The 144,179-nt window shown below is 35.9% G+C and overlaps 3 protein-coding genes and 1 non-coding gene across 6 annotated transcripts; 1 reads left to right on the forward strand and 3 right to left on the reverse strand.

The window, feature by feature from the left end:
• Positions 1-15,540: 15,540 nt before the first annotated feature.
• LOC149550832 (uncharacterized) lies at positions 15,541-76,237 on the reverse strand. 3 transcript variants are annotated; one of them, XM_089786401.1, is made up of 8 exons: positions 75,810-76,109; positions 66,134-66,236; positions 65,629-65,936; positions 39,073-39,214; positions 18,102-18,363; positions 17,063-17,262; positions 16,660-16,847; positions 15,541-16,285 (listed from the first exon to the last, which is right to left on the reverse strand). In XM_089786401.1, the coding sequence occupies exons 4-8, from the start codon at positions 39,186-39,188 to the stop codon at positions 15,972-15,974; spliced, it is 1,080 nt and encodes a 359-aa protein (XP_089642527.1). In that variant the 5' UTR covers positions 39,189-39,214; positions 65,629-65,936; positions 66,134-66,236; positions 75,810-76,109; the 3' UTR covers positions 15,541-15,971. The 3 variants fall into 3 exon arrangements, with proteins under 3 accessions (XP_089642527.1, XP_089642526.1, XP_089642525.1); XM_089786400.1 differs by lacking the exon at positions 65,629-65,936; XM_089786399.1 differs by lacking the exons at positions 65,629-65,936; positions 66,134-66,236 and having other exon boundaries at positions 75,810-76,237.
• A 48,125-nt stretch (positions 76,238-124,362) lies between these two features.
• LOC149550833 (U6 spliceosomal RNA) lies at positions 124,363-124,460 on the reverse strand. Its single transcript, XR_016353517.1, has one exon. It is a non-coding gene; the product is annotated as a U6 spliceosomal RNA (small nuclear RNA).
• Positions 124,461-125,139: 679 nt separating this feature from the next.
• Positions 125,140-127,572, reverse strand: LOC149550834 (uncharacterized). Its single transcript, XM_089790009.1, has 3 exons — positions 127,055-127,572; positions 126,379-126,904; positions 125,140-126,294 (listed from the first exon to the last, which is right to left on the reverse strand). Exons 1-3 carry the CDS (start codon positions 127,570-127,572, stop codon positions 125,140-125,142), a joined length of 2,199 nt encoding a protein of 732 aa, XP_089646135.1.
• A 277-nt stretch (positions 127,573-127,849) lies between these two features.
• Positions 127,850-129,739, forward strand: LOC149550835 (uncharacterized). The gene is made up of 2 exons (XM_089786402.1): positions 127,850-128,629; positions 129,231-129,739. The coding sequence occupies exons 1-2, from the start codon at positions 128,087-128,089 to the stop codon at positions 129,594-129,596; spliced, it is 909 nt and encodes a 302-aa protein (XP_089642528.1). The 5' UTR covers positions 127,850-128,086; the 3' UTR covers positions 129,597-129,739.
• The last annotated feature ends 14,440 nt before the right edge of the window (positions 129,740-144,179 follow it).

The raw sequence follows: 144,179 nt of genomic DNA on the forward strand, positions 1-144,179 counted from the left end.
CTTCACTGTTTTTAGCATTGGGAAAAAGATATTCCGTGCAATAGTGTGCTTGTCATACCTGCTGATCCATTTGGCTGTCTTTTTATATGGAACAAGAAACCAGTTGATAAGGAAGGGCAGCTATTTTAGCAAACCAGTCAATGGGCTGGTTTGACCCCTCTCTTTGTAAATATTTGTACATATTAGAGTAGTTTTTCTTTCTGTTGGTTTCCTATTTTCCAAGAAGTGCACGATCACAGGGTTGTCTCTCTGTGAGACAGCAAGTTTTGAAATTTTTTTAAGATTACAAAGATGTTTGATTTCTAGTTCCAGTTGTAGAAGCAAAGTTTCTTCAATATTTTGTTGTTGCCGCAGAGGTAGGGTTAGGGTTTCACAGTGCTCAAGATTTGCATATTTTACGACTATGTAGCCCAATGGATGCTTCAGGCCACTGGTCATATGCGTAGCAGGCTCGTATCCCCTGTGAGTCGCCAGAAATGTTGCTCATTTTTACGCTCCCGCCAATATTTGAATTTTAAATACTGCCCTGCCAACGGTCACTCCCCCAGTTTAATATTATTTTTAATGTCCTAGGGATATCAAAAAAATTAAATGATCAAACCTTATGATGTGTTTCTGCGGCCCGCAAGTTCTCCATTGTCAGATCTAAGGATATCGACGAATGGCGCTATGTCGTCATTGAGAGTTGCACGTTGTTTTGCGTTGGCGACACAGTGCCCTTTTTTTGCGTGTCAGGTGGGCCCTTCCTTTTCCTCGTTACTTCTCTGACGTAGGGTTTTGTTCCACCCGGTGGGCGCTATGGCGCTATCAAAAAATCCATGCTTCTTGCTATTAGCGACATAGCGCCTAGTCGAAAATAATACTGCGGCTACATCAGGCAGGTGTGGGTCCTACTTCCCTCGGCGGACCATAAACGAGGATTTGTCAGACAGTTGGCACGTGGCCAGTTCTTATTGGTTGATACACTGACATGACAGACCCATCTTGCTCATCGCCAGATCAAGGAACATCTACGATAGGCGTTATCGCGTTATTGAGAGTTGTACGATATATACCCATAGTGACATAATGCCTCGATGACGCGTGGCACAATTGACACCATGGGCCCACTTTCTCAGAAGGTATCAACAGGTGGCTTGTCTGTCAGGCAGGTCAGAGTACGAAGGTGGATCTGATTGGCCCATCCAATTGACCAGGTATGCAGTCCTACACAGATTTTGATCACCGTCTGATGCAGGCAAATCTAGGGCTGGCGCTTCCCTGCATTATCAAGATGCGAGGATATTAAATATTGTGGGAAAGCGAGTAGCCACCACGTGTCGTTGCGGGATCAATTTCTCTGTGAATCGCCAGTTAGACGCCATGTGTTGCCAAGTGTGGTACGGATTGCTGAGGTGGCGCTAGGTGTGGTGGGCCCGAGGGCAAGAACAAGCACAGATCTTCCATGATCGTTGATCTCGTGGAAATCAACGGTGGGTGCTATCTCACTATGGAAAGCTGCAAGAATTTTAACCATAGCGACATAGTGCCTCAGTGATACGTAGCAGGGTGGGGCCAAGTATTATGAACCGCAGGGATGGTACCAGTTTGGGCTGAGTCAGACGCCAGGTTGTGCTAGGTTGTGCTAGGTGTACTGAGTTGTTTGATGGGCCCAGAAGTCTTAAGGGAAAAGCGCAGTATACGACGAGTCTTCGCGATTGTCAGATTCGAGAAGATCCACGGAGGGCGCTATCTCGCTATGGGAAAGTGCCCAGAGGATACCTATAGCGACATAGCGCCTAAAGGACACATGTCCTGTTGAGTCTAGTGCAGGCAGTAATAGTTAGCGGCTGGCAGTTAATGTGACCATCATGGTCAGGGGTTACAAAGTGGCACAGTTAGTAATTAAAAAAAACATGGTCAACTCAGGGAAACTTTGCAGGGTGGCGAAAAAATAAAAAGATGTTGGACCACGTGGCTCCTATTGGTGCCAGGGTTTAGTTGACTTGCTAATTTCGCTAATTCAGGTACTCAGGAATGAAGAAAGTCCAGTTATCTTGTGGATTTAATCTCTGCAATCGATTCCAACCACCCCAAAATGAATGCCAGACAAGGAAGAGCACTCCACCGCCCCAATTGATCTATCTACTCGGTCAGAGCATAGTTATGGTGTCGTTTCTGTCTTCTCAAGGCATTATTTGACACAGACAATCAGATTTCATGGTACCTAGAGCTATACTTAGATCAGATTTCCTCAGATCCCCTTGATTGTTCCTGACAAAGCCTTAATGGCAGTGGTTGTAGAGTAATTTCAATCAGGAAAATATCTCAATTATGCCTGAACTATAAAGGAAAATTTTGTAGATTTTGTTCAAGGTCGACCTTTCTCTGACTTTTCTCTACTGTTGCTCTGTAATTCCAGTGCAAATTCCCTTGTACCTCTGAACTGTATGATTCTCTACTTATCTCGTTTAGCCATTGGTGTGAAAGTGCAAGAATCCTTGCCTCTCATTGATGTTTTGTGGATATCTGTAACCTGCATGACTGTATCTCTGCTGGCCTGTGACTAATATATAAGTGAATATCTCTTTCTTTGTGTCATTCATCTTGGTTTTCTGATCTGCATGTGGTTATTTGATTAAAGCAAGTCTGAATGTGTATATCCTTAGTTTCATTCTAGTTCAATAGTGCATATATGGGTAGAGATTAGTCTGAACACTCTATTTTGGTGCATCACCTCTTTAGATGATTAGGTGGATTTGCTTTCATGCTCTTCTTCTCCCTTTTCCTCTCCAAGAGTAGTTAGGTGCACCCTGATAGTAAGAGGAAGTCGACCTTCTCCAGAGACTCAACCTCGTAGTTCAAGTCCCACAGCTTGGAGGTTGTTTCCATATTTCACTAGGTTGTCCTCATGCATAGGCTTTGGACAAGGGTGCAAACCTAAGTGACAACAATGTTATTTAATATGTATTAAATATTAAATTTGTAATTAATATTAATTTTATTAAATATTAACTTTATAATTATAATTAATTTTATTAAATAATATTTATAAATGTTAAATATTAATTTTTAATTATTATTAATTATATTAAATATTTTTTAAAGAATTTAATAGATAATTAAATATTAAATTTATTAATTATTAATAGTTTTATTAATAATTGTAAATTTAATAAATAATTGATAAATGTTTATGTATAGTTTTATTGATAATTATTAATTGATTTAATTAAATATTATTTAATTAAGTTAATTGATAATGAAGGTAAATTGATAGAATTGTAAATCTTAATTGATTATTATTAATAATTATGATCTTAATAGAATTGTAGATTATTCTATCAATAAGAATTATTATTTTTATGAATTAAATAAATAGATTGCCCTTGGATTATTTTAGAAAATTGACTCTAACTAATAGTGGTAATTATGTTTTCTCTTCAAATATTAAAATGGGTTAATTGTAGGGTAAACACAGAAATTTTTCATCTATCTGGAATATGCATTGGAACGAAAACTGAAAACCTTAAATCAAACCTAATTATGAAACCTACACTTTGTTTACCTGTATGTTGTCAATGTTTTGGGTTTGGGTTGTTCTAGCCTTGACCAGTTTGAGGATATTACCAGAGGCTCAGGGGTTACGTGATTGTGATGTTTGATCTTGATCTTTTATACTCAACCATGGTAATGTGTCTGGTATGCTCTATGAGATGTTTTGATGCATTGATTGTTATTGCTCTCCAGTGGTCTCTTGTGAAACTAAGGTGAAATATATGACATTCTTGACTTAACCTTTATTGAGTCCTTGATCAATTATATTTGAATTGCTTTCCAATCACTTTGATAAGACTGAGGTGTTTGTTTTCTTTGTTCTTGGTGATGTCATGTTGTGACATGTTTGACTTAACCATTACGAGTCTTTGATCAATATTATCTTGGGATGCTTTCTAGTTGCTCGTAGAGAACTGATACGATTATTGTAAGTTATCTTTTGATGCTTTCTAGTCACTTTTATAGGACTGAGGTGATTTTATATGATTATTGATTTGTGCTTTTATGAGCCTAGGGTAGGTTATCTACATGTAGTGTCGGGAAGTGGCTTGCAATGGGGGCTAGGGCCCTAAGTGGTTCCCAAGGTAACCCATTGTAAGTTGTTTAATGAGTGAAAACATTACAAATGAACCTAATAAGAGTCTTTGTATGTTTTCGCCCATGCCTCGAGTGCTAGTACAGACTAGGATGAGAGTAGAGAAAATCCTTGGTTGCGACTTTGCATCCGTAGTATGCATTGTCAGTACGAGAGGATACTAGTGGCCGCATAGGGATCACTAGGGGGTCGGGGTTTTGAGAGACTACCAAAGTAACTTTAACGTGATTCGTGTGATGACACTTGCCCACTTACATAGTAGGTTTCCTACGTGTCTTGTGTGCCTTTGGGTATAGATGTTGATCTATCTTAGAACCTTTGAGTTAGAATACTTTTAAGATTTCCTAGACTTAGAGAGTACTTTTGATATTTGGTTTGATATCCTATTTGGGACTTGAAACTATCTCCTCAGCGTGGTGAGAGTGGGCCATTTAGGTTCCATGTGGTTGAGTGGTAGTGCTTTTTACTCTTACCATTGAGATCCGTTCGTAGTCACCATGGCTGGAGCATTCTTTGTCTGCATTTCCTTTCATTCTTTCTATATATCATTATGATGGATGGTTATATTTCATGTTGGATGTATATATCTTTTATGATGTATGGATTTATCATGTATGGTGGATGGTTTCATTTATCTTATTATACTTCGTATCATGGATCCGATGAGGATGATGTATTTCAATTTCTACATGTATATGTATATTCTTTTAGCCTTTCATACCATGTGACATGTGTTGTGGATGATAGAGCATTCTGAATTTCATTTGCCAGGTGGCATTCAGAAAAAATGTATATTATTTAAATGGACATTGGATTTTTTAAATTATTCTTTCATGCAAATGTGGTATTTATTAGACTTAGTATTAATTAAATTTAAATGTGACTCAACGTCTTGGGATCCTTAAGGAATGTAACCTATTATGTATGCTTATAGATGATTGTATGTTATTGCTTCCGCTATTATGTGTTTGATGTGTATGATTTATCTTTCTTGTTTAAAAAAAAATGTTTGGCAAACTTAGTAAAACTTTAAGTTAATTCTTTTGGATCCCTTGGTGGGGTGTTACATTTTGTTAATGTCTAAATATATTATTTTTAATCAATTTTTTCAGTAATATATAAGTTTAAAATTTATATATGCAAAAAAATTAAAATTATATATATTATAAACAATTTAAATGTTAATCTTATGAAAAAATAATTCATATTTTTTCTAGCAAAATGAAGTTTCATTTAATATAAATGAAAATAAATATAAAAGGCAAAGTAATTTAAAAACCAAGGAAACTTATCTAAATAAAGATAGGTCTTACTTCACATTTACAAATTTATGAAAAAAAATGAAGAGCTCCCTCTTTCTCAAGTAAGGGGGAGTTTGTAGGAAAAATAAAAGGAAAATGGAGATAATTAAACTAGGCATGAAGGGATAGGACCGTAAGGGAGGTAAGAATTAGGTGGAAGCTTAGGAAAGAGATGGAGTGAGATTTTGAAGGATTGCTCTAGGAGAAGAAGATAGAGTGTGTCAATTCAGGTGAACATTTGAAAGACAACCAATTAATCATCAGATGAGTATAAAATGATGCGGAGACTAGATTCATATTTAAAGAAATTATAAGTTTTCAAAAATCTTAAATGATCATATAAACAATATGATGCCACAAATAATATTAGAGTATTAAGGAGAATAGTTGAATGTGCAGCTTTGGTAACAATTGAATGTTATAAGCATAGTTTGTTTTGATCGTAATTTATGAGCTTTTTTTTCAATATCAAATTAGAGTTTTATGTATAATGCCACTTTGAGTTGAAGATTTAAACTTCTATCCAACCTATAGATCCATTTGTATTCTCCATTACATGGCTAGCATCAGAAACTAAGACACTATGAATCCTAATACCCTTCTTTGCTTGACATATCTTCAATACACATATTATAACAATTTTCTAAAACATGCATGTTACACTATCAAAATTGGGCAAACTAGAACAAAGACATCAACAATTCAAAACCAAAAAAATAGAACAAGGACTTCTCATGGTACCTAGATACCCACTTGTGAAAGGATATTCTTTAAACATAGAAAATACAATATTTTAATTTTTTTACTATCCAATAATTGTCACAGCCAATGGCCAAAGTGTAAGATTACATGGATCCGTTGAGAAGATACTATCGACATGTGTCAAACTCCTAAGAAGGATTAAATCTTAGGAAGTAGCCAAATGATTTATCAAATATATTAGGCCTTACATCAAAAGTATTCACTAAAACATTTAAAATTAAACTATTATAAAACTTAAATAAAACATTTTTTGTTGATGCAAGATTGCTCTCACATCCCAAGATGTAACTGCATCAAACACTCACAATAGGAAAAAACTTTTGAATATGGATTCACAAAATAGATTTAAGTGATAATAACATCCTTTAGAATTGCAAGCAATTCCCTACAAACTCCATTGTTGAAATTGGTACCCCTAATACTTATTTCTCTTCTAACATCTTATCGAAACAAGTGTTGTTCTCTATCAATTGTGTTCTACACTCAACCTCCTCAATGTTGAATCAACTTAACCGTAAACTAATCACCTCCTCCAAGTGCAACCCTCATTCTTCTCCAACCTTATGGGATTCAACCAGAAATAGTTTGTTCACCCCCACTAGAATCTATCTATATTAAACTTTGCAATATTATAGAAAACCTTCTTTTCATGCCATAAAACACTAAAAAATATATCTTGAACTAACTCACGCAAATCATCATCATTCTCAAATGTAGTAAAATACGATTCACTATTCTCTTTTGCTACAATCTCTTTATACTTGCATCCTTCTTTAGGATCATTTTTAGAAGAATTAAATTTTACCTTTATTGCATTCTTTATTGCAATTTAATTTTTTCCTCCAACATGTTATGCCACTATTTATATGCATTTTGAAATACATAATTGTTACAAATCGATCTTCCACATTCAAAACAATGTTATAACTCTAGCTCCAAGTGGTGCAACCCCCTCTAGCCATGTAAACCTTTATTTGCCTTGCCCTCTTGCTCTATTCCAAACTTCCACTGACAATGTAATTCTTACTCAGCACCCCGGTCGTTGTGGTGATAGAATCCAAATGGAGTTTCATAATCAATTGTTTCTCCTTATGCTAAACAAATAGCTCCTCAAACTCACATTCCTCTCCACATAGGCAAGTAAGCTTCCCTTCCACTCTTGGGGAGAGTTAACAGCCTTAATGTCACTGTGTCATTTATTTATTGTAATTATTTATTTGTGTTGTTAAAAGTTTGTGATGGCTTCTACTTGTAACAACTAGGACCCTTGTTTTTGTTTTGTTCTATTTGACTCCTTCAAGTTGTGGTTGTATAACGACCAACCCCTCTATTAGACTATTGGCTTTAATCAAAAACATTAGAACAATAATATTGAGGTTCATGATCAACATTCTCTAGATAACAAATGATCAATCTCCCTAACTAGGGAATTTCATCTTCATTACTTTTAAACAAAAAATCATTGGAAATCCCCTTGACCTTCACATTTTGTTCCTCAATTTCAACCTTCCATAAATTATTTATTGCTTCAACAACTCTCTTAGTTTCTACATTTTTATTGTCATCAAAGAAAACATATGAAAATCAATTTTACCTTGATAAATTTTGCGACAACTTCTACCCCACCTATGATCAGCTAATTTCATTCTTCTTCAATCTAAACTAGTAAATCATCATTCTCAACTTTAGTTGCATCCTCTAAATAGCTCTCTTTTGTTGCTGCAATTTATGTAACAGCATTCTCCATATTTTCTAATAGGCATTCCTCAACTTCAAGTTCATCATTTTCTTTGTATTCATCCTCTCTCTTCTTTTGTGCCACATCCATGACACTCTATTGCATCTTATTTCTTTCCTTCATTTAAAATATCATTAAAAAGATGAATAAAATTACTCACCTCTTTTCTAATGAGGCTGTTTTTGTTTTCCAATTGTACTTTGCAAAATTTTACTTGTTTCATCTCTCTCTCTCTCTCTCTCTCTCTCTCTCTCACACACACACACACATCCTCATATCCATACTTTTAGATATTTTTTGCAAACTGCCTCACATTCTGCTATTGTTTAGAAACAAAGGAACCTATTCTCAATAAATTGTCTTGGTAGCTCCTCTAGCAAGTTGCACATACATATAACGCTTACCTCTTTTCTACTAAAATTGTATTCAATCCTTTATTGGCACACACTTAAGAACATTAGCTTGGATACCATCAATGCAAAAAGGGAGTTATCATTGGTATCACATTTCACAAATTGAAGACAAGACGTGAAGGACTCAGTCTTGATAGCATGTGCGCGATGAATGCCTTGTAATTTTCACTTGCTTATTATCTTATTTATATTAGATTGGAGATGTTTATTTGAGGACCATGTGGTGATGTGATGATTTACAATAGTATATAATTGTGAAGATAGATTGTAGCAAAAACTTGAGGGAAAGGAGATTTTTTTTCTCGATTGTTCTTATTTGCATGTGGGTTAACTTTTACATGAAATTTGTTTGTTGGTTTAAGTCGAACCCTTTTTTGATTTGCATATGTGATTTGTGTGGATTTTCACAACCATAGAAAGGCGAGAGTCTCATGTTGATCAATCACATGTAATTTATTGATATATTTGTGCAAGCTTTCCTAATATAATCAAACTTCCATGTAAGATAAAACCTTAGACTTCACCAAAAAATTCATCTAATATATTAGACCTTACTACATTAAATTTATTCATTAAAATTTTTTAAATTAGAATATTAAAAAAATCATTTCAAACATTTGTCATTGATAAGCAATTGCTCTCACATCCCAAAATCCTTCGTCATCATACTTTTATTGAGATTTTAAATTCACACAACATGACATTCTCATCATATTCCGACTTAACTATTTCAGATTGTTGTATGCTTCCTTGTATATGCAAGGCAATATTCCAAAACTTATAGAACAATATAAGCTCTAACCTTCAAGAAAACACAGATTAATATCAATTTGAGATTTTGTATAAGAAAATAGCTATGTTAAAAATTGGTGAAATTAGTTAATTTTTATGACCTTTGTATTTATCAAACAAGGTATTGTGCTAGTGTAAATTTGTGCAATTTTTACCACTATATTGCAAGGAAAAAATCATAACACCATGTTTCCCTTGTGCCTCCAAGGTGATAAGTTCATTGATATAGAATTTATGACAATCTTACTATTTTCTTAATAGCACCCTTCTAATAAAGCTTGATGTTCACTAATTTCTTTGACACCCTCCACTGAATAAAGTTGGACATGATAATTCATTTCATTTCCATGCTCCATGCAATTCCTAGTAACTTTTGCACCATTCACTCAAGGTGAGGCCACAATGGGTCTCAATGCTAGCACTAAATAGCAAAAATAAAAAATTAGACAACCATGAGTATATGCAAGGTTTGCCCATGTCTTAAGGTTTCCTACATGTTATTCAATTAATTAATCTTAACCCTTTATTGAGTGTCTTAATAAATGTGGAAATCACATTTGGTAATGTAACATTTAAATGTTTTCATCCATATAGTGATTTTAACACTAACTCGTATACAAGACCATTTTAAAAAATAATCATTTGTGAGAATGATCTCCTTGACATAAGCTTTGCTTATTTCTAGTCAAACACCTATCCCATCCAAGTTGTCTTCCTTTTCTTTTATGAGTCATGTTTATGTATGAAATATTGAGGTCATATTTAATTATTTCACTAAAAATAAGATCTTGAGTTTTTTATTAGTGAAAGACTAGGACATCATTTGTGTAGTGCCAGAATCATATCGTGTAGATCTATGTGTTGCTATTATCAAACTAATCTAATTTAATTTTTATATTATTTTGAAAAAGGCATGTAAAGCCTATGAGTTTTACTATCAATTTTTTTGCAAAAAATACATTTGCTTTTCCACCTCAATGTTTTGATTAAGTAAAAACTAGTTTTTGAAGGACCTGAAACCTTTTACAAAGGACAAGAAAGATATAACAATAAGGATCTTAAAACAATTGTGAAAAACCACGTGACAAACTAGAGGGACACACCAGAGTTCCCAAGAAGAGGGCAAACAACCCAAGAAGCCACAAACCATCAAGATTTATATTTTGGTCTAGTCTTTTGTGAACATAAAGACATCAAATGAAGGTTTGAAGGATTTTCCTTTTTTCTTTTAACTGATGTTTAACCATCCTTCACCTTCTTAGTAACCTTCTGCCAATCTGCACTAACCCCCAAAACCCCTGCAGCAGGAGAAGCACTAGCAATAGTGTTATGGACAAAGTTAGCAACAAAAAAAGGGATAGCATCAACATTTTGACTCAAAGCTGCCAAAGGGACAACAATCGAATCAATAGAAATAGCAACATGTGACAGGTCAGAAATAACATTTTGATTCAAATCTGTTGTAGGGACAACATTCAAACCATCGGAAACAGCAACAAAATCCTCAGCCACAGTGTTAGTATGAGAAGAGAAATTTGAACCGTATAGTGATCATCTGAAACCCACAACCACCAAGAAGGTGATTTCTTCAATCCAACCTTGTCAGAGGAGCATCGCACAGCAAGATAGCTAATCTCATGACATTTCTTACATCTAAAAAGAATACCCTCATAATCAAGAAGCTGAATCCAAGAACCATTTGGAGAAGCCAACTTCAACAAAGTTGGGAGCCCCTTGGAGACATCCATCTCCACAAGGATGCGAGCATGCGTTGTCCTATAGACATTGGAAGAAACCACATCAACTAATATGAAATCCCCAATGGCATCCCCCATAGCCTCCAAGACAAAATCTTGCCAAAAGTAAAGGGGAAGATTCGACAACCGCACCCAAACAGGCATCTTATTTTTAGATGTCGATGTTTTCATATTTTTTTGTGTAGAGTACAAAGAGAAGATTCTTCAAATGTTAAAAAGATAGAAACTTTAGCTCACAATCAAAGAGCTTTAAATATTTTTCAAATGCATATTTTCAATCTTCATTTGTGGCTAACAGTTATGAAGATTTATCATTTCCAGCCAGTTTAAAAAGAAATTGTTTCCACTTTTAAAACAACCATCTTAGTATTGGAAAGGAACAAGAGAATGTAATGTCCCCACTCCTTAGGACAAATTTACCTATAGAAATTATGAAAAATATAAATTATTAAATTCAATTCTAGTGATTGATAACTAGGGACTTAATTTAGCTTCCTATCCCTTTGGGAGGATCCCCTGTGTTCATGAGGAACGGCCTTCAATTATTTGGCCTTATTGCCTGAAACTACCTTTCAAGTCAGGCTTCATAAACCTCTGGGAAGACCCTCTGGGTTCCTTAGAATGATCCTCGATTAGTTAGCCATTATTCTTGAAAGACCTACGAGATTATCTTAACACATCTACTGCATATCTCTTCAATAGTTTCATATTAAATGTTTAATGTAAATCAATACTCTTCCTAAAATCATTTACATTTATTATTATTTCTATTCACCCCTATTGTGAATCCTAGTCATAATTCAATTGATCTTAAGAATCCTCATATTTAAATGGTGTAAAATAGATTAATAATAATACTATTACTATACACTAATAATGATACTATTATAAAATAACTAAATATACCTTACATCTAAATTATATAATCCAATTTGATAATGATACTATTATTATGTGTTATGTGTTAACAATGATACCATAAACAAATGCCTAAATACAATATTATATCCATGTATGTAACTAATAAACATTTCTTCCCATAACTAGTATTCCTAACATAGCTTTATACATAGTTACCTTGACCGACGGTGATAGAAGTGTTTGTGCTCTAACGTGGAAAATATCTTTTAATTGACTCTTGTGTACTATGATTGGTATGTCGCAAGGTTGGAATTCACGCATGATTAGTTGAATGGGAACCTTTGTATACTGGGCAACGTCTATACAGCGACGAAAATGCACTTTCTTACGAAGGAAAATTTTTTTCAGAAGTTACAAAAAACAATGTAAAAGGAGTGCATTTTCGTGGCTGTATAGCCACGGGCTTGTATACTGTCCCTACAGCCCAAACTTGTGAGCTCTGCGTATGATGTGTCCATACCTCTGTCCTCTTCGCCAACTTTGTTTTCCCGCCAACGTGGATGATTTTGCGTATGCTTTCAGAGTATGTGGATTGGTACAGGCAAAGAATCTCTTGTCCTTGATGTCCTTCGCTATGTGACGTGGATTACTTGGTTTGCAATTGCTCTTTTTCTCCGTGGCTAGTCATACCTCTCCTTACTCCCTTACACTTATATGTGTCGCGTTGAATGGCTCATGCCTCTTTATTGAGTCATGATGTATGGTGTAGGGTCCCATGTTGGGAATTATTTAATTATTCATTTTCATATATTAATATTCAATATTAATTGAGATAATATATATGTATTTCTTAAAATAATTCATTTGTAGATTGATTATATTTAAACTACTAATGTTAATATTACTATTTGGTATTGATTCCATTATTATTTCACATTAATCATAAATAAGATTGCATTATTTTATGGTGTATTTATCTTTAAATAAGTAATCTATACAATAGCCATGTTTGATTACAATCGATTTGGGCTCATGACAGAGAACTAGTATTGGAACTCCTAACATACTTTCACTCTGCAAAAAATAGGCTTACAACCATAACACAACGCAATCAGCTCTCAAATTGAAGTCTTAAAAACAAATTCTATTGATAACAATTAATTAACATGTTCAATATCCTTGTGGAGATGGATGTCTCCAAGGGGCTCCTAGTATTGTTGAAGTTGGCTTCTCCAAATAGTTCTTGGATTCAGCTTTTTGATTATGAGGGTATTCCTTTCAGATGTAGGAAATGTCATAAGACCGGCCATCTCGTTGTGTGATGCTCCTCTGACAAGGCTAGATCGAAGAAATCACCTTCTTGGTGGTTGGGGGTTTCGAATGATCACTATACGATTCAGAAAGTATCCACGGATGTGGATGAGTCGGGTAGCTCTTCTCATACTGACACTTTGGCTGAGGATTTTGTTGTTTTGATGATTTGAATATTGTCCCTACAATAGATTTTTATCAAAATGTTGTTTCTGACCCATCGCCTGTTGTTTCTATTGATTTGATTGTTGTCCCTTTGGCAGCTTTGAGTCAAAATGTTGATGCTATCCCTTTTCTGCTGCTAACTCTGTCTAGGACACTGTTGCTGGTGCTTCTCCGGCTATGGGGGTTTTGGGGGTAAGTGGAGAATGGTAGAAGGTTGCTAGGAAGGTGGAGGATGGTTAGACATCAGTTAAAGGGAAGAGGAAAAAAGACAAATCCTCCAAACCGTCATTTGATATGTCTTTACGTTCACAGAAGACTTGACCAAAATGTAAATCTTGATGGTTTGTGGTTTCTTGGGTTGTTTGCCCTCTTGTTGGAAACTTTGGTGTGTCCCTCTAGTTCGTCGAGTGGTTTTCCATAGTTGTTTTAAGATCCTTATTGTTATATCTTCCATGTCCTTTGTTAAAGGTTTCAGGTCCTTTCAAAACCTGTTTTTACTTAATCAAGACATGTTCAATATTTCATATGCTTGTGTTAGTGAAAATAGTGTATAAACTAGGAATGCAATAAACTAATAAAACAAAACTACCCAAACAAACATCTAGATTAGAAAGTAGAAAGCATATAAACCAAAGGGATGTAAATCATAGAAGCAACCAAAATGCTTCCTTGATGTGCAAATTTGTCCAATCTAATGGATGTGTACTCAATGATGGTGCTCAAGCTCCAATGGTGCAAAAGAAACTTGATATTATGACGATAAGATTTGTGGCTTTGATGTTCAAATTAGCATTATAACTTTGCATGGAAGGTGGGTGATTTCTGAGGAATAAAGGGTTGAATTTATAAGCAAGAGGGAGGCAAAATCAAGAGCCAGGATTGAAATCTTGTAAAGGGATAGGATTCATTTGAAGGGAAGCATGTGGATTGTGCTTCTTCAAACTCAGTCTTGTGTCACAAGCAGCAAGGTTGAGAAGATTGAGAAGATACAAGGGGTTGAGAAGATACGCTATAAAAACAGAACTTTTGTCAAATCCCAAAGGTCAAGCTTCGTTTGTCTTTTATCAAATCCCAAAGGTCAAGCTTCGAAGATTGTGACCATTTTGAGAAGTGAGAATAGGTGTCAAATATGTAAGAGATATAAGAAGCACTTAAGGAAGACTTAAATGCAAGGTGTTGGGATCAGAGTTGGAAGAGACATGAGGTTAACTTTGATTTAGCTTAGGATTGTGTAAATGTTTATAGGAGTATTAGGCTAGGATTAGAGGGCAACTAAAGAATTAGGAAGAAGTGATGGGAGGAGAGAGAATGGGTGGAGGGTTAGTTAACTAGGTAAGTGTAATTAATTAGTTAAGAGGAGATTAGTATGTGTGAATGGGTTGGGTTGAATTAGATTTGGGATTTAGTTTGTAAAGGTTAAAGTTAGGACTCATGTTCAAATTGAATTAAATAAGATTTAATTAATTCACAAAATGGAGGAAAATAATTAGTGAAATAATTAAACCAAATAAGGGCATTTGTTTTAATTACTAGAGGAAGGGAGATTAACTAATTGAATGTCAAGGGTTTGCATGTTCAACTAATTGGAGTGCAATTAATTTATTGAAACAATTAATTAGAAGGATGACATAAGATGAATTAAAAAATAACATTTATTTAGTAACACCTTAGGAGATGACTAAATTTGACTACAAAATCGGTTACTAGACTTGGAATCTAAAATGCCATAATAACATTAAAAAGTAATTGGATGTCAAGAATCAGGTTTTTAGAACAGTAAATAATAAGAAAACCATTTGCAAACTTCTCAAACTCCATAATCAGCCTAATGGAGGGAAGATGGGGATGCAAAAGAAATGAGGTCAGATAAAGCAGTGCAAACAAGCAACCCAAGTGCTAAATAGTTATGTTATATCTCACGTGGAATAAATTTGGAAATGACTAAATAGGTACCGGGAAGCTAAAAACTACTAAAAACTATCTTATAAACCATAACCAAAACTACCTGAGGCGCGTCTGATTTCTTGATAAAGACCCCGAACACAATGAGTACTGGTATTATACTAGCTCAAATATTTTGAGCGCATCTATTTAAAATATACAAGCGTGACATGGGTTAGATATGCATCTTGAGAATCGTGCCTCTCAATGTCTTACGTAGATCTATTTAAGATAGATATCTGTTCTAGCATATATTGGATTATCTGACAGTATTTTATGTATCCATACTACTACATGGTCCTATAATACGCTCTCCTGTCATGGAAACCAAGAGTACCCTAACAAAAAAATTAATCAAATACAACCATTCGAACAAAACATGTCGGCTTCATACAATCTTTTACCTGCACAGAAGGGTAATTATCAATATGACACTGAAATCCTACAAAATGTAGGAAAGTCACAAACAATGCAATTGTTGACATTCTGCCAGACTCCGATATTCTCATATGTGCTTCAAATCATTCCCAAGAAAAATCAACTTTCCTAACCTTACACAAATACAACTAAATACAAGAGCAAACTTCACAAATATCTTGCATATAGCGAGAAAAAGAAATGGAGAAAAGCATGAATTGTCTCCATGTGATGCCTTGTAATCAAGTGCTGACTGAATCAACTTCCTCTGTAAGGAAGGAAAAAGGTGAGAATACAAAAATTACTATGTACGGAATAGCTCTCCTAATAGTGTGTGAAAGAGAGAACCTCTTCACTGCAGACTATCATAAGCAAATGATGCTATTGTACTTTCATAGATTCATTCTTGTCTTTGGATTTACCAATAAGCTTTGAAGTTCTGAAAACTGCATCATCCTTGATAAAACTCCACCATATGTATGTCAAGGGAACAGTGGTAGCATGCCATGCAGCATGAGCGTCAACATATCCCCATACTGGGGGGAAATCATAAATCTCAAAAAGCATAGCCAGTCCTCCCACAATGACTACTGTCAAAACCTTGTACCGTGCCCGGTGGGAAGAAACACATGCCCAGACTGCCCATATTAGAAGTTGCAGCACCCCCATTATGATGCAGACTTTCATGTTCAAACCTGCAAATCGCAAAACGGAAAGTAAATGAGCTTAATTTCTGAACAAAATTATAATAAGAAACATGAAGTGATATGGGAAATTTTGACAATTCACAACATAGATTCTAATTTCAGCTATTCAAATATAATCTTCTCCCCGTAAATTATGTATCCAACAGTTCAGTTTCTGGATTTTTTATCCAAAATTCAGCTGCAAGTCTCTAAATATTAGCAGTTTCCACATTTGGTCCATAACATATTTTGTACCAAAAAACTACTTTTTGAAAATGTATGACGACATAATTAAAAATGTCAAGAAAATGAGAATGAAAGATCTAGAGACTTAATGAGAAAAAAGGAGTATGGTAGATCTAAACTGGAGGAAGTAAATTCACCATAATCAAGTTCATAAAAGTTAAGGTATAAGATGTGCGTGGTGACAAAAGCTATCAATGGAGCAGCCACCATAACTCGAGCAGCCTCATCCTTCACATCAAAAGTTCGAACAATTGCAACAATAAGCGAAAATCCCACTAGTGCCACAGCTGATGAGTAGTCAAGTTTTTCTGTCAACTCCACATCCCTGGTTCAAATGAAATATAGTGTGTATCAGGGTTATATCTTCAGCAGAAAAGTTCAAAGAAAAACCAGTTAAAAAAATTATATAACACACTCTACCAATGAAGCTCAGAGAATATCTTTAAAGGAATGTTTGTAGTGCAGACAAAAAACTAGCCTTCGTGCTTTATCTGCTTTAAGAGTGATGTCAACACAAACAAAATAAACTTTTTGATTTACCTGCTGTGAAAAACAGCACTCCAAAACCATGCATTCATAGATAAAATGCCATATATATTCCACAGTCCTGTAAACTCGTAGTATGTGCTTTTGTTATGAGGCCTCAAAGGTAGTTTATAATACACTAGGATCACAAATGAAAGCCATCCATGAAATTGCATTGCAAGATTAAGAGCAGAAAATGCCACTGACAAAGGTTCCTGCACAGATTAAAGTCGTTTACACACAACTACAATGTATTAGTAGTTCATATAAATGTATTAGTTAGTTCATATGATAAAACATGAGTAAGATATTCTGAAGAGTAACCGCACCCCAGAAACCAATTCGTGCAGTGATAAAATACAGTGAGCAATATATAACGATCACAAAAAGAACATCCATGAAACAGAATTACAAGATTAAGAGCAGAAAATGCCACTGACACAGGTTCCTGCACAAATTGAAGTGGATTGTACACAACTAAAATCAATCAACTTATGATTATAAATATATAAGTTAGTTCAAATGATAACTCGTTTGAGTGGGATATTCTTAAGAATAATACCACCACAGACACCAATTTATACATATAGATAAAATACTATCTATATCCAATCAGTTAATAGGGATAACAAATGTGTATCTTCTCATAGAATACAGTATTCTATCTAAATGTTTCATTTCATATATCTTCACTAAAATCACATGTACATTTCATAGGCCAATGAACTCATACTGCCTACTTGTCTAGGGCTCCAAAGGTGGTTTCTACTATACAAGGATCAAGAATGAAAATGAACAATGAAAATGAATTGTGCGAATAAATGAAGAAATTGCCTACAGAAAAATAAGTTTACATCCAACTAGATTTAGTTTATTTATTTATAATAACTCAGAGGAATCACATTTTTCTGAAAGCCCATTTAGAAAGCAAAATTTATCCACAAATGAATCAAAGTCCACATTTGATCAGCTAATAGTGAAAATGTATCCATAACTTTGCTAAGAGAACAATATTCTATCTACAAGTCTCAAATCACATTTGCATTACACATACCTGAAAGACAAATACTCGCTTGAAAGGCCACTTTCCATGATATTTTACAGGTTTCTGTCCAAGAATCTCCCTTTCTGACTCCCTTTTAACCATGCAATGGTAGCGACACTCAATTCTACAGTCCCATTCTTTCAAACGCAAGTAAAGGGGTTCTTGCTTAAACCAGGAACCTTCTGCCAATGCACCATTCACAGGAAGCTTGCATGATGAAAAGCAAATTTCTTCAACACAGCCATGTTTTTCACAGTTCTCAACACATGTGCTGCAGTTTGCAAACAAAGATTGCAGTGAAGAAATGGGAAAAGCATGTTAACTTTAAAATTCAAAAGGAGAGCACAGCATAGATAAAACTTGAAGGTGGGAAATTTTAACCCTCAGCAACATAGGTCAACAAATACTACTTAAATGCTTGATGTTAATGTAAATAAGCATATTAGTGCCTAGTATCAATTCATGCTAAAATAAAAGGTGCAATAAAACTTAATTTAAGAAGGGCACTTTGAAGACCTAGTAAAAATAATCAGATTCAGAAAATCCAAAATGGAAAGCTAAAACCACTATATGCATCAACCCTACAATCCATCGTTCATATAAAAACTTCCAGCTGCATGTCTCTTCTGGCACATATGTTTGTTTCCCTGCTGTCAGCATCCATGTTTAAGTTATCACCATCATATTTACACTAAGATTTCCAAAAATAATCATTTTGATGTAAATATCGGGAGTCAACAGTACTTAACTATCCTTTTTCCAATGTTTTTGAGTCTACCTTCCAAAACACTCAAGGAATTAGAACTAGGGATGGCCATGTGATTTGCTCTTATTTTAGTGTTGAAATGTTGTAAATAGGAGTCTTAGCTTAGAAATGTAAACTAAGAACTTAGGTGATCATTATTTACACTTGTTTTTTTTTTTAAAAGGGATAATCAGTAAGATTCAACTTTTCTCCTTTAAAGGAGAGCTGGTTGCTATAAGTGATTATTGTCCTTTTGTGTTATGTTTGATTGCTTGAATGTAAGAACCAGGTAGAGTGCTCAAGAATTGACTAGAATCAGCATAAACAGAAAGTTACCAAGCAGTAATGCAAATTCTGGGACCAGATCTGGAAATGGGATGTAGCAAGGAACCTACATCTGAAATTTGGGCATGAAAATGCCGGTCTTGGGAGTGAGGTGTCCTTGAAGTATCTTCATCCACTAAGACCTGTGGACTCCAGATCAGGATGCCATGTAGATGTAGCAAGGAACCTACATCTGAAATTTGGGCATGAAAATGCCAGTCTTGCGAGTGAGGTGTCCTTGAAGTATCTTCATCCACTGAGACCTGTGTACTCCAGATCAGGATGCTGTGTAGAACATCTTCTCGAAATTTTTGGGAAAACGCATTGATCACTGAAGTGGTTCTCCCTTGACTAGGATTTTTTGCATGTTTAAATCTCGAACTGTATGTCTCAGTCTGCTCTCTGTGAATTTGCAAGTCTATCTAGATCTAGAATCTACACACGTAAAAGAGAAGAAAAATGTAGTCTTGTATAGGGATATCCCTATGTCAAACCCTGAGTAGGTATCAACCTCCACTACAGCAATAATGATCAGAAAAGTGAACTTACCCTTGGTACAGCAAAGACTAAATCTGATGCAAAATTAATATTATCAGACTTGCACGATCCATTTGAAATGTGAGAATTTTATTTCTGGATTTGATTGTGTAAGTTTTTTTTAGCATCAACGTTTCCGATCACACTCTGTGATTCATCATCAGGATGAGAGAATGCAAGAATAAAAATTATGTAGACCAAGCCTCACTAAGGAAACATAAAAGGAGGGAGAAGGGGGCACACAGAACGAAAAAGTCAAAATTAAAAACTCCTAGATAATGACTTGTTGTAGTTGTTTATTTTGGCATTTTCATTCTCTGTGCCCCCTTATCCCTCCTTTTATGGCTCCTTAGTGAGGCTTGGTCTGAATAATTTTTATTCTTGCATTTGCTCATCCTAATGATGGATCACAGAGTGCGATCCGAAACATTGATGCTAAAAAAACTTAACAATCGAATCTAGAAATATAATCAACACATTTCTGATGCAAAGTGCTAGATCGAAATGATATTATTTTAAGATTGATAATGGTGGTAATGCAATACTCTTTGGATAAGACCTTCAAGGGTTGACGCATTAACATGACAAGACAAGTCAATCATGAAAAGACACTAGCATGAAGATTGTTGTAAATTGCTGCTCCATAATGCTGAGATCTAAGAAATTTGCTCATGGTGATTGCTCTAGTATAATACTTGATGTGGATGAGTGAGATTTGTGGTGTGAATTAAAATGACCTCCTCATTAGGGTTCTCAAGCAAATTCATAAATTAGGCTGACTTCCCGTGGTCATATTTAAATTTCAAGAATGGATCACAAACGGCGGGGAGAGATACTCAAACACACTTGAATCTGGGCTATGAACTGAATTTTTCACTTTGCTGAATTTTGCCGAGAATTTTTTGCCACGTCCAGCTTTACCAAGTCTGAGCCTGGGAACTTTGGTCCAAATAGGAGTGCAAGGGTTCAGTTAATGACACTAAACTTATATACTGATAACATGGATGTTCTTATAATATAGGATGCCAAATCAGCCAACCTATAATAATAATTTTCTATCCGCCTTATTTTGATTACGTTTTTGTAGGATAGGTCTATAAATCAACCATCATCCTTCCTGATATTAATCTTATCCTCTTTAATTTCAATTGGCTCTCTTATTTTATGTTTCCTAAAGTGATCCTCCTTTGCCAATATCTTGGCCTTGTTATTATTAATTCCATATCACAAGTGAATGTGCTAATAAAGCTGATGTGTCAAACTATAATGTCTAAGACCACCAGGTTGTTTCTTGATCCTAATATGGATAGATTTTCAGTTTCCCAGTTTCACCAATGTATGATATTCCACTTGAGAATTCCACCGTGTAAAGACCATTGTTTTACTTAGGATCTAAAGGCTCTTTTACTAATCAATGTTTCTTCTTCAAGACATTAGCGGGAAGGAAGGAATCTTTGTTTGCCATACAAGGTAAACAGATACGTATCGAGGCTAGAATGTAACACAAAACAGAGACTTTATTCATATAAGTAGAGATGTAATTCCAATTACAATGATGATCCATAAATCCATTTAGACGATGTACATATACTTCCCAAAGGGGTGACTCAACCGTCATGCAACCTTTCAGATACTAACTCAACCGGTCGGCTACAATATAGTTTTTACCGACAACATCATCCCCCTCCAAAAGAAAAGTCGTCTCCAGATGACAAAATAGAGACAACTTATATTACTTAGTACATCAAGATTCAAAATAAACTAAGAAGTAGAGGGTAGCGTCCCTAGTACAGCTGGTGTGGTAGACGTCCTCTGTGCCCGAAGCTCGTTCAACTATGCCCGCAACTCATGTACCTACTGCATCCGAGCGTCCAAATTCAGTCTGGCCTGCATCTGGAGCTCTAGTGCCCTCTTCATCATGTTGGTTATCTTTCGGAGCTCCACTTCCATTATATCTAAATCTTTCTTCGCATCCCCCAACTGAGATACAACTGTTGCCTTCTCAGCAATGAGTGTTGTGCACTCCATTTCCCAAGCCGCCTACTAGGTGGCTAAACTCGCTTCTATTGAGGCTAGTCTGGTAGCTGTCTCCTCCCAAGCCCTTACTACTACTACCTAATATGCCTCACTCCTGCCCAGAGCATAGTATGCCTCCCAATACACCTGTACTATCCCTCACGTGAGCCGCTCAATTCTACTCTCCACCACAGGCTCCTGAGTATTCCACTCATGTCGCATCTCTGGGGTCTCTATGTTCATCCATCCTCTCGCCTCAAAACATACAAAGAAGGCCACTAGACAACCAACCCACATAATTGCCAAGACTTGCTCTAATTCTCGTAAAACTGACTCCAAGGCACATCTCTATGCCGAGACTACTACTCGTCTACCTCGAGTCAATACATCTGCTAAGTATGTCTCGATATCCTCCTCCTCCATAGCTGTCGAGGAGTCAAATGGCGTGGTGTGCTCTATGGCTATTATTGTTGAATAGGATAAAAAGGAAGCTTTAAGAATGCCTCTAGCATTCACCACTATTCATTTGTATTTAGAGTTGAAATGGAATAATGTAAATCTGGAAATGCTTGAAATTAGACAAGATACATACCTCATGATGGAGTTAATCTAGAAATACCTATTTTCGGATGCCTGTGTAACTGGATCCGGGACTAGAAAACTACAACGAAGAAAACCCAAAAAAAATTTGTCTCTCTAGAAGCAAGTCCACTTTGACCCAGATAGCGAGACACAATCTTACCCCGAGGCACAATTGTACCCCTCACAAAAGGTTGTCCTTCACCGAAAAGTCGACCTTGGCCTACACTGCTCCGACGGAAATTTTGTTCGCATGTCCTAAAGCTCGCCAAAAAGGGTACTCAAATCTGTACTTCAATTCTTGAAACAACTGTATATATCTGAAAAATGGTGTTTTGGGAGGGCTATATAGGGTTTTGACTTAGCCAAACCCCTATTTTGGTGATCTCTACCTCCACGAATAGCTGGTTGTAATAGAATATGTGTGTGAATTGAATGTGTAATGCCAAGATCTAATCCTCTAGATTGAAACCCTAGCATGAATATATATGAGAAAGCAATGCATAGATTTGAATAAGATAAGAAAGTATACCAAGCCCTGAAGGCTAAAGTATTCCTACAAAACTCATAATCCGTAATTGCTACCCCATGGCTGTATCTTTGAATGCTTGAATATTGATAACGGTGGATCAAGGAAGACGAAATCTCTCTTGCTCCAAATAGATGTTCACAATGGTGTGTTCACAAAAATGCTTAATATCAACAATGGCTTGATCTTCTATATCATCCTCTTGCAATCTTGCATCTTCATTTGACCATCGTTTGCGTGCTTCTTATGACCTCTTGTTGTAAATGAATGCAAAATGAGAGTCTTTATATAGAGGTTTCAAGATGAGGCTCCTAGAGTAATGAGGACCCATAATTCAAATTTCACCTTGAATTATGGTCCAATCACAATAACCAAGGAGGGAGAAGAATTAAATAAATTTTAAATTAAAACCCTTCTCATTCAGATCCGAAAGCCCAACATTGATTTTGGGGCCCTCCGGGACCAAAATTTGAAAAGGACAATCAAATCCCAAAGAAGGTCAAGGACGACCTCGACCTTGACTTGGGTGTTGATGCTAGTTGGGCTGATGGTCGGGGTGCTGGCCGCACTACTAGTCTAGCTGCTACGATGACTAGAGTCATAACCACAAGCTGCCTAAACTGTCCAAATCCCAAAATGTGCACGCTTGCTGGGACTAAATGAGAGTGAAATATAGCTGCTAGGGACCTCAGAAATAATGGTGGTGGCACTATGATGACCTCGATGTCCTTGTCCTCCACCACCTCTGAGTCATCAGTGCCTTCAGAGGATGTGTCTTGTCTCCTACTATCAGTGTCCCCGTGCTTTGAGCTCTCTACTTCCTACCGCAGCCTCTTCTGTCTGATGGCCTTCTGCCCTCCAAGTATCAAGGTGCTTCCACTGCATAATCAGAGGCTCCCCTGGTTCTATCGGAGCCGGCTTGATCTCCAATCTGTCAGCAAGTATCATTTGTGTTGTGGCATCGAGAAATAGACTGATGGCATAGTGTGGTATATAGAATGTTTTGTGTTGCAATGTCATGAACTCATTCATGCGATCAACCAATAAAGATGCCCAGTCATATACTCTGCCAATCATGATGTCATTCATCATGCTCACCTATAAAAATGAGATATCCGATGCCCTACTCAATCCAATGAGTCTACTTTTCACCAGGTCCATAAGGCAACGCCAATGTCCTCCCTGTATATCGGATTTCTTCAATCCACTTCCCTTCGAATTATCCATTAGGGCTTCATTTTCTACCTAAGTTCGTTTGCCACACACCAGTTCTACCCGTTGTGCCTTCACTTCTCAACTTAGTTTCTTTGGCTTGTTAATTTTTCTCCCTCCTTGCGCATGACCTGGTATGCCAAATACCCCTATGAAATCTATTGCTCTAAAAGATATCACAAGGTTCTCTCCTAGATAGGGAAATGAACTTGTTTCCAAAAATCGGTCGTAGGTTTCTAGCATGGTGCGGAGAAAACCCTCGAAGTCGCGAATGCAGAACACTGGCATCCGTAGTGCCCACTCCACCTACACCCTCCATATGTTTTCCTTAGCAAAATGGTCATTCAAGGTCTCCTGCCACCACTTCCTACACTCCAACCTGTTCAAACCCTTAAATGTCACATTTTGAAGTGTGAGGTGCGCAGTTGCAATCGGTTGTGCTTGTGTCCCTAACTTCTTTTTGCCTGTACTTCCTGCAACACGCACTCCCAATGGTAAAGCTTGTACATTCCTGTTCATTGTGCTATTGACTGAATCTTCTTCTAATTTTTTCTTCCGAGCCCTCTTCCCTACACTCTCCATGACCGTTCTTCCTTTTGTTTGCGCAAAACGGGAGAGGTTGAAATAGTTTCACAACTATCGTACCTAGGTCTACCAATCTTTCGTTTGAGTACACTCTTCCTAACGCCAGTCAATTCTAGTCGTATAGTAGTCAAACGATGTACAGGATACACAATGGCTCTTTGATTTTAGCGTGAGCCTCTCCAAGTCCATACGATGTCTGTACGATGGTGATCCCTTCTCCTTCTATGCTTTGTATGGTGCTTTCCCCCTCTACTTTCTGCTCTCTACAATGTCTTTTACTTGTATTTTGTACAACCTTTGTAAATTATTTCAGTTGAATGGTGTGTTGCTTTGCGTGACTCTAAATGGCTTCTTGACAAAACCGTACGACGTTCTTTATAACAACCTTCCACGAAACATTTTAATTAACTTTGGCCATACAATAGTCAGTGTCGTATGGTAGTTTATGTTTCCTCATGGTCGTATAGTAGTCAGAACTGTACGGTAGCTTGTATTCAATCCATATTTTGTTTTCCCATGATCCTACGACCGTACAGTAATTTATATTATTTTCCTTTGCAGGCTACTGATTATGGTCGTGTTGGATCTAACTGATGTCCGTACGGGTCGTACGGGAGTCAAGTTTCAGTTTCTTTCTTTCCTAAATCAATCGTACGGGTATGTTTTCCTTCCTTACTCTTTCTTTCATTGGTCATATGGTATTTATTCATTCATTATTCCTTTCACTGGTCATATGGTATGTGCATTCACAATTTATCTCCTTCTGGGGGTCGTATGGTGTACGGTAAGATGGTCTCTTCAAGCCTAGTGGTCTTCTCCTAGTCCTGCTACTATACTCTTTCCTCTTGTTCGTTTTTGTACATACTTATTATAATTAACTATTTTTATTAATTTAGTATTCTTATTTATATTACTACTTATTACTATGTTTTTATACTATCTTTGAGTTATTTGTTCGGAGGAGTCTCCTTTTCTCCTAGGACCTTTTTTCTTTCATGATAAATCTTTAATTTCAACCCATTTACTGCATCCATCACCTCCTTTCCGTCCAGTGTCCATAGTTTAATTGCTCCATTATCGCCCACTTCTCGAATTTTATATGGACCCACTTCACTTTAAATTTTGCCCTGTTTGATTTCGTTGCACCCATTATATTTTAAAACAAATTGGCCTGGCTAAAACCTATTTAGTTTCAAGTGCTTGTTGTGCCATAACTTGTGTTTGCATTGTGAAACTTTGGTAGCCCATTGTGCTTGTAGTCGTCGTTCGTCAAGTTTATTTAGGTTGTGCAATCTTTCCCTGAGACTTACCATTTCTCCCAACTTGTTTTTTATCGCTATTCGCAAATTTTGTACCATGAACTCTGTTGGTACTACGGCTTACTGGCCATACATCAACTGGAACAAAGTGTGTCTTGTAGTGACTTTGTACGAGGTACAGTATGCCCATAATGTCGATGGCAGCTTTTCCTCCCAATCCTCACCTTAAACTGCGCCAAACTTGTAGATTACTACAATCAAGATTTTGTTTGTGGCTTCTACTTGTCCATTTGCTCTAGGATAGTATGGGCTCAATAGAGAATGGTATATTTTGAACTTCATGGTCAATAGCCGAATGACATGATTAACAAAATGTCCTTTGTGGTCACTTGTCAACTGTATCGGAATCCTATACCTTGTGATGATCTACTTGTAGATGAATCTCGTCGTGCTCACTACAAAGTTGTCTAGTAGAGCCCACGCCTCTACCCATTTGGTAAGGTACTCCGTTGCTACAACAATGTACCTACATCTTCGAGTTTTGCTCACCTTGAGGGGTCCAACAAAGTCCAGTCCCCAACGTTCAAATAGTTCCTGCGCATGTGAAGGGTTCAAAGGCATGAAATCCCTATTCAGTGGCTCCCGACCCTCTAACATGTATCACATGCAACGACCCACTCCCTGGCGTCGTTGTGCACGGTTGGCCACCATAATCCTACCAAAAGTATCTTCCATGCAGTTGTATTTGGCCCCATATGTCCTCCTGCAGGTCCTTCGTGTGCTTCCTTTAATACCCTCGAGATTTCTTCCTCTAGAACACATTATTGTAAAATTTGGTCGAGTCCCGTCTTATACAGAAACCCATTAATCAATTGGAACGTTTGAATTCTCAGCACCAGTTTCCTCCTCTCGCTTGGCAGCATTTCCCTAGTAAATTGCCCTGTCGAAAGATATTCCACAATACTTGCATACTAGGATGGTAGTACAGCAATCTGGAATAGTTGTGCATCAGGGAAGTCATTGTTGACTCCCTCCGACAGTTCTCCTAATTTGATCCTCAATCAATGATCTGCATTTACATGGCTTTTCCCAGGCTATACCACAATTTTAAATGTAGACTCCTACAACAATAGTAGCCATCTACTTATTTGTCCTTGGATGATCGGCTTGTTTACGAGATATAGCAAGGCTTGATGATCTACATAAAATACGAATGGAGTTTCCAGTAGATAGTATCTAAACTTCTGCACGACGTACACCATTCTGAGAGCCTCCCGCTCTGTTGTACTATAATTATTTTCTGCTTTAGACAATAGTCTACTTGCAAAGTACACTGGATGGTCCAATCTATGATCACCTATCGGTGCCAACGTTGCTCCAATTGCGTAGTTTGATGCATCGACATGTACATGGAACTTCTTGTCCCAATTTGGATAAGCCAGGATAGGTGTTGTGGCTAATCGTGTTTTCAGTCCCTCAAAGGATTCATTCTACTCTGTTTCCCATTTGTATGGTTCTCCCTTGCAGGTTAGTTTGTCAAGCGAGTAAGATATTTTGGCAAAGTTCTTAATGAACCCTCGGTAATATCCTGTGTCCTAGGAATGATTTTACCTCAGTCAAATCCGTTGAAGGTGGAATTTCCAGGATTACCCAGACTTTGTCAAGATTTGTCTTTAATCCTGCTTTACATACAATGTGTCCCAATAGTTTCCCCGGTGATACCATAAATCTACACTTCTTTGAGATTAGTGCTAGTCTTGCTCATCTACATCTTTCTGTGCATTCTCTGAGTGCGGTCAGATGCTTGTCCTCCACACTAAAAAGTAAAAACTGACCAATCGTCCAAAAATGCCTTGAAGTTTCCAACTGACATCTTGTCAAAGATTTGCAGGATAAGTCTTTGAAACATTGTTAGGGCATTGCACAGACTAAACGGCATTCTGTTTTAGGCATATACCTCGTCTTCTACTATGAAGGTTGTTTTGAGCCTATCTTCTTCTGCGATGGATATCTAGTTGTACCCAGAGAACCCATCCATGAATGAATAAATTTTGTGCCTCGCCACTTCTTCCAAAATACTGTCAGTAAACGGTATCAGAAACGGATCCTTAATCATTATAGCATTCCAACATCGAAAGTCTATGCATATCCTTACCTGAGTGGTCTTTTTTCAGAGATATCACAAATGGGGATACCCACTCACTCATTCGTACCCTAAAAATAATGCCTGCTTCAAGCATTTGATTAATCTCATCTGTAACTCTTGCAACATAATTTTTGTTCATCCGATATGGTTGCTTCCGTACAGGTACTGCTCCTATTAGTGGGATTCAGTGGATGCATAATTCAGGCAATACCCTTTCAGGTCTTTATACGTCCATGCAAAAACATCCTTATATTCCATAAATATTTTAAATGTTGCTGCTTTCAGAACTGGACTCCAGTCATCTCCCACAAATATATTTTTTGAATTAGCTTTGTCCCCTAAGTTCATCGTTTTCACTATGGATTCTTCGTATTTAATAGGTTTTTCCTCACTAAATGTATGTGCAGGTGTTTCGTCTATCTATGCCTCTCCTTTCACCTCTCTGTATTCCTTCGGGAATATATTTTCCTCTCCTTTATTACCTTCCTCAACCCCTAACATGTGACAGCTCGGGAAGAGCTCATAGTCCTCCATTTGCCAATGGAGTAGGTCGTTCACTAAATCCAGGTCGTCATCGTTGGATCCTCCTTCCAGTCTAAGGATTCCTTCGTTGGGGTCCATTCGTTTCTTCCCTTCATCGTCTCCTTCGCCTTCGGAATCTGATGATGTTGCCTCCTCTCCTACCATCTATATATGTAGATCAATTACAAATCTATGACCTCCTCCTCCTATGGATAGGGTGTTCTTTTCCGAGTCATGTTTTACTTTTGCCTAAATTAGCTAGCCCCTTCCGAGGATGGCGTTGTACCCTTTTCTTTTCAATGGTATAACCACAAAGTCCAGTAAGAATGGTTGTCCTGATCGTTACCGGTTGTGCCATCAGGGTCCCTAAGGGTTTGACTTCATGTTGATCAGCGGTGAGCAGTTGAAATGTAGGTGGCCATAACGTAGGTTGCCCCAACTTCTTTCATGTTTCTTATGGCAACACATTCACTCCTAACCCTCCATCTACAATGGTGTCCGTAAGGATGGTTCCAAGAATACCCATCTCTACTACTGTAGGGTGTCTTCCTGTGGTGAGCGCCAAGTAGCAATGGGTCCGCCGCGATCATTTTACTTCCACCTTATGTGTTTTCTTGGCTCTTCCATCACCTTTGAGGACAGTGTCATGTTCAAGATTGCAGTTCGTAACTGAGGCATTGCAAGGTCATTCAGCTTCATGGGAACCTCAACTTGCATTACCTATCGTGTGATATTTTCTTCTAACTAGTTCCTCCTTGATGTGTCGGCAATGTCCTTTTTCTGCAATTTTTCAGCGTCCATTTCTTTTTCTAATTTTCGCACTTGCTGCAACCTCTTCTTTTCCTCTTCTGGATCTAGGTACATTGTCTTATTTGCTTGCGCGCGAGTGATGGCTAATGTCTCCTCATCACATGTTTCTATACTTAACAAGTTCACCCCGGGTTTAGGGCATTTTGAATCCTCATGGTCTCCAGGACCATACCATCTGTACAACAGTTGTTGTGTTCCCTTTGTCGTACAATCTTTGGCGAAGTGGCCCCAGAGGTTGAAAGCATGGCATTGTATCATCGATCGTCTACTCAAATTGTACTGTATTCGGCTGCAACCCTCGTTATTGTTGTTGCCGCCTCGTCCACATCAATTGTTGTTTCGGAACCCCTCTTGAGGTTGCTGCGTCATTGTTCATATTCGTTCCTGCTCCAGAAGTGGACACTTCCTATGTTGGTAATACTTGTCGGTGTCCCTTCGTTTTCATATTGAAGGGGCATTCCTTGGTGGAATGTCCTACAATTTGGCAGATATCACAAAATTGTTTCTTAGGGTAGGAGCCCTTTGTGTGGTCCTCCTCTTTGCAATCTGTACACCATAGTTCCCCTTCTCTCACTTGGTCAGCATTCTTTTTATGTTTATGAGCTCTTTCATCATACGTAACATGTCCTTCTGTAGTGCACGAACCTTTTTACTTGATTCCTCGTTGCTATTGCTTCTAGAGGATGAATCTTCTAAACCAGACGATCTGTTTTTCTTCTTTTTGCTCGTTCTCTATTCACTCTCCAAGTCCATTACGCGGTTATATGCATCAATGTATGATGTTGGAGGTAAAACTTTCATCTTTTTCCTCAATGCTGGTCATAGCCCTTCAAAGAGCCACCTTTTCTTCAACCCGTCCCGTGGTTGGCTTTCCATTTTTCCTACCAGATCCTTCAACGTCCTCACATATACACAGATTGTTTCATTCTTTCCTTGTTTGCTACTAGAGATTTCTGCTACTATCTCGCTATCATTCCTGAGTAGTCTGAACTCTGCTATAAATTCTTTCTTGACATCCAGCCATGAAGTTAACTTCTGCAAATCGAAGTCCGAAAACCAATCAATCGCTACACCCCGTAGAATAGTCCGCAACTATCGGACCCAATCATCTTGGTCCGTTACGTCATTCATAGTCCCAATTGTTTCACATGTTCTACAAAGTTGAATTTGGTCGATTATTCCATCGCCATTAAATTTCGGCAATTTTTCCTTTGGTCCTACCATTATTAATTTCTTTTGAATTTGTGGTATTTGCTGCATACCTGCTTTGTTCTGAGTACTCGTGCCATTCTAAGTACTAGCGCTATTCTGAGTACCCGCGTTCTACACAACCGTGCTACTCTAAACAACCGCCTTACTTTGGACCATAGTTGAGAAATTCAGAATTGGCAATATCTTGGCCGGCCCAAATGTTTTGAAAAACTCGGCAAAAAATTTGACAATAAATCGGCAATTTTATTGAACATTTGAAGATATACAATTTCTTTAAATATTCTTAAAACGCATATATATACACCAAATTTGTAGAATATATAATAATTTGAGATGTCCACCATATAACAATCAAAGGTTTTAGTTAAACAGTAATTCATAGCAAGTAGAACTTAGCTGATTAACATAGTGCTAGAATCATATACGAAAAAACAAGTACAACATCTGAATATAAATAAGTTCAATACATATAGAAGTCAAACTCCATGAAACTACTACTTCTGAATACATATTAAGTTCAAGTTTCAATATCAATGAAAACTAAAAGTGGCAATCATAAATTGCGTCTACGAGTAAAACTCAAAAGAGATTGTTGTTGTTGGGTGGGTGGTGTTGAAGTAGTTGTTGTGACAACACCCTTGGCAATTGCCCTAATAGGTGCCTCACGCTAGACAAAAGCCCCTGATAGATAACCAAGCTCATGTTCCTCCTCTCGTGTTGCCATGTCTGCATCAGAGTCATCTACTTCTCTCTCAAACTCAGCTAGTTGCTCATCTATCAATAAAGATTCACCCACATCCGCATCTGCATCCTCACCATCAAGAGGAGCAATCCAATCTGTTGAATATGGATCAATATCATCCAAGTCTAGTGCTTCATATGAAGCTTGACCTTTCACCTTCTTATCCTGCAAAAAAATGTTGTACTTCACATAAACCAAGTCATTCAGGCTCTTTTGAGTCAACCTATTATGTTTCTTTGTGTATGTTTTGAAAAGTACTCCAATTTCTCTCGCAGCCAGAAGCACTACAAGGCTGCGATAAAATTCGGATGGCAAGCTGTTGAAGATTATGTGTTGTGGCACCATAATCTTCCCACTGCAGATCTACCAGGATTAAAAAAATCATTTATGATGTGGTAAAACTTCCAATAAACTTCACAAGCCAAATAAATGGTATGATAAAACTAAACACATGTTCTTTTTTACTTGATTTCAAGGTGCATCTCCTACGTTTGCAATCAAGAGAAGAAAACAATGGCCCCTCTTCCCTCTTGTAGCTTTGCAACTCATCAAGTATGAGGTCTCAGAGGTTCGTATTAGCAACCAATCTTCGAATACATGTGTCCAAGCCAATTTGAACCTCTGCATCTTCTTTAAAAGTGTTGGAGAAATAGTACTTGGGGTTCAAGAAGTAGGCAACTGCATGGATGTGTTGGTGGAGTTGTCGGTTCCACCTACAATCAATAATGTTCCATATGGGTCTATATTTAGTCTCATTTGACCTATACAAGTTTTGAATGGTCTCTTTTGCCTTATCCATGGCCTCATATAGAAACCCCGTGGGGTTTTTATCCCCATCCACAATTCGTAGAACCTTCACCAATAGTTCTAACACCTAAACATAATAAAACATACAAAAATCAGCCAATGAAAATATTTCAAAGTTTAATACTAAATCATCAATGAAGACTTGAAAACTTACTTTGAAGGTCTCCTCCATTAGCTTTTCAAAGCTAGCATCAGACACAATCCTCACAATCTTCTCTGCTTCAAGCTTCCTGGCATAAGGATTCTATAACCATTTCTTATCAAGAAACATGTGCCTAAGGTCTAACAACGTCTCAGATATGCTTTGCAAGTTTAGAAAATTAGTAGCAAAGCGTGTGACCCCTGCTCGTACAAGATCCTTACCGCTAATGTGTTGGCTCATAAGACTCAAGACCTATGTATGATTGTTGATGTACTTTGCAATATTCCTTTCACCTTCTCCACCCAACTCAGTTTCCCTAGATCCTCAAGGAGCAAGTCAAGACAATAGGCAACACAAGGGCTCCAAAATAAAGTGGGATGCCTCTCCATCAAAATTCTACCAGCTACCACATACGCTGCTGCATTATCAGTCACAATCTGGATGATGTTAGCCACTCCCACTTCCATTACCACCTCATCCAACATGTTGCACAAATTTTCTGCATTTTTTACTTGATCAAAGGCATCAACTGATTTTAGAAATACCAATTGTCCCCCTGAAGCAACTATAAAGTTGATGAGTGTCCTATTCCTGCCATCTGTCCACCCATCGGATATAATGGTGCAACCTTTCTATTCCCAAACTTTTCTTTGCTCTTCCACAAGTTGATGAATGTTTTTTACCTCACCGTCTAACAACAACCCACTCACCTCATAACGAGCTGGGGGCTTGAAGCCTTTACTAGATAAAGAAATAGAAGTGACCACTTGATCCCAATACAAACTACATAAAGAATTGAAGGGAATATCATTGCGGATCCAAAATATTGTAATTGCCACCTTTGTCTTCTCATGCATCTCCTTGTTCCATGCAGTTCCTAACAAGCCAGGTTGAGCACCAGGAGTGTTACGTGGAATCCAAAAGTCTAATAAAGACTCACCCACACTTCTTGATGCTCGTATCCGAGGCCTATTAGAAGAAGAAGCCTCTCCACTTGTTTGTGACGCTGTAGAACTAAAAGTCCCCACTGGGGTTGCCATGGCTCGAATGTCCTTTTTTTATCTGCCTTACTTTGTGCATATTTTTGAAGGCTTTCAAAGCCTCTCTAGTATCCTCTTCTGGACACATCTCACACGATGTAATATCATTGCATGGAATCTTGGCAAGATGATATTTCAATCGACCGATGCCTGAACTCATCTCTTTAAGGCAATGGATACATTGGATATCTCCTCTGTTTGCCCTTGCGATCCCATGTATCCATAAAGGGTTTGTCTTTCTACCAGAGCCGTTTCGTACAATTATGAACGGGCACTACAAGTTTGCAAATTGAAAGATAAATAATTATCAGATACATGGAAATCGAAGATTATAAATTAAAATCTAATCACAATTAGTATAAGTTTATAAGAGTTACAGACTTATAATTATTGATACATGTTAAAACTATTTTAATTTTAATTTTTTTATTAAATTATTATAGTAAATAAATAATTTGGTATAGTAAAAATGGAAGACTGTAACTGATTATTAGCAAACTATTAATGACTATCAGAAATTTAGTAGTTACAGTCTACAAACTTACTAATTTACTATTATATGCTACTAAAATGTAATTAAAACAATTTTTATTTAACTAAATATAATAAAATATATTAATATAATATGAAATCAGAAAAACAAAATATATAATATATATAAGTAGGAAAACAAGACAAAAATGGAATCCCGACCTAGCCAAAAAAACTTCAATCTGCAGAGAATGGAATCACGAGCTCGCAAAAGTTCAAAACAACTTCTCTCTGTTGTCTGGTCACCTTTCTGGCAAACAAACTTCCATTGCTTTTAAAGCTTGGAAACAATGGTGAATGGTGTGATCACTGCGTCCAACGGTCCAAGAAAGTTAAGAAACGATGGCGAATGGTGCGTCCAGGACTCCAACTATTCCAACTTTCGACTACTCAAAGAGTCTTTTGTGTATTCCTCAACAACTCCTAACTTCTCTGACTGCGAAAATATCTTCTCTTTCGCTTTTGTCTTTCCTGCGCGGCATCTTATGTCTTTCCCACATGGCAGATGTAATAAAAAATTGTAACATTTAACCTAAAACAAAATCATGTTGACCCGGTCAATGATTTAAATGGTGGATTTTTTGTTTTATGCGCAATATTAACTCAGCGAAACCTCTGCGATTTTAACAAAATATTGGCCTCGATTTATTGAGCATTTATTTCATTTTTGCTAGCAACCCGCGAATTTGGCAATATTTCGCCGAATTTTTCAACTATGCTTTGGACAACCACGTTACTCGATGTGAAGAAATCTTCTTCAAACAAAGTTGTTTGATTTTCTACTTGTATCTATTTGTCAAATGTATCGGGAACGAAGAGTTCACCCCACGCTCGTGCTCCTTCAACACCTCAGGCCGTGCGGGTTCCTTCCCTTCCGTTCGAATTCTCTACCCTAGACATATACAAGTCTAAGAACTCCTACCTTGTTTCTTCTACCAGATTCAATCTCTGTCACATTTCCTCAAGCAAGTCCTCGACACTCCTCGGTCTACTAGGTGAATGTACTCTATCGGTCAATGCTCCTTTACCCCCTCGGTGCCCGTTGGTAAGCTATTGAAACTTTTGTCTTCGCTCCGCTTGTGTTAGAATTAATGCTTCTTGTGTTGTGCGTATATCATCCTTGTCTTTTATTTTATTCCTATCTTTATTGAGCAGATTGAGCATTAATCTTCATAACACCTCTTTTGCACTAGGTTCGATTGGCAACGACGCCAAATGTTTACTGTACAGGGTAAACGGATACTTATTGCATTAATTGACTAGAATGTGACACAAAACAAAGACTTTATTCATATAAGCAAAGATGTAATTCCAATTACAATGATGATCCATAAATCCATTCGAACTATGTACATATACTTCCCGAAGGGGTGACTCGACCATCATGCAACCTTTTGAATACTAACTCAACCCGTCGGCTACAATATAGTCTTTACCGACAACAATTTTCATATACTTTTACTTTCAAGATCTTTGAAATTTGGCCGTAATGTTGTTTTATCAAAGGTTAGAAGCTATGAGAAGCTCTAGCTGTATGTTGAGTGCTTTATCCCAGGATAAAAAATATATGGTTTTAACATGTTTATCGGCTCTAATGGTTTGAAATATAGGAAAAATGTGAAAAGTTCCACAACCAACATCTAGGAGAGGTGAATACTTAAGGTTATAACTAAGACCTTGGTTTGGCCAGTCTTTGAGGCCTTGATTCATGAATTCCATTGTCAATGATTCCCAGATTGTGGAACAATTGGTTTCATCCAGAACCTTTCTGTGAAGCATCTACAGAAGATGGTTCTTCTAAAGTAGTCTGTAGGGACCATCCCTAACAATCTTCCAAAATGGGCTTAGAAGACCATGCCTAGATGCTTTAGGTTCATATGAAATTGTTCAGCGTGGCCCTGCTGTGATTAGGGCACCAATTTTGCAGTGCTAAGATGTATGACTAGAAACTTCTGACTTTTGTAAGAGTGCGTTAATCATGCATATGGTGAACTTGCATTATGAGATTATGCCAAGAGATCTGTCCTTTTTTGTTATGAAGGGTCTATAGTTCAACAAATGGATAATATGAGAATGTTAGCATGCAGATTCCTGGATCAGATTATGTGACCAATGTTCTTCTCTTGCTTATTCATCCTGATGATGGATCATGAGCGTGATGAAAAATATCAATGAAGATAAACTTTGGATGTCTAATCCAGATATCTGCATGCTAACACTATGGACTGTAAAAATTCCATGTCTTTAACATGAGAATATGTTAAAGGACCCTTGACTTGTTTTACTGTTTAAGTATTATTTGCTTAAATTTATTGCGACTGAATGGTTAGTTGTGTGGTGCAATCTAGAAAATTATGAAGTCATAAGTGAATGGAGAAACAGACAAACATAAGTTCACTGGGATGAAAAATGAGATCAGGAGTATTGGTGGAGGAATGGTGTGTGAAAGGATGTGAATGGTGCCAAGCAGTTAGAACAAGCCTTGTGTATGCAGCTAATGGTAAGTACTGGATTCAATCCAAATTGTAAAAGTGAGTGCTAAGTGTTTACGACTAAGATACAGGATTTGAACACCCTGCCCCTACATCGAAATGCAGATGAGGGGACGGGCACATCAGGATGGCATCTGGGTGCCTGCCCCCAAATAAACTATTTTCTGACTCAAAAAAGGCAATTTAAAGTACTTTTTAAATATATTTTTTCCACGAAACCCCAAAACGCCCCTTTATGAGACCATATATTTTTACTCTCTTCTCATTTAGTCTCCATTTTGGAATTTCAAACAGAAGGTGATTATTTTAGAAGGGGATCGTTTGTGGGGTGCCAGATAGCTTCCATAAAGGAGATCTAAGCGTCTAAGATGAGCATTTGATCCTATTTTTGAGTTTACTAATGAATAAATTTTAGGTTTTAAAATTTATTTTTTAAAGTTTGTGCCAATTTTTCAAGTTTTTCCCAAAAAATAATTTAAGAAATAAAGAAACAAGTTTAACTCTCTGTTATATTTCTGTATCTTTATTTTGCACTTGTATGCTTGAATTTCTTAGTTTTTTATTTAAACTTATGTTATTTCTTAAAGGGGAAGGAAACAATAGATACAAAACTGATATAGGATATCCTTTATGGAGACATACCACGAGAATTTCACAAAGTTGCAAGAGGTGGGGGATATATTTGGAGGTGTAATTACTATAATATACCAAAATATAGCTCATATTCTCTAGTGAAACTTCACATTATGGGCCCTACTAGTAAAGGGATGGGAATGTGCAGAGGACCAAAGAAGAAAAGGTTGTCTCCCGCACAAATAGCGGGATTTGTAAAAGAACAAAAGGAGGCTGATAAATTGGTTCTAAGATCAAAACAAAGTGCTATATATTGGTAGAGCCTGAAAGTAAAAAAAATTAATGAAGCCACTAATATAGTTGAAGCCTCGAAAGATCCCTTCTTGCATATACCAGAAGACCAAGATGAAGTACAAATTATCACCCATAAAAGAGAACCATTAGAAAAGGCACTTAAACTAGAGGCAAAAGATATTGTTGAACAAAAAAATTGCACGTTGCCTCTATGTCAATGGTCTTCTTTTCGACTTGGTGAGATTACCATATTGGCAAGAAATAATGTCAACAATCAATAGTGCACCTGCTGATTTCACAAACCCGGGTTTGAAAAGGTGCTGACCACCTTGTCGCAAAGAGAGGGCAATGCAATAGAGACCTTCAACCAATTAGAGATTCTTGGATTGAATCAGGTGTTCTATTGGTTCCAATGGATGGAAAGATAATAGAAACCATCCATTGATTGACGTTATTGCAGTGTCCCCCCAAAAGGGGCAACGTTTTTAGGGCAGTTGGTTGTGAAGGGGGAGTGAATGACCCGAGAAAGTAGATAGCATGAATAAAATATTAAAATCATGTTGGCTGCTCAATAGTCAAAGGATCAATCTGCAAGAGATAGTTATAATTTTCAAAAAGCAATTCTTGCTATATACTAATCATTGCAAGGTAAAATCTCAACACTAGGAGCTAGGATTTACTATTGCACAGAGATCATTGCAGACTCTTAAATTGTCCCCCAATATGAGATGTCAACCCCACAACTATTTGGTTATGTGGTGTACTTGCCTTCAGGAAAATCTATGGTATTATAAGAATTTATCATAAATGAACACTTGCTCTTGTTCACACTTGTAGGTGAAAGAAACCTACAACATCAATTATGAATATTATACTTGGAGGAATTTTAAAACAAACTTGCTAGGAACTTGGAAGCTGTGGAATACTCATCACTCAAGTTCTGTTAATCTATCTATTGTCCTGCATGTTCAAATGAATGGCTTGTAATGATTTCCTTATGCTTCAGTTAGTAATTATGTTCTTTTGTTCCCTAGACATCAGCCTTCCAACTTCACAAAGAGACATATATGCACCTATCCTTCAGAAGAATAAGAGAATGTATAGTAAGATCAATAAAATTAATATATAAGTGACGACTTCAACAAACTTGGTGTCCATCCAGTTATCCCTCTTTTTTCTGCTTTTGACCATACATTTTTCATGGACATGATAATCAATAAAAATAACTTCGGATTTAGAGTTTGACACCCCTACATACACCATTTTGTGCTCTTTAACATAATTAGGCTAAGAAATAATCAATGTGAACATTTCCGGAGAAATAGTACACACATCATGATTAGAAGTTATAAATTGCTAAATTCCATGTAATACATTTCAGATGTCCCACCTGCACTGAAGAGAAAATCCTTCTTGGGGTATAATAGAAGCGAATGTCCAAATCATCCAAACAGTATTATTTTAATTTATCTATTCTTTGAAAATGGTGATTAATTTTGTGGGCAAGCATCTTGAATAGCATGCTGTTGGGATTATTATTTCATAGTTATTATCACTTTCTCTTGCATAATAAAGGTACCCCATCCATGGTATTGGAGGAAGACAAAATTGAAATTCTCGGATGTTATCATCCTTCCTCCAGCTTCCTCAAATAGCATCTGTATTGCTTTGTCTTCTTGTGGATGAAGGATCTAATTTTGCATCGTTGTGAGGCTGGTTGTAATAAAGACCTTATCAGTTTGTTGAAGGGGTTTCTCACAAAGCTAAATAAAGGCAGATATGTGTTTGGCAGATATCTTCCAGATGTTGATTCATGTGGAGAGAGGCATTTATCCCGCAGCTTAAGGAATAAAATAATTAGTTGGAGGCGAGACATTAAGTACCTGTAGAGAGGATCATTGTCACCAATGCTCGCATATGAAGGCACCAACAAGCTAAGACTTACAATGAGCATAAGCAGCACCACTGGACTCGAGTCATGCCCAGCTCGATCTGTCATTCCGTGATATCTACAATTTCCCTTACCTGAAAACATTTAAGTTGTCATAAGCCCTCCAATTGGTCATAAATATCAAATAAAAACATGTGATTTAATTTACTAATTTCACGTAACTTGCTTGTCAATGCAGCACATAACAGAAGTGCATTTCTGACTATGGATAACCCCAATCAGAAAACCCTACATAGAAAGAAAATATGGATGCTGTAGAAATACTTGTTGACTTAACCCATGATAGTCAATAATAAGGCCTTTAACAAACTTCAAGAAGATGCTATGGGTGTATAAGATTTGCATTCCTTCAAATAATGTTCTTAAACGCCACAATTTCCTATATGTGTTTGGTTTAAGAATGAAGCTACTTCCAATTTCAGCCATACAAAAATCTTAAAGAGTATGCTTGTGAGATTGATAATTTGAGTTTGATGATTTTCAAGTCATTATCAAAGATTTCAGGTAGGATTGTGATAGAGTATTGACTAAGTTATGTGAGAGAGTGGCCCATACAAATTTATTCTTGACACAATCACACATGGAGCCTTGATAAATGACTGACGAATTGTAAGTTTTGGCACAAGTGAATTGGTCACCTGCATCAGAGCATTATGGTGCAAGGATTGATAGACTTCAAGAAAGATCAGGATAGAGAGCGGAAGGGCTGCACACTCAATAAGCAAGCCAAGACTACTTTCCCTAACAATGAGCACAGAAAAAGACAGATTTTGATAGATTCCATTCAGATCTATTTGGACTATGTTAGCAACTACATTGGAAAGAAGCATTTACTATATTTCATTTATAGACAATTCCTCAAGGAAAATCTGGAATTACTTTGAGAGGCTTAAAATTGAGGTATTTTAAAAGCTCCCAGAGTTCAAAGCCCTTGTGGAGAATCAAACAAGGAGCCTAGATTCACTAAGATTTTAAGGTCCAACTATGGAGACAAGCATGCCTCAAAAAACTTTGATAACATTTGTTGGGATGCAAGGATCAAGAGGGAGTTGATTGTGCCTAACAACCCTCAGGCCTCAACAAAATGTAGCTGTGAAAAGAAGGAACAGGTCTCATATACAGTTACAAAGGTTTATAAATTATAATTGATGACCTACATTTATCCATGTTTTTTTGGGCAGGGATGTAGTTGTAATGTTTACATGTCACACAACGCAGCGGACAAGACTCCTAGAAAAATATTTACTAGAGATAAACCTAATTTTCTCATTTTGGGGTGTATGTCTTGTCTACATTATTATGTGCCAAAGGAGAAAAGGATGAAGTTAAACCAACTTGAAGGGTGTGTCTGTGCGATACAATGAGTCTTCCAAGGCTTGCAAGCCTTATGTTTCATCACAGTGAAAGATTATAGTGAGCCAATAAATGGAGGTTCATGAGGATGCTTGGTCCTATAGGTCTTGAGTTCTAAGAAAAAAACTTAAGAATACCAATTGTAATTCAGCCAAGATCTAATGACACAATAGATAACTAATTACCACATAATACAACCTGAAAAGTTAGATGGCTTACATATAAATTGAAGGAGGCACAAGAACAAAGAGCACCAAAAACTTATTTCCAAGAAAGTCATTGCCCTAAGAAAAATATAAATTATCTCTCTTGTGTTAATGATTGTAGCTTCGATCAAATGATTCCAATTGATGAAATCAAATGTTTGAATGGCCTATCGACCTTAAACATTTGATATCCATCCTTCACTATATTATCATGGAACATTATTATTATTGATGATAAATTACTAGTATGTGTGTGTGTGTGTGTGTGTGTGTGTGTATTTTTTATCTATATTATCTATAATTTGTTATAAGCATGATAATACATTAAGCAAATATCATTTGTGATATATAACTAATGTGAGTTATGATATTAACAAGCGACATGTCTCTACGGGAGACATGCCTATATCATATACATATTAATTGAAAGAGTAACTTGAAAAACATAGAAATCAACAAGTGCTATACCAAGTTACAACAGCAAATTATCATATAGAATCTACACATACATTTGGAGAAAAGTAATTAAAATTTTGAAATTCCTATTTCATATAAAACTGATCAAAATTAACATGGTATCAGAGCAGGTTCCCTAAGACACCTGTAAGATTTCAACATCATGCAAGGTATGTTGGGCACATATTTGTAGCCATATCAGCCAAACACTAAACTTGCATATTGTTTCCCAAAAGTGATTCATGAAACATTTAGTTAACAAGGCCATAAATAAATCTGCCTAATTGCCATTCAATAGCACCTTCAAGTGACATTTTGTTTAAATTTTAAATTCTATCTATTTCAAAAGAGAGGGTTTGGAATTTATTACCATGAAGAGGTAAATATAATCAATAAGCAAAATAGTGAGTTTTTTTACTAAATAGAAGAGAGAAAATAAATGCTCTTTGAAAATAAAAGAATTTACGTATGAAAAGTTAAACTAAACATGCCTTGAATATGCTTGGTGTACATGACTCTATACTGTAGCACTATGTCATCTGAGAGCAATTCCAAATCATAAAGAAATGATTCATTTTGTACAATACAATAAACACTATGGACCAAATCTTTCTCACTAGCAATAAAAAAATTGTATCATACTAAAAATGAAAACCATGTGGCTCTATAGTCAAAGCTTAATTAAAACATGGGTGTATATTCCTTTTCCCCAACAGTATATAGAAAGTACTGTAGGTCAACCTCATAATAAAAGAGGATAAACGTTAAACGCCATGGTTTTACAACTAGATGAGTTGACAGGTACTCACCAACCATTTTTTGCCCCAAGTTTCTCCATAGAAAACTCATAATTCACCACAGCCAAGCTGTTGTTGATTTTCTGCCTAGTCTCCATCAAGTTGCAGACAAGTACTCAACAAGTCCATGAGATATCCTCTGCCCTTGTGCCAAACTTTAAATGCATAAAAACGACCAAAAATGTGATATTCACACTTAATTGTTTTCACATTTTTTCTAATTATGAAAATGGTAAGTACCTTAATAGTCTATGTGATCTGAAAAGTCTTCATTTGGGCTTGGTGGCAAAGGCACAACCTTTAACTCTATCTTTCAAAATGACAGGGAACACACCAAGTGCACTACCCCTTGCCTCCATTAAAGGCATTATAAGTTGCCGAGTCAAAAAATGTTAGGCCTATTAACCCTAAATCTTCACATTGGGTTTTTAGCAAGGGCTTGTATTTGATCTCTCGCTTTTTCAATTTAGCCTGAAGTTTTGCAATCTCATACATAGCCATTCTTATCCAAGCAACTTTCAAGGTTTGGATGATACCTTGGGCAGCAAAGGGCTTGTTAGGTTTCAAAATCGCTGCTCAATTTCCTAGGACTGGATTTCACCCAACTAACTCAAGAAGAGTAGGTTTTTACCTTCTATACTCTGAGCTTAGCTTAAACTTGAGATCAAAGCATTCAAAAGAGCACAAACAAAAATGAAGAGTGCAGCTAAGCATTTGCATACAACAATGAACATGAAACTCTGAAACATAACATAATTAGTAACCCAAACAAAAATGCATATTTTCATACAAAAATTGAGGAAGATATGTACAATGCCTAGAACATTTTCAAAATGTTGTTACATCCATTTGACCCAAAATTACACTCATGCCAACAAATATGGCTAAGAAAAATCCGTCTCTGCATCCTAAGAAATTCTTTGAAATGCATATGAAGTGCCATGGAGACATTCCACAATAAAATCCCATCACAATATTAATTTTCTTCTATTTCACGGGTCTGCAATCCTTCGCATATTGGACTATGACATTGAAATACCTTGCAATCTTAAAAGGTGTTTGGAGTTCACATAACAAACCAACCTCCCAAAAACAATTTTTTTACCAAATTACACCTATGTGCCAAAACCCCAAACAGCAACACTGGAGCATTTCAAAATATGCAGCTCAAAACAAATCCTGCCCCAAAATGGAATCCAAATCAAACAAACACACCTACAATAAATTTTAGTAGTTGAGATAAGCATTGAAATGCCTTGCAATCTTAAAAGGTGTTTTGAGTTCACATAACAAACCAACCTCCCAAAAACAACGTTTTTACCAAATTACACCTATGTGCCAAAACCCAAACAGCAACACTGGAGCATTTCAAAATATGCAGCTCAAAACAAATCCTGCCCCAAAATGGAATCCAAATCAAACAAACACACCTACAATAAATTTTAGTAGTTGAGATAAGCATTGTCAGTATTGCTAGTTGGTGGAGCAAACAAGTTATAAAACAGTCTATATGCCCGAAGAAACCCACAAAACATTTAAAATTTGGCCAATTACAAAGTGGGCCAAAGATAGAAATTGATATTAAGATATTCAGACCCATGACAAGAGTTCTTATGAAATAATTTGCCCTATCACATTTCAACAAACTAGATTTAGCAATACATCTCATCAATTGAATATCTGTGTTAATGCACCTCAGGACTTGAATCCTACAATCAAAAACATGTACAAATATCTGCATATACACATGTGTGCGTATTAGGGTTAGGCGTCATATTATGTTCATCGATTATGAACAATACTCCACAAACATATGGGAAGAAGAGACATGATGAACCCACTCAAAGCCATTTCTACAGCAAGCCCAAGAGGGGTGTCTACCACAGCCCTCCAACTTGGTAGCTTGCACCTGCTTTCCCCATCCTACCTCTATTCCAGAAAACACAGGCAACTTGTTGAGTTGGGTGGAGGTCCTAATTGGGTTTCTCGTCTCTCGGATGTAAGGTCCCTTTGGTCTACTCTAGGACAACCTACTTATGAAGCCTTATCAACCCCCTATGCTTACACCTCAAGCCCTCTCTCACAAGGTGGGTTTTGGACAACATGCATAAATATTCTTTGTTGCCATCTTGTTGAGTTGGGTGGAGGTTGCAAGTGGATTCTTCAGCTCTCCAACATAAGGGCCCTTTGGTCCATTATAGGAATGTCTACTTAAATAGCCTCAATGAGCCCCTTTGCTTACACCTCGAACCCTTACTACAAGATGCATTTCTAACAATCAAGCACATGATATTGTTTACCGCATAGATTAATTAAATTATCGCACACAGACAATGAACATGAACAGCAACAGCAATACTCCTTTTATTATCCGAATATGCCGAGACATTACATTACGCTTGATAAGATGATTTACAATGTACCCAGATGGGGTATAAATACTTTCTGCCGAACCTTCCCGAAGGGGTTCGTCAGCTACAAAACAATCCTAATCTACCCGTCGGCTACAAAATCTTTTCCAACAACATAAACCTGTCGGCTACACAATTTCTACCGACAACATCATCCCCCCCAAAAGAAAAAGTCGTCTTCGGACAACAATTAAAAAATATCCCAGACAAATTAACAAACAAAATACATTAACTGACTAACGACAACAAGATAGATCTGCTTTTATCACAATCCTTTCACATTCATCCCGTGCGTGCACCAAACTGGTCTCCAACCCACATTGCATCTGTAGCCTCTGCTAACACAATACTGTCTCTTTAATCTAGCTGACCTTGATAGCCGCCCGTGCTGCTTTCTCTGCTTTCAATTCTTGGGTACCTTGAGCCAAGTGTTGCTGAACTACCTTCAACTAGATGATCAACTCCTCCCGAGCTCTCTATGCATCCACCAAGACAGCCTCACATCCAACACCCACTCCAAGTGCCTCTGGTACACACACACTCCATGCCTGCAGCAGCTCCAGGTCTCATCAACTGGTCACACTTCCCACGATTAATAATCGCAATGACTGGGGGTCTAGGGGGCATCACCCCCAGCAAGGTCGAGGGGTAGCGGCCCTGCAGGGTCACCAAGACTAAATTAGTACCCCTAAACCCACACAAAACTACATGGAACACACTATTTTTGTCATTTTCTTCCGATTCCACTCTCTTTCTGGCAACTGCTTGTGTTTCCTACTTGTTTATATCTTTCCCTTCCCCTCGGCATCATACATTATTCATTCTGAACATCTTTGAGTTCTTGTCGTTTTTTTTTTTCTTTTTTTCTTGTACTTTTTTTAGAAAACCTCCATCGCGAGAGAAAAGAGCGCCGCATCAGGTATCCCCGGAAAAAAATGCAAAGCCGCAGGATGGGAGAAGAAGATAGCGTCCTTGAAGACCCTAAATCGATGGGCATGCTCCACTGGTGTAGAGTATTTCTTGCCAAATCATTTCATAAAGCTCGCAACATGGGTCTCTGGCTTCACCAAGGCATTCAACGCATCAGAACTATTCAAGACTTCCCGCGGAATGCAAGACAAAATCACACCAATAGTACGCAAAAGAAGAAAAGCATCCACGGGAACTAGAAAATCAGCCACAGGGAAATGAAAAACATCCGCAGAAACAAAGGACATCCGTGGGAGAAAAGAACAGACGCCCACGGGGCAACCACAAACACACACGCGGAAATTAAAAAAATGTCCGCGAGAAAACAGCAAATTGTCCCCGGAAAATAAGATATCTGTGGGTATCCGTAGGACCACCCACGAAAAGTTGCCTGCGTGACAACCTACCTGCGGAGCAGCAATCCCCGAGTGTGCCTGCGAGCACACTTCCGTTCCTTTTCTTTCTTTCTTTCTTTCTTTCTTTCTTTTCTTTTCTTTGTTTTTTTTTTTGTTACTTTTTTTTTTTCATCCAGTTTTTTTTCTTTTCTTTTCTTTTCTTTTCTTTTCTTGTTTTTGCTTTTTTCTTCTTTTTTGGCCATACAACAAACTCAATTTTCCCTCCCGACTTCGCCATTCTGCAACAACGAGGAAGTCGTTCGAACTTGGCCATTCTGCAACGACGAGGAAGTCGTTCGAACTTGGCCATTTTGCGACGATAACAACAGTCTTCCTGGCATGGTACATCTTCAGCTTCGACTCGTTGACTACCTGAGACACTTCTTGCCTATTCAAGGTCCACAATTTTATTGCTCCATTGTCACCTACCTCTCGGATCTGTTATGACCCAACCCATCTGACCTTAAACTTTCCTGGTTTAATTTCATTCCGTCGGTCATACTTCAGCACCAACTGCCCCGACTAAAACCTATTCAATTCTACGTGCTTATCACAGCACGCTTTGCGTCTATTCTGTGTCACCTCCATGGCCCATTGTGCCTGCGGTTGTCACTCATCTAGATTATTTCCTTGCTGTCGACACCCTTCAACTAATTTTATGGTGTAGTGTATTCTTTTCTTTCTGTGCAATCCGTTCACCATGTACCGAACAATGGGATCTTTTTTTTTTCTAGGTTCGGACTGTATGTTCTTCCCCTCAGCTTCAGTCGTAACCGCCTTTCCTTCTTCCGCTTCTCTATATTCCTTCGAACATTCATTTTCCTCCTTTTTCTCACCTTCGTCGACCCTTAACATATTACAACTCGGAAAGAGTTCATAGTCTTCTATCTACTAGTGGAAAAGGCCATTCACCGAGTCTAGGTCATCATCATTCGATCCTCCTAGTCTCAATACTCCTTCGTTCGGTTCCATTCTCCTCTTTCCTTCGTTGTCACTTTCACCTTCACCTTCTGAATTTGACGATGTTGCCTCCTCACCTACCATTTGTGTGAAGGTCAATTATGAATCTTTTGCCTCCGCGCTCCATTGATAGGGTATTTCGTTTCCAATCATGTCTTACTTTTGCTTGCACCAACCAATTCCGTCCCAAAATAGCATCATATCCTTTTCTTTTCAATGGAATGACCACAAAGTCCAATAAAAATGGTTGCGTTCCAATAGTTACCGGTTGCGCCCTCAAAATTCCCAACAGTTTGATCCCGTGCTGGTCTGCCATGAGTAACTAGAATGTAGGTGGCCACAACGTCAGCTTTCCTAATTTCTTCCAGGTATCCTCCGGTAACACATTCACACCGGACCCTCCGTCGATAATTGTGTCTGTCAGAACATTTCCCAAAATCCCCATCTCAACGACCGCCAGATGCCTTCCCATTGTGAGTGCCAGAAGCATTGGGTCTGTTGCCGTTGTTCCACTACTATCCCTTCCTGTTTCCTCTGTTGCTTTCGAAAACGGTGTATAATTCAAAATGGTCATTTGTAACTAGGGCATTGTGAGAAGGTCACTTATCTTAACCGATACCTCCGTTTGTAAGATTTGTCGTACGATGTTTTGTTCCGTGGAGTTCCTTGCCGAGGTGCTGGTGGTGTCCTTCAACTAAGATATCTTCGCCAACGATGCCTTTTCAATTTCCACCTGCGCTTCCCCCAATTTCCTCTTTTCTTCCGTTAGGTCAGGGTGCACTTTTGTTTGCCTCCATGTAATTGCCAGAACCTCCTCTTCGTCTGTCCCGACAGTGATCAAATTTACTCTGGACTTTGGCACTTCGCATCTTCATGATCGCCGAGTCCACACCATCTGCATAATAATTTTGGTGTGCTTGTCATTGTACAATCTTGGGCAAAGTGGCCCCACAAATTACATGCACAGCATTGAACGATTGGCCGTCCGTTCACATCATACTGGATTCGACTTCGGCTGCCATTGCTATTGTTACTGTCCGCATTGTTATTGTTGTTTTGCCCTCTGCTATTGTTTTTGTACCCACCCGAAATGGCACCATCAATGTTTGCATTTTCGTTCCCTCCTGACGTGGAAGTTGCCTGTGTCAGGAGCACTTGTTGATGTCCTCTAGTTTTCATATTAAAAGGGCATTCTTTTGTAGAATGTCCCATGATCTGACAGATGTCACAAAATTGATTCTTTGGACACAACCCTTTAGTATGACCTTCGTCTTACATTTCGTCCACCACAGCTCGCTTCCCTTTGTCTCGTTCTGCATGTTTTTAAATTCCTTCATCATATAGATCATGTCCTTCTGTAGGGCGCAGACCTTCTTACTACTAGTTTCATCATCACTGCTATCCTCTCCCGAGGATGCATCATCATCTGAGTCGGATGAACTATTCTTCTTTTTCTTTTTCGTCTTCTGCTCACTTTCCAAGTTCATTGCTCTATTGTATGCTTCTATGTATGACGACAGCGGCACAATTTTCATCTTCTTTCACAACATCGGGCGTAGGCCTTCCATGAACCATCGTTTCTGCAGTCCATCCACCGGCTTATTTTCCATTTTATTTATCAAATCTTTTAATTTCCTAGCGTAGATGCGGACAATTTCATTCTTCCCTTGCTTAGCATTGAATATCTCCACTACAATCTCATTATCATCCTGCAACAGTTGAAATTTGGCAAAAAACTCCTTTTTAATGTTATCCCAACTGTTTAACTTTTGTGGATCTATATCAGCAAACCAATCAATTGCGACACCCTGTAAGGTTGCCAGAAATTGCCTCACCCATTCGTTTGCATCTGTGATGCCATTTGCTCTCCAAATCGTTTCGCATGTTTTATAGTGTCGGATTGGAGCTGCCATACCATTGCCATCAAACTTCAGCAGCTTTTCCTTTGGTCCTGCCATCACTACTGGATTTTGTGCACGAGTGTTGTTCGGTCCTGCAACACTGGCACTATTCACTCCCACACCGTGGCTTTGCACTCCCACACTAGCAGTCTGCACTCCCACACCGTGGCTTTGCACTCCCACACTGGCGGTCTGCACTCCCACATCGGCAATCTACACTCCCACACCGGCGGTCTACTCTCCCACACTAGCAGTCTCAACAACTGAGAACCTTGATGAAGAAGGATCTTCTGAAGTTGTCCCCTGCGGAAGTGTATCTCGAACGAAGAGTTCAGTCCATGCTCGTGCTTCCTTGGCACTCCGAGCCGTGCGAGTCGACTCCCTTCCATCTGGATTCTCTTCCCTCGGCGAATACAAGTTCAAAAAGTCCTCCCTTGCTTCTTCCACCAACTCCACCCGCTGTCGAGTCTCCTACAACAATTCTTCTGCGCTTCTGTGTCTGTCGGCAATCTTCTAAAACCTCCTTCTGCGGTCCGCCTGTTGTGCCAAAATTATTTTTTTTTGCACAGTACGTATGCCATCTTTTCCCTTTACCTTATTTTGATCTTTGTTAAGCTGATTTGGCATTAATCTTCATTCCTCCCTCCCTCCAGGTTCATAGGGCAATGGCGCCAAATGTTTACCGTATAGATTAATTAAATTATCGCACACAAACAATGAACATGAACAGCAACAGCAGTACTCCTTTTATTATTCGCATATGCCGAGACATTACATTATACTTAATAAGATGATTTACAATGTACCCAGATGGGGTATAAATACTTTCTACCGAACCTTCCCGAAGGGATCCATCGGCTACAAAACAATCATAATCTACCTGTCGGCTACAAAATCTTTTTCGACAACATGAACCTGTCGGCTACACAGTTTCTACCGACAACAGATATATTCTACAATGAGCATTTATTTAAGCATAATCTATAATTATGCATGTAGATATAATAATACTGCAATTACTTTTAAGAAGGAAGGATGCTATAGATGGTCGATCTTGACATAATATCTGCCTCTCAATCTTAAAAGTAATTTTTTGGATGTAAATGCCGACCGATCTCTACGAATCAATTTTAGTCCTTTTGTGTGCTCTCTGTTTTGATCGCTTAGACAACCCTGGTGCTAAAAGTATAGATCAGATTATATAGAGAGAGAGGTAATTTTTATTTTTCAAGGCAATAGATTAGAATCAGCACTGTTATGATATCTTTACAGTCTGATATAATTCTCTCTTTTGTTTGCAGAAATATTGTAAAGAAGATATTGCAGATCTGCAAGTATATATTTTAAAACTGATACACGCACACACACACAGAGATGTCTCTACATTCTCATTCACGTAGGACATGTCTCTACATTGAGACATGTCCCTTCCCACTTCATAACTGTTGTTTATATCAATCACTGATCGGCTAATATACCGTTCAGATAAATAACCATATCTTGGCACGTGCAATTACAATATGTGCGATCTGCAAAGGAATATATATCCAGCACATGTATATGTTTGAAAAGTAATATTGTTCGAACATATTCATATACATACATACATACATATATATGTTTGATCTTATATATATATGACTGTCTTTACAAACAGCAATGTAATATGTATAATCGAATTTGCAAGAAATCAATCAATCATTATTCAGATTGACATTCAAAGTTTTAATTGATCTTCAGCAATAATGTTATTATTAATATTTATTGGATTAATAAGAACACATGAAATATATATATATACATACATACATACATACATACATACATACATATATATATATGACTGTCTTTACAAAAGGCAATGTAATATGCATAACTGACTTTGCAAGAAATCAGTCAATCATTATTCAGGTTGGCATTCAAAATTTTAATTCATCTTCAGCAATAATGTTATTATTAATATTTATTGGATTAACAAGAATACGTGACACAAATATATATATATATATATATATATATATATATATGCCAGGTCCAATAAACATAAATAATATAAATAACAATATCACAAAAATGGATAGTCATTGAATGTATAAGTGTAATAGATAATGATTTGATTTTATCAATTGGACATATGTGACCGAAGCTACAAATCAATAACAATCACTCTTAGCTATGGAGGAGAATTTCTAGCATCTCAACACAGTACATCAACATGACATCCATTTTAATAGATGTTACCTCATGGTATCATAAGGAGTATGGCATGACCCTGAATTTCAACCATATGATATTCACTATAATTATATCTTTTCCGGTATGTGCACTAGCATCAAGTCTTATGATGCCTATTCAAGAAGATATTTATTCACGGCATATCCACAAATGCTATAACTCATAGCATTTACCATGAGATATCTCAGTAATACAACATATTGTAGTTTCAATACTACTCAATTAGTATTAAGTAAGAGCTATGAACTATCATGATATATGCATAGATATCAACCATATGATATCCATCAAGATAGTAGTTTGAGCTATTGTAAAAGTTGTCACTTTACATGACAAAAGAGTTTAGTAATAAAATCATCTTTTAACTATTTGTACGATAGATTTAATAAGACTTAACCGCAAATAAAATTTACAATTTTACCATACCAAGCTTACCTCTAAAGTGATCCACTTAACTTAGAGAACGGTTTGGTTAGGATATCTACAATTTGCCCATCAGTGCTAATGTATCTCAGTTGTATAACATTTCTCTCCATGTCTCTAATATAGTGGTAGGGAATCTCAATATGCTTGGATTTATCATGAAATACTGGATTAACAGAAAGCTTTATACAACTTTGGTTATCACAGTGTATAGTTGTGGGATCCATGGTTTGTCCAAACAAACCCACCAATAGTTTTCTTAACCATGTGGCTTCTTGAGCTCCTATGGATGTTGCAATGTACTCAGTAGAGCTTTGTGCAACTGAGGATTACTTCCTTCTAAACTAAGAGATCGTGGTTGATTGCAAGCTAAAACAACATCCAAAAATACTTTTGTGATCAACAACATTTCGAAACTACTTTGACTCTGAATATCCATGTAGATTTAGATCTATGTTATCATATTTTAATCCATATCCAATAGTCCCTCGTAGGTATCTCATAATATGTTTTGCCACGATGAGGTGTAATTTTCTAGGTGTTCACATGAACTGGTTGAGGGCATTTGTTGCAGAGCAAATGTTTGGTCTAGCATTTACCAAATACCTCAAGGATCCAATTATTTGTCGATAGAGAGTAGGATCAACAAGTTCTGATTCTGATGTTGCTTCTTTTAGCTTGTGTAGATTTGTCTCCATGGGTATACACATAGGCTTGCAGTTCATCATTCTAAAACTGTTTAAAACATCAAAAAGTATATTTACCTTGATTTAGGATAATACACTTTTCTTCCTGTCCCACTTCTAGGCCAAGAAAATAGTGTAGGATACCCAAATCCTTCATGTCAAATTCAGAAGCAACTTCTTGTTTACATTTGGTGATAAGATTATCTTCTCCTGAGATTAGTAAATCATCAACATAAAGAATGAGAATTAACATATCACCATTTACCACCTTGAAATAAAGATTAGGATCTATATCATTTTTGGAGAAATCTAATTTGGAGAGGTAATTTTCTATTATTTCATACCAAACTCGAGGAGCTTGTTTGAGACCATAAAGTGTTAATGAGTTAGTTCAGTCAAATAAAATATAGATATATTTGTGTTATATATAACTATGATCCCAATATATTATGTTGTTATAATTGTATGATAAATTGAGATGTAACATATATAATTAGATCTACTAAAGTTTCAAATAGGGTTTATTATACACTAATAATATCACATTAAAAATACGGATTGTTCAAAGTCCTTGACCCACAAAATGCATTGATTGTCTTAAGGCACAAAATGCATCAACAGTTTTTAAGGTACTTAATTTGTTTAATCATGATTGGAGTCATGTGCCCAATGGGACCTAGCTCCACGGAATAGGGTTTATTATACACTAATAATATCACATTAAAAATACGGATTGTTCAAAGTCCTTGACCCACAAAATGCATTGATTGTCTTAAGGCACAAAATGCATCAACAGTTTTTAAGGTACTTAATTTATTTTATTATGATTGGAGTCATGTGCCCAATGGGACCTAGCTCCACGGTGGGGTCACTCCCATCAGGAATGTGACTCCCCGACCATATATTTAAAGTAAGCAAGATTGTGTTTAAAGCACAACAAACACATAATCCGGTTATTGGATATTGGTCGACAGTAATATAAAAACTAATTTACTATCCTCTATACCATGTACAACCTATCAAACAAATACAGTATTGATATTGTGTGAAAGATTAAAGTACTTCATCATATGGATACTGATTACAAAGTGGTTCAAAGCTACTTATATATAAGACCCTTACATATATTAATTTTCTGTCAAAAGAATTGAAAAACCATTACATAGTCAATGTGATATAAATCTGATCTACAAATTTAACATGGTACCAGAGCAGGTCTAAGAGATGATCCTAATCAGATTTATTGATCCAATGCACTCAAATATTCTTAAACCCTACATTGCCAAAATGGTGAATGGCATGAGACTAGAGGACAAACTTGAAGGTGACTCAAATTTTGCAGCAAGGAAATTGTGAATAATGTTAATCTTGAAGGAGCATGATCTAAAACAATTTATTGAAAAATTAGACCAACCACCCAAGAGGGGTGATGAATTGGGTAGATGGGAAAACGATAATACTATGGCTATGAAATTACTATGTCATATCCCCATTTTAAGATAGAATTTTAATAAAAATTAGGCAATACAATGTTATTAAATAAAAATTTTTAATAATAATTAGACAATACAATGTTATTAAAGTAGTATAGATATCTTAAATAAATCTATCTAAAGAAATGCCAATAGATATCCACTACAAAATTGAGAATTTAATTTAATTTACTGCACCCATAACTATTTATATTTTGTTTTTTTTTTCATTTTTTTTTTTTCACTAACTTAACCTTTCTATATTAATTTCTTTAAAAAATGATAATTTATATCTCCAAAGATTATAATTTTAAGAAATAGTTTATTTGGTGTATATTAAATTATTTTTAATAATATAATCTATTTATAATAAAATTTAAAGTTTTGACATGTATATGGTTGTCAAATTTAATCTAGAAAGATAAAAGTTAACATTAACACACTCACACCACCCCACTCCACCCATTCTGACATTGTAGAATGCCTATCGGCATTAATAAATAATAAAGTTATATTAAAATAATACTAAACTATAAACCAAGGAAATAATAATTATTTACTCTATACTATTAATAAAATAATATTTAGTATGATATTTAAAATAATTTAAAAATAATAAAATTTCAATAAGTAAAGAAAGAAATAAAATTAAATACAAGAGACAATATTGTAGAAAGTATGTTAACTTTCTAAATAGAATTAATAATAAATAAAATAAACACATATAAGTAAATAAATAATATAACATAGAATAATATAAATTAACTAAATCTAATGAAAATTCAAGAGATGTTTAACAAATAGACATAACTCCTTAAAATTAAGATATAAAAAAGAGGAGAGTTTATTTTAGAGAGTAGAGAGAAGGAAGAGAAAAGGAGAGGAGTTCAAATAGAAAAATAGAAAAGGAAAGTAATATGAAGAAAATAAGGAAGTGACTTTCTCAAAAGGTATCAATGATATCGAAAGGATGCGAACCTTTGAAAGGGATAGTTGCGACTCTTCAAAAAATATTTTAATTATAAAGTATTTGGGACTTTTCCAAAAGATTTTAGTTATGAAAGGTTGTGACTTTTCGAAAGAATTATAACTATGAAGTGTTGTGACTTTTCAAAGGATTTGTATTATGAAAGGGTGCGACTCTTGGAAAAGACGAAGATAAGAAAGGTATGTTTATGAATTATATTTGTTTAATTATGCTTATGAATTTATTTATGAACCATACTTGTGGATAATATTGTGTTAGCTCATGGGGTTAACACCATGGATATTAATGAGACTCGAAGCTGGAGCATGTGAGATATTAAGATCTCCATTGTCCGCCATGGCCGAGAATCAATGTGAACTCAAAGCATGGAGCATGTAAAATATTAATATCTACATTGTCCGCCATGGTCGAGATTCGATATCAAAGCATGGAGCATCGAGGTATTAAGATCTCCATTGTCCGCCATGGCTGATAATCGATGTGCCAGAATATTCTGATGTTGTCAAACACATGCATATGTCGTTGGCCTTGGATAAAGGATGCCCGTCTAAGAAAAATCTTAAGGGGTGCACTTCTAGAATAATATAGTTAGTTTTATTATTTTTGTGATTCTAACATTTATTTCACAGGTATTACTTGTCCCTAACTAACCCTATTAGTGGGGACATTAAAGTGGTATCAGAGCATGATCTTGCCATCTTGTAGGGTTAAAGAGGATCTGGAAAAATAATTTATATAAAAGACTAATGTAGAAAGTTAATGACTATTAGAAAGGATTCAAACATATCCATGATAGAAACCTAATAATTTGGACTAAAAGAAATATATAGTTCAACTTAACAAAAGAAATTAAGCAATTTGAAGAAGGGTGGACTGTCATATCTCCATTTTAAGCTAAAATTTTAATAATAATTAGACAATACAATGTTATTGAATAAATAATAAAGTTATATTAAAAATAATACTAAACTATAAACCAAGAAAATAATAATTATTTAATCTATATTATTAATAAAATAATATTTAGTATGATATTTTAAATAATTAAAAAATAATTAAATTTCAATGAGTAAAAAAAGAAATAAAATTAAATACAAGAGACAATATTGTAAAAAGTATGTTAACTTTCTAAATAAAATTTAATAATAAATAAAATAAACACATATAAGTAAGTAAATAAATAATATAACATAGAATAATATAAATTAACTAAATCTAATTAAAATTCAAGAGATGTTTAACAAATAGACATGACTCCTTTAGAATAATATAAATTAACTAAATCTAATGGAAATTCAAGAGATGTTTAACAAATAGACATGACTCCTTAGAATTAAGGTATAAAAGGAAGGAGAGTTTATTTTAGAGTGTAAAGAAAAGGAAAATAAGAGGAGAGAGTTCAAAAGGAAAAATGGAAGAGGAAAGTAATATGAAAAAAATAAGGAAGTGACTTTCTGAAAAGGTATCAATGATATTGAAAGGATGAGAACCTTTGAAAGGGTCATAATTATGAACAGTTGTGACTCTTCAAAAATATTTTAATTATAAAGTATTGGGACTTTTCCAAAGGATTTTAGTTATGATGGGTTGTGACTTTCCGAAAGGATTATAACTATGAAGTGTTGTGACTTTTCAAAGGATTTGCATTATGAAAGGGTGCGACTCTTGGAAAAAAAGAAGGTAAGAAAGGTATGTTTATGAATTATATTTGTTTAATTATGTTTATGAATGTATTTATGAACCATACTTGTGGATAATATTGTGTTAGCTCATGGGGTTAACACCATGGATATTAATGAGACTCGAAGCATGGAGCATGTGAGATATTAAGATCTCCATTGTCCGCCATGGCCGAGAATCAATGTGAACTCGAAACATAGAGCATGTGAGATATTAATATCTACATTGTCCGCCATGGCTGAGATTCGATATCGAAGCATGGAGCATGGAGATATTAAGATCTCCATTGTCCACCATGGCTGATAATTAGACAATACAGTGTTATTGAATAAATAATAAAGTTATATTAAAAATAATACTAAACTATAAACCAAGAAAATAATAATTATTTAATCTATATTATTAATAAAATAATATTTAGTATGATATTTTAAATAATTAAAAAATAATTAAATTTCAATGAGTAAAAAAAGAAATAAAATTAAATACAAGAGACAATATTGTAGAAAGTATGTTAACTTTCTAAATAGAATTTAATAATAAATAAAATAAACATATATAAGTAAGTAAATAAATAATATAACATAGAATAATATAAATTAACTAAATCTAATGGAAATTCAAGAGATGTTTAACAAATAGACATGACTCCTTTAGAATAATATAAATTAACTAAATCTAATGGAAATTCAAGAGATGTTTAACAAATAGACATGACTCCTTAGAATTAAGGTATAAAAGGAAGGAGAGTTTATTTTAGAGTGTAGAGAAAAGGAAAATAAGAGGAGAGAGTTCAAAAGGAAAAATGGAAGAGGAAAGTAATATGAAGAAAATAAGGAAGTGACTTTCTGAAAAGGTATCAATGATATTGAAAGGATGAGAACCTTTGAAAGGGTCATAATTATGAACAGTTGTGACTCTTCAAAAATATTTTAATTATAAAGTATTGGGACTTTTCCAAAGGATTTTAGTTATGAAGGGTTGTGACTTTCCGAAAGGATTATAACTATGAAGTGTTGTGACTTTTCAAAGGATTTGCATTATGAAAGGGTGCGACTCTTGGAAAAAAAGAAGGTAAGAAAGGTATGTTTATGAATTATATTTGTTTAATTATGTTTATGAATGTATTTATGAACCATACTTGTGGATAATATTGTGTTAGCTCATGGGGTTAACACCATGGATATTAATGAGACTCGAAGCATGGAGCATGTGAGATATTAAGATCTCTATTGTCCGCCATGGCCGAGAATCAATGTGAACTCGAAACATAGAGCATGTGAGATATTAATATCTACATTGTCCGCCATGGCTGAGATTCGATATCGAAGCATGGAGCATGGAGATATTAAGATCTCCATTGTCCACCATGGCTGATAATCGATGTGCCAAAATATTCTGATGTTGTCAAACACATGCATATGTCGTTGACCTTGGATAAAGGATGTCCCTCCAAGAAAAATCTTAAGGGGTGCGCTCCTAGAATAATATAGTTAGTTTTATTATTTTTGTGATTCTAACATTTATTTTGCAGGTATTACTTGTCCCTAACTAACCCTATTAGTGGGGACATTACATACTAGTGGACAATGTTAAGGATCATCCACTTCCTATTATTACAAAACTAGACACAAACACATAAAATGTTCAAAGCACTTGAAGAGATGTTTAAGATAAACAATACCAATAGAATTCTCACACTAAAAAACAAACTCTCCAACATTAAGATGAATAAAAGAGATTCTATTGATTCATATTTCATGAGGATAACAGAACTAAGGAACCAACTCTCTACAATTGGTCACGTCTGTTGGTTCCCAAAACCGCAGATTGGAAATCCAAAAGCTTGCCACTTCTCCGGTAGGATCTCTCAATCAAATTTTGGCCAACAAACGGAAATCACTTAGATTCCCCTGCACTTCGGGCTCCGCTACACCCAAGCGGGTAAACCTTTACCTTAACATTGACTGCCTGGTTCAAGGCTTTTCTATAGCGAATTTAAACTTTGCGAGTTCCTCGGCTGGCAAGGTCCTTGAACTAGATCAAAATGAAACCAAAATGTTGGATAATGGGTAAATGTTTTGAACAATTGAATAATAATAAATTTGATGCTTGCAAGAGGAATATATAGATTTTCTGACTTCAATAAAAAGACCAGTGCCTTTGCTCATCCGGGTGATAGAGTCAACTTCAGTGAACTTTTACATACAACTTCATAATGTTCAATGCACTTGTACTGCCAATAATTTTGATAATCTAGATGCGACAAACCAATTATAATGCAATCTTTAAATTAGTCCAAATTGAATTTTAACTCCACTGAGATAAACTGGACATAGCTGCGGAAATAATTAAATATTTCACAAAACCTATGATAATCAAATTTAAGATGCTAACTGACCATGTCTACTTATCTGATAACAAAATCATATACAGAATTTTAAAATATAATTATGAAGGATGATTCGCCTGTAGTTTTAAATCTCCATGCCATTAATGATAAACAAAGAACATTTTTATTTTATTATTAAAATAAAATAATTTTATAATAATAAAATAAAGGAATTTCATTATAAAATCATATTGAACCCTTATTCCTCCTTACAATAAAATTTAAATATAAAATGCTCCTCTTTGTGTATGTAAAATGTTCGGATCTGTCTTACAATGTCCCTCACTACAAAATACATGTCCCTTATTTATATCTTAGATATATAAGGAGACGTGCCTTTAAATATGAAAGGGTGTTCCCCTTCTAATAATAAACAATACTTTCTATTAAATTTTAATCCCACCTCTTCATTTTCTCTTTTAAAATAATCATTGCGTAATCAAAGACCCTGACAAGTTAAATTGCATATATCATCGATAGATTTTTATGCCTTATACTTTTGGAAACATATGGAACGGAGGGCTATACTTCAAATTTTATTATTTCAATAACACTACTATACACAAGTCAATTCCGTCTGCCCGACATGTCTGGAAATCATTCCTTGAACTTTTCATACTTCGATTTTGCATAGACAGCGCTCCAAGATTCTTGTGTCTGCGTCTTCATTACTCCCGTGATGGTCTTCTTTTAATTTACAGGTTACTATAGCACTCTATGGAGGCAGAGACACCATTGTGGACATGATTCGATTCCTTGAAACTTTGTTTTGGAATGCTTTTTTCCTTGCCTATCTATTGCAAGTATCGTGTTGCACAAGATGTGTTCCTTCAGTCCTTCGAACCTCCTTAGCGGAAGTTCTTTTTCTTGCTCCTTCATATTTTGCGCTTACTGGTCCATGCCGGAGTCATATTTTTTATCTATAATACAAACACTGGAATTCGTTTTCCTTACCATACTGAGGTGCTGCGATTTTATCTGGCATCCACCAATTGTTATAGTGTAATGGGCACCCCTGGATATCCCAAAAAACTAAACCAATATGCTGAAAGGAATTTTGTCAAACAGTTTGCATGCAACCTCTTATTTTTCCGTTTAATGTTTTAATCCCCTTATAACTCCGGAAATCAAACGTTTATTTGTTTGTTGTGTTTTGTGCATGGAATTGGTATCATACAACATAAACAAGAAAGAAACTACAATAATATGCAAAGTGGAAATGAACTACTGCTAATAAAATGTTATTTTCAGAATTCATAAAACCAAATACATGGCAGATTTATCAACTCACTAATTACTTCAACAGTATTGACATAATACTCCAGCCCATGCTCTCGAACTTGCTGCTACAATACTTTGTCCTTCAATCAGTCCACTACCTTCGTAATACCATTCCCTCAAAGAGGCACAAGCATCGGACAAGTAGTGAAGAAGATATGAGCAAAATACCAAATTTGCCGATAGCCGAAAATGCAACTAAACTGCCTGATAATGAAGCCAATAACAAAGAATTCCAAAGGCCAAACCCCAAGGGAATGACGTCTAGAATGTTACAAGAGAGGATAGACGTCCTCAAATGCTAAGAACGGAGCTGCAACTCACACACCAATTTCTTCTCATATTCAACCTGCCTAATGAAGCCACAGATGCTTCCTTTTATTCTATTTCCAAGGGTCCGCTCAACTCATATGGGCAATGTGGGATAAAAGATGTGTAATATATAAAACATATATTAAAATACCCCTTATGTCTCCCTTGGGTACACATCACCATAAAATAAATATTAAAGTAACACTTTAATATTTTATAATTAAATTAGACGTTACTTTAATAAAACTTCAGGCATTAAAATGTATTAGCAATCGGACTCCGAATAATGCGAGTGATAGCTCATCGGAAAGCTCTCACCGAGGAGTATCGAATCCAATCACCAAAATTGACCTGCACTGTGTCTTGCAGACTTACTAAAAATAGTAAGTATGCCTGAAACTGAGTAAATCAACTTCGTTTTGGCCCAAACTGGAAATGACCAGGCCAAAACACTCCAGGATCCCATTAAACCCTTCGTTAGCCCTCGAGACCATGTAGAACAAGGCTAACGCACACACACACTTGGTCAACTGCTAAAATGGGGACATTACATATAGTTATGCCATACACAGTAATACTTTTCATCTCTACATTCACTTCTCTATGTCATTGCCCGGAGGTTGAAATTGAATGCCCATGATTATAAGATGGAAGTATGAGTCAAGAACAGACTTTCTCTCTTGCAGCTTTGAGCTTTCAAAAAAAGCATAAGTGCTAGGTTCCCTTTTCTTCAAATAATTGTCTCAATTTTTTGCCAAAAGAATTCTGTATTTTGTTCTGAGAAATGGAGACAATTCTTCGGTGTTCAAATTGTGGTAGCTTCCAAGCTCAGGTCTTGATGCCTGGAATGATTCTAGAAATTCCCTGCGGATTCTCCCATCACAATGGATAAGAACAGTTTCATCATCAAAATTACTCTTGGCATCAAAATTGTTTACTTTGGATTTGGATTTCCCTAGCAGTGACTTAATCAGTCTTTTAGCAACATTTCGAGCACTTCGAAATTTGTTTCAATAACAATTCTCCTACTTGATTGCAATCGTGTATTGGAGCTTTCAGAATCATAGCTAAAATATTTTGTAGTTTTCTTCAAAAGATGTAAGAGATAAATGATAGTAGATATCTTCCTTTGATCTTCTTCAACCTGAGCTCTATCAAGTAGCTTCATTAAGGCTATTCTTTCTTTCAACCTTTGGAGATACTATATCCAACCTATCAGCTGCTTAATTGAAAACCTCCGGTTTTGAAAAATTGCTACAACTGCTAGAACTCTATTATAGTAAAGTAATAATAACATCCCCAACTTCCCTCAATTGTTTTGTAGTTAGAATATTTTAATATGACTAATTATAATGCTAACAACTTTCATTTGCAATTCAACTTATGTTGCCGACGAGAATATTTGGCAATTTTATCTCCAACATTACTTCAAGAATGGAGGCCCAAAATTTTGCAGAATTTTGGGTTCCATCAACGTCTATGATGGCAAAGAATTAACCATGATAGCACTAAAAGGACTACCATCATCATGAGAAACTTTTAGACAAGGAGTATGTTCTCAATCCAAGCTTCCTAAACTTGATCTACTTAAGGCTAACTGCATACAAGAGGAGTGCCTGTTAATATCTTGAGGAATTGGTGATACTTCTACTAGAAGCGATATTCAAATTCTCACAACTCAAGTTGGTAAAAGGAAGAAACCTAAATTCAAAGGGAAAAGGAAACATATAGACTACTCTAAAATGCAATGCTTTAGATGCGACAACTATGGTCACTCGGCAAAACAATGCCCTAATAGACTGAAACATCAAGCATCCTTTGCCAAAGTCAACAAATTTGATATAGTTTAGAGAGATGTCCATTCTAAAAAACTTCAAAATATCCATAACAAGTGTAGAATATTGGATTAAGAGGGTATTCACTATTCTTTATCATTATCACCTAACCTATTGCGAAATAAATGTGGAACAATTTTAGAGTGAACCTGGCATGGTTACAATTTATGAGATAGAGACTCAGAATAATTGATTATTGCAAGGTGAACTTGTATTCGTAGAAGTTATTGGAAGGTGACGATCTTACAATAACTTAAATCATGATATACATTTCATGTAAATGTTGAAACAGATCATGATAAATAATATCTTGTAAATCAACAACTTAGTGTTAGATGTCATTCACTTGATAGTCTATAAGTTGTTTATAGGTATTTGGTGAATATCATGTGTTGATATTTTGCAAGCCATTACCATATTGAGTACTTGGTGAATATCATGTGTTGATATTCTACAGGTCATTACTCAAAGTATTTGGTGAATATCACATGTTGATATTATGGAGGCCAATACTCATGATATCAAAATGGTCGAGATCTTTGATCAAAGATATCCTTAAAAGTGTGTCATGCTTAATATTATCAATAGTGTAATACTTATCAATTTGTTATCCTTCTAAACTAAGAGGATTGTTTTATATATCACTATGATCTTCAGTATATTATATTGTTATTATTGTATAATAAATTGAGATGTAACATATATATATATATATATATATATATATATATATATACACACTAAATTTGAAATTTCAAATAGGGTTTGTTATACAATAATAATATCATATTAAATATACTGACTGTTCAAAGTCCTTGAACAACAAAATGTGTTGCCTGTCTAAGGCACAAAATGCATCGACAAGTTTTTAGGTACTTAATTTGTTTTATTATGATCGGGAGTCACGTGCCCAATGGAACGTGACTCCACGGTGGAGTCTCTCCCATTGGGGATGCGACTCCCAAACCATATATTTAAAGTGAGCATCAACTGTGTTTAAAGCACAACTGTGTTATTGGATACTTGTCAATAGTACTACTGAAACTAATTTACTATCCTCTGTATCACTAACAACCTATCAAATTAGATATAGTATTGACATTGTGTGAAAGATTAAAGTAGTTCATCATATAGACACAGATTACAAAGTGATTCAAAGCTACTTATATATAAGACCCTTATATATATTAATTTTCTGTCAAAAGAATTAAGAACCATTACATAGTGAATTTTATATAAAACTGATCTACAAATTTAACATAAAGTGCCTTCTTTAACTTACAAACATGAGAACCACTATTATGAACAACAAATCCTTCTGGTTGTTCTAGGTATACTTCCTCTTCTATGATGCCATTAAGAAATGCAGTCTTTACATCCATCTGGGGTATTTTTAACCCTTTTTATGCAGCAATAGCAATTACTGACTTGATTGAGGTGTGACAAGCAACTGGGGTAAATGTTTCTTCATAATCAATTCCTTCCTTGTGTAAGAAACCTCTGGCAACAAATCTTGCCTTGTGTTTTCCAACACTTTCATCTACTACATGCTTGATTTTAAAAAGTCATTGGAATGGTACAACTGATTCCTTTTGGTCTACAATGTCCCAAACATTATTCTTTAAAATAGATGGATTTGACATAGCCCCGATTCATCAACTGTGATGAATTCACGTCAAAGTTCACATCTGGAGTTAGAAGTACATTTCGTAGTCTCTTTCCATTATGATTGTTGACACTATATTTAAGATTGGAATTAGATGTGTGTTCATGTTATTGTATTGCTGGTTTATAATGCAATAATATATTCTAAAGTGTCTTGTTATAAGTATTTTGCTGGTTTTCTTTGCATATAACTATCTAACGTATTCTAAAATTTGTTTGAGAGAAGATTTGGGTAAAAGTATCCTGTAGGATATTACAGTGGTATCAGAGCATTGCACCTGCCATCTTGTTGGGCATAGTCAGAGGTTTCACCAAAAAAATTACAGAAGGGTTTATTAATAGGATTTTTGTATTCCCTCTTGATAAATACATATATTTTATCCAGGATAGTACTCTGGAATGGATGGGCTTGAAAATAAATAAAAAGCAATTACATTATGTTGTTACATTCATTCTTCAAATTAAACATTGACGTGGAGGTAAAGATTTAACATTTACTATTGGACTCATCTTTATTGAAGCAGATGCCTATGGTCGGGCTTGCAAAATCCCGTGGTGAATAATTTAGCTGAGGGAGAGAGGTATTGGCAGCAGCTGTTGTTTTATAAGGAATACATCGATATATTACCTTCTGCAGAATGTGTTTTTCTGCATATAGACTGAATTCATTAAATTAAAAGGTGTCTCATCTTTACCTGCAGATATTATGTTTTGCCGTAAGATTGCACTAGAGCTTTGGATAATCAAATTTCTTTCGGACTATAGTGTCTGGGAACCACTAATGGTCATTGCCACTATTGGGAGTTATTGATATTTTTTGTTGTGCACAATTAAATTATTACTCTATCTGTTCAAGTATTAAGTTCTTGAAAATAAATTTTTGCAGGGTCGTAAAACTTTGACAATCAGCAGATTGAAATTAAATGTTATCAATATTTTCTCTCAAACCTGGGTTTTCTCTTCAATTTTAGCATTGCGGCTTCATCAATACATCTGGTCAACATCAATAGTGGTGTGGCAATAGCAATCAGTTGATACACGACGTGTTGGGAGTGGCTGTGATTGTTCTGCATCACATGACATTCAAAGGGGAAGACAAGCCCATCTGTTATATCCCAAGCTCCTTTGTCGTTTCTAACCATTGTGGGTACCATGAGGCATATTATAATCGAACAAAGATAGCATGAACCACAATCTGTTCGACACAACAATATTGAGTTTTGAGGTATATCTCCACCAACACAGCAAAATCGAGGGGAAAAGAATACTAAACACCTGTAGTAGGACATCAGTCATTCGAGGCAGGGAAGTATAATGTATTGGTTGTTGTCGATAAATCTTGTGGATACTGATAAGCTTGAGGAGAATCACAGGATTGTTCTGACAAGAAGGCAGAGCCCATTCACAGCATGGTCCCTGGTGTCGACATACGAATCCATGTGTATAACCATTCCAGTGTAGGAAGAGTTGGTAACCACTTACAGCGTAATGTTTAATTGAGAAGCCTCCTCTTTGTCAGGAATCTCAAACCATGACAGTAACCTCCAATCTGGAGAAAGTAATTAGCAGAGAAACAAAATAATAAATAAGAAACCCCTCTAGTAATTGTGGATGCAAGAAAATCTAATTGTTCCAAAGCCGTTATAAAACCTGTTGAAGCTTCAGAGACAATGATGGGCAGAACAATGTGAGATGTGGAGGTTGTAGTTTAATAGGAGTCTTGATTAATTTACTCAGACGATTCCAAGTTGACCATTATTTTGTAGGAGCATTATTATTTGTTGGGATAGTACAAACTAAAGGCAAACATTACAGGAGTGTTACCTCTGTAAACTCTGACTTGTCCAAGTCAAAAACGTACCAAGTAACAATTTTTGGGCTCAGAATCATATGGGAGCAGAAGATCTTAATGTGAACTATAATTTAGTTCCGTGCAAAATTCTATGACCAACGTAGTTGATATTGACGGAAAACTGCAGGAGATGGTCATCCCCTGAGCAAGGGAATGTATCACCAGATAAGAGCCTAACAATATTATTAGAGGCTTGCAAATCGATTGCAGAACATAAAATACCTCTATTGCAGGTTGGCAATCTTCATCTTAACATTCAATCATAAGCCACCGGAATGCTAGTGACATAATTTCAACGATCTGAGTGTAGATACTAAGAGGACAAACAATTTTTTTCAATGCAATCACAATTGAAGTCTTGCAATCAAGAAGACATCAATATCGTAGTGCCATGGCTTCATTGATACATCTATTTAGCATCCATTGTACCAATACCATCATCAGGTGGAAATGCAGAGGCCTACAATTGGCTTACAACGACACATCTATTTGGCATCAATAGCAGAGTTATCATCATCGTGCATAAAGACCTGCGATTTGACACAATTACATCCATCAATGTGTTTGATCCTATGCAATTACTAAGAAGGTTACCACACACTGAAATTATATCAGATTACATTTCTACATCCGATCCCAAGAGCATACATCAAAGGCAATATTCATAATTGCAAAAATGACATTCATACTTCTGAAGTGTATATATCAAAGGCGACATCACACTTACATCACAGAGCATAGGTGGCATTCGCATCAGACCAATACATCATTCGGCATACTTGTACATCCTTGTTATGGCAGTGGATAGCATTGGGGCAATCACCATTACACTGTCATTCGTCATTATCCACAAATCACAACATAGATAACTATTATTAGAAGACCAAGCATACTGAGAAACCAAAATATCCTGACTAAAGCCATCAATCAAACTTCGAATAAGCTAAGAGATTAATTGAGAAGAATGTAAAGTGTTTGGCAGAATTACAGGGGGAAATGAAATAAATTTCGTGTGTTATCAATACTCAGCTGCTCGTCAAAATGACAATACTCATAAATTAGAAAAAATCATAAATTTTTAAGGATATACACGGCAATGGATACTACAGTAAATTTTCTGTCAAATTATAGCTGGTTGGAAGTAGTGAAAAATGGGACACCTTATAAACAAAGAATTCACAACTTTAAAATGGCATTAAATGACCTACTAGAATTGGCAAAAATGCTCTATGAGATAGGTAGCAGACTTGCGTTGAAATCACTAACAGTGGAAAATGTTCTCCACATTTTGATCGGTTCGGAGGGATGTTTGACCATGGTACAGCAATCACCTCCTCATTTAATGCAGATTGCTCTTGTTCCTATAGTGACAGGATTGAGTCATCAAAAGTGATTGAAGCATTCTTGGGCAAATCTTCAAAAGCATTGTAAAGGAGAAGGGAATAAAGAGTGGAATTAATAATGCAAATTTTCAAAATCTTAAGAGGGCATTGGAAAGAATGAAATCAAATTACTTGAAGTTGTTCAAGGTCAGGGATATAGCCATCAAACATGCAGAACATAAAGGGAAGGAGGTAGATGAGCTTTGTTTTCAATTGAGTATGAGCCACTTCTCCTTATATCAAGCTGAAAATCAGATTTTTTGGGCAGCCACTCACATAGATGATGGACATGATCATAGAAACAAGGAGATCATACACATTGTAGAAAGGATCAATACCCTTGGTGAGGATGTATTACAATAATAGATAAGACGTCTATTATTAGTTAATGGTTATCTTGTAAATATCTTTAGCTTTAGTTTGCTTTCGTTTTTTGCTTTCTCTGGAATAGATTGTTTCTATTCTTTACGATCGTTTCCTAAGGAAACATCGTCTCTTCCTTTTGTATAAATTGACCTTTCGGTCTCTGTTATTAATAAGCAAGTATTTACCAATTACCTTGTAATATGGTATCAGAGCTATTCCTTAAATTTTTTCGAAAAAATTTATAATTTCTTCGTGAAATTATTTGTTTAAATTTTTTCAAAATTATTTCTGTTGAATTTCTCTAAAACCCGCTTAGGGTTTTCGGCCTAGAGAAATTCTCGAACTCGGGTCTGCCTGTGTTTGTTCAGCACACTCTAACCCCATTTGTCCATGCACATCGATCCTTGAAGAAAAATTTGCCATTTTTTATCAAGAAATCTGAAGTTTTTTCAAGCTTTTTTCAGCTAGGGCCATTTTTTTTTGAAACCCTAATTTTTGGGGTCGAAAAAATATTTTGTGTGCAGATTCTTCGTGGGTTTTTCGAGAGCTCAACTGGGTTGTCGTCCATTTTTTCTGGGTGCCTTGATTTTTGAGCCAGCGGATCCAAAAAATGACAGCAGATTCCTTCTGGGTTTTTCGAGCTCTCTTCTGGGTCATTCTTTGGTTCTTCTGGGTCTTTTATATTTTTGCCTCGAAGAACGTGCCTTCACAGATTTTCATGGCATCTCTGACAAATATTTTACTCGAGCATAATTCCAAATTCAATGGTCGTAATATGGAACCTAAAAGCAGCGCATCATCGCAATCTTTGAATATCGAAACACCGATCAACTTGTTCTGGGTGTTAGGCAGCGTCCGACTTCTCCGAGTCCTGATCAAGGCGAAGCTGCATTTTTCGCCTTCTGAATCTGTTTCTGTTTTTTATGGGTTTGTTGATTTTCTCCTCAAAAATCATTTCAAGTTGTCTGTAATACACAAGGTTGCGTGAGATTCTGGGTTTGTTGATTTTCTCCTCAAAAATCATTTCAAGTTGTCTGTAATACGCAAGGTTGCGTGAGATTTTGGGTTTGTTGATTTTCTCCTCAAAAATCATTTCAAGTTGTTTATAATACGCAAGGTTGCGTGAGATTCTGGGTTTTACCGTTTTCTCCACAAAAACGAAGTTTTGTAAATGCAACTTATTATGAGTCATAGCACTCTTCTGGCAAAGCTTCTTGGTTTCAGCATTCTGTAGATGCAGGGAGGGTCTCAGTTATCATAGAATGTTTCGACATCCGTACGTTGACCATTAAGGGAGGGTATTAAGATAATATCTTATACTTTCTATAATAGTCAACTACTTGTTTGTAGTCTATCTTTCAATCTAGATAGGAATGTTTCCTATCCTGTCTCTTTTGTCTTCAGTACAGATAGGAATGTTTCCTATCCTGTCTTCAGTTTTGTTTCTAATTCCATCTTTAGTCTACGTTGTTTCTTTTAGAAACAACGTCCTTGTAATTCTTTATAAGGAACACAATTGTTCCTGCTCAGTGTGCTCTGCACTGTTCGCTTCGGGTTGCGAACCTGATTGCTTAGACTGGGCAGCTAAGCGTTTCCGACATGCAACCTTCATGTGACCATACTTGTGGCAATAGTTGCATTGAATGTTCTTCTTTTTGGTACCATCGGACGCTGGAGCAGAAGACTTCTGCTGAGATGGTTGCTGAAACTTGCCCTTATCCTTCTGAAAGGATTTCGCAGCAAAGGCTTGCTCAGTGGAGGTGGAACTGGAGCTGCTACCGAACTGTTGTTTCCACCGATCTTGCTGAAGTAGCAGGGTGCAGAGATCAGTGAACTTTAGATCAACACCAATAGATGTGATGTTGAGAGTCTCGATAAAATGCTCATAGGAATTTGGTAAACTTCGAAGAGTGATTACCACAATATCCTCTTCCTCCATCTTGCGACCGATGGCAAGTAACTGATCACGGATTTCCTGAATCCGATTCAGGTGTGCCTGGAGCGAGGTGCGCTCATCCATGACAATAGAAAACAGAGTGTTTTTCAGAAAGAAGGCTCTGCTCTTGTCGGAAGTCTCATGAAGACCTTTTAGATGTGTCCAGATTTCGGCCGCTGTCTTGCCGGATGGAATCTGAGAAAGCTGGTCATCAGCTACGGAGAGTTTGAGAAGCATTACTGCCTCTCGATTGTTCAGATCCCATGTATCTTGATCAGACAATGGGGGGGAATTTTGTTCTAATGTTTTCTCCAGCTTCTTGGATACACATGGCATCCAACGCCAGTTCACCACACCCCACACGCCACAACAGAACAGTGTAGTTGAACGTCGGAACAGGACAATCACCGAGATGGCTCGTTCCATGCTCGAACACAGACATGTTCCGAAGCGTTTTTGGGCAGAAGCAGTTAACACTGCAGTTTATCTGTTGAACCGGTCACCCACAGTGGCGGTCAAAGGTAAAACTCCGAAAGAGGCCTGGTCAGGTCACAAGCCCAGAATCAGTCACCTGAAGGTTTTTGGCTCTCTTGCTTTTGTTTGGATCCCTGAGGCTTCACGCACCAAGTTGGATGCCAAGAGTCAGAAACTGATGCTTGCTGGATATAGCAGTCTTCACAAAGCCTACCGCCTTATTGATGTTGAGACATCTCGTCTCATATACAGCTGCGATGTAGTCTTTGATGAGCAGCGAGGACCATTCATGCCTGTTTCTCCTGTTCCTGATCCAGCAGACCAGCCTATGCAGGTTCATGATTTGGGAGTTCGGCTTCCATTAGGTCCACCTGATGGGAGGGCTCCAGTAGCTCCTACAGCTCCAGTCCTGCCAGTGATACCTGTACAGCCACCTCCGGCTTCTCCTGCAGGATCACCTCATTTTGAAGATGCTTCACCTGAGTTTGATCCAAATTCTTCTGATCAGGATCCTGCTGATCAAGCATCTCCTAGTACTACTGCTGGTCATTCTCCTCTCCGGCCTAAGTGGTGGGCTAAGACACTTGCTGATCTTCATGATGATGAGCTCATTGATGGGAGAACTACTCGAAAAAAGAGCAAAACTATAGATTCTGTTAACTTTGCTCTTATGGCCAACATTCACAGTGTGTTTGAACCTCAAACATATTCCGAGGCTAAAGGAATTCCAGAGTGGGAACAGGCCATGCAATCTGAACACCAGAGCCTGCTGAAGAACAACACTTGGGTCCTTTCTGATCTTCCTCCAGGGAAGAAACCCATTAGCTGCAAATGGGTCTACAAAATCAAATACAAATCAGATGGTACTTTGGATAAGTACAAATCTCGTTTAGTGGCAAAGGGCTTTTCTCAGCGTCAGGGCATTGATTATGAGGAGACCTTTGCTCCTACTGCAAAGATGAGCACCATCAGATTAGTCCTAGCTATGGCAGCACAGTTTGGCTGGAAGGTCCATCAGATGGACGTAAAGAGTGCTTTCTTGAATGGTGATCTCCATGAAGAGGTCTACATGACGCAGCCTCCTGGTTTCAAGGTCGCTGGTAAAGACCATCAGGTTCTCAGATTGGTAAAAGCTCTCTATGGTTTGAAGCAGCCCCTCGGGCATGGTACATCAAGATTGATACGTACCTCAGTGATCAAGGCTTCAAGAGGAGTTCTTCAGACTCAAATCTGTACATCAAGACTACTGACAGTGACATCATCCTTCTGGTTATCTATGTGGATGATCTGATCATCACTGGCAGTTTGGCATCTTTGATTCAGGGAATCAAACAACACTTATGCCAGTCTTTTGATATGACTGACCTTGGGCTCATGCATTATTACTTAGGTGTTGAAGTTTGGCAACAGTCTTCTGGTATATTCGTCTCTCAGTCCAAATATGCCAGAGCCTTGTTAAACAAATTTCGAATGCAGGATTGCAAACCTGCATCTACACCTATGGAGAAAGGTCTCAAGTTATCAGCCAAGTCTGATTCTCCTTCCGTTGATGATACTACGTATAGGCAACTAGTAGGCAGCCTCATCTACCTATCTGCTACTAGGCCTGATATCAGCTTCGCAGTCAGCTATATTTCACGCTTTATGACAGCTCCTAAGGCTGATCATTGGATGGCAGCAAAGCGTGTGCTTCGTTATGTGAAGGGCACTTCTGATTATGGACTTCTGTATTCTCGGAGTTCTAATCCTAAACTCAGTGGGTTCACAGATTCAGATTGGGCAGGCTCTGTTGATGATAAAAAGTCAACATCTGGATATGTGTTCAGTTTGGGATCCGGTGCAGTCACATGGACCAGCAAGAAGCAGCAGGCAGTTTCTCTCTCTTCTACAGAGGCTGAATATAGAGGGACTGTTAAGGCAGGATGTGAAGCTGTCTGGCTTCGTCGGATGCTTGGGGATATGCAGATGTCACTAGCAGGACCGACTACTCTGTTGATAACGAAGGCGTTATCAAGTTAGCACGGAATCCAGTCTTCCATGAACAAACCAAGCATGTGGATGTTCATTCTCATTACATACGACAGCTGGTTGAAGACGGGACTATAGATCTGCAGTATGTTCCTACCTCAGATCAGACTGCAGACATTCTCACCAAGCCTCTTGGTCCTGATAAGTTTGTCAAATTCAAAGGACAGCTTGGTGTGTTAGATAGATTAACCATTAAGGGAGGGTATTACAATAATAGATAAGACGTCTATTATTAGTTAATGGTTATCTTGTAAATATCTTTAGCTTTAGTTTGCTTTCATTTTTTGCTTTCCCTGGAATAGATTGTTTCTATTCTTTACGATCATTTCCTAAGGAAACATCGTCTCTTCCTTTTGTGTAAATTGACCTTTCGGTCTCTGTTATTAATAAGCAAGTATTTACCAATTACCTTGTAATAGGATGAAGGTGAAGTTAGTATGCCCACTTCAATTTATCTATATGAGGCTCATTATGTTGAAGAAGACTTTAAGAACCAGCAAGAAGTAAACCATAAGAATTCTGATTTTTAGACAGCAGATGCATATCTTCACAATGTCAAGTGGATAGAGATGAACCAAGTGAAAATAATTCAAAGATTTCACTTGACAGTGAACTTTTCATTTTAATGGAGATAGTGTTTTGGTTGATGGTATTCATAGTGAACCAAGAGATGAAGTTGATAGTTGCTTCTCTGATTAGTCTACTATTATATTTTCAGATGTAGCTCAGCCTTTAGAAGACACTGAGTTGCAGATTGATCTCATCTAGAGGCACATACCTTATGAGATGATTTTCCTTTTGGTACTAGGGCACAATGTCAACATGGGTATCATTCCTATTCCTAATTCAGATTATAGTATTCCTAATTCAGATTATAGAAGCAACTTGTGGTAGTCTTATGAGTTGCACTTCATACATATTGGATGTTTTGTTGGGGTGATTTGCACGTTCAGTTGATTCAGGATGATGATTGAACTGACAAGTTGATTTCGGATCCAGGAGTTAATAGGTTGGCCATTTCGCATTATGTGGACCATGATGGGCTGCTTCACTGTCTGAGAATTGACACAGTTGTGATCAGAGTTTCTCAGTTTGACTTGGGATCCAGGAATCTTATTGATAGAAGAGTTGCATTTGGGTACCTTGCTTCGAATTCTAGCATGATGTGTTTTCAGATTGGGCTATAGAGCTACCTGCAAATTGATATGGGATCCTCATATTAGTTCACAGATTAATGATGGCTTGAGGGCAAGCAATCTCGAGGAAGGACTATAATGTCCTCTTTTCCGAGACAATAGAGAATTAATAGGCCAACCCATATATATATATTTGTGGAGGACTTAATGCAGAATTATTAAAGTCAATTTAATAATACAAAAGGGATTAACAAGACACGAATTCGCAAAAGGACAAGGGCAGGAATAAGGAAGCTAGAGAGTCACAGGTTGGGTTCATAAGAGAAGGAGGAGTTCATTTTGGTTATGCTTGGATTTGGGATTTCGTTTTCAATCTCTTTAAGAGAGTGGAAGCTTGTTGCTTTCAATTTGCAGAATTTGAGGATGGAACCCTTCAGGCTTCTTGAGTGGATTGGATGTAGCCCTGATTCATCAGTTGTGGTGAATTCACATCAGAGTTCACATCTAGAGTCACAGGTATATTTTGTAGTTTCTTTCGAGTCTGACTATTGAAACTACATTTAAAATTGGATTGAATATTTATTTATGTTATTGTATTGCTGGTTTATAATGCAATAATGCTAAGTTGCACAGGTACCTCCCCTCGGACCTGCAGAAGTTCAAGCCGATTCGTAGTTTGGGTCCGGTTCAAACTTGGTTCGACAAGGGTTCCAATTTTTGCCTGTTAGTTCGAACCCGGGAGGACTAGGCCAAAAAAATTGAACCAAGTTTGAACCACATGCTTTTTGAGCCCCGCAGATGGCAAATAAGTGCATTTTTTGCAAAATTTATTAAGTTCTTGGCATCCACAACCATAAAGGTTGTTACGAAATGCTTTTGGTGGCCTCTCATTGCCATATATTGTGGCCTCACATTGTCGTTTTTAAAAGAATTTGATGCCAACAGCATTGTTGCTGCTGCTGAGACAACTAATGCTAGAGAACAAGAAAATGAAGGCGAAGAAGATGAATATGAAGAAGAAGATAAAGATTGAAGAACTTAGAATATTAATAGATTTTTATTCCATTAGTTGAACAATGAATGTGAAATAATGATACTTGAACTTGATGCTACAATTTATTTTTAATGTTTTGAATCTTTAATGTTGAACTATATGATGGTATGAGCACTATGACTATATGATGGTAAGATCACTATGATCACAAGTTTATGGTGTTTTTGTTATTCAAATGTGTTTATGCTACTATGCTACATTCTAATTCTAACTCATGCTTTATAAATATGTATATATACATGTATTTTTTATAATTTTTATATGTTTTGTACTAACAAACCCAAACAAACCCAAACCCCTTTCCAAAATTTTGACAAACTTGCGAACCGGTTCTCAAACTCCGAACTTGGAACCGAACCTGAACCGGTAACTTAGCAATAACGAATTTTGGAGTATTTTGTTATGAATATTTTGCTAGTTTTATTTGCATAAAACTATCTGTTATAATCTGAAGTTTGTTTGAGAGAATATTTGGGCTAAACTATCCAGTAGGATATCACATTTTATCTATTTTAGTGGGATGATGTCTACAAGGTTGGTCTTCTCCTATGGGACTACATTCTTATGAAAACCTGGTAATTTTCTATTTGAAAGCATAAGGAACTTGAATGTTTTCATGCTTTTGATCTATTGGTAATGTTGTATGTACATCAATGTCATCTAGGATATAATTCTCATGGGCCCTCCAAGGTAGGATGAAATCCCTATCATTGCCCAATAGATTGATAAGTGTTGAGTTAACATATATAGATTTGATCCATTTAACTCACTTCCAGGAGGTTAGTATCAAAAAAGGAAGGGCGGATAGAAACACGGCTTGCAAACGCTGGAGTTGAAAAGCCATATCTACATGCATTGTTGTGATTGGGAAACATCATAGAGGAGATCCACTTCCAAGGCGCCTATATCACCATTGTAAGGGCTGCATTAAATACAAGGGCCATGTCTGATATGCACAAGCAAGCATGGGAGATTTCACACCTCAGGAAGGAGTCATTCAACCTGAAGAAATCAGAGATCTTTAGGAAGCCATTATAGCCAACCATATACAGTGACTAAAGAAGTATGCATTCATAAAGCTGCAAAAAAATTGAATGTGAACCATTTATGTCAATTTGATTGTTTCCATATGAATTGAAACTCCCTGGTGTATTATATTGTTATTCAATCAAGAACTTTTTTGTAAGCATAAATACGGTTGTATATTAAACTAATTTGACGATTCAGAGATGATAACTATGATGTCAAGTTCAATATTTTCTGTAAACATATAAAACGTAGTACAGGTTTATTCTGTGTCAAAACGTTTATGTTTATTCTGAGAAATTTACTTTGAGATTGAAAAGCTTTTCATCTATACTGCTATCTATCGATTGACTGTTGACATTTGCAAATTTTATACGTTGTATATGTTATCCCACGCTCCTGGGTCCAAGATCACGGACCAACATGCTATAAATCTATTCTATAACTTTATTATTGCAACTAAACTTATACAAGGAACAATCCAACGCCATTTAATAAATTTTAAGACCTTTGGCTATTTAAAAGCGGTTTTCAATGCCTGATTAGTTAATCTCGGTTTGACCCCGTGCCCCTCTTCCATGCACAAAGATACGCGGAGATTAAATCAAATTCCTTCTGTCTAGTCTATAAATGCCGAAAAAATTCCAAGATGTTGCAAAAAAAAAAATGAATAAAATAAAATGTTTCAACGTTTAACAAGGCCGATTCATATTTTCCTCTTCAACTACTAGAAGTTTAAACCAATAAAAAAACTTCTCATATCTGGGTCATGTCATCGTTCTCTGGGGTGCAGATTCTAGATCTGTTATACAGCTCAAATTAGTGCATTCATGTGCTTCTTTTTTATTTGTCTGTTCTAAATTACTCTTATAAAAAATAAATTGAAAAAGCATTTCAACCACATAAGAAGCCATTGTATGTTCTAGACTAGTGATCAGTTTTTGGTAAATAACAATGGAAGACCGATTTTATGCTGCACCCTATAAAGAATAAAGGTGCACCTCAACTTTGGCCGCCCCCTTGTTTGGCACTCTCTCTTTCAAATTGAAATAAACCTTGCGAATTTGCCCTTCTATCCTTAGATGTCCCTGTGGCTTCAGACGAGGAATAGCTAACCAAACGCCTCTCTCTCTCTCTGATGCTTCTCTCAAGACGCCCTTACATTTTCGAGGCCTCTTCCTCAATGCCTGTACATATAATTAAATAGAAGATTCCAGGAACAACACTAAAATGATTAATAAAGATTTTGGGCATGGCGCCGCTCTTATGTTCAATGGATGCACTAACAAAATTCGACGGGCGACCTTCGATGGAGGCTCTGTCAAAATTTGACGGCAGGCTACCTTCACATTTGACCGGAGACCTTCAAATTTTGAAAAGCTACCATTGAACACGCAACAACGTCATGTTCATGAAATAATTTAGTTTTACAATTTAGTATGTTTTTCTTATTTTTTATATGATGTATATGCTCCTATATATAAACACATATCTATATGTATCCAAATTTCTTAAAAATTTCATGTATCTACATACCTACTTCTTGTGTCATCCTTGAACCTAAATTGGTAACTTAGAAAAGCTTCTTCATCTTTCTATAATAACTTTATTTCATTCACACACATCACATTTAGGATGGGGTCCCATGGGCACCCGCTTCCTTAAAAATAGAGCCGGTGTTGTTGAGTATTTTTAGGGATATTTAAAAAGGGAAACGGTCCTATGGATTTATATGTGAATCCGCTTCAAAAAAATCATAGCTGTTAAATTGAAGAAAGTTTTTGTCTCATGAATTTTTTAAAAATTAAATTAAATTTATTCATAAATTTGTTTGGTGGGAATTCATTTTGGTGTGAAAATGAAGTGTAGATTATTGACAAATGGCATAATTCCTCCCTAAGCTGGTGGGGCTAAATTCAACCCCACCCCTTTTTCACCTGCTCAAATTGAGAGGGCTAAAAATTCGGGGCTCCTATTTTGTAAGAAAAGATTCCAATTAACCCTTTAGCCCCCCCTAAAAAGGTATCATGGAGCCACCCGCTTCACAAAAATAGAGCCCAAGCCCCTCCCATGGGACCCCTCCCTTAGTCTCTCGTGATCAAGGAACCTCTTGATCACGCAGTGGTGTTTAAGGAGAAAATGGAAGCAATCAATTTGTTAATGTAGACTAGATGAGATGAACTCATTAGTTAAATATGTTCAGCCCAAGTCATTCAATACAAGAGAAAGAATGGTTCTGAATATAACTCAGGTTAAATTAGCACAATCCAGGTGAGATGGAGGGATGTCAACACTAAACCCAAATTATATCACAAAAGTACCCAAGAAAGTCCTCTTTCATGCAATGTTTATTCACCTTAGATTTGTATTGTGAAGGTCTAATAATTACATTGATAGAGATTGCAAGACGCATAAGTGGTAACTAAGCACATGAAAGATTAGTTCTGAGACATCAAGATAAGAGTTATGAAAAATGCATACCTTCAAAGGGGAAATAGATAGATAGAGAGGAATGTTGATTTTCTACCACCTAGAGCTCCTAAAACAAAAAAAGCTCGACATTATCCAATAGAAAACCTAAAAATTTGAACTAAGTCAGTCTTTGATTTTGTCTAGGTAAAGGTCAACTTCACAACTTGTACTAGTATAGATCAACTTTTTGGGTATCAATCACCCTATACCTGGGTCCCGGGATTTTCCAAATCTGGAAACTTCTCTTAAATTGGTACTCAAATATGTATCTGAAACTCTGATCTTGAACATGCATATAAGAGAAAAATCATTTTGCTTGTTGAGGAAGAGTTTGTCTTGGTCAAGCCCTAAAATATAATTACCAATGCAGATACAATTATATCATGCATGTGATCAAGCCTGTAATCTAATAACCTTGACTCAATGCATAGAAACCAAAAGGAAACTATGTAAGTCAAAACCTTATAAATGTGAATGCTTGCAATTTGCCTTGATGAAGATTTTAAAAACTTGAATCTAAGAACGAAAAATCTCCTCCTTAGAATCCAAACTCCACTACCACCTTGATGGAAGAAGCTTGATGCTAGAGAAGTATTAGATCTTGATGAATGCTTGAAGAATGCCAAAGGATTCTTGCTTTTATGCTCACTGTTGTTGGAATTCTTTAGAATAACTAAGAGTGGGGGTGAATTAGTTATCCAAGGTTCAGATGTACAATTAAAACTTTTCATAGCTTAGTGAACCCATATCCATTAAACATTTTCATCATGCATGCTTCCATTAGATTATGCAATCACTTAAACTTGTAGGTTGTTGTCAAATCAACTTTGCAAAAATGTAAACATGAAACATAATAGATTCAATAACACATTTGACACAATGATTTAACATGGAAACCCAATTTAGGAAAAACCACCAGTAACATGCTACTCATTCTCACTCTTCTAAAGTGATGCCTTGTGAAAGACCAACCTTGTTAAAGGTTACAATGCACACTGTTAAATGTGACTTGGTTAAAGGATTTCAATCACTCTGTTAGGAGTGAACTTTGTTAGAGGACTTTAGATCATTCACTTGGAATGTCACCTGGTTAAAGAATTTATAAATGACTGTTAGGTCAACCTTAATTCAAAGGATTTATCCTAGACTGATACATTGATTAGAAAGTAATAGTAAGGCTTGATCTGATAACAACTTACAACACACTTGCAGATTATAGATCCTTGTTTTAGTCCCCCATTATGCTTGGCTTTCACACACTTAAGCTATGATAGCATGTTCACCCTTTAAGCATCTATACCCTTAAGCCTTCTTGCTTTGCTTGCTAATGTAGTATCTTCGCTTAGGTCAATGAATAAACCAATACCCTAGACTCCTTGTCTTCCTTAAGTTCTTGCACATGACAACCTTTGTTTTTGACCAGCCATCTCTATAAATAGAGAACTAAGATATATTGCCATTCATCCTCCATCATTCATTTAAGGGTTAGGTTAAATTAGGTAGGATTCAATGAATCTACCCCTCATTTCATTTCATTCCCTTCTAAAAACTTCTCCTTCAATCCCCTTTGAATTTGCCACAAAATGGTTCATCATGAATTTTGTGCCACCAACTCATAAATCTTATCTTCCACACAGTTCACACAATTCAAGAAATCAAACTTGTCAGCTCAGATTCGTCAAATTCTCGATCTTTCTCATAATGTTGACACTCGTCATTAACTAGCTTCTGATGCTGGACACATACTGCGTTGCTCAACATCCTCTATCAAATCACTCGGCATGAACTAAAGTTTACTGTTGCTCGACATCAACTAAACTTTACTCGATTTACACTGTGTCACTCAACTTACACTAAAATTGACTTTGCTCAGCTCCAACTGATTTTCTGCTCGGCTTACACTAACTTTGCTCAGAACCTACTATGTAGAATGTTAAGCTTGGCAAACAAATTTCATTTAACTTGTACTTTTGAACTTAATTAGTGTAACCATCATTTGCAACCTTAAGTAGATTATTAATGCACTAGAATATCATTGTCTTAGCTAATCCTTGTACTCCTTTTCATATCATAACTCAACCTTTCCTCTAGGTGTTGATGTTACCTCATTTGATCAAATCCTCTTCATCAATCAAATTAATGATAGTACTTAAATCATATAAGCAATTGTCTTACCAGCAAGTAGCAGGTTTGACATTAGTGACAAAACAATGATTAAAACACATTTATTACACTATATCAATCTATTTTCAACAACTATGGTGTCTCCTCATGTGTGAATGATGTCCTCAATGTGAAAATGAAATGCCTAAACCCTCTTTAAAAAGTTATTTTTAGGCATAAAAACAAATAGAGACGACTGGAGCACTGAAAGAAACAATTTAAAAACTCGACACGTTTTTGGTCCCAAGACCAAATCAGGCTAACCTATACTAGTATAGGTTAACCCAACTAACACATACCTAGCTGATCTAGAGGGGAGATAATCTCAAGTTCTCAAGGATGTGCAAAAAGAAGTAAAATTTGATGAATGTGCCAGAAGATATGGCCAAAAAGGTGATAAAATAATACCTATGAGGATCATGCATAGAAATGGGTGATGGTTCATGCATATAAATGGGTGATAACCTATTGATCTTAGTAAGGGACCAAAACTACATTAAGGAGGACTAAAAGGTCTCAAAATAAATGCTTCCATTTTTAAATGGTATATTTACCCCCCTCCCCTTCCCCCCCTTTAGTGGGAGTATGAGGCAAGTCATAGTCTCAGTAAAGGAAAAGGAAGAGAGATGAAGGAGGCAAGTGAAAAAAATTACAAAGAGATAGAACATCACTACACTCAAGGAAGTAAGCCCCCAAATTTAGGATCCTAACTACATTCCCATGCATAAGAGCATGAATAAAAGGAAAAGAAAGACAAAACAACCAAAATAAAATCACCAAAAATGGGTTAGTACAAAACCCAAAGCAACCAGTGTCTAGATGGACAAGGGTTTGTTATCCGTAGAAGGAGGGGTGTGTGTGTGTAAATATAAATCCCAAGGATGGACAATGACCAGTTATACTTGTCAATGACTACTTGTAAGTTAAAATTGCATAAATATAGTACAAAGGAGGGTGCATGTATGCCCCCTTCCTTATGAAGACTATGTAGTCATAGATATCATAATGAAGGGAATCAAGGGCTATTACTTATAACAACATGGAGATGTCCTTAAACAACAATATATGTCATAAACTTAGCAAAGAGCATTAACTCTTACAAGCTAAGAAAATAGATAATCATGAAAGGATGTTTCACTTATGAGAAGAGACCCTTGAAAAGAAGAGAACTTATTAGCAAGACATCTACCTTCAAGATGAGTGTTTGAGCAAAGATAAGATCTTTGAGACAAAAGAAGGGGAGAAGGACAATAATGCACCCATTTAGCCCCCTATCTCCAGGTGAAATAGGGATTCTTGATGAAGGATAATAGGCATTAAAACACATAGAAAGGGAGGAAAACCAATGCCACTATACTAGGGAAAGTTGATCCTTAGAAAAAGAGAGAAAGAATGTACAAGCTACCTTGGCCCCCAAGTGTAAGGGCAAGATACATCATAGGATATAGAATTATCAAGAATGTAAAGTACTAGGGAAGATATCATGTGTGATGTAAATAATAGAGAAAAAAATGATGCCATACATGATTATTTAAATGACAAACACTCGAATCTAAGGCATGGAAATAATCTATCAAGAAGAGACAATCACATCTTGCATAAAATAATGCATCACATGAGAAAAATAAGAATGTATCACAAAATAATGCAAAACTATAGAGAAATGAAAAGGAGGACAAAAAAATACCATGTTATGCCTACTTAGTGTTCACAAAGTGAACAAAAAAGAGATAAAAAATACTTGAGAGAGGAGAAGGAATATCCAATAGATGCCCTAAATGAGAGATCATTTATAACAAAGATGCACTTACAAGCATAAGATTGCACTCGAGATGTTAATCCTTACATAACACAATCAATGCATGCAAGAGAGAACATCAAACTATAAGAGAATGAAAGTTTACAAGGGATATTGGATTAAATAAGAGAAAAGGTGGACAAATTATGTCTCCCTATGTAGTTTCAATTTATATGCCAGACATGTGATTTCAAGTCAACATAACATTGTACTTGAGATGTTAACCCTTACATAACACAATATATGTATGCAAGAAAGCATGTCATCATATAAAGGGAAAAGAAGTCAAAAAAGGGTGAAAATGGATCCTACTAAATAGATAGGAAAATGAAATAGGACCCTTTCCCCTCAAGTAAGAAGACAAGGAAAATTATTGTTATGTTTCTCATAAAGTATGACAATGAGACCATAAAGGGTAAGTTAGCAATGTGAAAAAGTGAGGAGCAACATAATAGGGATGTAGATATATTAAATAGAATGATCGTGGAAAATTAAACAGAATGATCATGGAAAAAAATAGCATTCATCATTGCAATCCATTTGAAACATATCATAAGTATTGAATTATTTATTTTGCAAATAGTAACATGTGCGAGTCTTATAGAAATGAATTTGATAAAACATGCAAATGGTGGGATTTTGTTTTTATGAAAGAGAAGAATATTGCTTAGGAAAAACTAGATTGAAATATAAAGAGAAACAATTAATATGTATATACTCAAAAAATAAAGGTGTTTGATTTTCAAATTCAAGGATGATGATTTTTCTATAAAATGTTGGTGTGAAATATAAGGTTCCCCAGTATTGAAGAGTTCGTAAGCCACCCATAGGGTCAATGTGAATAGGATCGTTATGGTCTAAGGTTGGATTTGTCAAAAAAGAATCAACATGGTCACCTTTTTCAACAAGCCCAAATTTGATTTGAGATGTATCTTGAAAGGAACAAGAAGAGGCATCAAAGATGTGATTCTCCCCTTCCAAGGTACTCATAGGAGAAGGACAAACATAACTCACCAAGGGCTCATCTATAGAAGGAATATTAAGGAAATTCATAGGAATCGGTTGATCATTAGGAGAATAATCATGTTATCATCTAGTTCTATAAAGGTTGCTTCACGAGGAAGGGAGTGATATGTTTCCTTATCTAAGGGTTCAGTCGAAATAGTAGAATCATCCAAGAATGGAAGAAAGTGAACATTAGGAGAAGAATAATCATGACTCAATAAAAAACCACAAGGGAGACAGTAGTCAATAACCTATCCAAGGGTTCATCCCAAATAGTAACATTATCAAGATTAGGAACATCACGAGTCACTAAAGATTGATGAACATCATCTTTGAAGAGAATGTACAATAGATGCTTTTGAAGAAAGGTTTCATGAGAATCAATAAAAGAAAGACTAAAGTGTCAAAGAAAACTTGAAAATAAATATAACAATCCCATTGAAAATAAAATGCAATAACTATGAAGCAGATGTTTGTGTGTCTTATAGTGTTTTAAACAAAATGCAATGCAATATAAGGATGAACTAGATATAGGATGCAATTTTTTATATTTTTTACAATGCAACTATATGAAATAAAACAATGAGATCTAACTGCAAAATCAAAGGTAAGATGTATAGATCTAGATGCAAACAAGATAGTGAACATGCAATGGAAATCTAACACCGAACGAAATATAACTACCAAATCAAGAAGATGATGCATATAAGATGAAAAACTTACACAAGAAAGATCTAACTCCAAAGTCAAAAGAGGGGATGTGTTGGGTTCATCAAAATGTTTAGGGAGGAAATAGAAGTAATTGATTTGTTAATATAAACTATATGAGATGAATTCATTAGTTAGAAATCTTCACCACAAGTCATTCAATACAAGAGAAAGTGGGGCTTCCAAATATAACTCTCAATATAATCCAAGTTATATTAGAAAAACCCAAGTATGCCACTAAACCCAAATTATATCAAAGAAGTGTGCAAGCAAATCCTCTTTCATGCAATATTCGTTCACCTTAGATTTGTAATGTGAAGGTAAGTATATCAGAGTGAATTGATTAGATTAATAAATATTGCAAGAATCATAAGTTGTAACTAAGCACATGAAAGATTAGTTTTAAAACATCAAGATAAGAGCTATAGAAAAATGCATACCTTAAGAGGTGGAAATAGATAGATGGAGAAGAACATTGATTTTATAACACTCACAGTTCCTGAAATAGAAAAAGCTTTGCATTGTCCAATAGAAAACTTGAAAAACTGAATAGGATTGGTCTTTGATGTTTCTTAGGTATAGATTGTGGTATAGGTTGACATGTACCTAGCTCCCAAATTTTTGTGGATCTGAAAACCTCTTTGAAATGGGTAATCAAACCTATATTTGAAAATTTGATCTTCAACCTGTGTAAAAGAGAAACATGATTTTGTTTGTTGGGAGAGGACTTGCTTTGGTCAAGCCCTAGATTGGAAATTCAACCTTGAAATTGAAATTTAAATGATAAAAGAAATGATAACGAGTAGTGTAAACAAATCTAACAATAGAAAATACAATTACCACTGGAGATGCAATTTTATTAAACATGTGGTAAAAAATGTAATATAATAGCCTTGACTCGATACAAAGAAACCAAAAGGAAACTATGTAAGTCAAAACCTCATGAATGTAAATTCTTACAAATTTCCTTGATGAATATTTGAACAACTTGAATGGAAGAATGGAAGATCTAGTCCTTAGAATCCAAACTCTACTATCACCTTGATAGAAGAAGCTTGATGTAGGAAGGAAGTGTTAGATCTTGACAAATGCTTGAAGAATTCCAAAGGACACTTTTTTGTGTGCTCATTATGATGTAAAGAAGTGCACGACCTTCTTGGTATAGCCGATGAGGAACAAGGTATAAGGTGGCCCCCAAGTTTAAAACTTTAGCCAAAGAACTACAATAAAACTTCATAACACAAGGGGTGGGGCGATCTTCTCTTAACAAAACCATCATGAAAATGAGAGAGAATCACTAAATTATCCATTTGAGAAAATTTACTAAAACAGGCAAGAAGAAGTTTCTTTAGATAACCATGAGCACACGGTCTAGAATAAAACTACTTTCAAAGAAGATTGAAACCAAAGGGATCCAATTCTCAACTTGTTTTTTTTCTAAAAACTAATGTATGGATGGTGCATTTGGAGGATTAACCACAAAAAATAAGAGATAGAGGGAGAGAGGGAGAGGAAGAATCAAAGGCCAAATAGATCTTTGATGCATGTAGAAATATCTACAGCACATCAGTCTTATCTATTGAATTTAATCTATTTCTTTTGTGTCTCAAATGTAACATAATCTCATCAAAGTATCCCACCAAAGTATTCATTTTCATAGAAAATGATTTAGATTTTACAAAATTGTAGTAGGGTTATGCCTTCTTGATCTCAGCCCATATTTTCTTGTAGCCAACCATTTCTTCTTATTTTCTGTTAGTTGATCCTCATCATATTTCTTATCAAAACATCTAGGTAGTCAAAATCATGAACCAATGGATTCATCTTTATCCTCTGGTTGAACTAGTTATAAAAAAATTATGGGTTGTTGTTCCTTGACACACTAACACTCAAGTAGTAAGGTTCTAAAACCTTCTTAAGTTGCAACCAACCACCTTTATTGGTCACAAAGAAGGGAAAAATAATATACTCAGGGAAAAAAGTTCCTTTACTCTTCCCTATCAATTCCTTCTCTCGAATCCATGCAATTTATCTCACAACTTTAGCAAAACCAAGTCCCAAAGTTACATTATATGGGAGAACATGGGGATTACCACCAAACCCATAAACCCTTAGCACTATGCTCACCAAATAAGGGATAACATCACCCCAATTATGCTCAACTTTCAAATCAGGCACCCTCTCTTTTGGCCTCAGAAAATACAATAACTTTTTAGGAATTATTGGAGGATTCATTTTCAACCTGATCCTAAGCTTAAAGGCAAAACAATTGTCAAAAATCAAATAATTGGCTGCATTCCAATCCTTATAAATGATTGTGCTCCAAGTCTATACTAACACATTCATTAGAGACTTTGTTCAAAGTCGTGAGTCGTGCAAAATAAACAACATTTTTATAAAGGAACACATGCATCAACAATGAGTACTAGTAGAACAAGATCGCCTCCCCCCCCCCAGTTCTTCAAATTTACCAATCCCTCTAGAATTTTGTCCACCAAATATAGAGAAAAATCACATATGACATTAAAATGTAGGCATTCGATTTGGATGACCATAAACATATAATATGGAGCGATCATTGCACTAGGATGATTCCCTAAAACTTGACATAGTGTATAGAAAGTAGCCTTAAAATGAGGGGCAAAGTAATCAATGGGAAAAGGCACCTGTGAGCTGGGACCATTATAATAAGTTGTAGTTCTTGCCTTAGTAACATGATTTTGTAGTAAACTCCCTCTAACAAAGTTCTTCTTCTTCTCATACTTTTTTGCAATCTCCATCATATCAACATCTTCAAGAAATCTTGTAGGGTCATGGTTGTCAAACACCTCTTAAATCTCTTCTCTACAAATTCTCAGCAATGGACCACCATTGTTGTCTCTCACCACCCTTGCAGATGGATCTAATTTGTTAGCCACTACCAATAACAATTTTACATCCATAAACACATTAGGAATAAACAAGTTCCCCAAATCGTATTTTTGTGCATTAGATTTAGGGTGATCCAAGTTATATTGTTAGTACAATAGCCCAAATATCTCCAATCTCATCATTGGTACAATTGCATAAAAAATATGGGTGGCCTTATTATATAAACCATCACCAATGGTTTTCCTTCCTGCTAACTTCTCCCCTTCATATTTATCATTGGTTGAGGGTTTTAATTGGTTCAAGAAATCGTAAAATAGATTTCTCTTTTGATACTCTATCTGGCATGAATGTTGTCTCTATGCCAACATCTTAACAAGCTAAGGCTTCCTTAACAATCATTTATGGAAAAAGAAACTAGGGTTTCCTAATGAATTCAACAATTCAGAATACATTTCAAGTCAATTTCAAAAAATTCAAACACTAACATGATCTTTACACTCTAATGAATCTTGTCCCCCACAATTTGAAACAATTCACTAGATAAACACCATGGAATAAGATAGAGATATGAAAAAATAGCTTTTTTCGCTCCAAGTTAATCCCCAATTTGCACAAAGAATCTTCACTCAATCCTCTATAGCTCAATAACACCTTAGAACTTGATTGAGTGTAGATTGATGGAATAATGGATTGAATTGGCTTTTTATTTACCATCTAAAACAACCACTTCAACTTCCAATCCATCATTTATTCATACGAGTGATAGAATGACTAAAAACACTTTTGCAACTAAAGTTTAAATTTGAGTTGTTGATCTTGCCCAAGTTGGCCACATTACGCAATGAGCACGTCATCACCCTAGTTGTACCTTCCTTCTGCAATCAACAACCTAGGACACATGGCAAGATCTTGTGATCCTATGGTAAATAAAGATCATACAAGTTTGATTGTGAGATCATGTCGACTGTTGATCTTGCCCACTAGTTATCAATCGATCAAGCCATAAACATCATTAAACCTTGGTCACATGTTAGCTTGGGATAAAATATTTGTTCATTAGTACAGTAGAAAAAAAGATGATCACTTTAATTTCTTGACAGATAATATCAATGTAATTGGCAACTAACATACTAAAATTCCTTCATCGACAACCTTGACAAATCATTTGAGGCCAATTGTCATCCACCTGGTCCTACCTCTTTAGTTATCCACTAGCCCAAGATATATGAAAGCATCTCGTCATCTTGCAATCAATATAGATTGTGGAACTTCAATGGTGGGATCTTCCCAGTTGATGATCCTAGCAAATATTTATTAGCAAATCAAGCAACACTTGCTTATCTCTTCTTAACATCTAAGCAACTTTTCTATTACTTTAAAATACCACTATTCATTTCTTGAATATGCTAAAAAAATTGGGCATTTTAGTATCTTGATATTTGACCATGAGGATTGTCAAATATAAATAGACAGATAGAATATTTTTAAAGTACACTAGGCGAGACATAACCTATGGGACAACCTTGCAACTAAACCAACATTAGCAATTTTGTTCTTATTTTGTGCAAGCTGATGATGAGCCCACCTAACTTCTCGATGTTCTCCTCACTGAATAAGTTGTGCAAAGAGATACTAGATATAATATCAACAAATTTGAACCTGATATCTTTGTATGCCTCACATTCTAACACAAAGTTTTGCTCATTTTCCACCTTTCCAGAGTTGCAAAATGTGCAAACTCTTTCTTCCCAAGACTTTTTTGGCCTCTTCCATCACCTTGTTTCACATCATAGTTGATGAGAATTGGTTTTGAGTTGTACAATAAGACTTTTACCTCTCCGAGAAATGTTAGCCCCTATGTATGCCTTTTGGAGTTGATCACACATGGGGTTGAACTCGTTGATATAGTAGGTTTTTTTTCCTCCCAAGTCTGTTTTCCCAGTTTTTCTTATAGAGTTTCTCCATAACAAAGATCCTTATTTCTTTATTATTTGAAAGACACGTGCTAAAAATAATATTTCATTTGCTCATCCACTTGATGTTTTTTTTGCATCCATGTCTTTTTACATTTGCACAAAATATCATAAAAGACCACTTTAAGCCATCTACCTCCACACATATTTTCAATTCTTTTTAGATAACTAATGAGGTGAACCATAGCAATTGCCTTGATATGTGTAGCCCCAATTTCACTTAACATAATTTCATATGAAAAGGTGTTTTTTAAATTTTAAACTAGTTTATGATCCATTGATTTTGGATCCCCTCAATTTATTTCCATTGTAAGGATGAGGTGTTATTGGCCCATATTTCACAACCATAGCACAAAAAGCCCAGATAAAGTTTGAGTAGTTTGATTTGACAAATGCTTACACACAATATCAAATTTGTGGTGAGAGATAATTTGAAAGTGCTTGAGTTTTGTGGTTTAAAAGTGCTTGTACGAAGAGAAACCCTAACTTGTTATATTTGGTTGTTACCTTTTTTCACTTAAGGATGGGTCATGTTATCACCGAATGGTACTAATGTGTTTATGTCCTAGTGTATTATGTATTACGTGTCATCCCCTTTTAAAATTCCACCAAATAATATAAGGTATGAAATAACACCATGGACAACCCAATGCACAACAAATGGAAAGTCCTCGTTGTCATTTCATCAACCAGGTCTATGCTACGACATCATCATGAGAGCATGCATAGATCAAAACATGCCACATAACCTACCACTTGAAAAGAATAAGGGACCTACCTAACATGACCACAATACCCTTAACTTAGGCATTTACAATAAAATGGACCACAATGCCAAGACATAATAAGCTTAGGGTAAGTGAGAACATAAGGCATACAGTTTAAAAGGGGATGACACTTAATACATAAAGCACCAGGATATAAACACATGAGTACCATTCGGTGATAACATGACCCCCCCTTAAGTGAAAAAAAGTAACAATCAAATATAACAAGTTAGGGTTTATCTTCATGCAAGTACTTCTAAACAACAAAACCCAAGCACTTTCAAATTATCTCTCACCACAACTCTGATATTATGTCTAAGCATCTGTCAAATAAAAAAATCTCTAATCACAAGTGTAATATTGTGAAACTATAAAATGGGAACATGTGTCCATAGAGAAAATAATGAAGAATCCATGTCAAATAACACTATCATCACATCAACTAATTTGATTAAAAATTAATCTATGTAATACCAATGACTTAAGGTCTAAATAATTCAAATTTAATACCATTTACTCAGATGTCAAACCTTAATAAATACAAAATATTTGGCTTTAGATTACTCACATGCGAAATTAATATTTTTCTGGATAAAAAAATGTAATATTGTGAAACCTAGAAATGGAAACATGTGTCCTCATAGAAAAAAATTAAGAAGTTATATCAACTAATATTATTGTAAGATCAACTAATTTGATTGAAATTTATCTATGTAACATCATTGGCACAAGGTGTAAAAAAATCAAATATAATACCATTTACTCATATGTCATACCTTAATAAATATTAAGTATATGGATTTAGATTATTCATGTGCAAACTTAATATTTTATTTGGTGATAAAGACTTTTGGATTTCAATTAGAAAATTAACTAAAAATAGATAGTTATAGTAGTGATTACTAACAACTTTTCTTAGAAAAATGTTGGCCAACTTATCCCTTCATACTATACCACAAATGGATACTTTTTTGGGAGGGGATGAGTCTTAACAAACTGAGGAGCATTTACTACTTTGAGGACAATGATTTCATTTACAAATGTTTCAATCATCCTAGGTCATGACTATCTTTCCACCGAGGGTCATTACAAATTCCACCACTCTTCTTAGCATGGTGTGTAGAATTAGGCGTGATGGTATAGGTGAGGTGGATCATTACTTCTTGTGTTGGTGACAAATAGAGAAGTGGCCAGGATGATATCTTGGTCAGGGCATGGATTCTTCGGCTCATGATGAGGACTAGTTCCAAATTGGTGAAGGGCAAGGGGAGCCATTTGGCTATATTTGTGTTGTAATTCTTTAGAGTGTGTTTAGATCCTAAGGTGCACAGGTTGGCTGCAATAAAATGCCTTAATGCAATCAAGGATTACCTCTACAAAAAAAAGCTAAACATTGATGAGGTCATCCAAAGGGAAGCATAAATGTAAAGGTGAAAATTCTCAACTCTGGCCTAATAGGGTTAACCAAGTAAGAACAATAATGGTGTCTCTAGAGTATTCTCACCTATGTTTGAATCTTTGATGTATGGGTTGAAACTTCAGTGTGGACTCAAAGCGTCTTAATGGGGAAACTAGTTACAATAGAAGAAGATTATTTTTGTAATGGTACATCTTATGTAAACTTTATCGACTATAAAAAATGTTACACTTTTTTATATTTATATAATTTGTTAGTATATTTATGCAATTTACTAGTATAGTTATTAGTTTTATATAAAGTGTTTAATTCATCAATAAATTTTCTATTGGTATGTACACAATGTAATATTGCTAGTAAAATGATTTCATTAATTTTCTACGATACTATATATCTCCAATTAATAATATAATTCACATTAAAACATCTTTGAATCACTGAGTTATTTATTACATTTATTTGAATACAACAAAACATTGCCAACGATATCACTCTTCTCTAGGATGTGGGAAAAAATGACTTTCCAACAGTTTCCTATTAAATTTGGTCGATTGCAAATTATTTGCCAACAATAGCTTTGGTTTATGCAAAAAATGGAAAAACTACGTATATAATTAAATTATTTCTACAAGTACTAAAAACTTGCCAATTATTCATCATTGTTCCTGAGGGGGTCAATATTAGAGTTACCATTGAATAAGACTTACTTGATCATATTAACAACCATAGATGAGAGTGAGGTAAGTGCCTTGCTAGCAATAAGCTCGTTATCAAACCAAATTTACATATGGATAAAGTTATTTCCAATGAAAATATTAGACTTAACGATTTTGTTCTTTATCTTGCAACCCTCAACTCCAATAAAATACCCTTTGATAACTTCATGAACTCTTGGCTTGAAAACGAATGGGTAAAAATATTAGGGTTTTTGTTTACCTTTTGTAGAATGGTTTAAAAGGAGTTATTTATCATTGTTTTCAAAAACCCTAGCCATCATAAAGAGGTGATTAAAAGATAATTTTTTATTGTTGACCAAGGGTGCTTTGGGGCTTAAAGTTGGTTTCCCAATACCAAGAATGATGAAGTCATTTCTCTATCTTACCCTAGGTGGGTTAGTATGCATAATATGCCCCTATATATGTGGTAGTTTATTACTAAAGTTATGAAAAACTAGGGAATTTCCTTAGGATTGATGACTCCCTCTCTTTGCTTCCACATTTAGATGGTTGGTTGTTGCTCTTGATTAACCAGGTACACTATTTAACAAAAGAACATATTTTGACCTTCAAGATGACACAATGGCCTACCTGATGGAGTATTTGGGAGGTATAAATGATTGTTTTTATGTAGAATAAAAGGACATTTAAGAAGAAATTGTCCATTTCTCAGTTTGTTCTTGTTTCAAACTCTACCACACTTCTTGTTGATAGTTCCTCCTCAATATGTTCCCAATTTAGAATCTACTTCAATTTGTCCCTACTTAAGGCTCTACATCTTGTACCATCTTAAATTAGAAGCACTCTAATTTAATGAAGGTTTAACACATATTGAATGCAATTCTATCATTTATTTGCATTTATCTTCTATTTTTCCTCCATTTAAATAATTGATTTAGTTTCATTGGACCTTTTATTGATTTAGAATTAATATAAATGGGTTGGACCTTTATTTCTCTTAAAAATTGTGTCCTCATTTATTAATTAATTTAAATTAATATTTAAAATTGGTCCTATCTTACATAATATTTTATCTCCCCTATAATTTAATATTATGTGTCTCCTCTTATTTTATAATTTGGGGTAGACCTTTATTACTTCAAACTAATAATCCTTAATTTACTCTCCTAAGAAATCTCATTTATGGCTCCACTTTAAGATGGGTCTTACCTCATTTTAAAGTTTGAGGCATTGGCCCCTTTGAGATCTCTATAAAAGGGATCTTTCTCATTTTATTTTCTTATCACACACATCTCATCAAGCAATCAACTCATCATACATTCACAAGACCAAACACTCGTGCTCAAGCCTTCAAGCACTCAAGCATTCAAGTGTTTAAGCATGATTCAAGAAATTCCTCCATTGAAGATCAATGATTCAAGCATCAAGCCATTGAAGGATTTTATCTAGCAAGATTTTCTTCAAGATCCTTTGTTGTTGATGTAGAGGTCTAGAGTTCTAGTGTTTATCTCCTTTGAGTTAAAGTTGATTCCTTTGAACCATCCAATGGTTCCTTCCTTCAAGGTTTACCTTCCACCAATCTTGGCCTCCAAGGCTCTTAATTCAACTTGCCTCCTAAGTATCTAGTTGAGTTGATATAAGAACAATGCCAACTAATTTGGGTACTAGTCCCATTAGCTTTTGTTTACCTTGTTTCTTCCCTTAGAACTCCAAACCCTTGCCTAAGATCTTTCCCATACACATGTTAAGTCCTTACCAATGTATTTTATACCTTCCATATCCTTTTTAGACCTTTAAAACACTTTGGGCCATCTTAGCATTCACTTTGCTATTGGGACCCACTTTAGGCCTAATTGGCCTATTTGTATTAGGTCTATTTTCACTAATTTGGCTAATTACTACAAATTATTCCATTCAACCCTATGGAAGACCAATTTGATTTTGAAAGCTATCACCTAGCGCTTCAAGAATCCATAATTACAGAGCTTCAAGTCACCCACAACCCTAATTGCTCTCAGGCCCTATTTCATAGGCTATCTTTTAGGCCTCTGGACCAATCAGAACAAAATGCATCCAACAGGCCTTCAAACTTCATGCCAACCCCTGCAACCATATTTTCCTTCAAGGGGAAACTCTAGGGCCTCCATCCATTCCATTGAGTAGGTCATACTAGAACACGTGTGCTCTCCAATTAGTTTCTTCACACTGTCTAGGCTCACCTACTCCAAGTAGTTAGCCTAGGGCATCACTCCAAAATTAGGAGTTCAATTGCAATAAAAAAAAATGAAGACAAAAACACTATGTAAAAGTCATAACCTATCATTCCACAAGGTTTCATGCATTTTTAACTATGGATGATCAAGTTAGGGCCATTTTAGTTCCTGCAACTCTGTAAATGGAAGTTGCAGCCACAATCACCTAAAATACAGTATAACTCTTCAATCCCTCAACTTGGAAACGAACTTGAATATGAAAAAGAAAGCTAAAACAAAACTCTACATTCTCATGAAGTCATATTATGCAATCCAATCCATAGACCACCATACAACAGGGCAAAAAAAATTGTAAATACAAGGAAAAACTCAAAAAAACATTCATATAGGTTGTTCACACGTGTGGTGAGCAACTAAATCTTCATCCTCTTCAAAAATATTCATCTCATGCTCAAATACCCAAGTGTGGGTGGTTACAACTGTCCATTCCTTCGTTTGCAACTTCTTGCAAAAGTTGCTCAAGCAACTTTTGAGCATTTCTTGCTTTTGAGCATTTTAGTCAATTTGATGCTCCCTGTCCTATCCTGAGACCTTAGTTAGTACCCTTAGGACCTTACAAGAGATCATCTCCCTGTTGGTACCCAATATGGACCTAGTATTTAAATTTTTTTAGTGTGAGGTCTTGAACCTCTTTGAACTAAGGTTCAAAGTAGTTCGAAGTGGTTCGATGGTTCAAATGGTTCATCTTACAATTCAGTGGTTCAGAAATTCAGGTTTAGATGGCTCCGCAGAAAGGTTCACTAGATTCATCGAATTCATCTAGGGTGTATCAATTCAAACATTTAAGAGTATGACTTCATGGCCCAAATCCTTCGATGCTACAACAAAGTGAGATGGAAGAACCCTTGTGGAAGAAGAGGAATAATCAATTATTGTGATATGGATCAAGATTTCTTTGAATAGGTGAAATAATAATCATCACGGGCAAACCAATCCAGAAAATTGTTAAGAGTAATTGATAAAGTGGTACATCTACATCTCACTTAGTGAACTAATGCATATGATGGAAGGAATCTCCAAGCTCAGTGGAGAGTTTGGAAGATTTCAAGAAAGGGAACATCATTGTGTATAGAAACAACTTTGTATCATGACAATAATGCCTAATATGTAATAAAGAATGGGAATCTCGCTACACATTTTGGAGGCTCCACATTATCCATATCTTAGTGTATCCATTTTGAATGGTGAAGTATAAGCACGGTGATGGACACACTAGAAATAGCTTCGAACTGCTCTATAAATCATCCCAAATCCAATATAGAGGTCGGCATTGGCAAAGCACATGAATTGTGTGACAGATTGCTACCCGAGTGTGTTTTGTACTAAGTTTGGAACATAGGAATGGCGGCAGATAGTGTGATAAAATACTCAAAGCCCAAAACATTCAGATATGATAGCAGCTCGATGGGCATGGGATTTATCTTAAAAGACATAGGCAATGTATGTGAACTATTGGATAAAATGGCAATGAGCATATCGCCATGGATGCGCTTTGAAGGTGAAATTTCAAGATTTCCGAAGGGGTGGAGAACCCGAGAGGCACCTCTGTCACCAAACCCAACCTATTATGATGATTGGTTGATCAAATGTCATGCTCTTACACACCTTCAAACACGAGGTCACTAGTTTTTAAACCGTGAAGGATGATATGTTCACCATGTCTTATGCCAAGCCAAAGCCTTCGTGCTTCCATGGTCTTCCACGACCGTGCAGGAAATGTTCGATGAAATGCCTATCGAGACTAAATAAAATGATCAGGCAAATTATACATGGAGGAGTTCAATTCCAAAGGAACTTGATTCTACGTTATGCATAATTCTCATGTATGTTGCGGTGCCCAAGATATATGTTGTCTAATTTATAACTATTTAATGCAGATGCATTTCAAGTGAGTGTAAAAGGAAAGGAAAAGTAAGGTGGTTTTATAGTCCACGACACTATGCCATAGTTTTTGGGTTTACATATGGTGACAGTGATATGGGACTACCTCGTACTCTTTTTCGAGAGGCGCTTGGCGCTACAAATGAGACGGACATACCCTACCCCCTAGTGGGATTTGAACTTGTGACCTCTCTTTCAAGAGTACAAGTTCTCCCCCACTAGGCCAACTATTGTATGGGATCAAGAGGGAAGTGCAGATTGAGCTAGCTAATCCAATACCATCTGGATGGTGCTTCAATCTGCCACCTCTTCGAAAAAAGTACGTTTTGAGCTTGGGTAGCACGCTCAATATGAGGAAGAGTGCCTACCATTGTCGTCATGCAAATACCTTCATGATAGTTATAGGGCCAAATGTTGAATCGAGACATGAAAGAACTTCGATGCATATGAATTATTTAATTGAAATACCTAAAACTTGAATGATTCAATCGAGCTCAATCAATGGGGATAAATTGAAAATATTTATTTCACACAGTCAGGGAAAGAGGATACTGTCAAAATACCCAACAAAGGACTGGTAAAAGGACTAAGGTGAATATATTTCAATAGGAACGATCTCCAAAGATTATAGAGTGCGTAGGTGATCATGAAGATATGCTTTGAATATTTGGAAGCACCTGTCAATGACACATTTCAGAAAGATGGAGTGCCCAATAAGTCCTATGCTCATCAACAAATGCAAATTCAATTTGGAACTTATTAAACATCTCAATTCAATATATCGAGAAGTGTTATGAAAGTAAGTTAGTGCCACATGTCAAATGCAGATATGAAACCTTTCAAAAGCCCAAATAGGAGAATATATCATTAGAATGTTCCTGTAACTGAACATAAGGAAATTCCTGAGTTCCTTAATCTCTAAAAAGAATTAAGTTGAAAAGAATCAGTTTTAATAACTGAAAGGAAACAAACTCATCGAAGAAAATAAATATGTGACAAAACAACAGAGTAGGGGTTGAATTTTGCTAGGGGAGACTTTGAGCGACAACAGAATTAGGGGCTGTGAATACATGGAGAGAATGAAGATATTTCTTTTTCCAGATAGTGGTTTTTGTAGGTATCAAACATCAAAGTCAGTTTTATTTTGTTGTGTTTAGAGGAGGAGTATTTAATACATCTGAACTTTGAGTCGGTGTTTTAAATTTCTGATCAATGTTGATCTTTGTACTATATTGGTTATCTTTGAATGTAGTTTGATACATATGATTGTTGTCACAATTATATTATGGACTTTGTGCTTTAATTGTTTGCATGTTTGGAAAAGACTATTCCTCTTTTTCTCTATGTCTGTTATGTAATGCACCATTGGGGTGAATGAACTTTGTGTCATTTACTGTTTATTTCCTTTCAGTTAGATTAGTTTTTCCACATCTATGTCATGTTTATGGATATATGTTTGTAAACTTTTTGTACTTTCTAGTTAAACGCATTCACATTTGTATCTTTGTGAATTCATTGTAAATCATACACGGGGAGCTGTACCCGGATAAATTCAGAGGGTGCTTACACTTTGTAGTAGCAATGTGACCCAACTGTTAGTGCATTTTCTATCTTCTTACTCAGGCTTTTAGGGTTAATTTGTATTTATTTCTTTAGAGGACAATTTTTTCACTAACAATCCCATAGTTGCACAAACTTAGCAACTTTTGGTCCACTTGACAACATTTTGACAACATGTTGACCTTATGAGCAACTTGTGCTCTAACAAAAAAATTAGGACAAGCTTGGATCCAAAGACCATTGGATCTTATTATACTCACACAAAGAATCTTAACTAACCCTAAACAACACCTAACCTAACATCAAACCAAAAAGGGAGGCACTCTATACCATACTCCCCTAGGACAAAGAACTCAAGTCCCTTGAGTTAGAAGGTCTTCAATGGTGACTCCATGTTTCAATATGTTTGCTTTAGTCATCCAAGTGGCTTCAACATCTGGCAATCCTTTCCATTTTACCAAATGTGTTTTTTAGGTACCCTTCATGGTCTTCTCGAGCACCTTGGAGTCCAATATACTGTCTAATCATAGAGGTTGAGGAGTGGGAAAATCTATGATCCAATCATCTTCTCACAAGTCTAAAAGAGTTTGCTAACCAATATCAGAAGGAAGACCCTTATAGGGAAACAAATCACATACATTGAAGATGAGTGAGATGCTCAATTCAAGAGGTAACTCCACCTCATATGCATTATTACCATACTTATGCAAGATATTTAATGGTCCTATCTTCTTCATCAGTAGCTTGGTTGGCTTCCCTTTTGGCAATCACTCCTTCCTAAGGTAGGAAAGTACCAAATCTCCCACCTTGAATTGTAAATCCCTCCTTGTCTTATTTGCCTTGGTTTTGTATTTTTCAACTTGGTGTTGTAAAGTCTTCCTAACTTGGTTATGAAGTTCCTTCATCCTCTCTGCAAAGGATTCCCCTTGAGTACCCCTTTTATCCTACAAACTGAGGTCTCTCAACTCCATGATCCCTCTTAGAGTAACCCCATAAACTATTTGAAATGGGCTCTTGACAATGCTCCTATTGATGGAGTCATTGTGGGCACATTCTGCCTATCCTATAATGTGATCCCATGACTGTCCATGTTGTTTAGTCAAACATCTTAATTGGTTGCCTAGAGATCTATTGACTACCTCAGTTTGTCCATCTGATGGAGGGTGATAGGTTGAAGATAAAGATAAGTTAATTCCTAAATTTTTCCAAAGGATTCTGTAGAAGTGGCGCACAAACTTACTATCCTTATCACTCACTATGTTGAGTGGCAATCCATGGATCCTCACTGTCTTTGAAGAAAACTCTTGCAATGTTTGAAGCATCACTGGTTTATCTGCAAGGAATGAAGTGTGCTATCTTGCTAAACCTATCCACCGCTATAAACACACTTTCATGTCCTCTTGGTGTCTTAGGCAGTCCCTGTTTCCCCACTTTTCATTCCCTAACTGATTAAAAAAAGTAAACACTTGTGTTTAAATGAAAAGAGAGAATTCTTGGTTTTTTTTGAGTCTAGGTATAAGTCCTCTTAGGTTGCATTTGCCATTCCTTTCAGCTTCTCAATTTAAGTCATGTTCTCAAAGTCATGACAACCAGGTTTGCAGGTTTTGACGGATTGACAAGGATCAAGTCCCAATTGTAGATTTTCATAGATACCTCTCTTCGTTTCTACGACATGGAGGATTTTCAAAAGAGGGTAAAGTCTAAGTGGATTCACCCCATCACTGAGAAACTTTGAGGATGTGGATTGGTCAAAGCTGCTTGTTTTTCAGTTGTAGTTCAGGCCCCAAAACTAATCTATGAGTGCATAAATCATTACAATCTATAGACAAGGCAAATTGTGTTGCCTGATGGAACAATGTTGATTTCAATTGATAGGCAAACTGTGGTCAATTGCCTCCGTGTGCTAGAATGGGAAGAATTCTCTGACTTGACTTTTGGGGGAGCCGTCTCTAAGTTCTCTGCAAAGAAGATGATCTGGAGGAAACAAATCATGTTGACATGGTTCTAGAAACCTCAGAGTGCTAAGAGTAAAGGCCCTAAAACCTTATTTGTGACCAACCTCAAACCATAGATTATTGATATTCTGGCTCTCCTACATAGGTTGAAAGGTGAGGTAGAAACTTTGAATATCGTCAAGCAATATTTTGTTTTAGTACAAGTCATTTGCTCTGGCACTCAATACATTGACTGAGCTCATGAGGTAAGTGAAAATCTATCCAACGCTCTTTGTCCAACCAAATTTTATAACACATTGTATATGTCTTCTTTCCCCATCTATATGTTGGCCTCATTGTAATTATGGCTAGGCCTCACAAGAGTAGAGAATTTTCTCGATGATGTGAAATCTTATGAGTTTTATCCATGCTTACAGCTATAGAATAGTTATGCAAAGAATGTGAAAGTAAATGATTCATTCACCATGAGGATTTGCAGGGAGCTACATGGATGTCCATAAAGGAGATTCAATCCTAAAACCATTAGTTGGTTTGGGAGTTATTTCATTCAATTCTCATCTTTTTCTTATTTGTGTCTTGCAGCTTTCGATGGATTCCCCTTAAAGCTACCAAGGTATCCCAGTGAAATGCTCATGCTGATCAAGATTATGCAGCAAGCCATTCAAGTGAACATATTGAGCATGAGCTTGAAGAAGAAGGGATATGAATTGCCCATGAAGGTGGGGCCTTTCAGCTACAATACCTACTCTGATGCCAAGAACATGTTGAAAGTATTTGAGATGAAGTACAATATGGACATGTATGAAGTCCTGAGGCCCATGTTTGACCTAAATGGGTATGCTAGAGATGTTCTACGAATAGGAAGTGTAATTAAGCATATCACCACTATTAAGGATTACTAGGTTGACTGCGAGGATGAGTTCGAGAGCTCTGATCGAGCCTTCACTAGATTAACAATTGATCAAGTAAAGATGTACAAAGTCAACATTGATTGAGAAGGAGTAGAGAACAATGGCCAGAATATGTATAGCAATGCTTACCTATCCAAGCTCAGAGGCACTCCAATAAGCTCAGAGCCTTATGAAGACAACAAGGAAGATCTAGATATAATGATGGCTCGAATCTACAAGAGGATCAAAAAATGGGTCGGATGGACCACAACTTAGAGGAGTCAGAGCAAAGGCATATTTGCTCAAGCTTCCCCAAAAGTTGCAGCACTTCCTCTTCCCAGGATGGTACATCCGGTACAACCTTGTCTATGTTAGAAATAGGGATTGCTTGGATGGGGGGGGGGGGAGGGGTGTGAATCAATAATCTGCAAACTTTAGTCACCAACTAGATATTATTACTTACTTTAAACCATGCGTAACAGAGCAATAAAGTAATGTTGCACAAAATAGCACACCTCTTATCACAAGAAATCCTTTGCATAAATACCATGCCTTTACATAAAATACTGTTGGGTCAACTAAAATTGTAATTCACTTTTCCAAGTTAGAGTAAACATCTAGGATGTTGGCCCTAATTGGACAAGTAATTGTTTTGCAACCAAAACAATTCTTTCCTTCAATTTTGTTGTCCTACATCATCAAAACATGATTATCTCTATTTCGTATAGTCTGTACAAACTTCTAAGGTTATACACGTCATCACCAACATGTATACTATCTCCATGTAACTTCAATTTTCATAATATGACATTTGCAACATGTTATAAACAAAACAATACATTGTTGTAAACTAAATTCTATACTTAGCCAATTTTTTGATAACCAAATGCTAAGTGTCTTTATTTTCAAGGTTTCCTATCAACATGTACACCACGTGTTGCCATTAATGACAACAAGTACATATCACTATTAGTCAATTGTCAATAGTTTATCACTCAAGGACCAACACAACCATCAGATGGAGGTGATCAACCTCCTGACAAGAGCATTCCTCTTGCCAAACCTTGTCAGGACGGTTCTCTTCCAGTGATTGAAAATACAACAGAAGTTGAGAAGAAGAAGGTTGAGGAATTGAAAGATGGTGTAGTTACAGTGCCTCTCTCACCTCATAACAGTCCAACCCCATCTGTAAGTGTTGCACTACTCCTACCAAGTAGTCCTCAAGTACAAGTGGTGGATCTTGGAGATGGTGTAAGCAGTGAAAGTGAGTCTATTGAGTCTGATGAAGCAACAAAGAAGAAAACATAAGTAGAGAAAGGTCTTGAATTTTTGAAGCTCACTTCATAGGCCCCAAAGAATCCTTTGGCTTTAGCTATGAAGACATTGACCTTGGTCAAAAGAAATATGTTCAGTATAGACACACTTGGGACTGCAACCAAGGTGATTGGCATAGAATCATGGATAGAGGACACCTTGGATAGAAAAAGGAAAAGAAAAGAAAATGGATTTCCCAATAAAGAAGCTTTATCTTTGGCTATCCTCTCTGGATCAACATTTAGTAAAGTCAAGAAGTAGAAGACCCTATCAATTCTTAGATAAGATCTTGACACAGGGCATCTGACTGTGGAGATTGCCAAGCCCACTAAAGAAGGGAGAATCGAAGACATGTCTATGGATGATTTTGCCCTGCATTCTATGGATCTTAGAAAAGTAAGACACAATACAAAGGTGGGCTTATGGAAGTCAACAAATGATGTGATAGAAGGACAACTCGAAAGTCTTAAGCTAGCAAAGGTCAGAATGAAGGAAAAAATTCATGAGGTTAATGGCTTCGTCAAGCAATTAGTCACCTCGTTGGCAAGCATCTCAAGAATGTCAATCACCAGTGATCCTACTGCTACTGACGTTCAATCTCTCATCTCCCAGCTACAAGAAGACAAGCATTTTGGATAGATTGGTAGAGAATGGAGCAAAAAACTTGAGTCAGAAGGACTTGCAATTATAGAGCAGATAGGCAATGCAATATTGAGGCTCAAAATAGAGAAGGATAATATCTCAACCAATAGAGCCACCCTGGCTGCAGAGAAAGTTAAGAGTGAAGATTGCATTTCCTTACTAAAGATGATTATCCACATGAAGGCTAGGGAAGCTATGGAAGTAAAGATTTTTCATAGGGGAGATGAGCCCTTATTTGAGTGGCTCCAGAGCATGCAATTCAAATCTAAAATAATTCTAGTGGTAGAGGAAGGATTGAAAGAAATGGAAACCAAAGTGAAAAAGGATCAAGACAAAGACTATGAACTATTAAGAGGTCTGCATACAGATTCCCTGGATAGTGGACAAGGAAAGGGGATCATCAAAGTGGTTGTCATGAAAAAGAACTTCTCTAATTATCTGGATGGCTTGATAGATATATCTTCCGATCACCAGAATAGAGTGTCCGAGCTCTAGGAACTCGGTGGATGTGTACACATGACTATGGAAGAAATACAGGAGCAGTTTGAATGTCATCAAGGATTTAGATAGAGAGCATTCTAGGTGGCTCTTGAGATACACCAAAATCCATGTTCATAGGCATGAGGAGTTGATTCCAATCATTGTCGTCGCCAAGGCCTTTAAGGAAAAGTCAAAAAAGAGAAATAAGACAATGCGATTCATATATGTCCTTTCACATTTTGATGTAATGATTGTAACTAACAAATTGGATCCTTGCCATTTGACAATTTTGAGGAGATGAACCAATTTGAGTCCCATTTTGTAATGCTCATCTCATAATCCTATATGTACTAAATTGAAAGATTAATAAAAGGTCGACTAATTTTTGGTGGGACATACTTGATATTGTAGAGATAATTTGAGGGTATTTTGTGTCATTTATTTTTTGTTCCATTCATTTCTACATTAGTTTTATGTGTTATGCTTTCGTATTGAACCAAGGAATGAACAGAGTTTTGTTCCGCTATTTCGAAACTGTGAGATGAAGATAATAGTATTTTTATTGGAAGTTCAAGAGAAATTCCTTTCCATGCTTTCTTTCAAAGTTAAGTCTTTTCCATTCTTAGAACTAAGATCTTGTTGATATTAGTTTAGTTGTAGATAGTATACATTGTTGAATTGTTTAAACTTTCCAAGTTCATAAGATGTGTGAATCCATAAACTTGACTAGTCCTAAAATTCAAACTCTTGCCTAAGATAGTTCTTGTTTAGGCCTTACTTGGTTCACCTTTCTTGTTCTTGGGTTAAGACCATACCCCATTTTAGAGTTAGAGATAAAACATAATTCATTGCAAATTCCAAACACAAAAGGGAGTTGTACCTAATAATTTAGAGGAAGTTAGTCATTTAGTAACGACTTTCCAACTGTTGTAATCAGTTGTTGTTCGCAAACATTGGGGATCCAAAAGAGTAAAAGGAAAGGGCAATATGTTTACCAACAGTCCCAAAACAAAATCCATGCTTAGGGACTCCCAAGGTCTCTGTGGTATGGATAAAGGTTGGTACAATCTGGTGTTGCTACTATGTCCCTTGGCTCTTTGGCATATCTAATAGTGCTCCACAAATTTCCTGACATCTGACTATAGTTTAGGCCAATGGTAATGCATATTCACTTGCACAAGTGTCTTTTCCACTCCAAAGTGGCCTCCCAAACTGCCTTGGTGTTTCTCCCTAACTATGTTCTCCCTCATGGAGCTTTGGGGTATACACAACAAGTGTCCCTTGAATAGTAGTCCATCCTACAACATATAGTTAGTAAAATCCACCCTAAATCCCTGTTTGAACTTCTCACATGCTTCATAAACATCTTTTAAATCTTTTTCTTCCTTGTAGTGGTCTTTAAGGTCACTCATTCCCACACTTTGTAACTACATTTCTTGAATAGATAACACTCTCCTGCTTAGAGCATCTACAACTTTGTTGCTAACACATTTCTTGTGTTTTATGACAAAGGTATATGCTTGCAAGTATTCTACCCATTGGAGGTGTCTCTGGTTCAACTTCTCTTGCCCATTCAAGAAGCTAAGGGCATGACTATCTATGTAAACTACGAATTCCCTTGGTAGGAGATAATGTCTGAACTTTGTGAGTGCTTGTAACATTTTATAAAACTCCAAATCATAGGTGGAGTACTTTTTCTTGGCTTCATTCAACTTCTTTGAGAAGAATGCCACACGATGTCCCTCTTGACTCAACACTGCCCCAATGGCTAGCTTACTAGCATCGCACTACACCACAAATAACTAATTGAAGTTAGGGAACCTAAGAGTAGGTAGTTCTTCTATCGTTTTCTTCAACATTTTGAAGCTTTTACCTGCTACTTCTGCCCACTTAAATTGACATTTAATTCTTGATTTAGTAGTATTTAGGATTGGCGCACATACATGACTAAAGTTTCTTACAAACTTCCTATAGTAAGATGCTTATCCATGAAAAAATCTAACGTCCCCTATGGATCAAGGTATTGGCCATTCCAATATAGTTTTGACCTTATCATGATCCATCTTTATGCATCCATTGGAAACAACAAATCCAAGGCATACTAGTTCAGTTTTAAAAAACTCATGTTTTTCTCAGTTGATCATCAACTTCTCCTGGTGTAGCCTCCTCAAAACCTTTTCCAAATTCTTCAGGTGCTACTCTTTAGACCTACTAAAAATCAAAATGTCATCTAGATAAAAAATTACAAATTTACCCATGAAGTCTACTAGCACTTCATTCATGAGCCTCATGAATGTGCTAGGTGCATTTGTCAAACCAAAAGGAATTACAAGCTACTCATACAACCCTTCATTTTTCTTGAAGGTTGTCTTCCATTCATCACTAGGCCTAACTTTGATTTGACGATACCCCAATTTCATATCCACCTTGGATTCAGTACAAATCGTCCATTTTCCATCCTTCTTAGGTGCAATGGGCACAACACAAGGACTTATGCTCTTTCTTATAAGCCCTTTCTCTAGCAAGCCTTGTATTTGTTTAGCAATTTGTGCATTCTAACTTGGAGTCATTTTATATGCTACCTTGCTGGGTAGATTAGCTCCTGGTATTAGGTCTATCTAATGAATCACATCCCTCATAGGTGGCAAATCACTAGGAAATCCATCATCTACTATCTCATGGCATTTTTCCAACAATGATTGCACGTCTTGAGGCATATTGACTTTCTCCTTAGTCTCTCCTGTTGGCTTCACTATCACTAGACAACATACCCCCTTTTCCTTCTTCATGACTTTAAGGAACTCCTTTCCATTCAAAAGATCATACTAGACCCCACATGCTTCTCTTTATTAGGTTCTATCAAAGGATCCATTTGAAACTTCTTACCTTGCTTAGTGATTACATAATTATTCCTTTCCCCATCATGAATGGCCTTTACATCATATTTCCATTGATGTCCTGATAGGAGGTAATAGACATCCATAGGCATTATGTCACATAACACTTTATCTTTGTACTCTCCTATTTCAAACTCCACTAAAGTTTGTTCATTCACCACTATTTGTTGACTCATGTTTAACCATGACACCTTGTAGCGTGTGGTATGGGGTATCCTTCTAAGCTTTAGTCTGTCCACCATCTCTATTGACACTATGTTCTTTGTGGAACCAAAATCCACTATCACCCTATAGATCTTCACATGTGACCTACAAGTAGTTTTGAACAAACTCTTCCTTTGGGGTGGCTTTGCAACACTAGGAACTTTCAATAGTGTCCTTCTCAACATAAGATTTTCTCCATCCAATTTTGGCCCTACCTTGGAGATTGGTGAGGTGACACTTTGTGTTTCCTCTTCTCCCACTAACTAAGTTCTTTTTTCTCCCATGGATGAGGTGGAACCTTTTTTAGGACATCTACCCATGATATGGCCCACTTGGTTGCAATTGTAGCATCTACCTATGAAGATTGAATCACCCTTGCCTTGCAACTTAAACCTACCCCTAGGAGGTCATCTTCCTTTGTATCCTCCCTTCTGAAATGAACCTTTACTCTGATTGCCTCCATTTTTATCTAGAGATTGAGCTTCTTTTGGCCTACTTGGGCTTTGTCCTCTTCCAAAGTTACCCCTTCTTCTAAATCCTCTATTGCCTCTTCCTCTTTATTGGGAATCATGTCTCCTCCTAGCCTTCTCCTCTCCTCTCAATGCTAATTGAAAGCGCTTGTGCATGTTTTTAGGGGTCATCATACTGATCTCATCTTGGATTCCTTGCCTCGATCGATTGAGATACCTTGCTACCCTCCTATCTCCTTGCCCTTAGACTCAACTTGTTGAATTCCTCAATATAGGCACTTACTGAAACTTCCCTTGCCTTAGGTTTTGTAACTTCTAATACATTTGTATCTCATAATCAATGAGTAAGAATTGTGCCCTCACCTAATTTTCATTTTATCCCAAGAAACTGTTTTCTTCTTCTCGACTGTTACCCTATCATCTTGCATCATATTCCACCAAACCAATGCTGACCCCTTGAGCCTAGCCTTGGCATAACTGACTCTCTTCTCCTCTAGCACTTCTTTATAATCAAATTGATTATCTATGACCTCTAGCCAATCTAGCAACTCTTCTCTATTCAAACTGCCACTATAGTAAGGAATGTGTTCCATATTATCTTTATTGATATATTTGAAGGTATCCAAGAACACTTTCTAGTCCTTATCAATCTCCACTTCTTTGCTTGTTCCAGATGTATCTCCTGTTTGGATTTCATCTTCTTCCTCACTTTCATCTCCCCATTCAATGACTTTCCTCTTACTCGTTGATTCCGTTGGATTGGCCATTGCCAATAGCTCTTGGACCAAGTCCACTATGATGCCCTTGCTCATTGCCTTGGGTGGCATGTTGTCAACCTCTTGGCTCTCCTCTTCTTCAGACATACACCAAATTTACTATAGTTCAGGCTCTAATACCACTCTGATGCAGAGGGTCTCATTGATTCCTTTGAACCATCCAATGGTTCCTTCCTTCAATGTCCACCTTCCACCAATCTTGGCCTCCAAGTCTCTTAATTCAACTTGCCTCCTAGATATAGTTGAGTTGATACAAGAACAATGCCAACTAATTTGGGTACTAGTCCCATTAGCCCTTGTTTATCATTTTTCTTCCCTTAGAACTCCAAACCCTTTCTTAAGATATTTCCCATACATATCTTAGGTCCTTACCAATATATTTGATACCTTCCATATCCTTTTTAGACCTTTCAAACACTTTTGGCCATCTTAGCAATCACTTTGCCATCGCTACCCACTTTAGGCCTAATTGTATTAGGTCTATTTTCACTATTTTGGCTAATTACTACAAATTTTTCCATTCGACCCTATGGAAGTTTTGTTAATCAGGATTTGCACTTTTAGCGAGATGTAAAATCAAGCTATCCTGTGAAATAGCAAAAACTCTCTTGGGTGGTGGGTTGTCCTAAAATGAGAGAAGAATCTTCGAAAGTTAGGCCAGTTCCTAAGTTGTGATCACCTAATCCTAAATTGTACTCGAGATAAGGGTAAGAAATGAATGAATGAATGATTAAAACTAATCTAAGTGAGGTGATACACCAATGGTTATTAATGTAATTTTGATTACTTCAGCACAAACTACGAAAAAGAAAATTATATCACAATATCAGACAATCACGTAATCACAACAGTGTTTCTATATAAGGATTGGGATCTCCCGCTTTAAAAGGGATACCTAAGTTTCACCGATTTTTTGCAAGAAAACAATAATCACAAACATAGACCTGCAATCACATGTATCACGATTCAAATCTGCAACTAGGAATGTAACTATAATGAAGGCGAACACAACATTAAAGCAAGGAATTCACAAAATTTGCACAAGAATCTATGATAAGGAACTGCTGTATCTCTATAATCAATGCTGAAAAATCTCTGTAACAAGTGCCCTTACAATCAACTCAAAATTTGCAATCTGTAAAAAATTTGAATCCGAAAGAAGGTCCCTCATAATGAGGTGAAAGTACAATATATAGAAGAATAACCCTAACTAGGATTCCAAACTCATGCCTAGGAAAAATCACCAAAAAATGATGAAAACAATGAAAGAGCCTCTGAAAACTGCACTCAACCACCTGCACAACTGCTGGATAACTCAAAACTGCCTTTAACTCTCCAAAATCATGCATAAAAACTCAAACTCGGATAAACTAAATAACCCTCAAAAATAGCATGTGAAAATGCTCCAAATTATGCAATATATGCATAAAATAAGCCCTCCATCTGAACTGCATGCATAACTGATGTCAATTGCCCCATAGCATGCTAAAAATATCATTAAATAATCCCATTAATGCATGAGAATCTTGAAACGCACTTGACCTCCATAAATATCCCATCTCCAAGTGTTAACTGAACCTCTTCTTTCCCCCATTTTTAGGCATTTAAAACTTCTTTTTAATTTCCTTTAATTAATTAATAAAATTAAAGGCCTTATAATTATAGCCTTTTAATTTATTAATTTTAGAAAAGTTCTTTTATTATTTTTAATTAATATTGATATGTTTTAATAAATTTTTTAATTTTTTCTTATTTAAAACATATCAATATTAGTTAAAAATAACGAAGGGAATATTAAATATATATATAAGTATTATATATATTAGATAAATATTGAGTCATAATTTATTTAATATATATAATATTTATAATATGTATCTTAGCTATTCGTAATGTATCTATATGCCTTAATGGATTTGGCATAATACATATAATAGATTTATCCAAAATTTATATGAAGTTAAAAAATGCTCAAACTTATATGTCCCGGACCCGAAACTCTATTAAAAAGAGAAAAGGGCGGATTTTGAAGTACGTTCAAAGTGATGGAAAAAGGAATGTTTTGTGTATTGTTCCTTTGCATGGAGGAAGAATGAAGGGTTTTTATCAACCCTAGCCGCATGACTGGTGTATGCTGCAATTTTCTTCTTACTGGTGGGCTTTGGACATCATTTTCTGCTTTCTCTGTTAGCAGTGGTTATTTTTATGTGCTGATGGGCGAGTTTACCATGCTGGCCACGGATTTTTGTGGGCATTCTTTCTTCCATCAGTGAGTTTGCTGGTTGGTACTAGGCAGTGTTGAGATGCCATATTCTACTTTCTTTGACAGCGGATTCATGTTATTCTGGGCGCCATTTTTTCTCCTTCTGCTGCGGGCTCTTTCTTGTCTTGCTTCTATATTGTAGACTCAACTCCATACTTGTTGAGACAACAGATTCACTTGGTTCTATTGTTGGACAGCTTGCTATGACGCCATATTCTTATATTTGACAGCAGATTTTAGTTGATACTGAGCAATATTGATACAGAGATTTGTTCTTTTGTTGGGTGTATCTTCATTTTTGGGCGTTCATACTTGTTGTGCGCTCTATTGTTGTTGTTGGGGTTTGCTAAAACTTCATGGTCATATACAAGCTGTAAGTTACTAAAAGTCTCCTTCATTTATAAGTTTGATTTATGCATAAAATAACCCATAAATATGAGATAATGCTATTAGATCTGCAAATAAGGGTTTCTCTTTGTTGATAATATCTATATTGTAGATAATCGACCTTCATTGATATCTGTTGGTTGTGTTCTAAGAAAATCTTCATTTTACTTGTTAAGTGGCTCCTCTTTATGAATCAAACCCCTGTCAAATTTAATTGAATGAGAAAATTTTTAATACTATTCGGAGAAACTGTACCATCTGAAAACACTTATTGTTGAATCTTTCACAGGATTGTTGAAAAGTAGAACTATATCTTCATTCCTTTCATGTATTTGATGAATTTCAGAAGTATAAAGAAATGTTAGCTGCCAGGATCTGACACTGAATCGTTGAAATTTTTTAAAGTAATGCATCATTCCATGCTATTTTGACTTTATTATAAACTTTCAATAGTAATTACCATGTTCTTTGAATGATTGCCAGCTGCTGATACACTTTATTCCATTTTGATCGTTCTTTCAAATAAACTTGATATTAGAAGTTCAAGAATAAGATAAGACACAATGCACACTGACATAAGCTTTGCAATTAAAATCAATCTAGAAACTTGTAGAGCTCTCCATAATGCTTGTATAAAACTAATTTCATCTTTTATTTCTGACTTCATTAGCTCCAGTCTTTAGTCTTGTCTCATACAAAGCTGTAAGGAAAGATGTATATCATTTTAACACATGAAGAATAATATAAACCATCCAACCAAGGTAACCCATCGTAATTGTTGTCATCAAAGCAAACCAATCATATGTCTAAAAATAATGAAGACAACAGAGTTCAATGGAGAAGGTAAGCCCAGAAGAGTTGTCATAAGAGGAGTAATATCTGCCTGGTTAACATCTACTCACTCTATGCTTTTAAGGTCCCATGCAGAGGGTGTAGGCATATCATGTGTATGTTCATGTGGATAAGAACTCCAGTTGTAGTGGTTTAACCCTCCATAGAAAATAGGCAAAAATATATGGACTCCCTGTAGCATATGTGTGATTGCTCCTATTGAAGACTAAATCAAACTCAATAGGATTTGCATTTTTCATCCTATTTTCTGTTACCAAAAAAAATCTCCTAGTCTGCTCAACACTATAAGTTAATGATTTTCTGATGTTGATACTCCCATTTCTCTTATTTTATTTGGCACTGATAAGTAATTCTGATTGACCTTGTGACTGATTGCACCTGTACTTTTCTTGATATATGCTGAAATATACTTGCAGAAATAATTGAAACTCCTTTAGCCTAAGACTACCAACCTAACATGTCCTCCATGATTCGACCGAAAGGTTCCATACCTGAACTTATGTATGCTCCTTCGACAGTCTCCTCTCATCTTTTTCCTTTGCCGCTACATGATTTAACCAGAAAGTTTCATGCTTGTATTTATGCACATCCTTTCAATGATCTCCTCAAAGTCTTCAATCAGCTACATTGGTTTAATCGGAAGGTCCCGTACTTGTAATTTATATATGCCCCCTCAACAGCCTCCCCAATATCTTTTGTCTTTGCCCGAACAATCTCAGTCAAAAAGGCTTCATGCATGTAATGTACGCATGATCCTTTCATAGCCTCAAGTCTTCATACTTGTATCTGCACATGGAACAAACTTATTAGTAAAAACAGGTTTTATCTTCTTCGGATTGTTCTTGCCTTCTCGCCTTTTAGCATAGTTATCTGGATAACCATGTTGTATAAACAACAGAGTATAGATGATAGGAAAGTTTTCCATTGCTCAGTTCGTATGAACTGATCCATTTCTTTACTCATTTTTTTGCAAGTTTTACTCCCAGACGGAGATGCGGGATCAACCCTCCAACGTTCAACGCAACAACTTTCCATTCAGGCAATGGATGCCTTTCCTTTTTATCTCTTTTTTAGTACTTTTTTGTTTGTACAATGTGTTTAATTCAGATATTTATGTTAGGAGTTGAGAGCACTAATAATATCTGAATGCATTGTATTCAAGTACTGTGTAAACATGAACACTATGTAAAAAAAATATTTTTTGAATACTTTGAATATTATTTCAATACTTGTATCCTGAAAAAGTGATCAATTCTCTTTCTTATGCTTCCTGTACTTTGTTTGCTGCATTCTTTTTGTTCTGTAATGTATATTCTCAACAGCTAAACACACTTAGTTAACAGATAAAACATAATCAGTTTAGCGTAAAACATAACAATTTAAGAGGCATGTTAAATTGGTAACAGGAAGACCATGTGATTCTAAAATCTATCACCTAGCACTTCAAGAATCCAAAATTACAAAGCTTCAAGTCACCCACAACCCTAATTGCTCTCAGGTTCTAGTTCCTAGGCTATATTTTAGGCCTTTAGACCAGTCACAACAAAATGCATCCGATAGGCCTACAAGCTTCATGCCAACCTTGAAACCATTTGTTCCTTCAAGGGGACACTCTAGGGCTTATATCTATGCTATTGAGCTAGTCATATCAAATCATGGGTGTGCTCTCCAATTAGTTCTTCACACTGTCCAGGCTCACCTACTCCAAGTAGTCAGCCTAAGGCATCACTCCAAAATTTGGAGTTCAATTGCAAGAACAAAAATGAAGACAAAAACAATATGTACAAGTCCTAACCTACCATTCCATAAGGTTTCATGCATTTTCAACCGTGGATGATTAGGTTAGGGCCATTTTAGTTCTTGCAACTCTGCAAATGGAAGTTACAACCATAAACACCTAAAATACAGTATAACTCTTCAATCCATCAACTTGGAAATGAATTTGAATATGCAAAAGAAAGCTAAAAAAAAACTCTATATTCCCATTAACTCATATTATGCAATCCAATCTGTACACGACCGTACAAGAGGGCAAAAATACTGTAAATGCAAGAAAAAACTCAAAAAAAGTATTCATACAAGTTGTTCACACATGTGGTCTGTAACTAAATCTTCATCCTCTTCAAAAATCTTCATCCCATGCTCAAATACCCAAGCATGCGTGGTTACACCTATCATTCCTTCATTTGCAACTTCTTGCAAAAATTAAGCAACCTTTGAGCATTTCTTTCTTTTGAAATTTTAGTCAACCTGATGCTCCTTGACCTATCCTAGGACCCTTAGGACCCTAAAGGAGACCATGTCCAATAGTTGCACAAAATTAGTAAAATTTGGTCCACTTGACAACATTTTGACCTTATGAACAACTTGTGCTAGACAAACAAATTAGGACAAGTTTGGATACAAAGACCATTGGATCTTATTATACTCACACAAAGACTCTTAACTAAGCCTAAACAACACCTAATCCAATATCAAACCAAAAAGGGAGGTGCTCTACACTAGTTGCATCTTCCACATCAATTTAGCTTTGTCTTCTTGATTCAAGAAATCCTACTATTGTAAGGTGAATTCATACAATTGCTTTACATTTATGCAATTCAATTATTTCAATTCAAGGTTAATTCCTAAACTAAGGTTTGACCAAAACAAACCCCCCGTCAACAAATAAAAATAAATTTTTTGCAAGTTGTGAATCTTGGATTGGCCAACAAGTTGCAAATTAGAGTACCATTTTCATCTTTTTATGAAGTCGTGAAATCAAAATCAATGGCACACAATCCATCAGGGTCGCAATGTGCCCCTGACAGTCTAATTAGGGTCTCAATGTGCCCCTAATTTACCCAAGTCACCCTTGATATCTCATCAAATGATTTATGGGTTTTGTTCGTAGTTTGAATCAACCCTTTAGGAGATAGTTTGATAGTCCATTTTTTAGGTTTTTCAAAAGGTATTTCTTTCCCCTCTTCCATTTCAATACACTTTATCATTTCTTTATATATCTTAGCTCTACATTACACATCTAGTTAGTTTTTGTTTATAGCTCTTGTTACAATAGGGTTTCAAGGACTTGGGTATCCTTTCTCCAAACCTATAACCATTAGATCTTTGTTTGTGTTAATGCTCCTTTATCACTTGGTTGACACAAATCTTCATAGATCTAGTTACCTTAAAGTTGGGATCGAAAAGATCAATCTCCTTGACTCCCTCTTTGAGTTGTGTAAGTGGGATTTGTAATGAACTTAGGGATTTATATTCTTGATTCAAATTTCCCCCTAGATGCCTCCCTTCTCATTGATGGTTCCTCCTTGGGTGGACTGAAGGATCCTTGGATGGTTGATAATGTGAATACCATTTATCCTAGTATGTCCGCTTTCGTGATTCTACCTATTGTTGCCCCTTCCCCCTTTATGTTTCTTCCTACCCCAATGAGCCTTTGTAGTTTGTTGGCCTCCCCAAAGAATAGAAACATGGATGCTCAACAATTTATAACTGAAAAACATTGATGTAGTTAAAATGAGGATTAAAAATGTTAGATTTTGGAATGGGAAAGGAATTTGAGTTTGTTACCAATCACAATTCTCTAAATGAGTCTACATAAGATGGAAACTTTAACAAGGATGTGGATGGAGTTATAGATAGTATGTCTAGGTTGAAGAAATGACTATTGGGGGGAGGGAGTTGTGGAGGCATCGTGGGTTCTATTGTAATGCTCCTGACAAGTTGATAAAGGACTCACATGAGGGTACCTTATTTGTAATAAAAAAGGCTTAGAACCATGAGTTCCCCCTCATTAATGTTATTATTGTAGCATAACCCACATATACCCCCTTTCAATCCAAGCCAATGATCTACTTATATTGTAGAGCCTATGGTTTTTGACAACACTCCCATCCTAAATAGACTTGATGGAGATTTAGTATTGGAAGATGGAGATAGTGGTAAATCTTGGTAATGATGATCTTTAGTAATGGTGGTAATTAATAAGGTTGATTTTTTTTGGGTTACCATTTTTAGAAAGTTTTCATTTTAACACATATTATTTGAATTACTTTCCCATAGGTTAAGCAATGTTGGTAAAGTTTCATGGCAAGATCAAATCCAGTTTTGAAGATATTGTATTTTTTTGTTTTGGAAGGTGGTACAAAAACTTTGAACCATGTTTTGAGTTCCTTAAAGACTTCGAAAGGATGTCAAACTTTTATAGGACAAGTACTTTTTCATATGAGTAGTGATTCAAGATTTTTTTGAAAAGTGCTTATAATAGCCAATTGAGTTGACTGGTTCACAAGGCATGGCCTGAAAGTTGAGCTACTTTAGGAGAAAAAAGTAAAATCCCTTCAAATACTCTAATGAGTGCCAAAACCACATTTGAGGGCATATTATTAGCATAATCCAATGTAGAGTAAAATATTATAATATTGGTTGGCCTAAAACAAGAAAAATTACAAGTTTCCAAAACCTTCTAAGGTGGTTACGTTAGAAAGTAAAGTCCACCAAGATAACAAGGTGGGAGGGGGGGGTGTGTGTGGGGTGAATCAGTTATCAGATCAATAGAATTGTTAACAACCTTATTAAACCATAAACATGTGATCAATATAAACAAAAACCATAAGATGATACACATACACAATGACACAAGATATGTTAACTAGGGAAACCCTTGATCATAGGGAAAACCTGATGGGGATGGTACCCACAAAATGATGTACTAATATTTAAGTTCCTTGTAAGAGGATGTAATTTTTTAGGAGCCAATGAAATACATTTAGCACATATGAGTCCCTATTCAGAGATTCCAACCTTGTTAGGAGTTGTGGAAGATAGATGGACCCACTATCTAATCAACTTCAGGGGCAAGACCATCGAACTCACTGTCCAATTGGCCTTTGTATTATTCCTTTCAAAAAAATAGAAATGTAATTGATCTCAACAACTCAATACTTTCTCTTTCCTCTTACAGTGCCTCTACCACAACAAAGCACTTCTTAGATCTCAATACCAGATACACAATCTCGTATCACAGTGATCCCTTCAATCGCTTACTCGCATTTACCAAATTCACATTTTACTTACTTCTTGCACTCTAGACATATTCCATCACAAAGAAAATAACTTTCCTTTATACCAAGTCCTCAAAATAATTCATTGAGTCAGCCTTGATGCTTTCCCAATTAGTTACAATAGGGCCTCATTAAGACATCTTTTTTATAATCACAAAATACTATTGGCTCATAGTCTTCACAACTTTTCACATGTGCAACCTTGAACTTTGTACACTTGTTGATGTCATCATTGGGTTGTCTTTTTTCTCTGTCCAACTAAACTCATCCAGATTCTATCCTTGTTCGAAGATATAATTTGAAAACAAGAAACCACTTCTTAGGTACTCTATCTGCAAACCATCTTCTATAAATCACAAATAACTGCCACTAGTCTTCGACTTTCTACATGTGCACTTACCACTCATGAAACACTATAGAACATGTCCCCAATTGCGCTTGACCTCATCTTCTGTACTCAATTTGTATGACCACAATCTCTCTCTGCCACTTTGCCAATCTTCTCAGTATGTTGACATCAATGACTGACATAGTCATGAATGCAACACATAGTCATGCTAATTATATCTCCACTGCTCTAGAAATGCTAGATACTCCACCATAGGAATATCACTAGCATTTCTAATAGGTTAAGATTCTCAATATAAAGAAGAAAAATGGGGGTTTTTGGGGGCAATTTTCATGGTGCATATGATGACTTTGGCTTGTAGATTAATGTAATAAAAATGCACATGTGGTTGTAGCATGTTATTTTTAAAAAAATTGTAATGTAATTTCATTTCAAATAACAAAAGCTAAGTGTCTCTTCTTGCAAATTATTCAGTTTTTAAATTTTTGTTTATTTCTCTGTTGTGTAGTGTATGTGTTTGGGTTACCAAGATGACTACCCTTCATCAAGCAATATCATAGAAGAAGTTCTAAAGTGTGTAGAAAAATTGTTTTAAATGAGGTAGTTTACACCATAAATGTGGTTGTGGTTTTGAGAGATAAGTGTGGAAAAAAGATATCTTCATAAATAAACTTTGGTGGAAGAATTGACGGTGTAACAAAAGAGGGTTTTAGAGCCATTGGGAGACAAGTGAAAATAAAAGAAGATATAAATAAAAGAATAATATTACAGTAAGAGATGAAAGTGAGGATGAATCTAAAGGAAAACTTGAAGATGAACAAGAAACTGCTAGAGATCTTGATAAAGCTAGGTTTTTTAGGGTCATTTTTTTGATTGGAATGATACCCAAAATTGAAGTTTCCACTTTTTCTAGAAATATTAATCAAGAAGAGTTGATCAATTGGATAGATGTTATGGAAGACTATTTTGAGGTTGAAGAAGTAGAAGATCCCAAGATGGTCAGATTCGCAAAGGCCAAGGTGAAAGGTTGTGCTACAATTTTGTAGACAGAGGTATAGTTGGGGAGAAATAAAAGAGGGAATGAGAAGATAACAAAATGAGATTAGAGAGTGGAAAAATTGAAGAGGTGGTTCATTCTTATGACTATGAGCTTGAATTGTGGAAGAAAATGCTAGGGTTCAAGAAAATATGAATATTTGTTCAAGAATATATAAAAGAGTTCTTTTGAGTCATTATTAGAACATGTCATTCTAAATCCAATAAGGAGAGGTTTCTTGTTACATAATTAGGTCGTGGGTTATTATTCAAGAAGAGTTGATAATGATAATAATGTCTACCATTGAAGACACATGTCAAATTTATTTGAAGGTAGAAGAAAAAATGAATAATATTTTTTTTAAGGGCAAAATGACATAAATGAATTTAACAATGTAAACTAGACGAGATGAATTCATTAGTTGAACAATTTCACCCCAAGTCATCAATAAGAGGGGCTTCCAAACATAAATCTCAATACAACCCAAATTAGATTAGCAAAAGCCAAATATGATGAAGGGATGCAAATGCTAAACCAAAATTATAGTAAGGAAGTATGCAAGAAAGTCATCTTCATACAATGTTCAATAACTTTAGAAAATGACTTAGAGAATAATGAAAGCACTAAAAAATATGACCAAAAAGGTGATAAAATAATGCATAAAGGGTCATGCATAGAAATAAGAGATGACCTATAAATTGTAGTGAGATTGGAAGAAGAAAGAGAGATAGTACATTTAGCCCCCACTTTAATGGGAGTATGAGGCAAGTCATACTCATTGTAAAGGTAGAAGAAGAATAGATATCGATATAAGTCATAACGAGATAGAACATCACCAAGCTCAAGAACAGAAGCCCCGAAACCTAGGATCTTAACTCCATTCCCATGCATAAGAGCATGAAAACAAAGTAAAAGAAGACAAAAGAAAAACAAAATCAAAAGACACCAACGAGGATAGTACTAAAACCCAAATCAATTAGTGAAAGATATTTTTTGCTAAAGAAATGCCTTACTCACCAATATCAAATTTGAAAGGCTATTACAAAAGCATAAAAGATCACATAGGAAAGAAAAGAGTGTCAGAAAGGATGATATCCCATACCATTCTATCTTACTAGAGAGAGAGAGAGAGAGAGAGAGAGTAATTGTCTTACCCAACAAGTTTTTTTTGCTTTACTGTGAATAAAAAAAAGAAAAGCAAGATTGAATGGTCTACTAAGTATGTGTGCTTGATAGTCAATCTATGCAACTATCAACAACTTTTGCATGTATGTTTGTACCCCCATGGATCAATTCATTGGTATCACCACATTTTGTGAATATATATGTACTCTTTGTGGATGAACAAGGGTCTATTATGCATAGAGATATGCATATGTGTGTGTGAATGCATTTCCCAAAGATGGACAAGGTTCACTTATGCCTATAAGGGAGTGGCATGTTACAAAGAAAAAAAACACATAAAAAGTAAATTATAGTACAAGGACAGTGTAGGTATGTCCCCTTCTTATGATGGCTATTTAGTTATAGGCATCATAAGGAAGAGGACTAGGAATAACTACTTCTAGCAACAAAAATACATCCTTTTAGCGGTAAGGTATGCTACAAACTTAGCGAAGAGTGTTGGCTCTTATAAGCTAAGTAATAGATAATTATGGAAGGACATGTCACTTATGAGAATATACCCTTGTGGTGGAGCCTAGTAAATTCATTAAGGATTTTACATAATAATGTTGTCTCTATTTTGCAAAGGCATTCCTAAAGGGTCTATGAAGTAGCTATAGGCACCATTTTGTAGTCAATATAATGAGGGATTCATGAAATAACGATATTTCTATTTCACATGGTACATTTTTTGACTTGTGCGAAATAATGATTCAATGACTTTCACAAGGAAAGAACATGCACATACTACGATACAATGAATAAGGTTACATCTTTTTCAAATGACATGTGATCAATAGATAAATCAACGGTTCATAATTAATCATATGGGTGGCAAATTTGGCTGTTAGGTTATCAAAAGATTACAATCAATATTAAAGAAGAAGAGAATTAATTACATGCTTGTCATTCAAAAGGTGAATGGAATATCAAGAAGATGACATGTAAAGCTAGTAAGTTGATGATATCATTTCCAAGGACAATTACCCCATGTAGAATATCTCGTTACATTTATGGCAAAGTGGAGGTTGGTTGTAAGACATTCTATAAATGTTCAAATGTTGTTTGCCTTTTCAAGTAACAATTTTGACTATGAAAATGGGATTTCCTATAGTGGAAGGGTCTGCAAATGAAAAACCAAGTCCTCTTGTTCAACCAAACTTAACTAGCAAGGAAAATGAGGAGAAGAGTGACATTCTTACTAGGATCATGATGACCTCACAAACTCTCTCTGCCAACCTGAAGGAAGCCATGATAATGCTAGAAAAAGAACAAGAGAAAGAAGAGTTGTGTGAATTGTTTATCAAATTTAGAATGGATCTCATGGAACTTGAGGAATAGATTGTAGATGTGGTAGAAAATTGGGGCCTTGACAAATTCTAGATGTTTTAAAGAACAAAGAACTATTTTGCAAAAATCGATGATCAATGGTTTATTTTTGTAAAATGTAATTATTGAAATTTTAAAATATGATGGTTGGAAGCTTGTCTCTTCCCTTTTAACTTATTATGTGATAAATTTTTATTATAAAGTGTTTTTTGATAACTTCTTATTATAAAGTACTTTCTTATAACTTCTTATCTGATTGGTTTCCTTGAAAGAATTAAAGACAATTAGAGAAGTTGGTTTAACATACTTAACACATTTACATTAATAGGATTGAGCAACTAATGATTCACAAAAATCTAAATTATCTTGTGAAGATGTGCCACGCTTTGGATTGAATTGACTCTATGCCCAAAAGTAGATAAGGACTAGTTTGATATAAAACAATTGTTTAAAAAGTATGACGAATAATTTATAGTAAATTTTGCATTTTGTTTTGAAGATTAGTTAGAAGTTCATTAGGGTTAAACTCAAGGCACACCTGCCCCTGTCATACTAGACCTAAAGAGTAGAGGTTTTGGTTCTTTAAGGTGTCAAACATGTTCATTGGCCTAAATTGCATCTTTGCAGTAGTGATCTTTTAAGATGTTTTCCAAACTGCAATTTTGGCATCCAACACCTCAAAAGGAAGAGATATTGTCAGTGAGACATTTACCTTCAAGATGAGTGTTTGAACAAAGATAACAAATTCAATATGAGAGAGGGTGGAGAACAACAATGCACCCGTTCAACCCCCTATGCATAAGGGAAAATAGGGATCTTTCGGTGAAGGATGACATACTTTAAAATACATAGTAAGGGTTAATATTTATAATGGACAAAGTTTTGCAAATAAAGAAGAGGTGATGATCAAAGACATGCATCTCTTGTATATAAGAGAGATTCATAATCAAGAAAAGCAATTCCCTAAAGGAAACGAATGTCACATGATAAACAAATGCCACTATACTAAGGAAAAATGATCCTTAGAGATAGAGAGAAAGATTCTATTGGGAAACATGCCCCCAACTATAGAGGCGAGAAACCACAAATAAGAAATAGGAACAATGATAAGATCATACTGGATTATAAAGTGATAAACAAACTCTTGTAAGATATAAAGGAGTGTAAGCAACAACCATAAGAGTCTTACACAAAACAAAACAATATATAACAAACAAGATATATCATAGAATAATGCAATACCATAGATGAAGAGAAGGCAAGATACAACATATGATATGAACTCTGAATCATAATGTGCTAGAAAAGATATTACATATGAATTAAACTATAGATAATTATTAAATGACAAATAATCAAATCCAAGATATGAAAATAAACTACTAGGCAATAACAATCACATCTTGTGCGAAACAAAACATTAGGTACCAACAAATAAGAATGAGATGAAAGGATACCATGTTATGCCTACTTGGTCACCACAAGAACAACAAAGAGATAATGGATCCTTAGAGAAGAAAAGAGAGAACAATATAGATCTCTTATAATATACCTATGGTACAAACATAAAGTTTGACATAGAAATGTAATACAAGAAGCCAATGCAAAGTAACTACATTATAGAGAATACACGTTGCAAGGAAAATACACAAGATAAAGAAGGAAAAGGTATAACATATTAAGCACCCTAAACATTTTTCCTACATACCAAATATACACTTCCTAGAAAGGATATTAAAGTATTGAGAAACATGTAACCAAAAACAAAATAGATCCCAATAAAAAATGAACCTTGCACCCTAGTTAAGATGAACAAGGAGAAGGTATTATTGTACCACTCTTTACACATATTATTGTTGAAAATAATTGATTAATTGTGTATCATCTTTGATGGTACACAAAATATCATATCATTTTTAGTCATTGTATGCTGAGCTCACTTGGGCATTGAAGTCAGTTTCCTATGTCTGCCGAGCATTCCAGAGTTTGCCTAGTTCAAAAGATAGTGTCTACCGAGTTCACTCGGGTGACAAAGTAAAGTCTGTAGAAGTTGAGTGTTAACTGAGCTTACTCAGTTAATGAAGGAAATGTTGGATGGAACCAATGTTAACCGAGTTCATTTGTTTAACACAAGAAAATCGCTTTGAGTTAGTATCTACCAAGTAGGGTTGGCTAACAAAGGATTTTCTTATTTTGGCATATTGAGTTCAACTGATTTGCTTGTTGGTTCTAGTTGACTGAGAAGATAAATATTAATTATTCAAAGTTGTATTCAAGTTGACTTGACAATGTGTAATATATAAATATAAGGTCAAGTTGAGGATTGAATGTGTGGAATATAATTGAAGATTTGATGATGATTAGAGGAAGTGAGTTAGAAGGATAAGCAGAATATCCTTGTTGAGATGCAAATATACATTTGATCAGGAAGGATCAAGTATACAAGCCAAAATTGAGATCTGTAATCAACAATTTAGTTGCATCAGAAATCGGGTCATCTCATTGTTACTCTCTAACCATTGTAGCAATGATCTAAATCTCTCAACAGAGTTGGCTTAACAACTATTTGTAAATCCTCTAACAAGGTGGCATTTCTATTGAATTGTCTAAAGACCTCTAACAAGATTGTTCCTAACATGGTGATTAAATATTCTAATAGGGTCACACCTAACAGTGTGTTTTTTAATCTTTAACAGGGTTGGCTCCTAATAGGGCTCACTTCAGAAAATTAGTAACTAGTTGCAATTGGTGGTTTTTCCCAAATTGGGTTTCCACGTTAAAATCTTGACATCAATTGTGTTCATGCTATTTCTTGTATATGTTTGCAACTCAGTTAAAGTAAGATCAATTACAGACAATATCTTAAGATTTTCATGATAAGCATTTACCGAGTTACAACATTTTTCCTGTGTGTTTACCAGGTTATAACAAAGATCAATTTTGATTTGTATTGACATCTAAGAGATTTGGGATTTATTTGTGTGGTAATTGATTCACCCCTCCCCTCTCAATTACTCCTCTTATATTTCCAACAACTATATAGAATAAAAAAGAGTGGCCCCAATAGTGACTAGTAAGGCTAAGTAATCTTATAAGATATCTCATGTATAAGAAATCTTACGAATTTCAACTTTATCATGAACATATCAAACAAATTCATCACAATCACAAAGTAATGTTCATTTTTGTAGCAAAAAGGACATGAAAAATTATTAAAAAGGCACATATCTTAGTTTGGGTGTTGTCAAAAGGTTGCAATAGATTCTCAACACTAAAGCTTCCCAAGAATCATGAGGAGGTAAACATGCAGTTGGAAGAAGAATACGAAGATGAGGTTGTGGAGGAGGGAGGGTAGGAAGAACATTGGAAGGGGGAACATAGAAAATGCTCTATTTATGTTGGGGCTTAGGAGGGTAAATGGGAATCTTAATATGATGTTCATCAATGTTAAGTCCTAAACCCTTATAACTTTGTCTCTTCGTAATATTATAATTTGTAGTATAAGTAATTCTAAGGGTAGATGGAGAAAATGGTTTGTCTTGAGGTTTAAGAGAATACACAATGTATGGAGGAATGGAATGAGGAGTTTTATGTACGAGAGAGTGAGGGGTATTTGTGGGAGGTGGTGGAGAAGATGGCTCATTGGGGAATTCTCTAACATCAGGGTCATGAACCATATTTTGAAGATGTTGGAAGGTTGTAGAGGTATGAGGGGATTGGTCATGAGAAGGCGATGCATGATTAGGCATAGGATTAGGAGTATCATCAACAAAATCTCTAATGCCATCTAAAAGACAAATAATGAATCCAAGTGAAAGTCTAATGATTATCTTGAAACACACCTTATCAAGAAACCTTGTATTAGTTATCCTCATCAGAAAGCATGTAAAGACGTGAACATCATGAAATTAAAGAAACTTGCACACACATCAAAAGCATGATAAATAGATGCAAGAACAAAAGTGGCAATATATACGATTATGCACCATGCTACTTCAAAGAATGACACTGTTGCAAAATAAGATCTAGATTCACAAAGCAGTCTAACTTCACAAGATAGCCAAATCTAACTCCAAAATGCAAGAAATAAGTGTCACACATCAGGTTCACCAAAATGTTTAGGGGGAAAATGTCACAAATGAATTTAACAATATAAACTAGATAAGATGAATTCATCAGTCTAATAATTTTAGCCCAAGTCATTCATTCAATACAAGAGAAAGGGAGTCCTCCAAACATAAATATCAATATAACCCAAGTTAGATTAACAAAACCCAAATAGGATGAAGAGATCTCAGTACTAAACCCAAATTATACTAAGGAAGTACCCAATCAAGTCCTCTTTCATGCAATGTTCATTAACTTTAGATGTGCAATGTGAATGTAAATTGAACCAATTGATTTAGTGGAAATGATGTAATAGATCTAGAGGCTATATGTATGAAACAAGTGCAATTAAAGAATAAAAACATATCTATGATGTGAGATGAAATAGAAGAAAAGAAAAGTTGACCTAATAAATGTGCAAGGGAAAGTGTTTATCTGCTCTGAAAACAACGGATCTACAATTGCTATAGAAAATCTGACTGGGGATATGTGATAAGTGTAGTAAACCTTATCAATCTCAAATCTCTAGTTACAGGTTGATCTGGGTGACATCTATCGGTAGGTTTATGGGATGATGGACATGTTCCTAGAGCACAAAAATAAAGCTAACTCATATTTTTTCTAAATTCCTCAATTGATAGTTTAAGATCCAAATTCACAATTTTGATAACCTATTCCTACACACAAGAAAAAATGGTTTTTCTTGTTGCGGGAGGGCTTGCCTTGGTCAAGCCCTAGATTAAGGAATAAACTTTAAAATTGAAATGATAATATTGATAAAAAAAATGCTAGCAAGTAGTAGAACTGAATCTAGCAATGAAGAATATAACTATCTCTTTAGATGCAATTGTATTTAGTATGTAATCAAGCGTGCAAATGTAATAATCTTGACTCAAAGAAACCAAAAGGAAACCATGAAAGTCAAAACCTCATGATTGGAAATGGTTGTGATATGTCTTAATAAAGATCAGAAAAATACAAATGGATGAAAGGAATATCTCCTCCTTGGAGCCAAACTCCACTACCACCTTGCATGTAGAAGCTTGTTGCAAGAAGGAAATGCTAGATTTTGATGAATGTTTGAAGGATGCTTACTGAAGTTCCTTGCAAATGATTGCTTGATGTCTCATGCATGCATGTGTATGCTTGATCACATGTATGGATGGATAAAAATGAAATGGCCAAGCCTCCTTATATACTAGTTTTCAGGATAAAAAACAAAACAAGCTGACTGGGCCAAAAAATAAAACAATTTAAACACCGAAGACACTTTAGGCCTCAAAACCTAAATCCCTCTAGGTATAGGTTGACCTGATCGACCCATAAAGGTATATCAACCAGGTTGACCTAAACTTGAGGATGTCCCGAGGAGAGGGAACCCCAAGGTCTTGGGGAAAGTGTAGAAAGATTCAGGGAATAATGAAAGCATTGGGAGATATGACAAAAAATGCAATAAAATAATGCCTAAGGAGCCATGCATTAAAATGAGAGATAACCTAGAAATTAGAGCAATAATGGAAAAAGAAATAGAGACCAAAACCACTCTATGGAGGCTAAAAGGTTTTAAAATGAAGTGCTTCCATTTTACATGTTATCATAGAGTACCCAATAAACAAGGACATTTGTTCTAGTTATCATAAGATTTTAGATACAAGCAATGGAGGTACTCTTTTTGAATAAATACAGCTAGAAATGACAACAAGTTTAGCGATCAAAATTCACAGTTGAAGAACACACTTTAAGAAGCAATTACAAATGACCTAACATCCTAGCACCCTATTTTTGAGTGCTTGCTTTTTCTAGGAAGTCCCATAGAATACTTTCTCAATTTATGTATGTCATCCTTGCGCAAGAACCATGCTAATCTTCTCTATATCATTCCAATTTTATTGGATGTCTCCAAAGAGACCCCATAGAATACTTTGATCGTACAAACATTATTAAAATCTTTCATTCATTCATTACACAATTTAAAATTAAAATATTGAAATATTAAAAAACAAAATTTTTTTGTAAGACTATTACATAGACAATTTTTAGCATTAAAAACAACAGCAATAATTTCTCACCTTTCTTTCCATTCCATTTATTCAACAAGGACGCAATGTGTCTAGTTCCTGCGGATAGTGGTTTAGTAGTTTTGATTTGTGTTGTGGATTGTAGTTTTGATTTTTGTTGAGTTCAATAGAAAGAAATAATATTAATGTTAAGTGTTGTTTAACAATTAAAATAAGTGTTAGAGATTTTGTCGAAAAAAAAAAGGTTTTTAAAAGTCTCTAAAATAATTTGCTTTGTGTACAAAAACTTGTAAGCCCCATTATAGTACAAAACAACCAGTCAAATTGTCAATAAATATATTTTTGTAAATTAGTTTAAATATTATATATATTTAAATTTTATAGTTTCAAAAAGTAAATAAATAATAAACTATTCTGATTGGATAAAATATTAGATGTCAATATATATTTTTGTCAATTTTTTTATTTTATTTTATTGAAACAAAGCAAATTTACAAAGAATAACAGCTACACGAGGTAGCTGGAAGAGAGATACAACATATAAAACAAATCACTACAAAACAACTGGCATTACATTGAAAGGACATGACGAAATACTTTGCAAAGGTCCATATGGCAGTCACTTTGAAGCTGATTCACTTGGTCTTTAAGTTGCTGTAGCTGAGCCATGGCCGACGGATTCCTTTTAGATAAATCTGATATTTGAGACAACAAAAAAGCAACCTGAAAAACTACATCAGAGTATAACATTAAGATGCCTCTTTCCTGCAAATAACTGCCTGAAAAAATAGCACTGCATCTAGTTTTCCAAATATGTCTTAGGATAACTTGCCTAATAGAATCGGCAATAACATCCTTATGAAGGCCAAAACCAAGGAGAGCTTCCTTCCAATTCCATTTATGGTGAAAAATAGCTGAAAAGTTTTTAAAGATAACATTCCATTGCTTTTTCACATAGGGGCAGTCCCAAAATATATGTTTCATATTGTCCGTATACAAACAAAAAGGGCATCGAATTGGTTGCACTGCAATGTATTTTAATTTGTCACCAACAGGTAATTTGTGGTGTAAAACCTTCCAGGCTAGCAATTGTGAATCCGTATCAGCTTTGGATTTCCAAACTTGTGCACTCATATTGATCCATCTCTTCATACTAAATCTGCATTTCCATTTCTGATTGAGACGGGGGAGGATAGACCAATGAGGTAAGGAGCTCAAATATGCTTTCTTAAGTGGAAGATGGTTAAAATGAGATGTAAAGAACCATTTCCAGTCTTTAAAAAAGTTGCATTCTCTTGGAGTGCAGATTTTAATGGACAACTCAAGAGGAACTAGTGACTGTACAAATATGATAAACAACTTGTATTTGTTATCTAGAGAAAATTGGTTTTTAATCTTCAGCCATGAAGCCCACTCAAAAGTACTAAAGTCCCAAATGTCCTTAAAGTTTCTCACACCTTTCTTGAACAAATAAGAGGCATGCTTTGGAAAGCAAATAGCAAGGGGTAAGTTGTGGTATTGAACCAGCTTGTTCCACCAAATGGAAGAAGAAGCAAAGCTGAAACCATGCTGCAAAGAGGAATCATTCCATTGAAGAAAACGACAGACATGTTGCCAAGCCTTCCAAATGGATTGCAAGGGAACAGAAGCCTTGATTTTAAAAAAAGGAGCCATGATGATCTTGTCAAGCCAATTGACTGCCTGCCATTTTTTATTTGCAACAACCTACAACACACGATTACGAACAAGAATTTTCCATGGTTCATCTCCTTTAATAGCTCTTAGTATCCATTTTGCAGCGAGACACACCCCTTGAGTCTTAGGGTCAATAATTCCCAACCTACCCCTATGCCTTGGTTGAATGCAATGAGACCAAGAAGCACCAATAAATCCATCATTTCCATCCCATTTAGACCAAAGGAATTTCCGAATAAGTTTGTCCAATTCTTCATATTTCCTCTTTGATGGCATCCAACACGAGGAATAGTAAACATGAGAAGCAATGAATATTTTATTTGCAACTTGTATTTTCCCTGCTAAAGATAGGAATGTATTATTCCAATTGAATAATTTCTCTTTAAGTCGATTGAGAAACCACTTCCACATGTCTGAAAGAGAAACTCCAATACCAAATGGAATGCCCAAATATCTAGTGATCTCACCATGCTTAATATGCCTCCATTCCTTAGGAATCCACTTTGGAATTTGCTCAGAATGGGTCATCATAAATTCAGTTTTACTATGGGCCAACTGGGAGCCAGAAACAACACAATATAATTCCAATATATCCAGCACATTATTTAGCTCTGCTTTAGAATTTTGCAAGAACAGCATGCTGTCATCAGCAAAATGAGAGTTAATAACCAACTGATTTTGAGGAATGGAAATCCCTTTGATGAGATTCAAATGGTTCGCACCATGAAGGAGGTATCCCAAGGCATCAGCTGTAAGAACGTATAAGAAGGGTGATAAAGGACAACCCTACCTAATGGATCGCTGTAATTCAAATGGTGTTGTCAAAGAATTATTAATCACAATTTGAGCATCGGCATCCTGGAACAACATTTTAACATGTTTTTGTAATTTAGGTCCAAAGCCCAACCAATGAAGCATTTTAAGAATGAAATCCCAACGAATTCTGTCATAAGCTTTATCAAAGTCTAGCTTGACCAGCAATGCACTTTGCCCCGATTGTTGTGCCCATTCAATAGTCTCCCAAGCAAGCATAAGGTTATCCAAAATGAATCTGCCTTTAATAAATCCCGCTTGTTTAGGTCTAGCGATACTTTGAACCACTGGTTTAATTCTCATAGCCAAGGTTTTTGCAATAATTTTATATGAAGTGTTTAATAGAGTGATCAGTCTCCAACCAGCAACAGTGTTTTCATTCCTCCCTTTAGGAATCAGTTTGATAAGTCCCCTATTAATATCATTCCCAAGGGAACCTTTGTGAAAGGTTTCCAAATAAAGCATGTAAAAATCATCCTTAATATAATTCCACATAATTTGATAAAATTCAGCAGGAAGACCATGGGCTCTTGTAAGGTTTCATACAAAAAAAAGCACAAAAATATGTCTTTTCTTAGAAAATATATTTTTGTCAATTAGTTTAAATATAATATATAATAAAACTTTTTAATTGCAAAAAGTAATTGAAGTTGCACTCTTTATTACCAATCAAAGTGTTAATAAATATTTTGTATTGAATTATTATTAAGACAAGAAACATTAAAACTTTATATGTTAAAAAGTATTTGAATAATAAATTGTGCATTGAATGCCATGCTAGGTATGGTGTATCCTAAATGCAGCTTTAAAATCGGTAACTTACGAAGTCGTCGCACGCAGAGGATTCAATTCAATGTGCAGGAATACGGTAAAGTGGGGTTTCCAGAAGTGACAAACTCTATACAGAATATAAAATTCATTTCTTGGCAACTTGCCGAATTAGGGCAAATGCACCCGTTGCAGAAAGTATGCACAAACTAGATGCAGAAACTACTTCCTGTACGAATACATGGAAGACGAAGGTGCAGGAGGAGAAGACGAAGGCGACGGGGACATAAATAGATTGAACGCCAACATCAACGTAAATGGCAGCGAAGATGGAATAACTATGGCAGAATTTGAAATGCACAGAACCCACAAGAAATTTGCTGTAAGACAGCTGCCTTCGAAGGGTCTCTCGTTTCAGGTATGGCCTGCAGCCTCTGCTCTCTGTTGGTTCCTTGATGAAATGTTTTGGCACCACGCGGGCATTATAACTGCTGCTGATGAAAATACGAGAATATCCAGTTGCATTGGAAAAGACGTTGGATCGATAATTGGGGTTGAGCCAAATTCATCAGCAGACGGGTATAGTGAAGTGGGTTATGTTGCGCGACTTTTATTACAGAACAGAGGTGATAGGCCGGCATTGAAGGTTCTTGAACTGGGATCAGGTACTGGAATGGTGGGCATTGCTGCAGCACTGTTGGGTGCTCACGTAATCATCACTGACCTTCCTCATGTCCTTCCAAACCTTGAGTTTAATGCGTCAATCAATGAAGGACTCCTACAGGTAGAGAAAATCTTGGATTCATAAGTGTTTGAAAGTTTTAAAAACTTGACAATATAAAAAAAATTGTCTGGGATGAAAATCAATCTTACTAAAGCTTGTATATAAAATATTTTGTAAATTCCCAGTAAATATATATTGGAACTGAGCTGCTTCTGGATTAGATTGTGTAATTTTTTTTTTGTAGAAAAACTTACACGATCTAATTCAGAAGCACCTACATTCTATTCACATGGATTGTGGAAACTTCATTTTGTTAATATATATTGTTTAGTAGAAATTCATGGAAATGTCAACTCAACTTCCTGAGTGAATATGCATTGTTAAGTAGAAATATATGAAAATGTCAACTCAATTTCCTGATGTTTTAGTAAAATAATTGGTGAATTCTTTAAGAAAATCTTATCGCTTTCTAGATACTGAGGAGAATCTAAAGTCAATTCGCTTCAGGTTTTAGACAAAATAGTGGTGATTTTTTCAAAGGAAGTGACATTTGCTTGATAGAAACTGGGGATCATTTTTTGATTTGAGCAATATCTACGATTGCTTTTAGAAGACTAGACAATAAGCAGACACTCTCCGCTAAAATCTTCCTTGCCCACAGGCTAGCAACCAGGGGGGCAGTCTGTGTGTCAAGGCCCTCAGGTGGGGAGAAGAGGAAGATGTTGTGGAAGTAGGGCACAATTTTGACCTGATTCTAGCATCAGATGTTGTTTATCATGAGAACTTATTCGATCCCCTTCTGCTCACTCTCAAACGGTTTCTGTTGGGTAATTGTGAGAAAGCTAACAATCCAATCCTGCTCATGGCTCATCTCAGGAGGTGGAAGAAGGATGCTCGTTTCTTTAAGAAGGCAAAGAAATTGTTTAATGTTAGGGTTGTGCACAAACACACAGCCCTACCTGGATCCCGTTTGGGAGTGATTATCTACTGTTTCACAAACAAGGAAACAGTCACAGCATTGATCTGATTGCTTTGCATTGGAACCTTGTAATTTCAATTCCTGTGGAGTGGTATTTTCTATGTTAATTCAAGCAACCTTTGCTTGAGCAAGGAATGTAAAGCCAATTTTGGCATAATTTTACAAATAAAATGATAAGAGTTCATGTATCATTTGGAGACTTGCTCGATTTGAAATTTGGGTCTCTGCTTTTGAGTGGCATTCTAAGGACTTTTTATTTTGTAAGTAGTTGATGATTTTATTTTGCTAGCATCTCCAAATTTGATATAGAAAATGTTTCCTTCCAATACAATGATACAAGTTATGGCATTTGGGTTTCAAATTTACATCAAGTTGTCTCCATCAGGCCAGTTGCACTTAGCTTCATGAGAAATTGAAGTAATTGGTATTGGCGTAGTTTATAGAGGATGTGAGAACAATAATAATCGAATAATTTTTTTTTTTTGGAAACTAGACACACAATGAACAATTACCAATGTGACAAAGACCACTTTGGAATGTTTTGGCCACTTTGATCTCTCAACAATAGTCTATACGAAGTTGTGTCAAAAATAATGTTAATATGATCCAAGTATTTATCTACTATAACGGCATTTTGAAATATACATTTAGGTTCTTTTGGTTCGAAGCCCTTGTTCAATTGCTTATATATCACAACCAAGCTGTTTGAGACAGTCACATTACTTGCACATGCTGGTAGTATGCTACTATCAGTTGCATACTAAAATTGTAAGAAGAAAAAGCAACTGTTTCATCTACAAAAAATATCTTCTTGTCCACAGGCACTGTACTAAAAGGTAATTAACGAGAGTTATTTTACTTCAACTTATATGAATATATGGTTAAGCTCTTGTTGTTTGATAGGTAATGGTAACGATCCTTTCCAGGTGAGTGTTGATTTAGAATCAATAGATTGTAATGAATGAATGTAAAGCACATGCAAAATAACGCCAAAGCTTTTGTAGAGAAGATCTAGGATTTGTAATAGGTGATGTCGAAAATGTTTTTTCCAAGTGAGCCTTGCACAGGAATGGTAAAAGAGTAAAGCTTGTGCCCTAGCACTTGCATGAATTCAAAGTCACATTTATACTAAGAATGGTGTGTCCATTTCGCTGGGGATAATTTTGTATAGCTTAACACTAAAAGTTATTTCAATTTTGTTCACATGTTTCCTGCAAATAAAGTATTTCATTGCCATCAGTTAAGTGTCAGTAATGCAATTCACTATAAGTTATAATTCTAATTATGATTGTTTAAATAGGTTGTAGTGTTATAGGTCGGGAGGGATTCTGTTTATAGGGTTCTTAATGTTGTCTGCATAAAAATATTGTACTGTTATTAGTTCAGTACCTATTCAGCTTATTCTATGGTCCCCTTATGATCATATTTTTTTGGTTGGCTTAGTTGCATCGTGTTTCAAAATCCTCAACATAAGCTTGTTCCTGAATATAATAGCAGTGATTTATTAAATTATATAGAAAGCACGTGAGTCCAAGTCATACAAGACTGTCTATATTTTACATTTAAACGTGTTATGCGAGGCTTGAAATTGTGTTCTGGAAATTGTTTTACATTTTGCAAGCATAGTTGGGAGCTTGTGCTGGTTACAAGTACTCATGCTACAGAGGGATGTAAAAGTTGTCTCCAAGCCAAGATTAGTAGTGTTAAAGATTCACTCTTGTTGTATGCCGGGGGGGGAGGGCAGCAGCAGGGAGGGGAGGGGAGAGTGATTTACCGCAATTTCAAAGACTCCTTTCTATGTTTTCAATTTAGATTTCCTTCTTGTTGGTTACCTGGTTTCCTAAAAAGATGATTCTAAAAACATTTTGGATATTCATTTGATTCAGGGATGGGGAGGCGGAGATGGAGGGGGAGGAGGCTGCAACTTCAAGACTCCTTTCTAGGTTTTCAATTTAGATTTCCTTCTTGTTGGTTTCCTGGTTTCCCAAAAAGATGATTCTAAAAACATTTTGGATATTCATTTGATTCCTATTTGGGAACTGACAAATTAGTAAGGGGAGAAATTTAAGGGGAAAAATTATAATCATGCCAATCTTTTAATGAAACTTTGGCATCTAGATTTTACCGCAACTTCAAGACTCCTTTCTAGGTCTCCAATTTAGATTTGCTTGTTATTGGTTTCCGAATAGGAACCTAGCAAATTAGAAGGGGCGAAAATTTATAATTATGCTCAAATATGTTTGAAACTAGACTTATATAAAAATTTGCCTAAAGCTTTAGTGGCAGAGTAGGATAGGGTTGTGACTTTGCTTTCTATAGATCTTGGGTTCGACTCCAAGGCTAAGACTTACCTGAGGTATATGGTTTGTGGGAAATTGTGTACATTCACAGAGAAATAGCTGTATGGATCTTACCTCTGGAGAAGATGGTGTTATTTTTGTTGACTCCCAAAACGAAGTTGAGGTATTTAGTATTGCACTAAATGATAGTTAGGTGAATAAAGAAGAAAATATGAGCAATGACAAATAAAATATATCAATTCTTGAAATTGATTATCAAGGACGAGTAGCAGAGATGAGCAAGAAGTGGAGTAGGGATGTGAAGTGGGAATAGAAGTGGAACACGATTAGTCCAAAAGTGGTGCAAAAAGAACGTCACTAAATACATATCCTCAAAAAGATTCCATTCAATTTGAAATATAACCAATTATATAATGACACCTAAAGACACCGATAAACATGACTTAGTGCGCAACTATGCATCTTTTGTCTTTTTAGTACATTTATGTCTTTTTAGTACATTTTTTGACACCTTGGCTAAAAACAGATGTTATATGACATCATTCTTTAGCATGTGGTCTGAAGCCGAATTTTATAAGTAGGGGACTTGGCAAGTATTTTTTTAATACTTTTTTAAGAAATTCAAAATAAAAAAATATTTTTTTAAGAATTTTATTTGGAGTCACAAACATAGTGTCACCCAATTCTAGCTCCTCCCTTTTGCATGCTTATGATGTCGAAAATGTCAAAAGTTGCTTTGTTGTTTGATACATCACCCTCAATTATCACTATCATTTATAACAAAGTTAGCAATCGTTATTTCCATAAGAACGACATAAATGTTGCTACACTTAGTGATAAAAATATTGAGACATATTAGTGTACCCTAAATTTTAATTTGAAGACCTTTCTCTAAATAGATGTAAAGATGAGGATCATGTGGACACGTCTCTTTGGTGCAAAACTTGTTTTCCTTACGTATATGGAGAAATGGTTATCAATGATAGACTCTCACTTCAACACCATACATTGGAAAGGGGATCCTAAAATGTGACCCCCTAAAAGATTAAATCTTATAAGTATAACCCAAATAGATAAAAGGGGTGCTAATCCATTATCTAGCTCCTTTAGAGATGTTAATTCTAAGAACCTTTTGGGGCTTTCCATTTAAAGTATGTGTATAGAAGGAGATGCGATGAATAAGCAAGGAAAGTAGAGTTCCTAATCTTGCAATGATAAAAAATAAGATAACTAATCTTGTGTATCAAAAAAGTGCTATGAAAGAGGAAGAAAGAAGATGTACCCACCTTGAGGGTTTGTAGAGGAAGCCACATCAAATCTATAGAACACTCTCAAACTATACTAAAATTGGAAACAAGCTAAGATTTGGAAACCTGAGAATTGAACCTTTCTATTGTGAAACTATGGAAGCTACAAGAACATGTCTAACATGGGGCGAGCTATACCGGTATAGGTCAAACTTGAGGTGAATTATACCCTAGAGAGATAAATCGAGGGGTTTCAAGACTAACTATAACTGTAACTGCACCTTCGGATCTGCACTGCCAATTTTGAATCTTCCAAATCTACACCTGCGCACAAGAAGGGTGAAATTTTAGGGAAGAAAGGGGTTTGCCTTGGTCAAGCTCTCATTGAGGAATCAACCTTGAAATGAGATAAGTAAAAAAAGTTAAACGGTAAGTATTGCCTTGCTTGTCAAACCCTTATAGACGGATTTGGATTGCTTTCAACCACAAAGATGTATACTTGCTTGAATTGTATGCCTGATGTAGGATTGTAGAATGTAGGATGTCTTCACTTATGCAACAGATCAACATTTGCCCAAACCATATATGAATGCTTGATGAAGATGAAGAAGAATGAAGATGGATGTAGATCTCCCTCCTTGGTGACCAACTCCTTTATCTCCTATAAAGAAAGACACCAGATCTATAGAAGGAAATGTTTGCTTGAACTCCTTGAATGAACAATAGTTTGCTTGAGAGTGGATAACTTGTATGTTGTGTGCATGAAAATGAAGGGAAAAGATCTCCTCTTATAGTAATATTGGGGTCAATATCCACGAGGGCCAATTCTACTAGTGAGAAAAGTGAAATGCTTTGCATTGGGCCTTGAAACTTACCAAATTTAAAACCATGGGGTATACGCTGCCTTAAGTTTGATTTCATAATACATATGATACAACAAATTACTAAGATGAAGATTGCCATGAAACAAAGTGGTTATTTGAAAAACTTGGATCTTCACTTGGGATGTCCCATAAAATTGAATTTTGTATTGATGGTGTTAATTGTGACTTGAAGAATGCTTATAATTCATCCACAAAGGAGAACACCAATATATGTCAAAGTGATGTATACTATTCAACTTGTCCTAAAGATTAACGTGAATATTGTTGATTACAAATCTTTCTTCTGTGATGAAGATGTAGCTTCTAATGTTATGTATGTAAGTAATGTGCTTGAACTTGAATCCGTTGTATGTGTCTAAAATATGAGTGATATAATGTTGTGTAGCAAGACATGCAAAGTTGAAGATCAATATGTTGTTGCTTAATTTGAAAAGTTTAGACTTTAAAATTTATCGATTTTCTTACATTTGTTTTAATTCTTTTGATGCTAACCTAATCTTCAAAGTTTTAACCCTATTTTTGTGAGCATGGATAATGCGTTATAGATAAATCTTACACCTATTATTTGTAATTTCCCTATCATAGTATTGATGATGGTGGAATTAGCTCACCTTCTTGGATCATGTTCATAGATTGACACACAGAGGTAAGGCATCTTTGTTTTGAGTAAGATAAGTAACCTAACAAGGGGGTCAACCCTTAAACAATCACGACCCAAAGGCATCAAAGAGAACAACACTAAAATAGTGGTGCTAACCTTAATGTGCTATCAACGACATATTAATGACACACAAGCATAACAAACGTTGTCAAGAGAAAAATGAACAATATGCTATCACAAAGGCTAGTAACTCTCCTTAAGAGTGGGAGGGTTGCTCCCTCACTAGATGTGGAGAAAAGTGAGTTCAAATGAAGAACTCTTTTGCTTGCATTGTTGAACAACTGTCTAGGCGACATTGTCATTAGTATCCTCACCATGAGGGGGAACCACTAATGAAGCACCATTTGGAATTATGTTAGCACTAGGGATGGAGTGTTGATAAGATAAGATAAATCTATTAATGTCCAACAAAAGACCACCAAGGTCTAAGGAACTAAGAGCATACAAGCAAGGAAGTAGCGGACTACAAGACACCAAATGGTGTCTGGGAAAGAGCAAGCGAGAACAAAATACAACAAAACAACAAAGGGGCCAATAAGGAGGCAAGACCTAGGGACCCTTCCTCCATTGAAAGAACTTTGACATCGAACGAGATGAATCTGGGCATGAAAGACCTCTGGTCTGTCACTGAGTTGTGGGAGTGGTGTCGCTGAGGAGTAAGAGTAGTAGTAGTACTGTAATATCCCTGTCCAAATCTGATTGAAACTTTCTATATTTGCTTTTAGAAATTTTGTCAAACACTTGTACAGCAAAGGGATATATGACTTATTTTTATTTTCAATTTGTTTTCAGAATAAGAAAGATGACTTCTAATATCATAGGATGACTAAAAAATGACTTCTCTTTCGCTTAGTCTACACCTAACATGAAATGCAATTCTTTTTTTTGTTTTTTCTTGATGCAATATATGACATCAATTCAATGCAAATTAACTCTTACAACCAAGTGACATTATGTCAAACAATTGGCATGCAAACTAACATTATATTTCAAACTTCAAAATTGATATTTTGCTGATATAAAAATTCTGATATAAAATCAGGTTACAATGTCTTCAACAATCTAACTAGACTGTCCATACAGAACCATGTAGATGCATTTTCAGATAATGCATAAACATGAAGATAAAATGAAGGGAACCTGAGATTGGTAAGAAGCTTTAAAACTGATCAGAATCTGTCATGCACTATAGTGGTAACACTACACTGTAGCAGATGGGTATAAACTTCCTAATATGCCTCCAAATTAGCTGCTTAACTCCTTCCAAAGTGCAGATAAAATTAGCGCATCGAATGACCCTTAAATCTGCAGTGTATCTTCTTCATGAATTGCTGCAAAAACTCAATAAGCTTCAATGAGATGACTAAAATATCACCTCCAATAAATGCAACAATATCAGCTGATAGTTTCATAGCCTCAAAGTTGCCAATCAAAGAGAATTATTGTTCTCAATGACTAAAATGTCTTGCAGAAACCCTTGGCTCCACAAGTGCACAAGCAAATGTCAATATCAAATCTAGATGCCCTACAATGAGGCTCTCTCATCTATTTATTCTATTCCTTCACCCCTTCTAGAAGAGCATAAATTATTATTTTATTGCACTTTTCTAGAAGCTTCCTCCTTTCCAACAATAATTAATTGTGCTTCTAGAAGATTAACTTTTCCATATAATATAATATTATTTTAGTGACTTATGATTTAATATTTATTTTAGTCATTTTAAAATTAAATTAATTAAATATAAAGTCACCTTTTAATTTTTAAATTATTTAATGACTTTATAAGAAATTAATTTAATTATTTCACCTTATTTCTCCACTTAGCCTTCAAAGAATGAAAGGCTAAGAACTCCATTAAGAGGCTAAAAAGATGGGGACATTACAAGTACTAAATCCAGTGTCAGGTCTCACCGATCTAGAGTGGCCAGCCATGGAGGTACTGTCAGCACCAGAGGTTCGCTTCACGCCCCTTGTCGAAGACAAGGGGGAGGAGGAGAAGAAGAAGGTGATGAAGGGTTGATCCATGACCTTCTGGGGTGTCAAGCGCTACAAAGTGGAGTCCCAGAACTGCATCGCCTCCTTGAGATAGAGCATCAGGCATATCTGATCCATATACATGAAGAAAGTTGTGAGGGAACTACACTCTCTGAAAAGGCAATAGAACCTCCCTTTGATCTCATAGTAGGACAGGCAACAAAAGATGAAATGGGTCTCTATCTCAGCCCCTGACAAGGAGCATACGTGAAAAATTCGGTCCTCTCTACTCATATGATGATCAATTTGGATCCGTAACCAGTGGGAGCCAACTCTAAAAGATCTAAGAGAGATGTGAAAGGCATGACACCAACGCCGTGATAAGTAGCTAGGCTATGTAATAACCCCATTAGTGATAACCAATAAGTGCTCAACATAAAAGGCCATCTTAGGATGTAACCCCTCGGCCGAGTTACTCTAGGTTGAGGAAATCATACATTGTTAGTTGAAGCTTGTAACAAAAGATGGGTAGAAGGCAAAGAATGGTCCACATGGCCAAAGGGGGGCTGCACTAGTAGGAGCAAGTGTGGTATCCATGTGATTTACAATAGAGCATGATTGGATTTACAACAAGTGAATCACCTAAATTTGTAGTTGGAGCTTCATCTTCATCATTAGCCTACGAGGAATCCTTAGAGGTGGAATCAAAGAGAGAATGAGAAGCTCGAACGGTCAAATGAGCATCATTTGCATCCTTTCACCAAGCGGTAGCACCTATATAATACAAAAAAGACTATCATGTTGTCAAATTTCTATTAGAGAAGCATTGCCAACATCAAAAAGGGAGGCCCTCATAATCATGCAATTGAGTCTAAGGCCTATCCCCAATCATTGGGAGTGGTGTGGAGGTATCCATGTCAACCAAAATACAAGTGAACGTATAGTGATCCAATGGAGTCGTAGCCTTATCCATATTCAAGGAATGGCCAATAGAATTTCCAATGGCCTCAAAGCAAAAAATCTCCCAAAAATGGAGTGGGATATTGGGGACACAAACCCACACAAAGTGAGCATTGAGTAATTTAATGAGGGGATTGAAGGAGATAATTTAAGGTTTGGTGGAAATAGAGTGATTCCACACCCACTACTTGCTCAACACCAAATCACATTCTTCAAAGGAAGAAGGCCCATCTCCTTTTGATATAGTTAGATGTTACTAGAGTTTAAGGGTTTCCAATAACTTGTTACCCAACATTGCAGATCTAGAAGAGAAGGCTAGAGGTTAGCAAATGTACAAACCAACTAATGACATTTGTAGAACTCCACATTATCGACCACATTTGAGCTACATACCACAGGGGAGGCCTTGGCATAGACAATGGGTTGAGCTTTCACCTTTGTAGCCTTGAGAGGAATGGTAGCAACAAATTTGACAACATAAGTATAGCTTCGTCCACCAACATAAGTCTTTGGCAGGGGTGGATGAGAAGCCCTCCCCCCACCAACACCTAGGTGTAGAGATGACTCCTTCCTAGAAAGAGCATCAACAAAAGTAACCTCATCAACACCAACATTTTCAGTAGTATCAGACATCACTGCAACACCAAAAATTGTAGTCACAGTAGCGACATTAAGTGCTATACGTAGAGTTGTTGAATCCTTTGTAATGCACATACTCGTTGGACCAAAAGAAGCCATTGCAAAGAGTGAGGGAATGCTTTCCTTGCAGGAAGCACCAACACCCAACTTCCCCAAAAGATGCCCAAATGCAGGACTCGCTCCAATAGTCGAGCATAATGTGTGAGAAAGTAACATATGGCATTTTGATTTTTTTAAGGTATTGCTATTTATGTTTACACATTCAGGCATAAGACGTTTCATTTGTTGTAACTAAATGGTAGTTACAATTATGGATTGAGAGAGAGTATCTCCTTTTAATATTTCTTTGATAGAGGCAAGTGAATGCAAAAAAATTGGCCTAAACTTATGCCATGACCCCTTTGTGAAGTATAACCAACAATTATGTTTGCAAACCTTATTTGGAATCTTAACTTTATATGTTATCTTCTTGCAAGTTATATTGTACATAATTCCTTCTTGTTTTGTCATCTATGTCTGTACTTATATTCTCTTAATTTTTTTTCTTTTTACTCATTCTCTTTTTGCCCTTTTTGACTACTCCCAAAGAATAGTTCTAAATTCCCACTATGCAAACAAGTGAGACATATGCCTTAACTAGACCCTATTGGGACTCAATCTAACAAAGCCAAACCTTGTTTGTTCCTAGCTCTTGTGTGCACTTAGATGTCATTTTCCCATACATATAACCAATCTTAAAAATCTTTGTACATATCTACATCTATGATTTTTGTTTGAATGTTGTCAAAACACCCCCATTTGTCTATCATGTGTTATAAATTAGAAATTTCTAAAAAAATCTCAGTGTAAGGTGTTTTATGTTCACACTTCTTGGAACTATGCCCATGTTAGAGCTTCCCTTCATGATATGCTTTCTTCCCAACTTTTTTGTTTCATTTGTCCCATTCAAGCTATTATAACTTCACCATGTAGACATGCATTTCATCCATATCCCAACTTTGTCCCTCCATGTTGTCAAATATCAGAGTTTTCCTTCCTGGCATTGATTGCCTCCAACCCATGCATTTCCCTTATATTTTTTAAAATATTACTTTATCTAACCAACATGATTTCTCTTTAAACATTGATTCCCTAATTCTTACACTAAGTTATTGGTCAAAGTTACAATTTTGGCCACACTTTTACCCAAAGCATTTTAGTGAATTAGGATTTGAACTTGTAATAGCACTTGTGGAATTTTTATGTGTTTTCCAAGTTACTATATGAATGAATATATGTGTGAAATAAAGAGGCATGTCTCTTTAACATATTAACTTACATTAGTTATAGTTATAACACAAGTAATATACCCTCAATATATATATATATATATATATATACTCTTAATATAAGTTAATTATTCCATATATAATATAATTTATCCGTTAATGAAGAAGGATAAAACACAGATATTACACCATAGGTAACATTTCAAAAATAATACGTATAGGAAATCTTTGATCAGAAGATTTCTAGAATATGATATCATGTAAGTATTGGCCTATTAGAATATCAACATATGATATTCACCAATTACTATTTCATATCGAATTTGGTAACATGAGCATTGGCATATCAAAATATCAATCAAATGATATTCACCAAATACTCTGAGTAATGGCCTATAAGAACATCAACTAAATGATATCCGCCAAGTACTCAATGTGGTAATGGCCTATCAAAATATCAAGGCAAGATATACACCAAGTACTGAAAATATATCTATACAAGCAACTTGTAGATAATCAAATTAATGATATCAACTGCCTAGTTGTTGATTTATAAGATAGAGCCTTTACATGAAACAATTTCGTAAAAATGAATCATGCTACAAGTTATTGTAAGGACGTCACTTTACAACAACTTCTCCTAATACAAGTGATAATCATTTAGAAGTCGTCACTTCTTCATGATGTACCCTGGGGACAGGCTCATACATGTATGACATAAAAAGTTCGCTTGAAGTCTCCATGAATACTGTCATGCGGTGTTGTCACAACATTCACCATAAAACACATCAGAGAATAAGGTTTCTCCCTCTTAGTTTGATATCAACTTTTCTGACCTCTTAGCACAAGGAACTCTCTGATGAAGTATTAGACTTCCTCTGAATCTGTTATCATCCTTCTAACCTCTTGGTAGCAAGTCATGTCATGCTTCCTTAGTTCAATGGTTATCCTGATAGCATAAGGCTTTCCAGTGTACATACATGAGACTTTATCCCATGAATCATAGTCCTTTAGCTGTTATAGTTTCTGACTAGTGGAGAATCCATCAATCAAGGTCTACTCCTTTTGAACCAATATCATCAAAAGTTTGATTTAAGCATTTTATTTTCTGCTCCCTCTCTTTCTCCAAGGTTGCCACTAATGAACTATCAGACTCCCTCTCATAATTTCAATCATCAAGGATATTTGCTTCAAGAAACTCACATTATCCAACCTAATCATGAGATGATTCACGAATCCTAAATCATAGCTTCTTTGAAGCTACTATCATAAGATTTAGTCTGGACAATATTTGGTAGCATGCTTAATGTACCAATCTTCTTTTCTTGCAAGAACATCCTCAGAGACAAAGGAAAAGATAAGGGCAAATAGCTCTTTATAGTAATTATAGAAATACAAAATAAGAGAAATGTAAAACTCAAAGATAATGAGTACTTATCTGCACATCCTTGATATGAGTTGCTCCAATGAGGGTCCATTAGGTAACTATGTTCGATGCCTTTATATGACCTTCCTGGTAGACACTGATTTGTACCTCCTAATTCTATTTGATATTTTGAAACGAATGTAACTTAACAACAAAAAATTGTGTCCATCATTTTGTAAGATCTTTGTATCCATCTGTAGAAATTGGTATTTCAGAGTGATCCCTACAAGATCCATCATAAAACATAATCTGTACAAAAAACACGATCTCTGTGTAGAACATGATCTCTGTAATCCAAGCTCTTGTCATCTCAAAATAAAAAACAACCCCCAGTGCCATATAGTGCAAGGCTCTCCGTTCATACAAACTGTATGATAGTTTGCATGGTGCCTTAAACTGATTTGGGACTGATATTATGGATAGTCTGAGGAGTTAATAATTTAAATTGACCAAGTTTGCATAAATCATTACTGTTTTTGAGATACAAAAATATATGTACACTTCTCTTTTACTGTTTACTTGTGAAACACTCATAAATGAGTCTTTAATTTTTGTTTCTGGACACTGGATACAACTCATGTGACAAACGAAGGTATGCACTATCTTTTTGTTGATGGAAGATGTTTCTAGGAGTTAATAATTCCGTCCTTGTACACGGTGGTAGAGAATCTGTAAATCACTTTAATGTCGATCGTGAAAGCTGTCATTTTTTTTTCATTTTGAATCGCCGTCTTGACTAGAGCCTTCAAGCAAACGCTACTCTCAATCATTACATTCTTCATAATATATCTTGGTTCAATAAGAGATCACCAATGGAGTATATACACACCCAATCAAGAAAACATAGTCCATATGTTGAGATGCAGAATGCCTTCGTCAACATCATTGACATCTATATTATCATAGTGATCAACTAGTAAAGGGAACAAGTAAAAAACATAATATATACCATACAGAATCATATAAGTATATGATCAATTCTTCATTGCTATATGCGCTCCTTTAGAGGAAAGGTGTCTAAGCAATAATGAATTTGCAAACTGAATGCTTTACGCTAACAACTCTAACACCACATAGCTAAGTGTATTCATAATCACATTAAACATTATAGGCTACAACAAAGACCCTTGCAATCAACCCTCCCAAATTGTATGTTTAACCTAGCTTGCACAGTAGATAACATATTGGGCTCCACTTTAGAGTCACAAGAATTAAGAAATACTTCACGTTCTATTGGTGTGGCACACGAACAACCTGCCTTATCCTTTTAATGACCTCAATCTTTGGTATTGAAGAACCGTCAGCTATACACACAAGAGTCTCTTCAGATTCAATGAAGGTGATGCTACTTTTATGAAGCTCTTCAACTTACCAACTAGTATTAATTAAAAAATAGTGACCATTGTGTTGCATTTGTTGCAGATCATACAACCTCCTCTATCTTCATACAATGAAAACTAATGGTACCTATGTGTCCATTCTTGAGTTACATTGGCTTATCCTCCAATGAAATATTGATGAGATGTCACACAAACTATGATTTGGGATAAACAATTAGATATACAACTCTTGATGAAGACTCTATTAGTGTTGAAAGACCTCCACCTCTGCACTACCTGAGCCTTATAAACAAACAAGCAGTGATGAAAGATAAATATTCTTTGTCGAGTGTTTTATCTTCATTTTGAGGAAGCCAGAATAGATGGATTAAAGCTTGTGCGGTTACAGATCTATCTCCTTACTCCATCCGTGACAACTCGAGATGTCTCAAAGCTTCCATTTCTTTAAAGTCGAGGAACTAGATGTCATATTCCCTCATTAGCCACATCTTTAAAATATTAGTTGATAGATGAATATCCTGTTATCATATTTATTAGTCACATGCAGGTTGTGGACTATAATGGATTCTCAACCAAGTGCACTCACTTGGGTACTGTTATTTGAAATTTCCTGCTTTAAGCGGACGAGTGCATCAATTTTCCGACCACTAAACAAAATTTGATAAATTTCAGATGAGTCATCGAGGAATTATGTTCGTAATGAATTTTGATGTCTCCACTTACTAGGCCTCGTGCTTTTAGATATTTCTACTATTCACTGCTACAATAAAAGTATCACCCACGTCTAGGAATATGATAAACTCCATGATCGCGATCATATATAGATAACCCTCAATGTGGATCTTTCTCTGAAGATTACTCACCAGAATCGTCACATGCTTCAATAATGTATTTTAATGTGAGGCTGACTCTATTACTCTTCGAAAATGTGTGAATTGAGATCTGGTTCACTAGAGTAATAGTATGCCAATAATATATTTTTAACCTTGGGTTCTCTGTACTAAAGTGGCGATCCTTTGAACTGCTCCCCATTTCCAAGCCTTAGAGGACACAAACATTGTTTCTATACTACTGGCACCCACGGTGGTAATGATCCACTACACCATCTTTGTAAGAAAAGTTGAGGGAGACCTAGAGTTTCTAGTAGAGGCAAAACAAATACACCCTTCTCTATAACCCCAAATGCTCGTAGTCACCTTTCTCTCCCCAACGGACTTTATAAATAACCAGATTTGAGTGGATGAAAAATCCCTACATCTCCCATTTAGAGTTCGTCAGAGCTTCCAACTTTAGCAAGCCCGTACAATCCATGCTCCACATTTACTTCGTGGGAAAGAAGAATGTCTCAGTGCTTGATGAATTTGGCCAACACTCACCAATTGCATTTGATTCAAAGACTCTCAACTTCAATGACATAAACATATAAATCTACGACAACATTACATCTTTCCTTCCAAGCTTTACTTTGATACCATGTTAGTGAATTAGAATTTGAACTTATAATAGCACTTGTGGAATTTTTATGTGTTTTCCAACTTACTATATGAATGAATATATATGTGAAATAAAGAGACATGTCTCTTTAACATATTAACTTACATTAGTTATAGTTATAACACAAGTAATATACCCTCAATATATTATAATTGTTATATAATAATATGTAATAAGATATATATAAGTTAATTATTCCATATATAATATTTGTCATATATTATATAGTTCATATATATAATATAATTTATCCGACATAATTATAACATTAACAAAACACTTATTCCTTAGTATTTCTCATTCATAAGTGGTATGTGTTAAGGTGTAGCTTCAACCCCCAAACTCTAAAACTTCGTAATTTTTATAGTTTCCTCTCACTGACCTCTCTACATGACCCAATTCACAAAAATTGAGATGATCTAATATGCAAAACTAGCA

Source organism: Cupressus sempervirens, chromosome 6 (genome assembly GCF_028749045.1).
Source record: "Cupressus sempervirens isolate cs-2001-9-10 chromosome 6, ASM2874904v1, whole genome shotgun sequence".
NCBI lineage: Eukaryota > Viridiplantae > Streptophyta > Pinopsida > Cupressales > Cupressaceae > Cupressus > Cupressus sempervirens.

Excerpts from the sequence above, each read along its gene's own strand:
- LOC149550832 (XM_089786399.1), bottom strand. The coding sequence starts at position 39,188 with ATGACAGATCGAGCTGGGCATGACTCGAGTCCAGTGGTGCTGCTTATG. Across the intron at positions 18,364-39,072 it reads GACAATGATCCTCTCTACAG|CACATGTGTTGAGAACTGTG; the intron begins GTACTTAATGTC and ends TGCAAACTGCAG. Across the intron at positions 16,848-17,062 it reads AGTGCTGTTTTTCACAGCAG|GGATGTGGAGTTGACAGAAA; the intron begins GTAAATCAAAAA and ends CATTTGAACCAG.
- LOC149550835 (XM_089786402.1), top strand. The coding sequence starts at position 128,087 with ATGGAAGACGAAGGTGCAGGAGGAGAAGACGAAGGCGACGGGGACATA. Across the intron at positions 128,630-129,230 it reads TCAATGAAGGACTCCTACAG|GCTAGCAACCAGGGGGGCAG; the intron begins GTAGAGAAAATC and ends CCTTGCCCACAG.
- LOC149550834 (XM_089790009.1), bottom strand. The coding sequence starts at position 127,572 with ATGTGGAATTATATTAAGGATGATTTTTACATGCTTTATTTGGAAACC. Across the intron at positions 126,905-127,054 it reads GAATTACAGCGATCCATTAG|CATGCTGTTCTTGCAAAATT; the intron begins GTAGGGTTGTCC and ends TGCTGATGACAG. Across the intron at positions 126,295-126,378 it reads TTGACCCTAAGACTCAAGGG|GTTGTTGCAAATAAAAAATG; the intron begins GTGTGTCTCGCT and ends CGTGTGTTGTAG.